Below are 136,620 nucleotides of genomic sequence, written 5' to 3' on the forward strand. Positions count from 1 at the left end.
GATGAGAGAGAATCATTGATTGGCTGCCTCCTGCACACCCCCTACTGGGGATCGAGCCCCAATCTAGCATGTGCCCTTGACTGGAATCAAACCTGGAACCCTTCAGTCCACAGGCCGATGCTCTATCTACTGAACCAAACCAGCTAGGGCCACTGTTGGGTTTGATAACAAGATTCACACCCAGTCGCTGATAATTCTTCCACCTTCCCCAGACACTGATTAACATGGACCTCACACACAGCAAACCAAGACAGCATCTCACAATAAAGAGTATGGCACTGGGGGGTTTGAATGTCAGCTCTGTCATTTTCGTGTTGTCCTGACTCATGCATGGTGTAAACACCCTAAGCTTCAGCTTCCTCATCTGAAAAATGGGGGTGATAATGTCCATCTCAAAGGCTTACAGTGGGAATCATGTGAAATAATGTGTGTGAAATGCACTCAATACATGTTTTACCTTCCTTTCCAATAAAAGTGCAGTACTAATGGGATGAATCGTTGCACGAATGAGTGGGTTAAACTACCAGAGAAAGCAGCAAGTGCTTCCCATTCACACATTCCCCACTCCTACCCCTAGAATTGAACAAGAAGCAGTGGCATTCCTGAGCTGCAAAGAAAGCAGCCATCAAAACCTAGTGTGCTTTTTGTGATGCCACAGGCCTTAAGAGATGAAAAAATAAACGCTATGCTCCTCAGTGAAATGGCAGGGCCACGGGCCAGCTACCAGAGACAAGCTTGGTTTTTTAATTCTTCCGCACAGGCTTAGACTGTGTTTTGGAAAGAAGAAAGGGGGGGGGGCGGGAGGGAGGGAAAAATATAGAATTAAGCAATGGGGTCACATAATAGGTCACCTGGTGAGGAAACCAGCAGGCACACAGCTCTCACTCATGGGAGAATGGAGTAGGAATTGGTGACTCGTGTTCTTTCTTTCCTTCATTGGCATGGAACTCACACCCTCACACACAGGCTAATCTGTAGGCTGAGCTAAGTCAAAAATTGAATTAATCAGAACTTTTTCAGCTGCAAGTGAAAGGAACCCAGCTCTAAATAAATTAATGTATTGTCCCAGGCAAGGCCAGAGTAGGCCTGGCTTCAGGCAAAACTGAATATAGGAGATCAAATCCTTTCTTCAGAGCAAATCTCTCTCTCTCCTTCCCTCCCTCTCTCCCTCTCTCTTGGCTCTGCTCCCCTCGGTTCTGAATTCACCCTCAGGAGATCTTCTCCTCATGGTGGGCCCTGCCTGGCTTACCTCTCAAGCACCAAAAAGAGAACATTATGCCAGGAACCAACAACTGAAAAATGAGTTTTTTTTAATACTTTTTACAGCAGCATCATGAAATATAAGCAACAACAAAGCATTGCTTAAAGAATGAAAGAATTAAAACAATGGAGAGAGATACTATCGGCCTGGATTAGGAGAGTCAGTATGGATAAGATGTCAACTTTCTCCAAACTGACCTAGAGATTCAATGAGGTCCCAGTCAAAATCCCAGCATGTTGTTTTTTTTTAATATATTTTATTGATTTTTTACAGAGAGGAAGGGAGAGAGATGAGAGTCAGAAACATCGATGAGAGAGAAACATCGATCAGCTGCCTCCTGCACATCCCCCACTGGGGAAGTGCCCGCAACCCAGGTACATGCCCTTGACCGGAATCGAACCTGGGACCCTTCAGTCCGCAGGCCGACGCTCTATCCACTGAGCCAAACCGGTTTCGGCAGCATGTTTTTTATATAAATTGAAATAATACATAAAATTTATATGAAAATTCAGAGGACCTAAATAGCAAAAACAACCAAAGGACTTGTATGCATGCATATAAGCATAAGTGATGGATGTGGACAACAGGGGGTGAGGGTGAGGGCAGGATTGGGGGGATGAGGAGACATTGGGGGGATAAGGACACATTTGTAATATCTTATTCAATAAAGGGGAAAAATGTACACAGAATAAAAATTTAGAAAAAAAATGAAAAAATAAAATAAAAAGGTTTTATTGTAAAAAGAAAAAAAATTAGAAAATGTATACTGCCTAACTTCAAGGCAGTATATCAGGCAGTGTACATTGGATGAAGAATAGACAAATAGATAAGTGGAACAGAATGAAAAGTCCAAAATTAAAAGTTCTATAAGGAAAAGTAATTTGTGGTGATAACAGTTAGAAAGTAACTATCTCTGGTGGGCACGTTGGGGAGAGAGTGGTATTGACTGGAAAGGACAGAGGGAACTTTCTGGGGTGACTGGGAAAGAGCCTGAGGGAACTTGGGGTGATGGAAATGATCACTACCTTATTTGGGTGTTAGTTACACAAATGTGTATGTATACATTTCAACCAGAACACTAAAGATCTGCACATTTCATCCTATATAAATTATGTCTCAGGGATGAAAAATAAAAAGAGAGCTTCTCTGTTGTAAGTTCTACTAAGTTTGCAAATGTGGTCACATGTCCGTCCCTGAACCAATCACTGGCCAGGGAGGGAATAATCTGGTTGTCCAGGCCTGAGTTATCTGTCTGTCCCTGGAGTTTAGGCATGTAGTCAACACCCGGAACCATATCACCTATTATTTCCCCAAAGTAAAAATCAGGCCTTTATACCTTCCCATTCAAGGAGTTGTGAGAACGAAAAGATGGAAAGAAGGAGGAAAGGAGGAAAGAGAAGCTAGAGTTTAGGCCACTGAGTTCTACCTTCTGCCTCTAACTATAACCTCACCTTGAAGAGATAAATTAGACAGGAGGAGGATAAAGCCACGGCCATGGAAAGGCCCACTTCCTATGTCTACTAGCAGGAGTCTGTATGCCTCTAGGACACGCCACTCGTAAAAGCTTCCCATCTGGCAGAGGGTGAAGGCACAGCAGCAACCACAGCAATGACCAGAGGAAGGAGCCTGAGGCAGCACCCCTGACTCTACCAAGGAGGGGACCGAAGGAGGGGGACCCAAAGAGGGGATACAAAGGTGCTGACAGGGCAGAGGCCTAGAATCCAGAGAAGGAAGCCACCATGTGACCTGAAGACACGTGGCCAAAACCACAGAAGACTGGAAGAGACCAGTCATTCCTTAGTGGCCACCAGTCCAGGGAGCAGACCAGACTAGCTCTTGGGTCTGAAGGACACCACACAGCTCGAAGGCCCCGCTCCCTACGGATCAAAGGCCCCTCTCCCTACTGCCTTGAGAATGCAATAAGCCCCTCAGACACTCAGGTGCCACCTTGGAGAGAAGGGAAGGAGGGAGTGGAGTTCTGAGAGACTGAACATTTACTTCGCGTTCTTCAGCTATCCCAAGGGACTATTTAAACCAGCCCTGGTAGGAAGATGGAAATGAAGAGGGGCAACATTTTCACCGAAAGGAGACTGCTAGCCTGGCAATGGCAGGTTAGGCTTCCCTGTCCCCCTGCAGGAAAGGGGTTCATCAAGGGCAGATAAGCCAACGGGGCTACATTTCAGAGCATGTTTAACTAAAGTGAGGAGAGTTGCAGGTTCTCATTAATTCCAGGTCTCACTTAATTTCAGGGTCATGAAAGCAGAAGTACTGCCCAGGGTCGCATAGATAGTAAATGATGCGGCTGGACCTGAAAGAGGTCCGTCATGTGCCGAAGACACATTCCTTCTGCTGTCTTCTGCCCCTCCCTGCCTCGGTGCCTTCAGTTAGCTGTCCTGCTGTGTCTGAAACCGTCCGCATCGACTCCGCCAACCCTGCTTCTGTCTTGAGGAACACTCCTGCCTAATCTCCCTCTTCTTGCTTCCCACTTGCTGGGGGATGATGACTCTATGACAGGGGTGGGCAAACTTTTTGACTCGAGGGCCACAATGGGTTCTTAAACTGGACCGGAGGGCCGGAACAAAAGCATGGATGGAGTGTTTGTGTGAACTAATATAAATTCAAAGTAAACATCATTACATAAAAGGGTACGGTCTTTTTTTTTTTTAGTATTATTCATTTCAAACGGGCCAGATCCGGCCTGCGGGCCGTAGTTTGCCCACGGCTGCTCTATGAGCAGAAAGCCCAGCACTGAGGCTGGGGGCAGCCCAGACACCCCACGCTCTGAGCTTCTGAGCTTCCTATTCCCCCTCCAAGCCATGCACTTGACCTCATTCCACATAGTCTCTTATATCCTAAGGCAGTGGTCGGCAAACTGCGGCTAGCAAGCCACATGCGGCTCTTTGGCCCCTTGAGTGTGGCTCTTCCTAAGCCTTAGGAGTGCCCTAATTAAGTTAATAACAATGTACCTACCGATATAGTTTAAGTTTAAAAAATTTGGCTCTCAAAAGAAATTTCAATCGTTGTACTGTTGGTATTTGGCTCTGTTGACTAATGAGTTTGCCGACCACTGGGAACCTAAAGGAACAAAGCCAAACTACTTCCGCCTGACATTCCAAACAATTCCCCACTTAACCCCAACCTGCCTTTCCTCCTGCCCCCGCTGCCTCAGTGACAATCAGACCTGTCTACCCTTGATCCCCAGCTGTCATCACTGCACCTTCACTTTCCACCCTCCTTGTGTCCATCACATCCTCTCATCTTGGAGACCCTCCTGAAGACTGTTCCACCCAACAGTGCCCCCTCCTCTAACTCCTCCAAACTCATTCTTTGGGAAATTGTTGCTGGGTGGAGAGAGTTTGGAAAAACAGACAGAACTTGTTGCTTAACCTCAGGCAAGTCACATACCTCTTGATGCCTCAGTTTAGCTCACCTGCACAATTGAAATGGAATTGCTTGGCTTACAGAGTTGCCCTAGGAATTAAGTAATGCATGCCAAGTATGTGGAAGGGCCTGGCACATGGGAGGGATCCCAGAAATGTCAGGTCCCTTTTGCTACATCCTGGGGAATTTTTCTAATTTGACCCTTTTACCCACAAAGGGCTAACTCACAATGTATGCATCCTTCCTTGTCTGCTTCAGGAGGGCACTTAGAGTAGCATGGCACAGTAGCAAGAGTGGCTTTCAAAAGTGTACTGGGAGTCAGGCTAATCTGAGGTTGAGCTTTGGCTAGCCTCTCGAGCTTATGCCACTAGTCACATTATTTCACCTTCCTGAGCCTCAGCTTTGTGACATGTAAAAGGAAAGTAATAATAGTGACTACTTTAAAGGATTGTTGAGGATTAAATGCATGAATAGTGGGTTAGGTAGTGTCTGAAATTAGTGGGCCACACAAAATACAGCTTTGTTCCTTTCTAAGTACTGCCTTCACCCATGCCCTGATAAAGCTCAATTTCCCATTTTGTAATGACATCGCAGGAAGAGCCCCCTGCCTCCTTTCATTTTTCAGTAGCTAAATGGAAAGTCCAGTTTGGTTAAAATCTCAACTGCATATCTAATTTAGCACTTATATCCCCCACCCCCTTCCTCCCATACTAGCAAAGCATCAACCTGAGTCTTGCCATGAGGGAGGGTGCACACTCTGCTCTTCCTCTCCTGGGGCCCTTTCTCCTTGGAGCTTTAGGGCCTAGAAAAAAGGATAGAAAGGAGCATAGCGCTGGTCAATAAAAATATCCAGTCTAACCCCAGGCACAAGGAAAAATTGCAATTTCCTGTTCCCTTGAAATTATGTGGAACCCTGTGGCTTGCTGTAGCAAATGACATGTGAACACAGGTCCCAGTAGAATTAGTAGAGATGAACAGGAATAATGAACTAGGAATATATCTTCATTGTCACAAAGCTCTACGATTTTGGTGCCAGTTGTTACTTAGCATAACCTAACCTCTAACTGATACAGGTGGCTAATAGCTCTTTCATGGCCCAATCTTCACTGTCTCTGGTAATCATCTCTATGAGGTAGGTCCCAAACTGATAGAATGCATGCATGAGCTAGACTTAAGGAGACCCTACAGAAGGGAAGGCTCGCCACCACACTTCCCCAGAGCTACTCCAACCTGATATCCTCTGAACCCCCTCAACTACCACCCTTGGTGGTCTACCCCAATTGCTGCTAAGCTTCCTTCCCCTGCATCCAGGCTCTTGGATGGGCCTTGGTAGATTGCCTCAAGCCTGGCTATATTCCAAGATGTCCATTCAAGTCATGAGCAACTCATGCAATTTTACTACGCCAAGATGCTGGACTCTCTCTTCAACCCACTGTCTCTGTCTGTATTTGTTTCCTGATGCTGCCTTAACAAATTACTGTGAACAGTGGCTTAGAACCACACAGATGTATTATCCAACACAGGTCTCACTGAACTGAAATCAAGGTGTTGGCAGGGCTGTGTTCCTTTCTAAAAGCTCTGGGGGAAATCTGTGTCCTTGCTGTTCCCAGCTTCTACAGGCCATCTGCACTGCTTGCATCATGGTCCCCTTCCTCCAACTTCAAAGCCAGCCATGACAAGTCAAGCCCCATCCATACTTCTAATTTTTCCTGCCTCTTCTTCCATCATCCCAGTCATCCCCTCTCCCTCTGACAGCAGACAGGAAAAGTTCTCCACTTTCAAGAAATTGTGTGAGTAGATTATGCCCTGCTAGATAACTCAGGGTGATCTCCCCATCTCAAGCTCCTTAACTTCAAATCTGCAAAGTCCCTCTTGCCAGGTAAGGTAATATTCACAGGTTGATGGGATTAAGACGTAGGCCTCTTTGATGGGCCATATTTCTGCCTGTCACATTCTCCAATCACCTTTTCCCCTGTTCAAATAAGCACAGGGAGCAGATCAGCAATTCCTCTGTAAAGAAAAGTCAAACCAAGAAATCAGATGCCAATCTTCCCTCATCTGCACTCCTCCATTTCCATGAGCAATTGTCTTAGAACTTTTTGTAGGGAGTGCGAACAAAGTCCCCTCTAGCCTCCCCCATGAGAAATGGAAAGGGTAAGCCACTAATATTTAATTAGAATAATTAAAATACCCTTCTAATTAGAATACCCTTCTAATATTTCCTGTACTCATGAGCTCCTGAATTCTTTGAAAACATTTAAATATTTGTATTTCCAAAAGAATAATATGACATATATTTTTAAATTTCCTACTAGTCACATTAAAAATAAGCAAAAATAAATGGGTAAAATTAATTGCAATAATATATTTCATTTAATTCAATATATCCAAAATATTATTTCAACATGTAATCCTACAAAAAATATTGAGATACTTTACATTCATTTATTGTACTAAATATTTGCAATTCAGTGTGAATTTTACACTTTCAGCACATCTCAATCAGGACTGGCCACATTTCAAATGCTCAGTAGTCACCTGGGGCCAGCAGTTGCCATATTGAATAGCCCCAAATCTAGACTTTCATTTGAACAGGCTGGGCCAGTGTGGGGCCAAGGACTGGGCTGCAGAGATGGGTGGAGGTAGAAGAACACATTCAGTAGCTTCTGGAGGGGTTTTTTTTTATAATACAGTTGTTTTCTGCCTCTCATCCCTACCTTTACTTCATGATGGCCCATTCCCAGGCAATGGGAGTCTCATTCACCATGGTCTTAAACATGTGAAGTGCTGAACTCAGTGTGTAGTACATAGTCCGTATTCACAGGTGATGGCCCAGTTGGGAGGGCTGGGAGAGTGGCTGGACGGGCGGTGAGGCAGAGGCATTCGTCTGGGCTGGGAGTGGGTGCCCAGCCCACACAGGCTCACTGCTCGAGAGATTCTGCTGCTTGAGCAGCACATAGAGCCGGAAATGAAAGCATCGCCAGACCCTGCATGGAGCCCCTGGCATTGCTAATTACCCCGAGGTCACGCCCTGCCAGGGAGCAACTACATAGCCCTCAGTTCCAGCTGAGCTACCTGAGCAGGGCAGGCTGGTCTGGCTGCCCACTGACCCCTTGCCCCCCTTGCTCCCAGTTCCCCGTGAGAAATGCCAAAAACAACCACCAGCCCTGACTCCCCGTCCTACCTTCCCACGGCACCACTGTTTAGGTATTACTAGTTAAGAGGGGGACTAATTTGTGTAATAAAAAGTCACGGAGAGAGAATGTGGTGTAAATGTTAATCGTTTTTTTTTAACTTCACATTATGTGATCCGTTAACATTAATATTTAATTTAATGCAGTCAAAAGATTAATGCTTGTGTTGATTTCTAAAAAAGGCAAGGATGCTCCAGGCTGCTTTTCAGCTTGGTTGAGCTTTGGGAGAAAAAATAAAAATCCACCCAGAACAGAAGAAATGTATTCATGCTGTAGTAATACAAATACCCTCTCCCCCACCCGCTCTCCCTCCTCAATTCCTAAAAATAAGCCACAGGGTTCTAATGGGGACACTGATTAAATATTCGGCTCTATAATTTATGCCCAAGTGAATCCCAACAGGAACCAGGGGCTCTGGAAATCTGTTGTGAAATAATTATCCTGAATGACATTGTCGAGATGGTCTGCAAGGGTGCTGTCAATAATGCATTAGCCCAAATCTGTTTGAAATACAGCAAGGAAATTACACGATATTCATGGGAACTTGAAAGAATTATCAGTAAACAAATTTAATCAACTTGATGTTATGCATACCACTCAACCTCTTATTATCTGATCATCTAGGTTTAGAACACGCAGGGGAATTGAATGAGGCGGGATGCAGGGCTGAGTGTGTGTGTGTGTGTGTGTGTGTGTGTGTGTGTGTGTGTGTGTGTGTGTTTGGTGGAACCAGCCTCAGGTCTCAGCATTTCTCCTCCTTGGCTGCATTTCATTTGCATTTTTTCTCTAGGCCTGATTGTTGGCTCCCGGCTCTCACCTCAGCCTGGCCTTTTTTTCTTTTTTTTTAAATCCTCACTCAAGGATATTTTTTCCATTGATTTTTAGAGAGAGTGGAAGGAAGAGGGAAAGACAGAGAGAAACACTGATGTGAGAGAGACACATCAATTGGCTGCCTCCTGCACATGCCCTGACCAGGGCTGGGAGCCTGCAAACGAGGTACGTGCCCTTGACCAGAATCAAACCCAGGACCCTTCAGTCCATAGGCTGACGCTCTATTCACTGGCTAGGGCTCAGCCTGTCCTTTGAATTCTCATTCTTCACCCCCAGTGTCAGAGCCCCGCTTAGAAAAGTCATCTGACTGCCACCCATCCCCCATGTGCCTTTTTCTCCCCTCCACCTTCCAAAGAAGTGGTGGTTCCCTGCGATTGAGCTCAGAAGTGAAGAGGTTGGGTGGAAAGGAGATGAGTGCGTAACCTGGGGAGATGTGTCCTGGTCTAGAATAAGGAGCCCTGCATGAAGCCCTGCCACCAATTTGCTGGGTGAGCTTACCTACGTCCCGCCCTGGAAGAGGAGTCTTGGTCTGGGCAGTCGGTGTGACTTCGTAAAACCTTGGCAGATGCTCAGGAGCATCTCGTTTGCTTGGCTTCTGCTCCGTGTCCTCTAGAGCCTGATGGGGACCCACAGGGAAGGGGCTTCATCAAGGCCGCAATGTACCTACCTATATAGTTTAAGTTTAAAAAATTTGGCTCTCAAAAGAAATTTCAATCGTTGTACTGTTGATATTTGGCTCTGTTGACTAATGAGTTTGCCGACCACTGAGCTAGGCTGTCAGAGCAGGAAAAGGCCTTCTCCTGTCTCCTCCCCACTGGACATCCACATCACAAAGCGAGGAGGGTGTCATAGGCCAAATGCGTTCCCAGAAAGGCAGCATGGCGGCTCCCCACCGTGGCTGCACTGCCGGCTCTCCCTCTGTCCTGCAAGCCCGGCTCTGACCCACTGGTACCCCAGACAGCTGGACTCTGCCCTTGGCCTGAACTTGTTGGCCAGCTGCCTTAAAGGCAGGGATAATCCACTATCTCCAAATCTCTCCCTTCCCCTCCCCCACTCCAGAGCTCCCCAGGAGCCTGTCCTGGCTCCTTTCAAGACCTGAGCCTCAACCTCCAGGAGCCCAAGTCCCTATTTCAACACAACAGAAGTACCAGTCAACGCAGAAATACACCAAAAATACACCAGATAAGGTTTCAACATCATCATGGCCGAAGATTTTGAAGACCTCTAGCATTTGTCATTGACATACATCATTTTCTGGCCGCCCCGCATCTTCTTACTGTGTAACAGCCTACTGTGTGCGTCTTCAGGAGGCAGAGCCCGCCTCCTAACTCAGAGCAACGCAGGTCTGCTGCTGGTTGATACTTGTCTACTCCTCTTTGCAGCTGAAGTCCAGTGTGTCACCAGGAAGAGCAGATCAGATACCCAGGCTGTGCATTGGCACAGAGGCGGGGTCAGGAGCGGATGCCTCCCAGAGGGCAAGGCAGCTCCGGGGGCCCCAGGCCTCACAGTGAGGACAGCGACAGCACCACTCCACACCCAGCCTTCCCCAGGACAGTTCAGACTGCCGTCCTGCTGCCCCGCCAACCTGGCCCTGATTCCCCAGCTTTCCCGTGGATGCTCTGATATTTTCTTTCAACAAATTCCTTTCCTGTTAAACCAGCCAGAAGCCATTTCTGTTGCTGGCAGCTGCTAACTTGGACCAACGCAGACCCCATCAGAGTCCTCTGAAGCCAAAGGAACTTTTGTTCGAACTTCTCCCTCTTGTCATCAGAGTAAGCCCGCCATCCTGGAGGAAGGTCTGCTTGTGGCCCGGATGAAAAGTATATAGCCTTGTGAGTTAAGTACTGCTTCGATTTATCATTTATGCTGGAACTTTTTCTCCCTACAAAATGTAAGTAAAACTTAATGTTTGCCACCAATAAATAGTAATACTAAAATTTTTTTAATTTAAAATCCCTAGATGGTTCTGCAGCCTCAACTCAGCTTATTAGTAATAATGCCTTATGCATAAGCACCAATGACCTTTTCAAAGCCGTCCCCTCCACTGCCCTGTCACTGTAAAGAGGCACAGGGGAGGTAGACAGGGCAGGTCTTGCTATTACCAGGTAAGGTTGAGAGAAGCCAAGAGAGAGGACAGGATAGAGACTGGGACTCGGGACATCTGAGGGTGTGTTTTTTATGTTTAACACTATTATTAAAATAATTATAAAAGCTATCATTTGTTAAGAGTTGGCTGTTTGCAAGCACTATACTAAGCACTTCATCTACATCATGAAACCCTACAAGGTAGATTTTTAAAAATATATTTTTATTGATTATTGATTAGAGAGGAAGGGAGAGGGAGAGAGAGAATCATCAATGATGAAAGAGAATCATTGATTGGCTGCCTCCTGCTCGTTCCCTACTGGGGATTGAGCCTGCAACCCGGGCATGTGCCCTGACAGGGAATTGAATGGTGACCTCCCGGTTCATAGGTCCATGTTCAACCACAGAGCTACACCAGTCAGACAACAAGGTAGGTATTTTGATACACATTCTAGTGATAAGGAAACAAGCTCAGAGAGGTTAGGTAATTTGCCTAAGGGCATCCAGCTGCAAAGTACAGAATATGGACTCAAATCCAGGTCCATCTGGCTCCAGACCTAGAACTCTTCGCCATTACATTAAATGGATTCCCACTGCTCTACTGCTGCCTAGCTCTCTGGACAGGCCATTGAAGCCCCTCTGGACCCCAAGGTCACCAATTAAAGTTTAGGTTCTCCAGCAGGGAACCGGGCAGCCTTGAGACAAAGCTCTCCTGACCCAAGCTCTGGTCTGGGGAGGAGTTTAATTAGAAGCCAGGCGTCCCAAACCTCAGCACCAAAGCCCACTGGGACAGGCTCACACCCGGCCAGTCCTCTCTCCTGCGCTTTGACTGTCTTGGAGGCAAGGTGGCTGGCTAGACAGGTGGGCACTGCCATACCATTAAGCTGGATGCTGATTCACTTCACCTCCTCATTGAGAAGGATTCTAATGACAAAGTCCTAGAAAGTGGCAAGTCCTAGGTTCTGTCGGGATCAGCCCACAGCGCACAGGGAGTGCTGGCAGGAGAGGGAGGGCATGTCTGCCAGTTGAGGGAAGGGGTAGGAGAGGAGGGGGCTGGGTTCTGAGCAGCTCTGTTGGGGGCCCGAGAAGCTGACTCTGCCCTTTCACAGTGCTCAGAGGAGGCGGAGCCACACGCCACCTCCAGCCCAGTGGGACCAATTAGAGCATTTACAGTACAACACGGGAGGGGATGTATCTCCCTCTCCATCTTGCCCTGTTTGCTGAAGGAGTGCCTATGACATTACACAGATTAATACTCCACTGAGCAAATTAATCCTCGGGACTTCACTCACTACCTGTGGCTTATAAATTTTAATTGGCTCTAAACCACCACCTGAATTGATGTGAGAGTGTGGTGATGCACGGAGAGACATCAGAACCAGTGCCAGCCACACATGTGGCCTCTGGAAGGAGGAAGGAGGAAGGAGGGGCACCATATTCCAGGTGCCCAAGGGGGGAACGTCTATCAGAATGAAGAGGCGATCCTTGACCTTCTCCTTCCCTCTGCTTGTCTCAGTCTTGTCCATTGGTCAAATCTCCCACATTCAACCACGCAGCCCGCTTTGATGAGCCTGGTATGTGCCTCGTCCTAGGCTGGGCGGTGGGGAAGCGATGTGTTTATAGATCCTTGGGTCGTAATAAAGGGGAACCCACTGAAACTCCTTTAGTTACAAGTGGGGGCAGCACTGTTGTGAAGACGCCCGGGTGTCACAGGGAGAGCAGAGGGCCTCGCGGGAACTGGAAAGTGATCAGAGCCACACTCTCTCTGCCTCTGTCGCTTTCAGGAGTGTGGGCCTCTTCCTCTCTCTCCATAGACAGGGTCCTCGTCTTGCTGCACGCAGCCTGCATAGCCTCCCAAGCACGGCAGCCTCAGGCTCTGTCCCCGGCGTGGATGGCCTTCCAACTCAGCACTCACGGTTAATGGGTTCATGTTTCCAGGAGGAAGGAAACAGCGGGCCCGGGGGGAGCCTCCTGACCCCCGCTCGTGCTAGGCTCACCAGTGGCTTCCACTCCTTACACTGTCCTTCTTGGCTTCCAGGACTCAGCTTGAGTTGAGCCATCCTTCCCCTGACCCCTGACTGTGGCTCCTCTGGCCACTCCCTCTGTTCAGTAGCCTGTTAGCAGCCTCTGATCCTGGCTTCGACTCCACCCACATACTGTCCTTGAACTTGGGCGGCTAGCATCTCCCCCTTTTAGAGGACTCCACTCTGGTCCTCCTCTGCTGCACCCCTCTCTCCGTGCAGTAAGGTGTCCATGGACCCAAGAGGGCAGGCCCACCCCAATACCATGGATCCTCCTAGACTAGCACATTCTGCAGTGGTGAAGTTCTATACGCACCATCCAGTGGTAGCCCCTAGCTACCTGCAGCAAAGGAGTCCTGGAAACATGGCTAGTACTGCTGGGGAACCGAAGCTTTTCTTTTATCTTAATTAATTTTAATTAATTTACCTCCCACTAGTCTCCCAGCCTGCCAGACTTCCTTTCTAATCCCACCCCCACCCATCAGCAGCCTTGAGTCACTCCCCCAAACTATAAAATACAGTCTTATCCCACCTGCATTATAGATCCTCTACCACCTGCATTTCAGAGGAAAGTTACTTTCCACCTACCAGTCAAGGCTTTTGTCCTCCTGCTTCATCTCCTACCTGCCTCCCTCCTCTTGCCCCATACACAGGCAAACAGCACGTCTGCACCCTTCTCTCTGCTCTTTGTCCAAGCCTTCCCTCCCTCGCTGTGTGCCTTGCAAACACTGCTCCCTCTGCCCAAAGTGTGCTCTACGCCACCCTCACCGTAATGCTAGCAAACTCCTAGTCATCCTTCAAACCCCGGGTGAACGGTCACCGTCCCACCTCCCTGTGACCTTCCCCGGTCCTCTTCTCTCTCCATGCTGGCCATTCTCATTCAGGGCCCACATTCCAGGCCCAGGCCGACATAAGCTTTAGGTAACCTGGACATGTGTAGATTTAACACTACGATGACATTCATCGATTTAACACTAAGATCACTGCTACTTAAATATTAATTCCACCCAAGGTCCCATACACATGGGAGTACTCCTGGAGGCCTCTGAAAAGGAGGAATTTGCACGAGTGTGGCTTTGAATCTCAGTCTAGAAGGCTGGTGTGCAGAGGGAACTGTGCGGCTGTTTCATAAGCCCAGCTAACCACTGGGCATCCATTGCTCAGTACATATTTGTTATTCTCGAGTCATTATTTATGAGATAAGGGATTTTCAATGGAAAAAACTTTAATCGTGAAAAAAAATGCCCTTCTTATCTGCCAGCCAAAAAAAGCTCTGATAGTGACACATGTACATTTAGGTGCAAATCAAGGTGGTCTCGGGATATAAACTCACATGAGGCTCCCACCGAGGTTCTCAGAGGGTGATCCCTGGACCAGAGCATCAGCATCACCTGGGAACCTGCAAAATATACAAATTACCATCTTTCCCTGGACCTTCTGAATCAGAAACTCCGGTGGGGCCCGCACACCTGGTCTATTTGTGTATTAGGAGGGCTCTGGAGGGTGGGGCTCTGCCATCCTCAGCTCCCCATGCCCAGCCCCTGGCCCAGGGGCTCTTGTGTGACGGGCCGTCTACAGCTCGGTATGTGTGCACTGAATAAGCGAACGAATGCATGCATGAGTGAATGAAAAGAAAGTTAAAACTAAATAGAAAAGAAATTGAGCAACAGATGCAAAAGAAACTAGAACTTCTTGTTAGGCATTCATCCAGACCCGATCCCATGAGCAGGAAGAGACGTGTGAATGCACCGCGCAGGCGGTGTGGACCCCACCTCAGGCCTTACCCTCTCCCCCTCCGCTCCCTGTCCTGGAACTGAGTGGCAATGCCCCGTCACTCAGCCTCTCCAACCCACGTCCCAGGTGAAAACTCCAGTCTAAACAGCTTCCTCAAAGAAAGAACCCCAGAAGCAAGGGAGTGCTTGGTCCTAAATGGCCTGTGCAGGACCCATAAATTAATTACTTAATATCATTTACAGAAGGCCAGTTGGTCTCAAGATGAATAGAGCTAATGCTGTTCTTGGCATCCAACTTAAAGATTCAAGGCGCCAGAAATACAAAGGAAGGCTTTTCAACCTCCAGACGAGGCTGCTGAATGAAGCTGGAAGGATGGGCTGGGGGCGTCCTCTTCAAGGAAGGGAAGAGGGAATAAAGGCTCCTTTGGTGAAGAAATATTAATCTCAATATTCACGCGGCGCTAAAATATATGTTTGAGGTCTTCAGAATGAGATGTTCATAAATAGATAAGCTCTAAGTGGGTGCTTTTTTAGCCTTGATTTTCCTTTACTGAAATATAATTAACACTTCCTGAAACCAGCTAGCTTGGAATAATTTAGTCAATTGTGAGTATGCAAAACACTTAACAATTAGCTCCATGAAATGAGAACAGCCAGCCCTGAGCCGACTCCATTAATGCCCTAAGTGCATGTGCCCTATTATAAGACTCTCAGGAATATTGTATGACTGAACTGTCCCGCAGAACGGAGTGGAAAGGGTTTCCTGTTATTTCCATTCATTTGAAAGCTACGTCTCGTAAACGCAGCGGTCTGGAAGATGACGGCAATTGGTTTTAATATTTTTACAGCCACTTCTGAGGCAGTAAAAAGAAAATAAAGCCACGTATTGTAGTGGGTCTTTAAAGCCAGCACGATTTAACCTGCCACACAGAGGGGCAGCTTGGGCAGTGGGAAAGCTCACGGCTCCTCAGAGCCCGGGTCCTGGGTTCAGCAGCATGGCTTGCACCCATCCTTCACCTACCTGAGTTTTCCCATCTGTAAAATGGGGATAAACAGGGGTCCTATTCCAACAAGTACCCAGCAGTGTAGCACATGCGCTGGCCAATCAGAATGGATGCTGGTGGGAAACAACCAGAACCATGGGCGCATAGTATGTCTGCACAGCCTGGACCCTCGCCTGTTGACCCCGGTTAACTGTCGGATCAGAAGACTAAGAACACCTCCCTCGGAGCTCTGTGGAGAGCATTGCCAGAGATAGTGAATGAATGGGATCGGGCCGCAAAGGGGGAGGCTTGTGTTCACATCTGGGAGAGCGGATATTTTTATATTTTTTATTTCTTTTTCAGATATGACTGCAGGCAAAGCCTTCATGAGGTTAAAATCTACTGGGGCCCTGGCATCATCCAATGCACCAAAAGGTCATAGTTCGATTCCCGGTCAGGGCACATGCCCAGGTTGTAGGTTTGATCCCCAGTCTAGATGCGTATGGGAGGCAACCAATCCATGTTTCTCTCTCTCTCTCTCTCTCTCTCTCTCTCTCTCTCTCTCTCTCTCTCTCTCTCTCTCTTTCCCCCCCCCCCCGCTCCCTCTCTCTCCTTCTCCTTTCCTGTCTCTCTCTCTAAAATCAGTAAAAACATGTCTTCAGGTGAGGATTAAAAAAAAAATCAACTCGGCTACTGCCATTTCTTTAAGCTAGAAGGGAGTGAAAAATGAAGTCACCAATGCTGGAACGCAAAAAAGGAAAGAGAAAAACGTGGGAAACTTGCAATGTGAGCCTTTACCAGAATGTTTTACCCACCAACCCCACCCAAGTGGGTTGCAATGCGGTCCTGGGAGACATGAAATGAAGGCTGCCCTCCTGAGAAGCGCGGAGCACCAGGGAGTGAGGCAGGACCGGCCACAGGGGCAAGACTGCAAGAGGCACATTTCTTCCGCAGTCAGTCCCACGTGGGTTCTGTGACTGCATGTGACCTCAGGGGGGACAGCATCACAAGTCCACATCTGAGGCCCTTCACAGTGTGAGGCCCGGGCCAAATGTCCCTGCCAGGCCCCTGTGGCACACACAGGACAGGCCCTGGGGAGGGCAGTCATAACACCTGGGTCCCCCCACCATTGAGCAGGGTAGCAAGGAGCTGCTCCGCCTCTGGAAAGCCAGGCTGAAGGTGAGTTCTCCCCCACTGCCTGGCTCTCACTCTGTCCTCAGGCTGCTGGTCAGGCTGCCGGGAGAGCCTGGGAGACAGCAGGCTGCGTTGGCCAGACAAGAGAGCTCTCCTGGAAAAGAGTTATGGTGCATCCGAGGCTAGAAGTAAATAGCAGCGTTAATTGGGTTAGAATCTACTGAGTGCCAAGCCCACGTCAAGTATTTTTCATGAGGAGGGCAGCCTCTACAGATATGCAAACTGAGGCTCAGAGAGGTCGGGTGACTGCCCAAATCATACCACCAATGAGCAGGAAAACTGGGATTCCTGCTCAAATCTACATCAAAGCCCACACTCTCCGCACCCACTCATCACGCTGTTCACAGAAACACGTTTAGTGAAAGTGCCAGCACAGTGCCTGGCCTGGAGGGGGCGCTTAGAAATGCCTGTGGAATCTGAATGGAAAATATTAAATAAGAATCTTGTATCGATTTCCTACTGCGGCAGTAACAAACTACCACAACTTGGTGGCTTCAAACCACACACATTTACCACCCCCAGTCCTATGGGCCAGAAGTCCCGGATGGGTTGGCAGGGCCACATACTCTCTGGCCCTCGAGGAGAATGGTTCCTGCCTTTTCCCATTTCTAAAGGCGCTCACATTCCCTGACTCGTGGCCCCTTTTTCCATTTCAGAGCTAGCAGCAAACCACCTTCAAATCTCTTTCTCTTCTAACTTTGCTTCCGCCATCATATCTGCTTCTCTACCTCTGTCCCTCCTGCCTCCTTCTTTTAAGGACCCTATGATGACATTGGGCCCACACAGATAATCCAGCACAATCTCCTATCTGAAGATCCTTGATTTAACCACTTCTGCAAGATCTCTTTCGCCGTGTAAGGTAACATAGTCAGAGTCCAGAATTAGTGCATGGACATTAGGGTCCCATTATTCATATTTTTCATTCAGATTCCACAGACCTTAATAGATGAAACCCTAATAGCCTTTCCTTCTTCAGAAATAGAAGTTTTAGCATATGGTTACAACGAACTCAATTCAGATTTTTAGAACAAGACTCCGTATCAAATATTGGCACTCCTTAAAAATCATTATTATTATTTATTAACTTGGTATCATGATAAAGTGTCTCCCAAGGATCAACTCATTTTGTCCTAAAAATGCCCTGTGATTTGGACATTATTATCCCCAATTTACGAAATAGAAACCGAGGCTTCAACAACTGCATGACTTGCTGAAGGCCACAGTTGGTAAATGATAGAGCTGGGATTGGAACCCGGACTTTCTGAAGCTGGATTGATCATCCTGATGGTGGGTTCAGGAATAATGGCCATCAGACAGCCTGCGCATGAAAGAAAAAGTGCACTGGAAAATACGTAGAAAGAGATCCTATATTTTAAAAAAGCAGAAGGAATAATAAGGAAGTTTTTGGGGCCAAATCCCAATTCTGCCACTTTGGCCTCAATTTTCCTTTGTGTAAAATGGGTTTCATAGCACCCATCTCCATGGGTTGGTGTGGAGATGAAGTGGAGAAAATGCATGCAGAGCACTGTACGTTTCCACATGTGTTAGCTAGCAGGGGAGGAAGACCCGTGTGGCCCTGAGTCCTAGCACTGGGACTAATGCTGGTCAACCCTGAGCCACTCCCTTCTCGCGTCTGGACCAGAATCTCCCAATGCAGCGAAAAGGATGGACTAGCCACTCTCTAACCCCCCTCCCCTCCCCTGATTTCCTGAGAGAAGACCTTCTGGCTTCCCTGACTCCAAAGACCTTGGGAGCACGGCTTCCCACTGCTGTGAGCGTTCTCACTTCTTGGTCCCAGGGCAGCCTCGGAACGGATGGGAATGTATGAAAGGTCTGAAGGAATCTTGCTCACAACCACTTTCCGCAGATGCTCTTCAAGCCCCTTCCAGCAGAATCGTTCATCAGGCCCATGAAAACATGGCCGCGACCACGGGTCAGGAGCCTGGTCCCACACTGTTTTACATGGGGATTAATGAGGAGTGTGACCGACCAGGAAAGGCTGGCTCTGCAGCTTTGTGATGACATCATTGGGGCAGTTCCTTTGCCCCTGGGAAGGGAAACTCCACCCCTCGCCATCTCACATGGGCCAGACTGTGGTGTCGAACACAGCAGGTGACACCAGACCAGCCACTCCAGGAAAGAGGCCCCGGGCCTGCCCCAGTCATGCAGCCGGCTGGCACCACGCGTGACTGTCGGCTCAGCCACCAATAGGACCTTGGGAAAGCTGCTAACCCTCTCTGTGCCTCCATTTCATCAACTGTAAAATAGAGCCGATGATGCACCTACCCATGGTGCTGTTGTGAACGTGAATTGAAGCTTGACAGGTGCTTAGAAGAGTAGCCAGCCCACAATAAGTACCATGCTATTATTAGCTACTATCTCCTTAGAACTTGGCTCCAGCCCACAGACTCCTATATTTCTGCTCTTTCCATGACGTCAGAGCCAGACAGCTTCCTGCCAGGTCAGTGCTCTGACATTGCCCTGTCTTCTCTCCTCGGCTAAAACGGGAGTCTTAGCCCTGGGCCAAGGTCCTCATTCATTCCCCCAGCTCATCCAGAATAGGACTGCTCCTTCCCAATGCTCTCACTGCCGATTTCTGGTTCATTATAACATAAGGAGTGCGTTATGACAGCCTAGGAGTTACAAACCCCCAGCCAGAAGCTCCTCTGTGCAGTGATGAATGCAAGCAGCAGAGGGAGAAGGCCCATCCACTCTGGAAAGCTGGCCCCCACCAGTTGGTCCCTGCTGGTTGTCTCCTGGATTCTGAGCCAGAGGAAGGCTGTCCCTTGCTCCCCAGCCCCAGCCGATTCCAGCTGAGCTCTGACAGTTGGCTGTCACATGACCCCTAACCTAACATAGCTGATCTGCAAGGAGGCAGGAGGCCTGACCCAGTGGCTGTTGTGATAGCCAATTAAGGACAGTCATCTTGTCACTTTGCCCATTAAAAGCCCTGGTGATAAGGCTCCTTCCATGTCTAACCCTCTCCCTCTCTCTCACACAGCTGTTTCTTCTGTAAAGACATAGGGGAGGTCCACAGCACGGAGAAACTGTTGACAGGGGCAGCCAAGATGAGCACGGCCCTGCTCAGCCCTCGGGGCCAGCAGATTCCCTGACCAAACACAGTGTCCTGGCCATTCAAGCTAGTGTATCAAAACACCACAGACCGTGTGGCTTATAAAAGAAATTTATTTCTCAAAGTTCTGGAGGCTGGAAGTCTGCTGGGGTCCAACCCCAGCAGGTCCAGGGGTCCCCAAAGGTGTAGACGGAGTCGGCGAAGAAGGAATGACACGGAGACAGCGTTCAGTTGATCAGCAACCTAGCCAGGATCTCTAGCCCGGATCTCCAGAGAGGTTCTGCTTCGGATTTCCAGCGAGGTTCTGTAGCCATGTTCCCTCGCTAGGTTCTCCAGCCAGGTTCTGTCCAGGCTCTCCAGTCAGGTTCAGTGTCCAGGTTCCAGTCAGGTTCTCCTGCCAATCTCTGTAGTCAGGTTCAGTCCAGGATCCCTTGCCATTTTCTCTCCAGCGAAGTTCTTCTGTCTCTAGGCTCCGTGTAGGTTCTGTCTTCTTGATTCTGTTCTAAGTTCTGAGTTCTGAGTTCTGTGTCTCTGTCTGGTTACATCTGTATTTATACCAGTTGATTCAATCCTATCAATCTCTATTACAAAGGTTAGGGCGTTTCTTATCTCCATTCCAGGGAGAAAAGATTATGTAGTTTAAGCATGATTGTTCGTAGTTAAAGGGATTAATTACCCGCCTGGCACTTAGTTGAGGGGTTTTATTCCCTCCCTAACTTCAGGGGAAAATCCCTACCTGGGGATTCAACCTTTCTCGGAGAGGTGACTTTGGTTAAAACACAGCGCCAAGAAGGTGAGCAAACATATTAAGAACCGTATGCCATATATGCCAGGTCCCTTGAAACAGCAAGGATGGACCGGCTCCCGGCAAATTCCCCCTTTTTTATTTTTTAAAAGCAGGCATTAAAAAGAAAAACCTGAAACGCTCTCTTGTATCCATTTTAAGAGTAGGATTGGCGCTTTCTGCTATTACCTGAGTCCTGATCTATCACCCCAGGGAGAGCTTGCCAATCCTGCACTTTCCCAGGGTAGAAAGGCTGCAGTGGGGTTAAGGATAAGGCTCCTTGGGCCTACCTTCTCCCATGCCATTACATTTACCTTTCCTTCCTCAGAAAAGCATGGACATACTTCTTGCATAAAACGTTCTGTCTGACTGGGAGTAACCTTAATTCCTCTGCTAGCAAGCACATATGTTAAAAGATCAATACAGAGTCTTTTTTCTTTAGACTCAGTATGGCACATCTTCTTAATCTAAAGATCAATACAGAGTCTTCTTTCTTTGGACTCAGTATGGCACATCTTCTCAATCTAAGGATCAATACAGAGTCTTCTTTCTTTGGACTCAGTATGGCACATCTTCTCAATCTAAGTTCTGTACTATCCACCTTCTTACCCTACTTATCCTCTATAGGGGGGGTCTGTAGCACCCTGGTGGAGTCCTATCCGTCCCGAGTGTGGGGGTTCTCAATGGGGGGGCTTACCTAGGGGAATCCTTTTCCAGGTGTTCCCAAAGGTGAGGACGGAGTCGGCGAAGACTATCCACCCTTTTCCTATGGTGGAGTCCTATCCGTCCCGAGTGCGGGGCGCTTACCTAGGGGTCCCTGTTCGGGCGCCAGATGCCGGGGTCCAACCCCAGCAGGTCCAGGGGTTCCCAAAAGGCGTGGACGGAGTCGGTGAAGAAGGAATGACACGGAGACAGCGTTCAGTTGATCAGCAGCCTAGCCAGGATCTCTAGCCAAGTTCTGGTCTGGATCTCCAGAGAGGTTCTGCTTAGGATCTCCAGCCAGGTTCTGTGTCCATATTCTCTTGCTAGGCTCTCCAGCCAGGTTCTGTCCAGGCTCTCCAGCCAGGTCCAGGATTCTCCGGCATGCTCTCGCCAGCGAAGTTCTTCTGTCTCTAGAGAACGTTCTGTGTAGGTTCTGTGCCTAGGCTCTGTCTCTCTTGGTCCTGTCTTCCAAGCCCTGTCTCTGAAGTTCTATCTTATGAATTCTGTTCTAAGCTCTGTCTCTTTCTGTCTTGTTACATCTGTATTTATACCAGTTGATTTTAATCCTGTCAATCTCTATTCCAAAGGTTAGGGCGTTTCTTATCTCCATTCCAGGGAGTAAAGATTATGTAGCTTAAGCATGATTGTTTGTAGTTAAGTTGATTAACTACCCGCCTGGCACTTAGTTAAGGAGTTTCATCCCCTCCCTAACTTCAGGGGAAAATCCCTACCTGGGGATTCAACCTTTCTCGGAGAGGTGACCTTGGTTAAAACACAGCGCCAAGAAGGTGAGCAAACATATTAAGAACCATATCCTATATATGCCAGGTCCCTTGAAACAGCAAGGATGGACCAGCTCCCGGCAGAAGTCCAACATCATGGCATTGGCATGGTCAGGTGAGGCCCTTCCTCCAGGTCACAGAGTTTGATGTGTCCTCACAAGGTGAAGGGTGAGGGGGCCCTCTTGGGCCTCTTTCACAGGGGCACTGCTTCCATTCATGAGGGTTCCACACCCCTGACTAAACTCCTCCCAAAGGCCCCTCCTCCAAATACCATCCCCTTGGGGACTATGCTTTCAACATATGAACTGTGATCTGACACAGCCAGTACATGCCAAGACAATGTGGCCTGTGAAAAGCCCACAAGTCTCTGTGACCCTGGAATAGGAAACACCACGCAGGGAGGAGCAGGAATGGGGCCAGAGCAGAAGTAAAGCCCCGGAAATAAAGCAGGAAGGTGGGAGGCGCACACTCAGGAACCGCCCCCGCCCCCCCCCCCCCCCACCACCACCACCACCACCACTCCTTCGGAAACTGAAGTAACCAGCTGAGGCAAAGACCATGAGAACATTATTTTCCAGGCCAGGTGCCCCTTGCTGAACAAAATCTGTCTTTTCCCGGAATTCCTGAATCACATAAGAGGCCATTAGGCCTGGGTTCAAATTCAGATTGTGTCACTTACTAGCTGTGTGACCTTCTACAAGGGTCGAAACTCTTTTATAGGGTTGGTCTGAGGATTGAAAGTGATAAATATAATACCAACTCCTTCACATGGTCTCTGATTACAGTTAGCTTGTTGTAATGGTAGCCAATGTGCACCATAATATCCCCAGCACCCGGTACAGCCTTGGCAACCAGTAAGCACTCAATAAATACTTGATGAACAAATGAATATGTCATCATTGTGTGGTTATAACTGGGCCCACTTTTCCTGGCAGGGTTATGAGGATTAAATGAGAGTCCGTGGGTAAAATGTTGAGCACAGTACTTGGAACATGGGAGATGCTCGGGACAGAGTGTTATTAGATGCTTGACTAATGTGGATCCGTGTCCCCCACAGCATGCTCTCTTCCTCATGGGCTCAAATGACTTGAAGTCAGATGGAAACCCAGCAGTGAACTGTGGTCTTGCAGGCCTCCCCAAGGGCACAGTCTCTGCTCAGAGCCTTCAGAAGGCAGCTGCCTACTCAAAGAAAATAAGACCACAAGAGACTAAGCCTGGTTCTGCCCTCCTGCCATGGTCTAGAGCAGCAGTCGCCAACCTTTCGGACCTCAAAGACCACCAGTGGTCCGTGGACCACCGGTTGGCGACTGCTAGTCTAGAGTGAAACAAATGGCTTCGGCTTGTCTCTGGTCTATGGCAGGGGTGTTTAGGCTCACTGGCCTGCACACAGCCCCAGATGAAGGGGCAGCCAGCCCTAAGTGGCCATTTTTGTATCACATACTCTCCTCTGTTTGGACCAGAGATGGATACCTGACTTAAGGACATCAAGTTCAGCCCTGGCTGGTTTGGCTCAATGGATAGAGCGTCGGCCTGCAGACTGAAGGACATCAAGTTCATTGGCTAACCAGTGACCAATCAGGTTTTCTCTCTCAAGAATTTGGACCAAGTGATGGGCATTTGGGGTTTTTTTAAGTCATGGCCAAGGTTGGCCCTGTAGCAAACAAGCTTGAAGAGGAGGTATGCAGAGCAGAGAAGCCATGTATAAGCAGAGGAATCCTGGCTACAGAAAGGAAAACAGAACAGAGGTGGAGAGAGAGGCAAAGAGCAAAGGCCATACAGCCCAAGGGAGATGGGAGACTGGGGACAGAGACAGAGAGAAGCCCCTCTCCCTGTGGCCTCCCAGATACACTTCCCATGAGTTGGCTGGCCTTACTTTCCGTCTAAAAGCCCTGTATTGCTCCAATAGCCATGCCCTGTGCCCAACCCCTGGTTCCTGAGCTGGCACACATGTATTGTGTTCCATGCAACCCAACGATCCTCACCTACAATTATGATGTCAAGGGACATCCACCAAGGAGCAGGGGTTCATCTTTCTTAGGGATCTGACTCTATATTTGTCTGAATATCCTCCTCTCCATCTCTCCGTCTTTTCCAGGGGCCCAAACCCCATGTGCCTACCAGGACTTCCCCGAGCTCCCAGGCAGTGTGCAGACTGGCCTGCGACAGGACTCCAGGTGTTGTGCTTGAGCTGTCTCTACAGATAAGATGAGAGATCTATAAAACAGTCCTAGAGTTACTGCCCTTTACCAAGGAGGCTTCAGTGTAACCACAACATGATAGATGGTTTGTTTTGGTCTCCTGGAACCAAAAGAGTCTCCTCCACCAACTAAAAATATGCACCTTCAAAGCCACTGCATCCTTAGCCAAGCAAGCCATTTGGCATAAAAAATGTGGGTTCAAATGTTGGCTCTGCCACTCACCAGCTCTGCCCTGGAGCAAGTTTTTCATCTCTTATGGAGTTAGTATCTGACTATGTGATCTGGAAAGGACTCAGCAAAATAATGCATCTAATTCAAAATAGAGTAAAATAGTATAAGAGGTTGTCTGTCCATTATAAGTTGTCTTTTATTACAAGTGACTGCCAACAACTAGGTACAAAATAAATGTATTGTGATGGGTGAGGGAGCTGCTTGCTTGGTTGGTTTTAAGAAACCCATTAATGACAGGGGAAACCTACTGAAATGGGAAAATTTCAGGTAGAAGTGTGAGTGTTTATGCTTTTGTAGAAGTTGATGTTTCTCAACAATATTTCTTCACAAATATTGTCTCACATGCTCATCACAACCACTCCAGGATGCAAGGAGAGACAGAACTACTATCCTCAACTGACTCCCCATTGCCTTTCCATTCCCCACCAGGATGACTCAATTTTTGCAGGAGGCACTAGGAAGGAACCCTGAGCAGACTCAGGTAGACCAATTTCCCTGCCATCCACCTAGCACTGTCTCCTCCACATGCAGGACTACAGGAGGTCTCAAGACTTGGAGCTGCTTCCTTTTGCCTCTGGGTATAGAAGAGGCCATGGAACAGGTCCAGGGTTAGGGAGACCTATCTTTGTGGGTCTCAGAAAGCCAGGCCAGGAGCCTCTGCCCTGTGGAATGGCAGATCACTTCTGTCAACTCCAGAACCACTCTTGAGTGAAGTTCAGGGTCTTCCTTTCCTGGGGGATCCCTCCAACTTATCTGTGTCACACAACAAGGGCCAGAACTATGCCCTTAGTCTGATGCACTCTAGTTGTTCTGTAGGCCAGCCTTCCTCCACAAGTATATTGGAAGCTGCCGGAATTAAGAATGGAATCTCTAGAGCGTGGCTGTCCACCTCCAAAGCCTATCCTTGTTGTTTTATGCTGTGTGACCTTGGAAGCTTTGCACACCCTTCCTGAGCATGTTTCCTCCTTTGGAATAGCATTGGTCTTATCAGGAAGTTGGGAGGATGAAGTTAAATAATTCAGGAGCAGCCCCAAGCAGGTACATGGCAAATACCCGACAAACATTGGCCCCCTCATCCTATGGAGGAGGCTGGCTATCATAAAACCTGCTTCCAGTCTGCACTAGACCATGAACCCCTCAAAAACAGGAGCTGTGTCTTATTCATCCTGCTACCCCCAATTCCCAGCGCAAGCTTTGGCACAGATTTTAAGGCTGAAGAAGCAATGAGTTCCTTACAGCACATTCAGCACTGGAATTGTTTGGCCATGGTTGTCATGAAAATGCATTCTGTGAGTCCACACCTGTCGCCTAGGAGAGTCCAAGGCCACATCATGGATTTGGGACTAGGACTTCTTTCCACGCAAGATGAATAGGAGGTTGGGCCATTAGTTTCTCCAGACAAAATGTTCATTACCAATGAAGAATGCTTTCCTCTGAAGACACCCCTGCATGGTACTGGGCCCACTGCCCGCTGCCCGCTGCCCCCACCAGCTCGGAGAGCCCAAGCCGAGGGCTCCCTGGAGACCCAGTTATGGTGGCACCAGGACATTACCCAAACCCCCATCACCCATCTGGGGAATTAGGACTTCACTGAGGAGAGAGGGGAGACTCTCAAGGCCTCCTGGCTCCTTGGTTTACAAGTCCCTGGGTGTGGACTGGACAGAATCCTCATCCTTATGGACTGAGCCTCCATGATGCCTGGGGGACTGGCCGGCAATGTCCAATGGCATGAGCTTGACCTCTTCTGTCCATGCACACTGCCATGCCGTGGCCATGCCAGACCCGGGACTCTGCTCACCGACCCTGGCTCTTAGGATTGTGCATGTGTTTATACAGAGGCTCTGGGTACAGAGCAAGATGCGTGTCCACATGCTTTTGGTGTGTGAGCAATGTGTAAGTGTGAGCATGAGTATACACTTCTGTGGGGGGCTGTGCACTCATGGATATGTGTATGTGTGTACGCACATCTATCAGTGTCTGGATGTGCCTGCAGCTGTATATGTGTGTGCATGCATAGCAGGTTCACTGGGGAGGTAGGAGGGATCTTCTATAGCTCTGTATGCAGTATGAGGATCCTGGGAAGTGTATAGATGCATAACATCCACATTGCACATGTGTGTGTGCATGTGTACATGTGTGTGTGTGCATGTGTGCGTGTGTGTAAGGGATTTTGCTTTTTTTTACAACTATCTGTCACTCAGAGGTTCCTAACTTGGGGCCCATGGGGTTCATGGATAGAATGCAGGGAGGCCATGAACTTAGATGGGGTGGGGATCACATCTCTATTTCGCTAACCTCTAACCTTTTTCAATTATGAATGTAGACAACAAACCCCAGCAGTTTGATCAGTTCCAGTAACTTTGTCACCAACAGAAATCACGGGCATTTTCATACAACATCATGGCTATTACAGATGCCTCCAAACGCCCATCCCCCTCTCTGTCACTACCTTGAATTACAGTTATGAGACCGGCCACAAGGTACTGTTACTATCACATAAGTAAAGAAATGTTTTAAAAACATATGGGACTTTGTCAGAAAAATTTAAATATTTTGCTAAATGTACCTGAGTGGCACATTCTCTTTAAGTTCGTGTTTTTTATGCATTTTACAAAATTCTCTTTAAGTTCATGGTTTTTTTTTGCATTTTTTAAAACTCTAGGACCCCCCCGCCCCAGCCATGGTTAATGCACATATAGGTTATTAAGAGCCAGGGCCAGTGCCAACTGAGATGGGTCCTATTCAAGGGACCAGGTGGAATCTAGAAGCCATATTCTGGAACAAACTCAAGGACCAAAAGCAAAGAGAAGTCACACATCAAGGAGATTCAAAATTCAGACCAAGCGCTGAGCCCAGATAAAGGTCAGGGTCAGGGCACAGGGTGTAGCCTTAGGTTAGCTGCCTTACCCCAAATAGCCTCCCTTCTTCAAATGGTTCCTTCAGGCCACCTCCCCCAGGAGAGACATCACCATAAACACCTACTGGTGACTTGATATCAAAGTATGAAGGTACCATGCAACCAGCCACCCACTCCATCATTCACCATACGGTGGGATGGGGGGCAGGGGTGAAGGTTTGCTGAAGAGGGTTCAGCCACAACTCTGCACTTGGAGGACGAGGGGGAGGTGCCAGGAACAAAGACAGGAAACCAGCACATCTCTGACCACTCCCTGTCCAGCACATTAGACCCAGAACTGCTCCAAGTTCTCAGCACACCCTGTGCTATTCAATGCCCCCCCTCCACGTCCTCATTCTTGCTATTCCCTTTCCCTAGGATTCCCTTCCTGCATTTCCTACCCTGATGGTCACTACAATTCAAGACTGAGCTCAAAGGTCATCCCCTTCAGAAGCCTTTCCTGAATGCTCATGTACTCGAAGACTAGTAAATAGCTTCTAGTAAATAGCTTCTAAGAGGTCTCCAACCACATGTTTGACTTAGCTCTTACCATTGCATACCAAGAGTCTCTCCTTAGGTCTTTGGCCCCCAATGGACCAAGAACTCCCTGAGTATAGGCACCATTTTTGGTCATCCTTGGACCTCCAATACAGGGGTGGGCATATAGTAGCTGCTCAATTAAGTACTTGTTGAGTAAATTCTCACTGCAGAGAAAACATTGGTTTGGACTGCGCAGGAGAGAAGGGAAAGAGATGAGGACGTTGGGTATAAACGCAATGAAATTTGGTGGGATGTCCAAGTGGAGACAGAGCCACAGAGGGGGCTCAGGGCTGGTGACAGAGGAATGGGGTATCCCACAGGGAGGTGATCATTAGAGGCATGGGAGCATTTGAGCTTTGGGGGGTTGGAAGGTGGCTCAGGGGTAGGAGAAGAGGACGGAAAACAACAGGATGTTCCTAAAATTGTCCTAGCCATACACAAGCCCTCACTCTACATATGGCACAGGATGTCAGTAGGATCTTTGCCGGAGCCCCTGAACTAGCCACTGGAGCTAAGAGCAATGAGAGGCTCACCTTCACACATCTAAGGAGCCACCAGCAGCAGACACCCCCAAAGGGTTCATAAAGAAGGAAATAACCCAGGCCCTGTAATACCAGATCCCACCCCAATGCCACCCCCCTCTCTCTCACCCACCCCCTAAATGTAAAGACTGGGGAGGGGAGAGAAAGAAGAGGGCCACTGGGAGAGCTGATTGTGTAGAGAACACGTTGTTTTGATACGAGGGGCTCAAGAGAATCACTCATAGAACTGGTGGGTGGCCTTGAGATGGGGAAGCTGGGCACTTGCTGAGCTCCGGATCTGCAGCCCCACCCCGACACTGCCAGGGGAGAGGAACAGAACCTTGGGAGGGAGTGTGGCTGAGGCTGCCTCGGGCACCTAGAGCTTGAGGACAGACCTGAGCACAGAACTTCCCTAGAGCTCTCTGCAAGCAGAGGCGTATTGGAGCCCACAGTACCAGCAGCATGAGGAAGGCTAGGCCATACAGTGCCAAGGAAGACTGGGGGTATCTGCACCCCTGACCCCATGGCCCCGAAGCACTGAAGGATCACAGATCCTCCTGTGCTGCCACCTGGAGGTGCAGAGGGGAGCGGGGTGGAGGGGCTGGAGCTGGGGACAGCCCAGGAAGCAGCACCCAACTCTAAAAGGAGACATGGCTGCCCACTCGTGGGGCTGAAGGGAGAATGCTGCCTCTGTCTAGGGACGTCCTCGGTGACACTGGTGCTGGGCTCTGCCCAAGGACACAGCTGCCATCTGCACAGAGACCTCCGGCTCAGCCATGGTGGAAGCCAAGGTAGAGACAGGAAGCCCGCCTCCACAGCCCACCATCCCTGCCCCCACACCTAAAGGAGGTTCAAGGCTCTGCAGTGGGAGGAGGAGTGGAGAGCAAGCACCACCCCGCCCCACTTCCATCACCTGAGCACAGGTCTGGCCTACCATCGCCAAGGCGTGAGCAGGCAGTTTTGAAACAGCCTGGTCTTCCAGTGGCCATAAAGCTATGACCTCCTCTGTAGCTGATGGTAACGGGAATTTGATGGAGTTCAGAGCAACTGGAGGGAAAATAAAACCATCCCACGTCCCTGTGCCACCAAGTTGACACTGGTCAATAAACCAGTTCCACGGCGGCCAATGCGGGCCCTGCCTGGGCTCCCAGGCAAAGGGAACGGGGGGCAGGTGCAGAGCTCTCGGCCCCACCTCTGTCTCAGGAAGACAGAACTTAAGTCAAAACCTCCTCAGTCTTAATTACCAAACAAAAAACTAACCAGACGAGCCTCTCACTGTATGTCTTTATTTATACTGTCATCTGCTGCAGCATTTTAATATCCAACTTTCCGTTGAAAGACAGATGCCTGAATGTTCACACCCCGTTCTAATGGCTTAATACCCTGGGTACCCGAGCAGGGTGGGGGCTGCGAGGAAGGAGGGGGAGAAAGCTGCCACCACATTGAGCACAACTTTGAAGCAAATGGGTTTGAATATTCATTAAACAACATTTAATTTAAACACCCAAACTCTGAAAGCACCAACATATGGCCTGTCTTATTTTACATAAACTGAATAGGAGGTGGGGCCATTAGTTTCTCCAGACAAAATGTTCATTACCAATGAAGAATGCTTTTCTCTGAAGACACCCCTGCATGGTACTGGGCCCACTGCCCGCTGCCCGCTGCCCCCACCAGCTCGGAGAGCCCAAGCCGAGGGCTCCCTGGAGACCCAGTTATGGTGGCACCAGGACATTACCCAAACCCCCATCACCCATCTGGGGAATTAAGACTTCACTGAGGAGAGAGGGGAGACTCTAGAGGCCTCCTGGCTCCTTGGTTTACAAGTCCCTGGGTGTGGACTGGGACAGAATCCTCATCCTCATGAACGGAGCCTCCATGATGCCTGGGGGACTGGCCGGCAATGTCCAATGGCGTGAGCTTGACCTCTTCTGTCCATCACAACTGCCATGCCATGGCCATGCCAGACCCGGGACTCTGCTCACCGACCCTGGCTCTTAGGATTGTGCATGTGTTTATACAGAGGCTCTGGGTACAGAGCAAGATGCGTGTCCACATGCTTTTGTGTGTGAGCAATGTGTAAGTGTGAGCATGAGTATACACTTCTGTGGGGGGCTGTGCACTCATGGATATGTGTATGTGTGTACGCACACCTATCAGTGTCTGGATGTGCCTGCAGCTGTACATGTGTGTGCATGCATAGCAGGTTCACTGGGGAGGTAGGAGGGATCTTCTGTAGCTTTGTATGCAGTATGAGGATCCTGGGAAGTGTATAGATGTATAACATCCACATTGCGAATATGTGTGTGCATGTGTACATGTGTGTGCATGCATGTGTGCGTGTGTGTAAGGGATTTTGCTTTTTTTTACAACTATCTGTCACTCAGAGGTTCTTAACTTGGGGCCCATGAGGTTCATGGATATAATGCAGGGAGGCCATGAACTTAGATGGGGTGGGGATCACATCTCTATTTCGCTAACCTCTAACCTTTTTCAATTATGAATGTAGACAACAAACCCCAGCAGTTTGATCAGTTCCAGTAACTTTGTCACCAACAGAAATCACGGGCATTTTCATACAACATCATGGCTATTACAGATGCCTCCAAACGCCCATCCCCCTCTCTGTCACTACCTTGAATTACAGTTATGAGACCTGCCACAAGGTACTGTTACTATCACATAAGTAAAGAAATGTTTTAAAAGCATATGGGACTTTGTCAGAAAAATTTAAATATTTTGCTAAATGTACCTGAGTGGTACATTCTCTTTAAGTTCGTGTTTTTTATGCATTTTACAAAATTCTCTTTAAATTCACGTTTTTATGCATTTTATAAAACTCTAGGAAGGAGCCCATTGGTCAGCAGCCCACTCAAGGGCAAAGGAAAGGTAAAGGTCCTCATGGCGATGGCATGCAGCTTCCTGGGGTCTAGCATGGCTCCCACATGGACCTGTGCACAGACCTCCAGCAGAGGCGTGAGTCCATAGTGAGCATGAGTCCATAGGGGACCTGTGTCCATAGGGGGCCTGTGTCCATAGGGGGCATGAGTCCATAGGGGGCCTGTGTCCATAGGGGGCATGTGTCCATAGGGGACCTGTGTCCATAGGGGACCTGTGTCCATAGGGGGCATGAGTCCATAGGGGGCCTGTGTCCATAGGGGGCATGTGTCCATAGGGGACCTGTGTCCATAGGGGACCTGTGTCCATAGGGGGCATGTGTCCATAGGGGGCATGTGTCCATAGGGGACCTGTGTCCATAGGGGGCATGTGTCCATAGGGGGCATGTGTCCATAGGGGGCATGAGTCCATAGGGGGCCTGTGTCCATAGGGGGCATGTGTCCATAGGGGACCTGTGTCCATAGGGGGCATGTGTCCATAGGGGGCATGTGTCCATAGGGGGCCTGTGTCCATAGGGGTCATGAGTCCATAGGGGACCTGTGTCCATAGGGGGCATGTGTCCATAGGGGGCATGTGTCCATAGGGGGCATGAGTCCATAGGGGGCCTGTGTCCATAGGGGGCATGTGTCCATAGGGGGCATGTGTCCATAGGGGGCCTGTGTCCATAGGGGTCATGAGTCCATAGGGGACCTGTGTCCATAGGGGGCATGTGTCCATAGGGGGCATGAGTCCATAGGGGGCCTGTGTCCATAGGGGGCATGTGTCCATAGGGGGCATGTGTCCATAGGGGGCATGTGTCCATAGGGGGCATGTGTCCATAGGGGGCATGAGTCCATAGGGGGCCTGTGTCCATAGGGGGCATGTGTCCATAGGGGACCTGTGTCCATAGGGGGCATGTGTCCATAGGGGGCATGTGTCCATAGGGGGCATGTGTCCATAGGGGACCTGTGTCCATAGGGGGCATGTGTCCATAGGGGGCATGTGTCCATAGGGGGCCTGTGTCCATAGGGGGCATGTGTCCATAGGGGGCATGTGTCCATAGGGGGCATGTGTCCATAGGGGGCATGTGTCCATAGGGGGCATGAGTCCATAGGGGGCCTGTGTCCATAGGGGGCATGTGTCCATAGGGGACCTGTGTCCATAGGGGGCATGTGTCCATAGGGGGCATGTGTCCATAGGGGGCCTGTGTCCATAGGGGGCATGAGTCCATAGGGGGCATGAGTCCATAGGGGGCATGTGTCCATAGGGGGCCTGTGTCCATAGGGGGCATGAGTCCATAGGGGGCCTGTGTCCATAGAGGGCATGAGTCCATAGGGGGCAAGAGTCCATAGGGGGCATGAGTCCATAGAGGGCATGAGTCCATAGGGGGCCTGTGTCCATAGAGGGCATGTGTCCATAGGGGGCATGTGTCCATAGGGGACCTGTGTCCATAGGGGGCATGTGTCCATAGGGGGCCTGTGTCCATAGGGGGCATGAGTCCATAGGGGACCTGTGTCCATAGGGGGCATGTGTCCATAGGGGGCATGAGTCCATAGGGGACCTGTGTCCATAGGGGGCATGTGTCCATAGGGGGCCTGTGTCCATAGGGGGCATGTGTCCATAGGGGACCTGTGTCCATAGGGGGCATGTGTCCATAGGGGGCATGTGTCCATAGGGGACCTGTGTCCATAGGGGGCATGTGTCCATAGGGGGCATGTGTCCATAGGGGGCCTGTGTCCATAGGGGGCATGTGTCCATAGGGGGCATGTGTCCATAGGGGGCATGTGTCCATAGGGGGCATGTGTCCATAGGGGGCATGAGTCCATAGGGGGCCTGTGTCCATAGGGGGCATGTGTCCATAGGGGACCTGTGTCCATAGGGGGCATGTGTCCATAGGGGGCATGTGTCCATAGGGGGCCTGTGTCCATAGGGGGCATGAGTCCATAGGGGGCATGAGTCCATAGGGGGCATGTGTCCATAGGGGGCCTGTGTCCATAGGGGGCATGAGTCCATAGGGGGCATGAGTCCATAGGGGACCTGTGTCCATAGGGGGCATGAGTCCATAGGGGGCCTGTGTCCATAGGGGGCATGTGTCCATAGGGGGCCTGTGTCCATAGGGGGCATGAGTCCATAGGGGGCCTGTGTCCATAGGGGGCATGAGCCCATAGGGGGCCTGTGTCCATAGGGGGCCTGTGTCCATAGGGGGCATGTGTCCATAGGGGGCATGTGTCCATAGGGGGCCTGTGTCCATAGGGGGCCTGAGTCCATAGGGGGCCTGTGTCCATAGGGGGCATGTGTCCATAGGGGGCATGTGTCCATAGGGGGCATGTGTCCATAGGGGACCTGTGTCCATAGGGGGCATGAGTCCATAGGGGGCCTGTGTCCATAGGGGGCCTGTGTCCATAGGGGGCCTGTGTCCATAGGGGGCATGAGTCCATAGGGGGCCTGTGTCCATAGGGGGCATGAGCCCATAGGGGGCCTGTGTCCATAGGGGGCCTGTGTCCATAGGGGGCATGTGTCCATAGGGGGCATGTGTCCATAGGGGGCCTGTGTCCATAGGGGGCCTGAGTCCATAGGGGGCCTGTGTCCATAGGGGGCATGTGTCCATAGGGGGCATGTGTCCATAGGGGGCATGTGTCCATAGGGGACCTGTGTCCATAGAGGGCATGAGTCCATAGGGGGCAAGAGTCCATAGGGGGCATGAGTCCATAGTGGGCATGAGTCCATAGGGGGCATGAGTCCATAGGGGGCATGTGTCCATAGGGGGCATGAGTCCATAGGGGGCATGAGTCCATAGAGGGCATGTGTCCATAGGGGGCATGAGTCCATAGGGGGCATGAGTCCATAGGGGGCATGAGTCCATAGGGGGCATGTGTCCATAGGGGGCCTGTGTCCATAGAGGGCATGAGTCCATAGGGGGCATGTGTCCATAGGGGGCATGAGTCCACAGGGGGCATGTGTCCATAGGGGGCATGTGTCCATAGGGGGCATGTGTCCATAGGGGACCTGTGTCCATAGGGGGCATGAGTCCATAGGGGGCCTGTGTCCATAGGGGGCATGAGTCCATAGGGGGCCTGTGTCCATAGGGGGCATGAGTCCACAGGGGGCATGTGTCCATAGGGGGCATGTGTCCATAGAGGGCATGAGTCCATAGGGGGCATGTGTCCATAGGGGGCATGTGTCCATAGGGGGCATGTGTCCATAGGGGGCATGTGTCCATAGGGGACCTGTGTCCATAGAGGGCATGAGTCCACAGGGGGCATGAGTCCATAGGGGGCATGAGTCCATAGGGGGCATGAGTCCATAGGGGGCATGAGTCCATAGGGGGCATGTGTCCATAGGGGGCATGAGTCCATAGAGGGCATGTGTCCATAGGGGGCATGAGTCCATAGGGGGCATGAGTCCATAGGGGGCATGAGTCCATAGGGGGCCTGTGTCCATAGGGGGCCTGTGTCCATAGGGGGCCTGTGTCCATAGGGGGCATGAGTCCATAGGGGGCCTGTGTCCATAGGGGGCCTGTGTCCATAGGGGTCATGTGTCCATAGGGGGCCTGTGTCCATAGGGGGCCTGTGTCCATAGGGGGCATGAGTCCATAGGGGGCCTGTGTCCATAGGGGGCCTGTGTCCATAGGGGGCATGAGCCCATAGGGGGCCTGTGTCCATAGGGGGCATGTGTCCATAGGGGGCATGAGTCCATAGGGGGCATGAGTCCATAGGGGGCATGTGTCCATAGGGGGCCTGTGTCCATAGAGGGCATGAGTCCATAGGGGGCATGTGTCCATAGGGGGCATGTGTCCATAGGGGGCCTGTGTCCATAGGGGGCCTGTGTCCATAGGGGTCATGTGTCCATAGGGGGCATGAGTCCATAGGGGGCATGTGTCCATAGGGGGCCTGTGTCCATAGGGGGCCTGTGTCCATAGGGGTCATGTGTCCATAGGGGGCCTGTGTCCATAGGGGGCCTGTGTCCATAGGGGGCATGAGCCCATAGGGGGCCTGTGTCCATAGGGGGCATGTGTCCATAGGGGGCATGAGTCCATAGGGGGCATGAGTCCATAGGGGGCATGTGTCCATAGGGGGCCTGTGTCCATAGAGGGCATGAGTCCATAGGGGGCATGTGTCCATAGGGGGCATGAGTCCACAGGGGGCATGTGTCCATAGGGGGCATGTGTCCATAGGGGGCCTGTGTCCATAGGGGGCATGTGTCCATAGGGGGCATGTGTCCATAGGGGGCATGTGTCCATAGGGGGCCTGTGTCCATAGGGGGCCTGAGTCCATAGGGGGCCTGTGTCCATAGGGGGCATGTGTCCATAGGGGGCATGTGTCCATAGGGGGCATGTGTCCATAGGGGACCTGTGTCCATAGAGGGCATGAGTCCATAGGGGGCAAGAGTCCATAGGGGGCATGAGTCCATAGAGGGCATGAGTCCATAGGGGGCCTGTGTCCATAGGGGGCATGTGTCCATAGGGGGCATGTGTCCATAGGGGGCATGAATCCATAGTGGGCATGAGTCCATAGGGGGCATGAGTCCATAGAGGGCATGTGTCCATAGGGGGCATGAGTCCATAGGGGGCATGAGTCCATAGAGGGCATGTGTCCATAGGGGGCATGAGTCCATAGGGGGCATGAGTCCATAGGGGGCATGAGTCCATAGGGGGCATGTGTCCATAGGGGGCCTGTGTCCATAGAGGGCATGAGTCCATAGGGGGCATGTGTCCATAGGGGGCATGAGTCCATAGGGGGCATGTGTCCATAGGGGACCTGTGTCCATAGGGGGCATGAGTCCATAGGGGGCCTGTGTGCATAGGGGGCATGAGTCCATAGGGGGCATGTGTCCATAGGGGGCATGTGTCCATAGGGGGCATGAGTCCACAGGGGGCCTGTGTCCATAGGGGACCTGTGTCCATAGGGGGCATGAGTCCATAGGGGGCCTGTGTGCATAGGGGGCATGAGTCCATAGGGGGCATGTGTCCATAGGGGGCATGTGTCCATAGGGGGCATGTGTCCATAGGGGACCTGTGTCCATAGGGGGCATGAGTCCATAGGGGGCCTGTGTGCATAGGGGGCATGAGTCCATAGGGGGCATGTGTCCATAGAGGGCATGAGTCCATAGGGGGCCTGTGTCCATAGGGGGCATGAGTCCATAGGGGGCATGAGTCCACAGGGGGCATGTGTCCATAGGGGGCATGTGTCCATAGAGGGCATGAGTCCATAGGGGGCCTGTGTCCATAGGGGGCATGAGTCCATAGGGGGCCTGTGTCCATAGAGGGCATGAGTCCATAGGGGGCCTGTGTCCATAGGGGGCATGAGTCCATAGAGGGCCTGTGTCCATAGAGGGCATGAGTCCATAGGGGGCAAGAGTCCATAGGGGGCATGAGTCCATAGAGGGCATGAGTCCATAGGGGGCCTGTGTCCATAGGGGGCATGTGTCCATAGGGGGCATGAGTCCACAGGGGGCATGTGTCCATAGGGGGCATGAGTCCACAGGGGGCATGTGTCCATAGGGGGCATGTGTCCATAGGGGGCATGTGTCCATAGGGGACCTGTGTCCATAGAGGGCATGAGTCCATAGGGGGCATGTGTCCATAGGGGGCCTGAGTCCATAGGGGGCCTGTGTCCATAGGGGGCATGTGTCCATAGGGGGCATGTGTCCATAGGGGGCATGTGTCCATAGGGGACCTGTGTCCATAGAGGGCATGAGTCCATAGGGGGCAAGAGTCCATAGGGGGCATGAGTCCATAGAGGGCATGAGTCCATAGGGGGCCTGTGTCCATAGGGGGCATGTGTCCATAGGGGGCATGTGTCCATAGGGGGCATGAGTCCATAGTGGGCATGAGTCCATAGGGGGCATGAGTCCATAGAGGGCATGTGTCCATAGGGGGCATGAGTCCATAGGGGGCATGAGTCCATAGGGGGCCTGTGTGCATAGGGGGCATGAGTCCATAGGGGGCATGTGTCCATAGGGGGCATGAGTCCATAGGGGGCATGTGTCCATAGGGGACCTGTGTCCATAGGGGGCATGAGTCCATAGGGGGCCTGTGTGCATAGGGGGCATGAGTCCATAGGGGGCATGTGTCCATAGGGGGCATGTGTCCATAGGGGGCATGTGTCCATAGGGGACCTGTGTCCATAGGGGGCATGAGTCCATAGGGGGCCTGTGTGCATAGGGGGCATGAGTCCATAGGGGGCATGTGTCCATAGAGGGCATGAGTCCATAGGGGGCCTGTGTCCATAGGGGGCATGAGTCCATAGGGGGCATGAGTCCACAGGGGGCATGTGTCCATAGGGGGCATGTGTCCATAGAGGGCATGAGTCCATAGGGGGCCTGTGTCCATAGGGGGCATGAGTCCATAGGGGGCCTGTGTCCATAGAGGGCATGAGTCCATAGGGGGCCTGTGTCCATAGGGGGCATGAGTCCATAGAGGGCCTGTGTCCATAGAGGGCATGAGTCCATAGGGGGCAAGAGTCCATAGGGGGCATGAGTCCATAGAGGGCATGAGTCCATAGGGGGCCTGTGTCCATAGGGGGCATGTGTCCATAGGGGGCATGAGTCCACAGGGGGCATGTGTCCATAGGGGGCATGAGTCCACAGGGGGCATGTGTCCATAGGGGGCATGTGTCCATAGGGGGCATGTGTCCATAGGGGACCTGTGTCCATAGAGGGCATGAGTCCATAGGGGGCATGTGTCCATAGGGGGCATGTGTCCATAGAGGGCATGAGTCCATAGGGGGCCTGTGTCCATAGAGGGCATGAGTCCATAGGGGGCAAGAGTCCATAGGGGGCATGAGTCCATAGAGGGCATGAGTCCATAGGGGGCATGTGTCCATAGGGGGCATGTGTCCATAGAGGGCATGAGTCCATAGGGGGCCTGTGTCCATAGAGGGCATGAGTCCATAGGGGGCAAGAGTCCATAGGGGGCATGAGTCCATAGAGGGCATGAGTCCATAGGGGGCCTGTGTCCATAGAGGGCATGTGTCCATAGGGGGCATGAGTCCACAGGGGGCATGTGTCCATAGGGGGCATGTGTCCATAGGGGGCATGAGTCCACAGGGGGCATGTGTCCATAGGGGGCATGAGTCCACAGGGGGCATGTGTCCATAGGGGGCATGTGTCCATAGGGGGCATGTGTCCATAGGGGACCTGTGTCCATAGAGGGCATGAGTCCATAGGGGGCATGTGTCCATAGGGGGCATGAGTCCACAGGGGGCATGAGTCCATAGGGGGCATGAGTCCATAGGGGGCATGTGTCCATAGGGGGCATGAGTCCATAGAGGGCATGTGTCCATAGGGGACCTGTGTCCATAGAGGGCATGAGTCCATAGGGGGCATGTGTCCATAGGGGGCATGAGTCCACAGGGGGCATGAGTCCATAGGGGGCATGAGTCCATAGGGGGCATGTGTCCATAGGGGGCATGAGTCCATAGAGGGCATGTGTCCATAGGGGGCATGAGTCCATAGGGGGCATGAGTCCATAGGGGGCATGAGTCCATAGGGGGCATGAGTCCATAGGGGGCATGTGTCCATAGGGGGCATGAGTCCATAGGGGGCATGAGTCCATAGGGGGCATGTGTCCATAGGGGGCATGAGTCCACAGGGGGCATGTGTCCATAGGGGGCATGAGTCCATAGGGGGCATGAGTCCATAGGGGGCATGAGTCCATAGTGGGCATGAGTCCATAGGGGGCATGTGTCCATAGGGGGCAAAGGTTAACAAGCCAGTGACTCTCTAAGGCAGATTGCTCCCGCGGTCCCAGGGCTGCTGGAAACCATGAGGACCACCCAAGCTGGCTCCCTTTCAGGGAGAAATGGCTGAAGCATCTCCCGGCACTAGCCCTCCGGCCTGCAGGACCGAGGCTTCTCAGAGGAGCAGGGACTGGGCAGGGCTGTGGCAGTCACTTCATCAAAGCCACCGAGGTCCTCACCATCTAGTCATGCCCCTCGTCACCAGTGACCCACCCAAATACAATCAGGCCTCTTTGATGAGCAGGACAGAAAAGTCGACTCAAACTTAACCAGCAGACAGGATGTAATGGGCCCGTAACTGGGGGCCGGGACAACGAGTCCTTCGGGCAGGTTTGTGGGGCTCTGGCTGTTTCCCTGCTGTCCTCTCAGCTCTGCCCGGCTCCAAATCTAAATTTTTCCCTCAAACTGGCTTCCCTCCTGGTAGCAAAGTGTCTGTGGCAGCTCCATCCTCATTTCTGCACTTCCCACGGCCTAGAACAGGTCCAGCCACTGAAAGGAAGCCTTTCTGGCAACTCTGATTGGCCCAACCTCCCTCAGTCACCTTAGCCAGGGGCAAGTCCTTGCACAGACAAGTCGGGGGAGTGGTAGGGGATAGAATGGATGTTTGGTGAGGCTACTGGGAGAGCCTCCAAGATCTCTTTACACCAACTGTTAAGCAGACACCTCAGCTTCCAACCTAACTGGCAGCACCTGGGGCAGGGGCCATCTTACACCCCAAGGTTGGACACCCCAAGTGAGAAAAGCACTTCATGCATGTCCTCAGTCACCTGACAGGCCTCAGCCTGCCCTGAACGCACCAGCAGTCCCACTCAGTCAAAAAGCTGGGTTCTATTCCTAACTAAGGGGGGAATTCCTTCTGTGGCCTCAGTTTCCCCATGTGGTCAAAGAGAGAACTGGACAAACTAACTCTAAAAACTCTTCTCAATGGACAGCTCACGCATCGCAGCCAGGGCAGCGCTTCCAAGCCCTGGCGTCTTGTAGACAAGAACCTGTCGCCTCCCCTCTCACCCTGCCACAGCCTCCCAGCTGTCTCTCTGCTCCACTCTGGCCCTGCCCCCAGCCCGTGCGCTGCCCCCAGCCACCATTTGGTCGGCCAATCATTCAGCAACAGCATGTCTCTATCCTGGTGAGAACCAGGCCCTGCTCTAGGAGCTCGGATACAGCAAAGAACAAATTAGAAAGACGTACAAAAATTTTTTTAAAGCCTGCCTTCATGAAGCTTTCTAGTGGGGAAACAACCAAGACACAAGACAGTTTTTAAAAGTGACGGGGAGAAAAAAATGAAGCTGGGAAGGAAATCTGAGGATAGCCACAACCTTTGATAAGATGGTCAGAGAAGGAGGCCGGCCCTCAGAAGGTAAAACTTGGGCAAAGACCACAGGAAGGGAGCCCATGACCCACAGGGTGAGCTGGGGGGAGAGGGGACCAGGCAGAGAGAATGACAGATGCACGGGCCCTGGGGCAGGAACAGGACTGAGACGCGGGGGGCAGAGCCAGTGGCTGGAAGGGGGCTGGGAAACCGGGTCTTGGGCCACATGGATCACAGAGGGCCTTTCGGTGTCTCACTGAGGGGCCTGTGCAGCCCGCAGAGGGTTCTGAACACAGGACTGACCGCACCATACCAGCTGCTGCGTGGAGAGACCGAGGAGCAGAGGTGCAATGGAGCACATGAGGGGATCTCGGCATAAAAAGGTGAAATGCGGGGACGTGGACCAAAGAAGCCGTGGGGGTGGTGAGAAGTGGTCAGATCTTTGACACATTTTGAAGAGCCAAAAGAGCAGAGGGTGGATTCGACCTGGGGTGAGAGAAAGAGTTGAGGCCATTTGCAGGGTTTTCAGCCCCAGAAAGCAGCGTACGAAGTTGCCATACACAGTGGGAACAGCCGTCGGGGAAGGGGAGGGCAGGGAACCCATGGTTTTGGCCAGTGCCCTGTGTAAAAAGGAGAGCCTGAGAGCGCCAGCCCTCTGCTTGAAATCCTCCAGTGGCTGCCCCCGCCCTCCAGCTACAGTCTGACCTGGAGAAGCCTGCCACGGTCCCTCTGGCCCACCTGGCCCTGCAGCCACATGTCCATGCACTCCCCGGTCCTGGCTCCCTACCTTCCACAAACCGACCCGCTTTCTCTTGCTTCTAGGTCTTGTCACCTGCCCTTCTCTCTTCCTGGGAAATGTCTCCCTGGGCTTGCTACTCTGAGCCCCAGTTCCGTCAAATGCAAAGAGGGAAGAAGAGGATAGCCCCAGGTGATTTCCAGGGACCTCCCAGCTGTAGTCCGTGGCCCTGGGTTTCTGAGCCCCACCCACTTGCCTGGTGCCTGGAAGACTAACAGCAGTCAGAATCCAGGCGAGAGTGGCCCCACTATAGGCTGGGATTCGCCAAGTACCAGCCTGAAAAACGTGTGCCAAGGCCTGGAGGGAAAGGGCTTGGGAGGGATAAAAAGCCAGGTGCCCATGAGTCTGAGTAGAGGTAGACATGATGAACAGGATGGCTGAAGTAGACAAGAACCCAAGCCAATGTGCCTTGCCCAAGCAGAGTCCTCGCTCCAGGGTACCTTCCTTCCACCTGGGCTCATCCTTCAGCAATTCCAGCAGCTCTTCCCCGAGCTAGTCCACAGCCCCACCGCTGCATGACCTGGCTCTCAGGCCATCCGTGCAACAACACTCAGCTCACAGGCTTAGAGCCTGAAAGAGGCCCTACGAGAGTCCTCCCCTGGGGAAAGTGAGCCAGAAGGACGAGGACCTTGCCCACATTACCTTCCTAGGAGATAGGAAAACCAGCCTCAAACCCTGAGCTCCAGACTGCAAGCCCAAGTCCGGGGCTCTCTCCAGGGCTCTTTCCAAACTCAGCTCAGATGCCCTCCCTGAGAAACCCCTCCTGCTGCCTCAGGACCTTGACTTCTGCAAGTCCTCCCCCTGCAGCCAGCCAGTGTGAACACATGGGTCTTCCCTTCACCGTGGGGCTCAGACTTCATTTCCTTACCTCCGTGCCCACCCACCCCCACTCCTGACAGAGTCGACCTGGAGCCTTTTGCACAAAGGATGTGCCTTAAACGTTTTATGGGACCAGGTCACCAATATACAGTGTTGTGCCCCAGACATGAGCCTCCAGCTGGGAGACGCGCGCCTTACCAAATGAGCAAACTGTACTTTGGGGGGCAAGCCTGAGGAGCTGTGATCCAGGCCACTCCCGGGCTTGCTCCTAACGCAGCCACCTGCTCTCACCTTCAGGATGTGAGGAACCCAGAGAGAGATCCCTTCTCCTCTCACCTCCTTCACCTTCCGCCCAGGGATGTGTGATGAGAGTTAGTGGGATAACAGATGCAGTACCTCCAAGGAAACAGGCTACATAAATCCAAAGTGTTGTTATTAAATTCCAAATTTAGCTCTCAGGATCAGTGAGGCCTGACAGATCCGAGCTGGGAGTAATCCCAGCTGCATGAACAGGATGTTCTGGCAAAACCAGAAGCACCACATTCAGCCTCTGGGGGTCAAAGGAGACCATAAAAAATCCCCAGACCTCACCTCACAGAAGGCCAACGATCTTCCCCAGCAATCCCACAAAGCAAGCGGCTGGACTCTGCTTTGTTTGTACGTCATCAGTGACAGGAAGCGCGACACTCCCCAAAGCAGCCCCTGCCTTCTTCCATTAGCTCTAATTTTTTTTTAATATATTTTATTGATTTTTTACAGAGAGGAAGGGAGAGGGATAGAGAGTTAGAAACATCAATGAGAGAGAAACATCGATCAGCTGCCTCCTGCATACCCCCTACTGGGGATGTGCCCGCAACCAAGGTACATGCCCTTGACCGGAATTGAACCTGGGACCCTTCAGTCCGCAGGCCAACGCTCTATCCACTGAGCCAAACTGGTCAGGGCAGCTCTAGTTTTTAAAAAACGTATTCCTTTCCAACCAAGACGCTTTGCCATCCTTTCCACCGTCAGAAACAAGCATTACCTTTTCCTACATGGTAGCCCTTAACCAAGTGCACCTCTCTCTGCTCATTTCCAGGCCTTTCAAACAGGCCTCACAAGCCATCACCTGAAGGCAGGCCACCACCTGGAGGCAGGCCATCACCCAAAGGTGGGCCGTCGCCTGAAGGCAGGCTGTCACCTGAAGGCAGGCCACCACCCTGGTGCTCCTTTCTGAATGGGCTCCAGCTCATGGCTTCCAAATCTAACACAACCTCCAGCAGTGGCCGACAGGACAGGACAGAGCAGGACCCACCCTTGTTTCCCTCTGGGTGCCCGCTTCCTAAGAAGGCTTTCTGTAACATCCAGATCAACTGTGAAGTCATAATCGACATTTAGGTTTCAGACCATAACCCCTGCCACACATGTGTCTGGCTAGGCATCACCCCAAGAGCCCTAGAAAGGGTGTCCAAGCTGGTGGAACCTCCTGGGAGCAGAGAACCACAGTAAACAGCTGAGCCGAGGCCTTGGAGCCACTGACTGAGTTCAGGGCCCGGCTGTGCCACTGACTGAACAGCCCTTAGCAAGTGGTGAAATCCTGAGTTTCAATTTGCTTATCTCTGGGCTTAGGACAATACCACTTGTTGACATTAAACCTTGCAAAACTGTTGTGAGGACAAAAGAGAATATATATAATGTGCCTAGCATAAGAATAGGAGGTGATTAATAAAAGAAATGCATTATTGTTACATTCAAAGTCTCATGGGAGCCCTGACAGCAGTTTCCAAGGACAGAAAACCCCCCGATTTTCCACAAGGTGCCAGCACAAGTCAGTGGGGAAAGAACAGTCTTTTCAGCAAGAGGGCTGGGACAGGTGAGTAGCTACATGCAAAGAATGAAGTCAGACGCCTCTGTCACACAGTACAAAAATTAACTCAAAGTGAGTCACAGACCTAAATGAAAGAGCCAAAACTGTATAACTTATAAAGCAAAACATAACTATCTTTGTGACTTTGAGTTCAATGATTTCTTAGATAAAACTTCAAAAACATGAGTGATGAAAGATAATTTGGAATTCATCAAAATTTTAAACTTTTGCCTTTTAAGAAAGTGAGAAGGCCCTAGCCAGTTTGGCTCACTGGATAAAGCATCGGCCTGCGGACTGAAGGGTCCCAGGTTCGATTCCGGTCAAGGGCATGTACCTTGGTTGCAGGCACATCCCCAGTGGGGGGTGTGCAGGAGGCAGCTGATCGATGTTTCTCTCTCATCGATGTTTCTAACTCTCTATCCTTCTCCCTTCCTCTCTGTAAAAAATCAATAAAATATATTTTTTTTAAAAAAGTGAGAAAACAACACACAAAATGGGAGAAAATATTTGTGAAGCATATATGTGACAAGAGTCTAATCTGTAAAATATATGAAGAACACTTACAATTCAACAATAAAAAGACAAATGACCTAATTTTATTTTTTTTACTTTTTTTTAAAATATATATTTTATTGATTTTTTACAGAGTGGAAGGAAGAGGGATAGAGAGCCAGAAACATCGATGAGAGAGAAACATCGATCAGCTGCTTCCTGCACACTCCCCACTGGGGATGTGCCTGCAACCAAGGTACATGCCCTTGACCGGAATCGAAACTGGAACCTTTCAGTCCACAGGCCGATGCTCTATCCACTGAGCAAAACCGGTTTCGGCATGACCTAATTTTAAAAGAGCAAAGGCTTAAATAGACATTAATAAAGAAGATATATAGTCAATAAGCACATGAAAAGATGCTCAAAAACATTAGTTATTATAAAATGCCAATCAAAACCATAATGAGATACCACCTCACACGATTTAGATGGCTAAAATCCAAGTGCAGATAATAATAAGTGTTGACAAGGATGTGGACAGATTAGAACCCTCAGACGTTGCTGGTGGAAACATAAAATGGTGCTACCTCTATGGAAAATAGTTTGGCAGCACCTCAAAATGTTAAACATAGAGTAACCACTCTGACCCACCAATTCCACTCTAGGTATATACCCAAGAGAAAAGAAAAGCATATGTCCACACAAAATCTTGCCCATAATTTTTTTTTAATCCTCACCCGAGGACATGTTTTTATTGATTTTGAGAGAGAGAGAGAGAGACAGAGAGAGAGGAAGGGGGAGAGAGAGAGAGAGAGAGAGAAACATTGATGTGAGAGAGAAACACCAATCAGTTGCCTCCTGTGTGAGCCCCAACCAGGGAATAAACCCACAACCTTTCAGTATACTGAACATTCCAACTGACTGAGCCACACTGGCCACACTTTGGTTTTGTTTGGTGTGTTTGGGTATGCACGCGCACGTGCGTGTTCGCGCACCACAGCTTTTTTATCCACTCATCTATTGTTGGCATTTGGGTTGCTCCCACACCTTGGCTCTTGTAAATAACACATAACAGCAGAACGTTTTTAAATAGAATTTTTAAAAATATATGTTTATTTCTTTCAAAGAGAAAGAGACAGAGACAGAGAAGAGACAGATAGAAAGTTCAATGATGAGAGAGAATCATTGATCGGCTGCCTCCTGCATGTCCCCTACTGGGGACCAAGCCCAAAACTCTGGGCATGTGCTCTGACAAGGAATAGAACCATCACCTCCTGGTTCATAGGTCAACACTCAACCACTGAGCCACACCAGCTGGGCTCAATAGAATTTTTATAAGAGTTTATTTGAACCAAACTGACAACATATGCTGAGGAGCAAAATCTCAAATACTCCCCAGAATTATCTTTTTTTTTTTAAACAAAGAGAGTTTGTTTTTCTTTTTTAAAAAATATATTTTATTGATTTCAGAAAGGAGAGAGAGAGAGAGAGAGAGAGAGAGAGAGAGAAACATCAATGATGAGAATCATTGACTGGCTGCCTCCTGCATGCCCCCTACTGGGGATCAAGCCTGCAACCTGGGCATGTGCCTTTTTTTAAAATATTTTATTGATTTTTTACAGAGAGGAAGGAAGAGGGCTAGAGAGCTAGAAACATCCATCAGCTGCCTCCTGCATGCCCTTCACTGGGGATGTGCCCACAACCAAGGTACATGCCCTTGACCGGAATCAAACCTGGGACCCTTCAGTCCGCAGGCCGATGCTCTACCCACTGAGCCAAACCAGCTAGGGCCCCAGAATTATCTTTAATAGCCAAAAAGTTCATCAATTGATAAATGGATAAATATGGTATGTCCATATAATGGAATATTGAAATGTCCATCACCTGATGAATGGATAAATATGGTATATTCATATAATGAAATATTTACATGTCCATCACCTGATGAATGGGTAAATATGGTATATTCATATAATGAAATATTCACATGTCCATCACCTGATGAATGGGTAAATATAATGGAATACTATTTGCCAATGAAAAGAAATGAAGTACTGTAGTATATCATAACATGGATGAACCTAGAAAATATTATGCTAAGTGTAAAAAAACAGGCATAAAATCATACACATGGTATGATTCCATTTACATAAAATGTCCAGAATAGACTAATCCCTATAGACGTTATGGCTGTCAGGGGCAGGAAGGATGGAGAACGGGGAGAAACTCCTCGCCAGTAAGAGGTTTCCTCTTATGTAGTGATGAAAATGTCCATAACTAGCTATTGGTGAGAGTTGCACAACCGGTAAACATCCTGAAAACAATTGAGCTGTACAGTTTATAGGGTAAATACTATGGCATGTGAATTATATCTCAAAAGGCTGTTTTTAAAAAATAAAGTACTAATACATGCTACAATATGAAGTTTAGAAACATTGTGTTAAGTGAAAGAATCCAGTCACAAAAGTCTACATATTCTATAATTCCATTTATACACAATAGATGTGTCCAGAATAGGAAAATGCATAGGGACAGAAAGGAGATGGATGGCTGCCCAGGATCAGGGGGTGGAGGTCAGAGGAAATGTGGAGTGGCTGCTAAATGACACAGGGTTTCTTCTGGCATGACAAACATGTTCAAAAATTAGGTGGTGGTGATGGTTACAAAACTGTAAGAATATCTAAATCCCACTAAATTGTTTACTTTAAAAGGATGATTATTTTGGTATATGAATTATATATCAACTAGAAGCCCATTGCAGGAGGATTCCTGCAAGAATAGGGCTTCCTCGCCGATCGAGCCGCCAAGCCCCTCCACCCAGGGCCACAGACGGGGGGGTCCCACCCTCCCAGGGCTGTACACGGGGGTCCTGGCTGGGGGCAGGGCTTAGGTGGCACACGGGGGCCCAGATGGCGGCTCATGCTGGCCCACCCTGCCTGCAGTATGCAAATTAGCCGCCATCTTTGTTGGCAGTTAATTTGCATATCACACTGATTAGCCAATGGGAGGCATAGCGAAGGTACACTCAATTACCATGTTTGTCTATTATTAGATTAGATAAAGCTACTTTTTTTTTTTAAGTGACAAGATAGGGCAGAAGCCTTAGCAACATGAGGGCAGCTGCTGTGGCCACATTAGCAGCCACCCCCTTCCCCCTTCTCAGCAAGTGCTCCCTCAGCCACAGGTCAGTGGAAATAGTACCCATGAGCTGGCAGAACCAGGAGGAGACCCCTCTCCTGGGCAGGCCAGGCAGCATCCCATTCCCAGGAAGCAACAAGTAGGATGCAGAGTCTAATTAATGTTGTTGGATGCATTCAATGGGAACTAATGGGAAGCCTGGCGTGGTGGCCATGGAAAGAAAGGCAAACATAGCCAGGGCGCAAATAGAGTGGAGGAGCATCAAAGCGGGGAAGGAGGGAGGAGAAGCTGGTTTGTACTGGAATACTCTCCAGGCCCAATCCCAGGAAGGCCACCAGCACTGCCTATATTTTTGGTTGGTTGACATAACCCAGATTTCCAATAAACTCCCCCTTTTGCTTGAGAGACTTCTGTCTGAGAGTCCCTGTTAAGTACCCATTTACTTCTTTCTGCCACAGCAAAGACCGGCCCATGTCCCCAAAACCCTTCTCCTACCTGTGCCTGGGCTGGAGCTAGCCTACGTTCCCCGGCCTCCCTTGCAGTCAGGTGTGCAGAGGCTAAGGCGCAGCCACTGGAACAGCAACAGAAACTTCTGGCCAGGCCTCCGTGGAGACCTGGAAGGAAAGATTCCTGCCGACCCTGACCACCCTGCCTTGGACTGTTAGGAGCGTTAACGCGAAATGTGTGCTGTGTTTATGCCCTGCGCCTTTGGGGACCCACTCATTACAGTGCAGCCTGCTGTAAGTGAAGCCAGGCAGGCAGGCAGGCAGGCAGGCAGTCTCTCTCCCACCAACAGGAAGGCCAGGAGCCCCAGGGCCAGGCCTGTGCAGTGGGAGGTACCCTTGGGGTCATGAAAGTGCTAGCCCTTCACTTGTACCACCCTGAGTGGCAATGAGCTGGACGGCATGGAGACGTTCCCTGGACAGCACTGAGTGCTTTGTAACCTTACAAACAGAAGGAAATGGTGCTGGGAAAACCGAACAGCCACATGCAAAAGAATGAAGCTGGACCTCTATCTCACAACAGCCTCAAAAATCAACTGCATGAATTATCCGCGAACGTAAGACCTGAAGCCAGAACGCTCCTAGAAGAAGACAGGCAGTAAGCTCCCTGACATCATGCCTCCTTAGCTTCCACGTCCCAGGCATTTCATTCCCTCGCCCTAGTCCCAGCCCTGCTGGCTCCCTCTGTAATTGGCAACCGTCTTACAAAACGCAGCCAACACTGTGAGTGAAAAGCAGAGAGAGAAACCGTCTAGGTCCTGGGGACGTTGTGGAACTGCTGCACCAATCCAATTGAAGTCCCTATGCATCCAGAAGCTTCTATCTAAGCAAATAAATGTCCTCATTGGTCAAGGTCAGTGAGTTCTCAGTTACTGGCAGCTGAAGGCTTCCTACCTAACACACCATCTAAGCCAGCGGTCGCCAACCGGTGGTCCGTGGACCACTGGTGGTCTGCGAGGTCCGAAAGGTTGGCGACCGCTGATCTAAACCAAAGACAACGCATCCCAGAGAGCACCAACTGTAGGCGTTTTCAGCACTCAGCCTCCAGGGGCACTGAGGCGGCACAGAGCAATGAGCTGAACAGCATGGAGACATTCCCTGGACAGCACTGAGTGCTTTGTAACATTACAAACAGAAGGAAAATGGTGCTGGGAAAACTGAACAGCCACATGCAAAACAATGAAGCTGGACCTCTATCTCACGCCATCCTCAAAAATCAACTGCATGAATTAAAGCCACGAACGTAAGACCTGAAGCCAGAACGCTCCTAGAAGAAGACGTAGGCGGTAAGCTCCCGGACATCTGTCTTGGTGGCGATGTTTTTGGATTTTACACCAAAAGCAAAAATAAACAAGTGGGTCTACATCAAACTAAAAAGCTTCTGTGCAGCAATGGAAGTCATCAACAAAATGAAAAGGCAATCTACTGAATGGGAGAAAATATTTGCAAACAATATCATGGATAAGGGCTTAATGCCTAAAATGTACAAAGAACTCACACAACTCAATTGCAAAGAAACAATCTGATTTTTTAAAAGGGGAAAAAAGTTAGGGGACTAAATGACAAAAATGACGGGCTTAAAAAGGACAAGTTGGTAGTCATAAAATAGTCACAAAGATGTAAAGAACAGCATAGAAAATACAGTCAATAATATTGTAATAACTAAGTATGGGGCCAAGTGATTACCAGAAATATTGGGAGAACACTTTGTAAAGTATATGACTAACTGCTATGCTATACACCTGAAACTAATACAAAATAATACTGAATGTAAACTGTAACAGAGAAATTAAAATTTTTAAAATTAAAAAAATAATAAAAAACAGGCAGAGGAACTGAATAAACATTTTTCCAAAAGAAGACATGCAGATGGCCAACAGGTACATGAAAAGGTGCTCAATATCACTAATCACCATGGAAACGCAAATTAAAACCACAATGAAATATATATATCACCTTACACCTGATAGAATGATTATCATCAAAAACACAAGAGAGCTCGAGCTGGGTTTGCTCAGTGGATAGAGCACTGGCCTGCAGACTGAAGGGTCCCAAGTTCGATTCCGGTCAAGGGCATATGTCCAGGTTGCGGGCTCAATCCCCAGTGTGCAGGAGGCAGCTGACTGATGAGTCTCTCTCATCATTGATGTTTCTCACTCTCCCTCTCCCTTCCCCTCTGAAATCAATAAAAATATATTTTTTTGAAAACACACAAGAGATAGCAAGTGTTGGTGAGGATGTGGAGAAAAGGGAACCCTTGTGCACTGTGGGTAAATTGGTGCACTATGGAATACAGTATGGAGGTTCTTCCAAAAATTAAACATGGAACTACCATGCATTCCAGCAATTCCACTCCTGAGTAGATATGTAGGGGAAATGAAATCAGGATCTCAAAAACGTATCTGCACTCTATGTTCACTATATTATTTACAACAGTCAACCTAAATGTCCACGAAAGGAGAAATGGGTAAAGAAAATATATGTGTACACACACACACACACACACACAAATATTATTCAACCATTAAAAAAAAGGAAATGCTGCCACTTGTGACATGGATGAACCTTGAAGGCATTATGCTAAGTAAAATAAGTTAGAGAGAGAAAAACAAATATTTCCTGATCTCGCTAACAAATATTGCATAATCTAAACACACACACACACACACACACACACACACACACACACTAAAAAAACCAACTCATAGAAACAGAGAACCGATTGGTGGTTGCCAGAGGCAGGGGTGGGGGACATGGGAAGGGTGGAGGTGAGTGAAATGGGTGAAAGTGGTCAGAAGGGACAATTTCACATTATAAGTTCTGGGGATATAATGTACAGAATGATGAGTACAGTTACCAATGTTGCATTGTGCACTTAGAAATGACTAAGAGAATAAATCAGCTATATTGTATTGTACAGCCCTAACCGGTTTGGCTCAGTGGATAGAGCGTCAGCCTGCAGACTCAAGGGTCCCAGGCTCAATTCCGGCCAGGGCATGTACCTTGCTTGCGGGCACAACATACCCAGTGGGGAGTGTGCAGGAGGCAGCTGATCGATGTTTCTCTCTCATCGATGTTTCTAACTCTCTATCCCTCTCCCTTTCTCTCTATAAAAAATCAATAAAATATATTAAAATATATTGTATTGTACATTTGAAAGTTACTAAGAGAATAGATCTTAAAAGTTCTTATCACAAGAACAAATGTGTAACTATGAGATAATAAATGTTAACTAGACTTATTGTGGTAATCATGTCACAATATATACATATATCAAATCATTATACTATTAACCAATGAAATTTAAAAAAAAAAACCTAAGGGTAGAACATTCAAATAAAATAAAAAAGTAAATGGCACCTGAGTAGCCAATGGCTCACCTGCCATCAGGAGTCAGGAGAGGCGCCAGCTTAAGGTGAAAAGCCATCAACAAAATGAAAAGGCAACCTACTGAACTGGAGAAAATATTTGCAAACAATATCATGGGTAAGGGGTTAAGCCCTAAAATGTACAAAGAACTCACACAACTCAATAGCAAAAGGCTGAGGGACAGGGGGGTGGGAGGGGTGGAGGGAGTCACCTGGCCCTTCTGTGCCTCAGTGGTCTCATCCGTAAGCAGATAAAATGCAGTGCTACCTGCATGCACAGTGGAGGGGCCACATCAACTGAAGAGCTCCCTCCCCTCTGTGAGGAGGCCCGGAGGCAAGAGGCGTCCTGTTTCACTTTCCTCCCCAAGCAGAGCTGCCACACGAGGGTGTTTGCCTACCGGTTGGGCCATTTCTAACCAAACTCCCTATGTTACAGAATTTACCAGGCGACCGAAAAATACACAGGAGTACTTGGAGATACAGGGAAAACCCACTCATTTTCAGATGTTTCTCATGTACTAGTACAGTGACTCAGGGGAGACTTTCTCTCCAAATCCTGAGCAAACCAATATGGAGGAAGCTCTTCCTTTATACCCTTTGGTTTCTTAGTCCCCCAGATATGGATGGGACTTCCGGACCTTTCGCGGGCTTTGTGTTGGGATGGGGGCCGTGCGACCACACCTGAAGGCCTGGCCTGGCGCCAGCGCTGGTAACCTCTGGGGGTTGTGTATTGGCCATGGTTCTATAAAATGGCAGGACTTAGGTAAACAGGTTTTGCAAGACCAGATTGTGGAGAAAGGGGCAGTGACTTAATTATAGGCTATCAAGAATGTCCATTAGGTTACTGCACAGATTCAGATTGCTAGCCCCCAAAATGTCTTATATTCCCCATCACCTGAATCATCACAGACAGAACGAGCCAGCAGAGGGCTGGAGCAGACCCTCGCTCTAATCCCCTGGCTCTGTGATCCACATGTCTACAGCTTTCTGAATTCATCGTTCCAGAGACTAACGGCCCAGGCAGAGCGGCCACCGTGAGGGGCAGGACGCCAATCCCTGGATTAATGAGGAATGCTGAAGCCCCTCGCTGTCGCCGCCCCTCCCTCTGCAGCACTGTATTTTCAGGAGAAATATACACTGCAGCCGAGAGAACAGGGTGTAAATCTTTCCTCCCGCCAAGCAACGCAGAACAGAAATCTATAGAGGCAAATCCTTGATGTCCAAAGATGTGGACTTTTTAAAAATCCAATTTGCCAGGTTCCACCTTACTGCCTGCACCAGCCCCCGCCGAGGCTTACTTAAAGGGATAGGGGAGACAGATGCTTGCAGCTGGCCTTGCCATCCGAGTTCCTCAAGTAGGACCAGTCTACCTCCTTCTCCACTCCCCAGGGAAGCATTTTCTCTGCATAGAGCAGGGGTGGGGCACATCCAGCCCACAGGACACGAAATCATTTGGTCTGGCCCTGCCAAGGCATTAGGGATGAGTTCATTGAATGCTTGACTAAATATAGCAGGCTAATTTTTAAGATGATAATTTTGCCGGGCTCGTGTTATAATACCCAAATGGCCCTTGGCAGAAGAGTTCTCCACCTCTGGCGTAGAGGAAGTGCTGAGAGCCACCTTCTCAGAGCCCGTCCCTTATCTTAGAGTAGGAAACTGAGGCCCAGAGACCGGGTGTGCATGAGACCTTTAAGTATGGCTGGGCACTGGTGAGGCTTAAAGACAGGCTTGTCCCAGCACTCTGGTCCCCACCCAGACTGTCCAAGAACAGGACAGAGGCATCGCCCTCAGGGAGAATGCTGCAGCAGAGCTGGCCGCTGGGGTTCCAGCCTTCTCCCTCCCCAAGAAACTGCAAGCCCGGGGCTGGGCAGCTGCAAGAGAATGCCGTGCGCGCAGGCTCTGCGGACACTGCAGCACGGATGGGTGGGCATCGCCACGCACATGTGAACAGCAGCAAGCCCTGCAGATTCAGCTTCCCGGCGAAGGCTGAATCCTGTAAACAAGATTACCACCCCCATTAGACCTTCTCTAAGAAGAAAGTGACCTCTCCAGTTGATGTGGCAGCAGGCTTTTTTCATGCTTCCGCAAGGGTACAGCCCTGACAACAAAGCAGGCAGCATCCAAGCCTGTGCCCACAGCGCCCCCTCGTGGGAGTCCGTGTGACTTATCAGCCTTCTTTACTCCGCCAAAGGGAAGGTCCGCGATGGGGTATAGCACAACCCTTTCTAGTCCCCACAACTGCCCCTCCTGGAATGTCTTCCCCTCGACCCCCCTAGCTCAGTTTTCTCAAACTTCAGCCCACGTCAGAATCGCCTGGAGAACTCGTTAAAATGCAGGCTGCTGGGCCCCACCCTCAGTTTGTGATTAGTTCTGTTGTGGACCTGAGAATCTGCATTTCTAAACGTTCCCAGTTGCTGATGCTGCCTGTTCAGGACCCCTTTGGGGGAAGCACTGCCCTGCTAATCTTTCTGCAACCATCAGAACTCAGTACAAGCTCCTTAGAAGTTCCAAGAGTGTCCAGAGATGTCACAGAATTTCAAAGCTGTGTCATTTTGACCAAGTGCCTTAACCTCTTTGAGCCTCAATCTCTGTCTATAAAATGGGGATAAGAGCCCTCGCTGGTTTCATTCAGTGGTAGAGCTTCTGCCTGCAGACTGAAGGGGCCCGGTTTTCATTCTGGTCACGGATTCATGCCCAGGTTGCAGGCTCGATCCCCAGTAGGGGGTGTGCAGGAGACAGCCAATGAATGATTCTCTCTCATCATGGATGTTTCTATCTCTCTCTCCCTCTCTCTTCCTCTCTGAAATCAATAGAAAATATATTTTAAAAATAAATACAAATTTAAAAAATAAATAAGAATAATAGTACCTCCCTCATAGAGTAGTTATAGAAGGTAAATAAGATAGTTTGCACAACAGGCTTACTATGTGCCTGGCACCTAGAAAACTATTCTGCTGTCATCACTATTTTATTAGCAGAAGTAATAGTACTATCACTGTTTATATGCCAGCTTCTTGTGGCCAGAGACCAGGTCTCCTGCTTAGAGACACACAATTCTCATAGGCAGAAGGGACCTCAGACTCTTCAGTTCCGTTCCCCTAGCCTAGCTGATCAGCATACCAATCTGGAAGTTGTTCAACTTCAGATGCTTGGGTTCCTGGGACCAGGGGCCTTGGGCATTTGTATTTTGAACAAGCCTCCACATGCCAGGCTTGGGAACCACTCACCTAGCCCTTGTACCACACCTAGACAGGGAAATGGAGGCCCAGAAAAGGGAAGTCCCTTGCCAATTCCATGGCCCCAGCTGGCTGGAGGAGGGGTAGGGGTCAGAAAGTAGGTCTCCAGATGCCAGTCTAGCTTTTTCCCACGCTAAACTGCATGGACTCCATCTCATCTACCCCTAACCTCCTGTTCACATCCCCTCTCCTACATACATGGTGAGCAGCCCAACAGCTCAAATATCTCCCATGCGGAGGAATTCAGCATGTGCCAAGGACACTCAATCCATTGCTGAACATCTAATTCTCCAGCGGATTCATTCAACCACGTTATTGGAGAGAAATCCTTGGCATAGCAGGTCCTCCCTGACCACCTCCCTGATGAGCTCTCCTGTCTCATTTCCCACCAGAACCTCGCTTGTACCCTATCTCCCAACCAGACCGTGGAGTTTGTTGTTCTGGGGGTCTCACTGCTGCAATGTCTGGCCTACAGACATTTAAAGGTGAGTGGGCGTGCAAGGTCAAATGAAAGTGTGGGAGTCTGCTCGCTCCCTAGACCCACACTAGAGCTCCAGAACTCAGGGAAGCCTCTGCTTTGTCAGCACTAACGAGTCAAAGTGGGATGCCTCTGTACTCTGGCAGCCAACCTGAAGTCTATTTTTGAAATGGAATTTCTCCTACCAGAGATGCATTGTGCAAGCTGCTGGAAGCCACCAGTCACCACAGGGCCTTCGGCTCACTGATAAGAAAATGCCTACCTGCGCTCTGCTCCCACCCTCCCCAATCTGGTCTCCTCTTCCCTCAGCAGAACGACTGGAATTGCCTCACACCACAGCTGCCTGCTCTTCCCAGCCCCGTGTTCCTTCCCATCTTCCATGGCGCCAAGTGAGACCCCTGCTCCTGTGTCCAGATCAATCACATGTCTTGCCCCACTTGATGTTCTCTCAGAAGCCAGACAATACCAGCCCCCCTGCACTGATCCTCTCGCTTCTGGATCCCTATGACATAACTTAACACAATTACGCACTGTCTGGTGCTTCCTGGTAAGAAGCAGAAGCCAGGCCTTAAGACTGTTTCAAGTTGCTAAACCCACTGTGAGCTTTGAGGGGAGGGACTGCTCCTTCATCCATCTCCCAGGACAGGGACTAGCACACAGCTCAGTAATAAATGGGGAATTCAGTCGGCCATCTAACTTGTTCAATGATCCCCTGGCAACAGACACCTTGCTGAGCACATAGTAGGCATATAAATCATGAGTCATATATACCACTATATGTCCTACAGAAAACAGCTACTCAATATTTGAGTGAATGAGTAAGTGCCCAACAAAGACTCTGGGGTCATACAATTGCAGTCCAATCTCAGCTCCATCACTTAGTTGGTGGGGCTCGAAACCCTCTCCAACAGGGGTCTGGTTAAGACCTCTTAGGGCTATTGTGCAGATTAAAGGAGATAGTTTATAGAGTTAACAGCAGCTGCCTCGGCTCCAAGAGTATGATGTATTTAAGATGTTGCTTTTCCCTCGCCCTCAAGTCTGGCTCTTAGGAGGATGGGCCCTGCCAGGGGACAACGCTGCAAACTCACAGGACTGGTTGCTGCTGCTGTCATCCCTTTCTCCCCAGCTGCCCTTGTGGTGACACCACACACATATCCTCCCCAGGCTGCCCCCGAAGCCCAACTCCCCTCCCCACCCCCTTCCCTCCCTCACCTTTCCATTACTACTTTGCTTGGAGGCAGGGGTTGGTTGCAGGAAGCAACAGATTTTGGGGAAACAGAATCTTCCTGAACCATAGTAAAATTTTGGTCATTATGCTAAGAGTACTGGGACATCACAGGAAAGTTTTAACACGAAAAAGCATGAGTTGTGGGAGGATCCTTCTCTTCAGGAGAAAAGGACTGAAGAGAACAGGAGTGCAGAAGGTGGCCAGGGAACTCCGGAGAGGTGGTGTGTGCTGGTGCAGAGGTGGAGAATGGTGTAGATTTTACACTTTAGAAGCCCAAATTGTAAGGAATTCATGGCGAGTTGGATTCCGGACAGGGGGAGACGCAAGGAGAGCTATCAAGGGGCGGGGGGGGGGGGGGGGATGTTGCCTTTTAAGTAGCCCAAAATAATCAGCTTTCGAGGAAGAAAGCTGAGCGTTAAAAGGTGCCCGACAATCTGGCATGTGCAGCTACAAAAGGAATTCAGGGGTGTAGTTCTAAGGCAAGCTATAAAGCACCCCACTCTTCACTGGACTCTTCAGCCTTCAGAACCACCTCTAGCTGCTCACCATCCTCTGACTCCTGCTACCTCTCCCAAAGCTTCAACCCCCACCCCCCCACCCAGTAGCAAGTTGAAGGGGGAGATGTGCTCTCCCTGTTGCAACCTTGCATTTTTATGGAGGCTTTCAAAGCCTGTTGACAGCAGCAGTGTGGTCTGATTACTGTCAGGGCCAAGGAAGTGCTGAATCTCCAAGAACCCTGAAGTTCAATAACACAATTGCCTACAATTTAATGAGAATTTCTGCAAGTTCCTGCTTCCAGTCACACTTGCTTAGCACTTGTTTCAAAGATGCATCATCATTTGCCCATCAAAACAACCTCGTGTGTCAGGTCAGCAGACCAAATACCCTTGGGAGCCCCAATTTAAACCCAATCAGGGGACCAAGTGACTTGCCCACTCAGCTGGACAAGGTGGAAAGAGCATGCAGAGGGGACACAAGGCCCCCAGGAGACGAGGGTGCAAGCTAGCTGCAATAGTGGCCATGGGAACCGGAGAGCAACACCTGTCCTGAGGCTCGTAGCCCACCTGTTAACCCTACCAAGTGCCCCAGGCAGGAAGGGCCAGCTGATACTTCCAGATAGAGGCTAGGAATCTGGATCTTTATGTAAAATCTGTTCTTTCAAAATGCTCAGCATGTTTAAAAGCTTACAGACTAAGACAGCCAATTTGTGACTTTCACAACATCCCAGCCCAGCCAGAGCTAATCACAATTCCCTTCTCCAGAGGCTATGGCTACTAACTGCTCTCCCTGAGCACATCCCGTTAACAAAGCTCTACAGCCCTGGCTGGTGTGGGTCAGTGGTTAGAGTGCACATGCACCAAAGGGCTTCTGTTCTGATCCGCAGGGTCCTGATCGGGGTGCATGCTGGAGGTAACCAATCGATGGGTCTCTTACACTTATGTTTCTGTCTCCCCTTTCCCCCACTAAAAACCAAAGAAAAAATAGCCTCAGGTGGATTAACAAAACAAAAATTCCCCACTCATAATAAACCACTCACTTAACCCATAAGCATAAACCTACAACACACAGGTAACAATTTTGATCCTAGTCAGAATAAAAATGTGACCTAATAATTTTGATTTTCATTGAGGCCAGCAAATAATCTTTTCAGTAACAAGAACTAAGTGGATTCTAGAAAGAACAAAAAGGAATCAGATTTTAGGTCTCTTTCAGAAACACCATTATACTGATGGCGGATAGTAAATGAGCACTCCGTACTGGCCCTGCATGCTCCCACGTTGCCCATTCTCTAACCTGATGTCTTTGTGCTGTTAAATGAAAGGATAAACGCCACCCCATCATACCACGTTTTCAGTGAATTAGATTAATGGAACATGTGAACTTGGGGGCAGCAATCTTAAGTCCGATAAACAGAAGACTAGTTACACTCCCAGTAAAAATCAAACAACCAGACACATAAAAGTTCATAGTTTTTTAATCCTCTCATGAAAAATCTGCACAACCATCACAGATAAAGTCACCGAAGAATCTTTACTCCTTCTGTGAATCAAAGAAAAAAAAATTTAGTTAGCAACTGCTGAACGGAACTTTAAAAATTCAAGTTCAAAGTAGTCAACAAACTCCAAAATTAATGACATTCATGCAGGACAATTATTAGTAACCTAGAATGACGTTAGGTTTGTATGATCACGACACAACATAAACATCAAGAAATAGAACATTTGCATGAGTGATGGATGTGGACAACAGGGGGTGAGGGCAGGATTGGGGGGATGAGGGGACATTGGGGGGATGAGGACACATTTGTAATATCTTAATCAATAAAGGGGAAAAAATGTAATAAATAAATAAATAAATAAGAAATAGAACATTCAAGTTAGGAAACAAACAAACAATGAGTTAAATATTACTAAATTTTAAAAACAAAGCCATGTCACTATTAGTATTTAAAACACAACTCTTGAGCACATTTGTAAATCTACTTCTACATCTACTTTGCATGCTCTACTTTTAAATTACTGTGTCAGTAAATGAAGTCTAGTGCTCTAAATGAAAAGCTTGAATTATATATACCTGTAGTTCAATCTCCAGCTCACTGAATCAGTGGCAGGGAAGGGAAAAGGGAAGAGGGGGAAGAGACATTCATTAATAGTCCCTTTTAAACTCCAAAATAATCTGCATTTACGTGCATGCAATCAGATACCTCGAAGATGATCCTTCTCTCCTTTGCAGAATGTATATAGAACACTCCTTAGACACACTCACTGATTTTATTACTCCCAATTTTTGAGAATACCTTGCCTGATTACTCAGGCTCTTATGCAAACAATGTGGCGTGATGACTTCACAATGAAGAGATCAGTACAACGCTAATCCCAACCCAGGCTGCCACTGCCTACTTATAGATGAAGTAGGCATACCTCTGCTCTGCCCAGCAACATTGACTGCGCTGGGCACCCTTATACACTAGCACCATCGACAGACTTGGTAATCATCCCAGACTAAAGTCTAATGGAACCATAATGGGAGAGGTCTAAATGATCAAGCAAGTCTTTTAAAATGTGCTTCAGCTCAAAACTTTAAAAGCCACCATCCACAGCTAACAAAAGTAGTGCAAATTAATATTAAAACAGGCAGAATTTAGCTAAGGTAAAAATGCTTCAACTGTTCTTCAAACATGAGATTACGTATTCCTTAATTTAAAATAATTCATTGCACTGAAAAGGTAAAAAGCAAATACCAATTCCAATACCTAAACAAAAACTAAAATAATAGGAACACTAATATGCCTGACTTTTTTTTTTTTTTAGTCAAAAAATGTTATGTGCTCGCTCTCCCTCGCGGGGTAGCTCAGTTGATTGAGCATCATCCAGATACACCAAGGTTGGGGGTTAGATCCCCAGTCAGGACAGCAGCAACTATTGAATGCAAAGATAAATGGGTCACAAATAATGTTTTCTTCTCTCTCCCTTTCTCTCTCTCTAAAACCAGTAAGTAAAAAATAAAATGCACGTGCTCATTTATGCATTCATTTTCCAGGCGGCTTTTCAGAGCAGTGCTAGTGAAATGCACCAGTACAGCTTGAAGTAGGGCAGTGATGGCTCAGGTCCCCACAGGTAGCCCCTATGTACCTGTCACCACTGAGCACTAACATGAGACTCAGGCTAAATGAAGAAAAAAGAATTGTTAAACATCCTTCAGATCTAGACCAGAAGACAAATAAATATAGACTGATTCTTTTCTGCAATCTCCAGAAATTCTGTCAACGGGTAGGTATAAGAGCTCTGGCAGTTTGTCAACGTTAACCATGGCGCTGGGAAGTCAGTGTGATCTGAGTTCTGTGCAGGCAGAACACGTTTACTGCCTGGCCTAGGGGGAGTGAAGGGGAGGTCATAGCACACAGGGGCAGTGACCACCCGTTTCAGAATCCTACTACTCCCAGCCCAAGCTCAGTCACGTTACAACTGGTTTACACTGCTCAAATATGCAAAATGTATTTAAAATTGGGAACTGCACCATTCTGACCAAGTATGTGTAGGAAAAGCATATTCATCAAAGGCTTTCATGTGAATATACAATTATATTGAGAAATTTTTAATTAAAAAAATATATCCACCCAGCTGGCGTGGCTCAGTGGTTGAGCATTGACCTATGAACCAGGAGGTCATGGTTTGATCTCTGGTCAGGGCACATGCCCGGGTTGCAGGCTCAATCCCCACTGAGGGGCATGCAAGAGGCAGCTGATCAATGACTCTCACTGATTGATGCTTCTCTCTCTAACTCTCCCTTCCTCTCTGAAATCAATAAAAATATTATATATATATATATATATATATATATATATATATATATATATATATATATACTAATAAAAGAGAAAAATGGTAATTGGCGTACGACGATACCCTTTTCATTGGCTAATCAGGGCTATATGCAAATTAACTCCCAACTATGATTGGCAGTTAACTGCCAACAAGATGGCGGCTAATTTGCATATGTAGGCACAATGCAGGGAGGTGAAAGGGAAAGCAGGAAGAAGCCCCCTGCCACTGACAGTGATTGGAAACCCAGGGGGAGCTAAGAGCTGGGGAGCAGGGCAAAGGCAGCCCCGGGGCCGCCTTTGCCCTGCCCCCCAGCCATGATCGGAGAATCAGGTGCCTTTTCCGCCCTGGCCAGTGATAGCAGGAAGTAGGGGTGGAGCCAGCGATGGGATCTGGGCATGGTCGAAGCTGGCAGTCCCGGGAGCTAGGGGCCCCTTGCCTGGGCCTAAAGCGGAGCCCGCGATCGCGGGGCTGCTGCAGCTGCGGGTCCCCGCTGCCCGAGCCGGACGCCTCAGCCAGAGGCGTTAGGCCTGGGCAGGGGCGGAGCCTGCAACCGCGGGGAGCTGGGGGTCCCCTGCCCAGGCCTGACACCTCTGCCAGAGGCCTCAGGCCTGGTCAAGGGGCCGATCCGGTGATTGGTGATCGGAGGGTGATGAGGGTCAACTCATCTGGCCGAGGCATCAGGCCTGGGTGGGGGGCGGAGCCGGGGGTTGGGGGGATATGATGGTCCCCTTGCCCAGGCCTGAAGCCTGGGTCAGAGGCATCAGGCTTGGGCGGGGGGTGGAGCAAGCGATCAGAGGGAGATGGGGGTCCCCTGCCCAGGCATGATTCCTGGGCCAGAGGCCTCAGGCCTGGGTGGGGGCCAGAGTCAGTGATCGGGGGGAGATGGGGGTCCCCTGTCCAAGCCTGACACCTCTGGTGGAGGCGTCAGGCCTGGGCAAGGGGCCGATCCTGCAATTGGAGGGTGATGGGGGTCAACGCCTGAGGGCTCCCAGTATGTGACAGGGGGCAGGCTGGGCTGAGGGACACTCCCCCCCCCCCCCCCCGCCACCCAGTGCACGAATTTCGTGCACCGGGCCCCTAGTGTGTGTGTGTGTGTGTGTGTGTATATATATATATATATATATATATATATAAAATCAGCCCTGGCCAGGTAGCTCAGTTGGCTAGAGCAGTGGTCAGCAAACTTCGGCTTGCGAGCCACATGCAGCTCTTTGGCCCCTTGAGTGTGGCTCTTCCACAAAATACCACGTGCGGGCGCACATGTACAGTGCGATTGAAACTTCATAGCCCATGCACAGAAGTTGGTATTTTGTGGAAGAGCCACACTCAAGGGGCCAAAGAGCCGCAGGTTGAAGTGTCATCCTGATACACCAAGGTTTTGGGTTTGATTCCTGGTCAGGGCACATATAAGAACCAACCAATGAATGCATAAATAAGTGGAACAAATCAGTGTTTCTTTCTCTCTCTCTCTTCCCATTCCTCTTTCTAAAATTCAATAAATAAATTTAGAATTTATATCAGATGAAAAGTTGAGTAAAAAACAATGGCATGATAAAAGGCAGCTTTGAGTGGATGATCCCAGGACAGAAGCTTTGCCAAGTTCCCTGGGCCAGTTTATTATCAGAGCTGCAGAGAATGGATGTCTCTCAAGTCCCCAAGGAAAAGACTGCTCATAAGTGGAGAGGACCCGTCCCAAGCCTTGTGTCAAGTAAAGCCATTGCCTGAGTATGTAACTTTCTGAGACACACTTTCCAAGTGAAGTTAACGGGTGCCTACGAAGTAGGATATCCACCTTCCTCCACTTCACACCGGAACATGCATTTTTGAGTTTCCCAAATAAGCGTGATTAAAACCTTTCCTCCTTTGTTCACAGTACACTATCTTAAAGCATAGCAATCTATAACAATAAAAGCATAATATGCTAATTAGACCAGAGGACCTTCCAGAGGACCTTCCAGACGACCTTCCGGACAAAGCCGGGGCTGTGAGGGAAGCCCGGGTCCCAGGTGCCAGAGGGAAGCCAGTGCCGGCAGCTGGGGGACTGAAGGCCTACTCTTGCACGAACTGTGTGCATCGGGCCTCTAATGGTGTTACAATAAACCACACTGTGAAACTCTATTGTTCAAAAGCCAACATGCAAAGCATCAAAGCAAACTCAGTGAAGGTGATGCATCCCACACCGTGCTCAGAATCTCTGTACCTGCCAGACACTTCATTTCTGATGAACAAGAAATCCAAGACGGAAAAGGCAAAAAAAAAAAAAAAGTTCACAGAACACTTGATTATTTGTTAACTTAACAACCCAACACCTTAATTCAACTGTTTAGAATTAGCTAGGCAAAGCTGGTAAAAAGCTGCTCATCATTAAAATCACTTAAGTCTTGGCTAACTGGAGAGGTCAACAATTCAGATTTCAGCTGCCTCTCCAGCATGCCAGAACACAGGCCACATTGATTCAACTGCTTCTTACCCAGTTGTCCATTTTAAAGTAAGTTCAGTCTCAGAAAACTAGATCTGCATCCTGGTGAGCCTGTGTCAATTAGTAAAATGAAAACTCCGGATTGGCCCTGGCCGGTTTGGCTCAGTGGATAGTGTTGGCCTGCGGACTGAAAGGTCCCAGGTTCGATTCCGGTCAAGGGCATGTACCTTGGTTGCGGGCACATCTCCAGTGGGAGGTGTGCAGGAGGCAGCTGATGGATGTTTCTCTCTCATTGATGTTTCATGATTCTAACTCTCTACCCCTCTCCCTTCCTCTCTGTAAAAAATCAATAAAATATATTTTAAAAAAAACAACTCCGGATTGGGCTTGCAAGGCGCCCACCAGGGTGATCACTGAACCGATGTGGCCGCCGTGTTGTGCTAATCTGTGAGCTGTGGCAAAGCAACTGTGGGAGAAGCTACTCTACTGACGTGGTGTTAGGATACTACATTCTATAGCTTCTCAAATACGTTACCTTCTGTAATCCAGAAGTAGTGGGAGGGAAGAAACATTAAGAAAAGTTATTAAAGAAAACAAAACCCCTTTTTTCTAGAAACTAAAGACCTGCAGTTGACACCTCTGTATTTTCCTTGATTCGCCATACCTTTTTGCCAGCACCAACGTTGGCCTTTGCAGTCCCCCTGACTTTCTTCATTCTGTTCTTGCGTTCCTTTCTCTGTTTTCTTGAGGTCTTCTTCTTCTCATATAGGCCATGCTGAAGGAGAAAGGAATGTATATAGGTTATTTGCAAAGCATCATTACCCACTAATCTGGTAGGAAAATGGACCAGGTTAGAGCTCAAGAAATGCAGCTCCCCAAATTAAACTTTTCAAGTGCATTTAATACTTGAACAGAAAGGGATTTAAATTAAGAAACAGTGAGTATAAATAGCACAGGAAACAAATGTCCACTCAACACTCCCTGCGTGGTAAGTTCAGGGGACTCGGCTATTAGTGTCCAGCCTTGAACCTACAGCTAACAAGGCCCCCCAACATTTGCCTTCTCTTCAGAGTCTCTTCCATTTCATCTCCAGATTACTCCCAGCTGACAAAGGAGCCTTTTCCATGAGTTCCACCCACCCTCCATGGAGACTGCTATAACCGACTCCTCGTCACTCTCCACTTTTGCACTTACTGTTCCTGCTGCCTAAAAGACTACTTCCATATCTTTACAAGGCTCTCGGCTTCAATGTCATCTCAACACCTCCCAGCACCCAGTAAAGAGTGCAACATCTATCTACCAGACCACAATAATTTCCCTCACAGCTCTTCTGTAAGATTTATCTAATAGCAAGGAGAAAAAGGACTTCAGAGGATAGGCATAACTAACAATCCAGCCCTAGCCGGTTTGGCTCAGTAGATAGAGCGTTGGCCTTCGGACCAAAAGTTCCCAGGTTTGATTCCAGCCGAGGGCATGTACCTCGGTTGCAGACTCCTCCCCTGCCCAGACCCTGGTCCTGGTCAGGGTGCATGCAGGAGGCAACCAATCCATGTTTCTCTCACGTTGATATTTCGCTCTTTCCCTCTCTTCCACTCTAAAAATCAATGGGAAAATATCCTCAGGTGAGAATTAAAAAAAAAAAAAAAAAGTCATCTACTTGCTAGTTTAATTTGCTACCCAAATACTACTCTGGCTCCTGGCTACCTATGGGAGTTAAGTCTAAATTCAGACATTTGGTACAAAGGATCTCACTTTATTTGGCAACAACCTATCTTTCCCAACTCACCCCCACTTCTAGTTCCTATCCCCAGGAATAATACTTTACCTGCCCTTCCAGACCCAGCTCAAAAGCTATCCCCTCATATGCTGCAGACTCTACCTGTTCCTCTATCAAGGAGTTCTCTTAACCCCTTAAGAGCTCATTAGGTCTGTATGTTGTCCCTCCCCCGACTGCTTGCTCTTGCTTATTTCACTGTACCCACAATATAATGCTATTGAAAAATGTCTACAGCAGCTGTAACAAAATGAAGATACCTACTCTTGCAAGTCTGTGTTTGGGTTCATTTTTCTTTGCGTAATCCAAGGAATCATAAATCATGCCAAAGCCAGTGGTCTTGCCACCACCAAAGTGGGTTCTGAATCCAAACACAAAGATGACATCCGGTGTGGTCTTATACATTTTGGCTAGTTTTTCCCGGATTTCTGTCTTGGGTACTGTTGCCTTCCCAGGGTGAAGGACATCAATGACCTAAAAGGAAATGTGGAGTTTAGTATTTATTATAATGTGACACATCTTTAAAAAAGGAGAGCAGTTAACCAAACTCTGATGTGCCCCTTCCTTACCATTTGCTTCCGCTGAAGTAGTCTGTTGGTCATGAACTTCCTGGTCCGGATGGTTACTGTGTCATTCTGAAAACAGTAACACGAGTTAATAAAACTACTCAACCTTCTCCTTGGCCTTGTTGTGATTTTCCAAGATCTAGAACTGCGCTGTCCAAACTAGTAGGCACTCACCATATGTGGACAGTTAATTAAATAACATTTAAAATGCAATTCCTCAGCTGCAAGAGCCACATTTCAAATGCTCAAGAGCCACAGGGGCTCGTAACAGGAAAGCTTCGATACAAAGAAAAAAGTCCCAAATTCCCATTCCCTCCCAACCCACTTACCACGGTGGGCCTAGCTCACAGGACCCAAACACACAAACTAAGTACCAAGAAAAGGCAGCCGGCAGCTGCGTGGGAATCCGTATTCCTTCCCTTTGGTGTGGGCACCACCTGGATGGGGCATGGTATCTCAACCTCTGCATTAGGACACCGTGGTCCCAGGAAGTCCCGTTGTGGGGGCTGCCCTAAGCATTCTAAGATGGTTTAGTGGCGACCTTGGCCTCTAATCACCAGGTGCCCAGAGCATCCCCACTTCCCAGTTGTAACCAAAAGTGTTTCCAGACTTTGTCCCCTCTGAGGCCAAAGTCACCCCCAGCTGAGAACGTTCTCTGGACTAAACCAAGCGCTTCAGTCACCGCTCCGCGTTTCAACTTCCTGCACAAACCCGACAGCTTCCTGCACAAACCTGACAGCGCTGCAGGCCTGCATGCACCTCCCCTTCTTCAGGGACCGGCTCCACAGCCCAGAAAACCCGATTCCCTTCTGAATGGCCCAACAGCTCTAACTACCACGGGGTGTGGACATTTAGCATGTTTGCAAACCAAAATAAACTTTACCAAAGCGATGGAGAAGGGGGGATGCTTTCACACAACGTCTGGTTGCTCGATTTCAATTTGTTTGAAAAACCACACCGAAGCTCCCTTCAACAGTATCTACTTATGGAAGTCAAGGGCCCGGGGGAAAGGCTCGCAAAGCGGAGCGGACTTAAAAAAAACCGGTGCCGGGCCTTCCGAATTCCGGACCTCACTAGTCACAACCTGGGGCGCTGCTTCTCGTCCCGGGAAGCGGCATCCCCGAGGCGTAACAACAGGGCCCCAGCAGCTGGCATCACTCTGGCTCGCACGGGACAGCGGTTTCATTCGCCCCAACGCGCCGGGGGCTGCCGTCCCCCGCAAACCGCCTGTCCCGCATTGCGACTGTGGGTTCTAAGAGTTTCACGCCACCCGATCCTCTGAACTCTACGAAGCCAACAAACGCAGCAACCGCTCCCTCCCTTCCTCCCCAGGCCCTCGACTCGGACGCCCGGCGTGTCCCGGTCAGCAGCGCAGCCTGGAAACCCCGCCGGCGGCTGCGGGGCCCCCGGCATCAGGCCTCAGTCCGACACGCCAGGGGAGCGCAACCGGGCTTCGGGCGGCCGTAGCGCGGACGGGGGGAGCGGGGGGCGACGGATGGCTCGGATACGCAGCGGATGACGGCACGGGCACGGGAGACTCACCATGATGAAGGTTGGTCTTCAAGCAGCCAGGGAGGAAAAGAGAGCCACTCTTCCTCGGCCAATCATATCAACGCGTACGGAAGGACCCCGGCGGCGCCGGCGTGGGGGCGTGGCCAGACCGCGAGGCTGACCACGCCAATGCCGGATTGGAAGTGCCTAAGGCCCCGCCTCATCCATCTTTGGCCACACCCAGAATTCTGATCTAACCAATGAGGAGGTGGAACATTTCAGCGCTGACTACGTCAGCACGCGTTCAATTTCAGTTCCATTCACTACTATGTGAATTATCCCTACTTAAAATTTCTGTAAACTAAGTTATAGTTTAAATGAACTCCAGCCAAGGATAAATACCATGTTATTTCACTTATATGTGGAATCTAATGAACAAACAAATTTGAAACATACTCATGAACACAGAGAGCGGGCTGGTGGTTGCCAAAGGGGAGGGGTTGGCGGACTGGGTAAAAGAGGTGAAGGGGTTAGGAAGTACAAATAGGTAGTTAACAAAATAGGGGTGTAAAGCATAGGTAATATAGTCAGTATTATTACAATAACTATGAATGGTGCCTGTTGAGTACTGGAAATACTGGGGGGTGGGAACTAACCACTAAACTGCACACCTGAAACTAATCTATAATAATAATCTATAATAATAAAAGGGTAATATGCTAATTAGACCTGAGGGTCCTTCTGGATGTCCTTCTGTAACAAGTCAAAGTCGGGGCCAGAGAGAAGACAGCCAGGTCCCAGGTGCCAGAGAGAAGCTGATGCCGGCAGCCCCAGGAAGGAAGGCGTATTCTTGCATGAATTTCGTGCATTGGGCCTCTAGTATAAAATAATAGCTAATGTCAACTGTAATTGAAAAATAAAGTTTGAAAAATAAGCAAAAAGAAAAAATTACATCCAGCCGAGTTACAAGTTGGTAAAGCTGGAAGACATCGTATGCCAGTCTCCTTATTTTATAAAGAAACTGAAGAAACCCTGACTCAAAACCTTTGTTATTTCAAGTGCTCAAACTGACTGTTTTGATTTGATTTATTGCTAATTAGCATTTTTGTGAGATTCTCTGTTGATGTTCTTCCTCCCCCCCGCCTCTCTCTCTCTCTCTCTCTCTCTCTCTCTGCCATCTGTTGATGTTCTTATTAAAAATAAATAACTCTTTTTCTGCAAATTTTAGTTTTTACAAAAAAAAAAAGAGCTTTTAATGAGTACTTGCTTGATCCAGAAATTTAGTTATTCAAAGTGAAAGAGACATGTAAATATAAAGAATATATGTGTGGATGTTCAAAGAGAGGCATTAGGAAAGAACTTCCCAAAGGTTAGTGCAGACCAGGAGACCAGGATGCAGGCTTTGAGGGTAGCTTTCCTGTATGCTTCAGAATAATAAAAATAATTAATATTTATTGAATGATTGCCTGTTACATTCTAATTACTTTTACCGTCATTATACCACTTAACCATCCCACCAACCCTAAAATTAGGGCACTGTGGGGTCAATCAAAGACATAGCCCAATTCCCCCTCCAGTCAGTGGAACAGTGTCCGCCTGGCCAGTGGCCACAAGAAGCAGATCAGCACAGACCCCAGGGCCTTGCCTGGACCCTGACAGCTGAAAACCTCACCAGACTCTGTCTTTGTCCTGCCTGTACGCAGGGTGTTCCCCTACCTTCTAGTTAAGCCCCTATCCAACCCTGACCTAGAGCAGAAACTCACTCCCCTGGAGGCCATGGGGTCTTCCTCATTGTGTAAGTAATAAAGTCCATGTCTTGCCCTGGCCCGTTTGGCTCTGTGGATAGAGCATCAGCCTGCGGACTTAAGGATCCCAGGTTTGATTCCGGTCAAGGGCACATGCCTGGGTTGCAGGCTAGGTCAGACCTGCAGGAGGCAGCCAATCAATGATTCCCTCTCATCATTGATGTTTCTCTCTCTCATTCTCTCCCTTCCTCTCTGAAATCAATGGGGGCATATTTAAAAATAATAAATTAAAAAAAAATAAAGGCCATGTCTTTTCCCTCTGGTCCCCTCATGGTTTTGTCAACTAGCAAAGAACAGTGTGGCACTCCCGGGATTGGAGCGTCTATGTTACAAGTACCTATTCTACCCTTTTTATAAATGGGTAAGTGACTGAGACACAATAAGGTTAAATAACTTTCCCGAAGTCACACAACTTGGAGGCCCTGTGGTTCCAGAACCTTTGCCCTTACCCTCCAGTCACTCATCAGATCTTGTTGGTATAGGATTGTCAACATTACTTCAAAGATACAATGAGCGATTAACTGCTGAAATCGGTTAGGAACATCTGGTTTGCTTTTTGTCTGCCACATTATTGTTTTACTGGTGAGGATTCATGGAGTCTGAAATTTAGATAGCATTCCTTCATAAAATGTAAAGATTGTTGATCCACTTTATAACAGTTTCTCAACGTAGTAAAGAAATTTCAGGTTCTGTAGCGCTGAGTCCTGTGATGGTGCGGTTTCCTTGCTAGTTTTGTGCACTAAGATGTCATATTAATCACCTCCCACGGGTTGCCACAGACTGTAGGCAAGCAATTTATTTCAAAACGTAAATGATCTTTCCTTCCTATTCTCTCTTCATCTTGTTTCCCTAGCTCATCGTGGCTCTCTTTTCACTCTAAACAGACACTTTCAGCTTCTGTTTTTGCAACCAAGAACATGAGTTTAATCATTTTCTTTTGCAAAGTATCTTTGTGAACTGGAGGAGCCTGCGTGGCTGTGTTTTCTGCCTTGTTTATTTTTTTGTTGGATGTCCAGATGGTGCCCTTTGTTCCTTGGGAGGGTTCATTTCAGCCTCCAACGCTCTTAAACTATTTGAGACTTTACTTAAGATGCTAATAAGGTTGATAATCACTATTTTTTCTTTTATGCCTCTCTGTTTGTCTGAAAATCCTGAGGCAATGAGTTGTAGCTTCTCCGCCTGTGTCAGATGACCTGGAGAAAAGAAGCAGAAATGGGACTTTGAAAATACAGGAGCAGGTCCGACCAGTCAGTGTTGCTCAGTGGTTGAGCATCGAGCTATGAACCAGGAGGTCACAGTTCGAGTCCTTGTCAGGGTAGGAGCTCAAATCCCAGAGGGGGCGGTGTACAGGACGCAGGCAATCATTCTCTCATCATCATTGATGTTTCCCTCTCTTCCTCCCTGAAATCAATAAAAATATTTTTTTAAAAAAGAAATACAGGCCCGGCTTCCCTGCCATTTCAAGGAGGTGTCACAAGATGGCAGTGGATGTAGAACTAAAAGCATCGGTGTCCCTGAAGCCTCCCTTGACAGACGGCCTGCGAGTAGCGGAAGCGGAAGCGGCCGCGGGAGACGCTTTACGGAGGCCGGGAGGCTGCAGCGGCTGTGTCTGGAGCAGCATCCCGGAGGAGTGGGGAACCTCGTTTACCTAATCCAGCCCCCCGAGTCCGGGGAGCTGCCCCGGCGGCCGTCACCATGGTGAAGGAGCAGTTCCGGGAGACGGATGTGGCCAAGAAAATGTAAGATGGAGCAAGACTGGCCTCAGGGGGCGAGAGGGGGGCGGAGGGGCGGAGGGGCCCGAGGTCAGGGGTCCCGGGCCGTCAGGGTGTGAGGTGAGGGCCAGTTGGAAGGGGCGGCTGGGAGTCAGCCGAAGGGCTGGGCAGAGGTCAGAACCCGGCGGGTCAAAGAATCCCGACCCGGAGCGAGCCCTCCGCACCGAGGGGCTGCAGGCCGGGCTGGGCCGGGGCGGGCGGGAGGGGCGTGGGCCTGGGCGCTGCGATCGCACGCCGTGGGCCGAGGCTCGCGTTCCCCGAGGCCAGGCCGTGGTCCCTTGACCCCCGCGACCTTCTCGCCGCGGCAGCGTGGGGAGCCTCCGGGCGGGGACCATGCTGGTCTTGCTGCAGCGCACCGGGCGGGAGGCCCCGTGCCCGGGAGGACAGGCTGTCCGCTAGAGCGCTGCGCCCCGGGATGGGCAGCCGCGGAGGGGGGCTGCGGTCCCGGGCCTGCTCCCCCAGAGCTGCTTTACGAGCCGCGGCCCCTCGCAGAGCGCCCCGTGGAAAACGACAATCCCCCGTCCTGGCAGCAGGCATCTGCGAGGAAGGCGCTGTGTGCTGGCCCAGCGACGGGCCTTGCGGATCGGCCGGGAATCAAGACCTCACTGCCCGGTGCAGCTGCGGAAGGCAGACAGGGCAGCGGCAAGGGTGGGCACGGGGGCTTCCGGGAGCCCCGAGTGAGAAGGGTTCGGGCTGCGGAAAGCCACCAGGCAGCTTTCTTCCGGGACCGTGGGGAGGGCCGGGGGCGATGAGAAGGAAGCGTGTGTCCGGAGTCACCTGGCAGGCAGGGAGGGACCTTTGAAGGTTTTCACTGAGCAGCGGAGAGGCTTGATCAGAGTCCTGAAAGGTCTCGTGGTTCAGAGGGACAGGATGAGGGGGTGGCCCTGGAGGCCTGGGCAGGGATCGGCAGGGGGGCGGCAGGGCCATTGGAGGGAAGTGGGTTCCAAAGGGCCTTCGGGTCAGGATGAGTAAGGGAGGAATGAGATGCACAGAGTTTCCTGCTTGGGCGGCGGTGTGGATGGTTCCTTTCCCTGGAATGGGAAAGTGCCTCATCTGGATGAACCCTTCAGGCTGTCTCTTCCAGTGGGCGCTGGCCTCTCACACCCAAGCCAACCCCGCCTCTACTCACATGTAACTCTTCTCACAAAGTAACCCAAGTGACTGTTAAGATGCAAATCACATCCCTGACAGTTCAGCTTAAAATCTTCTAGCAGCTTCCGTTGCACCAACATTTAAATTCCCTGTCATAGTTCCCGAGCCCTATGTGACCTCTCTGACTTCATCTTGTGCCGTTAGTTTTCTGTGCTCTAGTACACAGCTTGCATTTGGTTCCTTGAAAATGCCAGGCTTGCCGGGTAACTGAGTGATTAGAGCAGTGATGGCGAACCTATGACACGCGTGTCAGAGGTGACATGTGAACTCATTTTTTTGGTTGACTTTTCTTTGTTAAATGGCATTTAAATATATAAAATAAATATCAAAAATACAAGTCTTTGTTTTACTACGGTTACAAATATCAAAAAATTTCTATATGTGACACGGCACCAGAGTTAAGTTAGGGTTTTTCAAAATGCTGACACGCCGAGCTCAAAAGGCTCGCCATCACTGGATTAGAGCATCGTCCCCACACAAGGTTGCAGGTTTGATCCACAGTCAGGGCACATACAAGAATCAACCAGTGAAGCATCAGTAAGTGGAACAACTAATCTCTCTCCCTCAAAGCTATAAATAAAATGAAACATCTGTATAAAAACGAAAGAAAGAAAATGCCAACCTTGTGCTGGTCCTGCGGCCCTTGCCCTATTTATGCTCTATTTCAAGTGCTCAGCCAGCGGATCATCTTATTGCTGGTTCCTTCTTATTCAAAACTCAGCTTAAAAGTCCATTTTACACAGGAACTTCCTGACCACACAGCATAAAGTCGGCTCCTTAAACTCTACCCCTTCACATCATTTCATTCTCTGCTTTTCCTCCGTCTTGTGGATCAGTTTATTATCTGTCTTGTCTACCCTGGACTGTGAGCTCCATGTTGGCAGGAGACCTTGTCTCTCTTATCTAATCTGTGCTCTCAGCCCCTCAGGAGGTGCCTGGCACATTGTAAATCCCCAATTTGGGGGGAAAGTGAATGAAGAAACAGATCAGGGAGAGAAAGTCTTGGGTTCTGTTTTAGAAGCGTCGAGTCTGAGGTGCCTGTAGGGCATTGAGCATGGGTGTTCAGAACAGGTGTCTGTGTGGCCTCCAGCTGAATAGAAATAGCTGGCCGACAGCTAGAGATTAGACAGACGTCAACATATACTCAAGTGCCAGGATCACTCAGGAGGAATGTGTACAATGAACAGAAAAGAGGATGCGGGGTATCACCCCTGGTAGGGGGCGATGCCAATATGTAAGAGACGGCAGTAGAAGAAGAGACCACAAAAGCATCAGCCAGAGAAGGGAAGAAAGCCCCGAGTATATGGGGTCACCAGAGCCATGAGAAGACAGTATTTCACGGTACGGGGGAAGCACAGCAGCTGGGAGATGCTCTCACTAGATTTAGCAACCAGCAGGTGACCACCTCGGTGAGCCCCACTTCATTCGATAGAGAGGAAACAGTTCCAGCAGGATGAAGGGTGCTTACCGAGGAAAAATGGGAGAGGTTTTAATATATAATAATGGGGCGCAGAGCCTATAGAGAGATGAGAGGATGTGGTTGGTTATGGTGGGTCACAGATGTAATCACCGTTTTTGGTAGGTGGTTTTGATGTAATTGCTCCCGTTTCTTTTCATTCCAGAAGCCACATCTGTTTTGGAATGAAGTCACCCGAGGAGATGCGCCAGCAGGCACACATCCAGGTTGTGAGTAAGAACCTGTACAGCCAGGACAACAACCACGCCCCCTTGCTGTACGGGGTGCTTGACCACAGGATGGTAAGACCCCTGCGCCTTCCAGGTTCTTTGTGCTTTGACTTGAAACTGGTGACTTATCACATGGATGGAAACAGGGCCTCCTTCCACCCGCCCTGTTCCCCTGCGCACCCATCCCAGTCCCCAGCCTGCGGTCAGTTGGATGGGAATACACTTCAGCTTCCGCGTTCTGATTCTGCGTCACTTGGCCACCGGTGAGGACTGGTCCCCACTTTGCTATCCGGTGGTCCTCATTGATTACTGGGGGTGCTTTTATCCAAAGGGCACCAGTGAGAAGGACCGTCCTTGTGAAACCTGTGGGAAAAACTTGGCTGACTGCCTGGGCCACTACGGATACATTGACCTGGAGCTGCCTTGTTTTCACGTGGGGTACTTCCGAGCCGTCATAGGCATCTTGCAGGTGAGTGCGTGTGTGTTCCTGTCCCAGGCATGAACTTGGGAGTTATCAGTTAGGGACATTGGAGTGATCTTAGGAATTGTGAGAGGTGGGAGACACATCTAGGGAAAATTTTTATACTAAGCGCATAATATTTTATCTTCAATAAATAAGTTGCTTACGGATTCTTTATTCCTTGAATTTCCTTGAGTAAGTGGTAGCCAGTGCATGGTCACTCTGTGTCCTGGGCAAGGCGTGGGGGTGCCATTTTAAAAAGAAGGCTTTTCATCCTCTTATCCTTTATCTGTTTTGTTTAATTTTTAAAAGATGATCTGCAAAACCTGCTGCCACATCATGCTGTCCCAGGAGGAAAAGAAGCAGTTTCTGGATTATCTCAAGAGGCCCGGCCTGACCTACCTCCAGAAGCGAGGGCTGAAGAAGAAAATCTCTGATAAATGCCGAAAGAAAAACATCTGCCATCACTGTGGCGCTTTCAATGGTGAGCAGAAGGTGCAGCAGTAACCCTTTCCACTCATTCTCTTCTGTTTAGCCTGTTAGCTTTATGCAGTGTTTCTCAGTAAACTTTTTTTCTTGCAAATTAGGCTATAGAGCCTAGCAATTGGTGCACTGTTAGGAAATGCACCTCTCATCTTTTTTTATCCTTGTTAGAGGATATGTTTTGGGGTGTTTTTTTTTAATTGATTTTTCCAGAGAGAGAGAAAGAGAGAAACATAGATCGGCTGCCTCCTGTGCACACCCCAACCAGGAATCTAACCTGCAACCTTTTGGTGTACAGGTCAACACTCAACCAACTGAGCTACCCGGCCAGGGTGCACATCTCATCTCTCATTGCTGTAGCAATTTCAGTAACTTCATTAACCAGGCTGCAACCTCAGGCCAGCCCAGCTAATAACCTTTTATTTAACCTTAGTAATAAATTCCTACAGGTACTGTAAAGAAGTGTGGTTTACTGAAGATAATTCATGAGAAATACAAGACCAACAAAAAAGTGGTAGATCCTATCGTATCGAATTTCCTTCATTCTTTTGAAACGGCCATCGAGCACAACAAAGAAGTGGAGCCCCTGCTGGGGAGGGCACAGGTGAGTCTGATGTGCATGCCTGCCCTCTTCCTGCCTCCCCTGCCCCACCTGCTCTCTCTGCTTCCCCTGCTCCCCCAGGTCTTACACACGTTCTGTCTCTCCACCCTCTGATGTACGCACATTTTGCAAAATGCGAAGTTCAGTTAAGTTAGATCTCCAAGAATACTTCATGTGACAAGTGTTTAGCACTAAGCCTAATGCGGACTGGTCTTGTAACTAACAAATTTTCCTTTGTCCAGGTAACATGTCATATCTTTATTGTAAAAGATTGTAAAATTATAGCTGTACAGAGCACAGACTGAGAAATCCTGTTTCTCACAGGGATAATGAGACATAAGAACTTGTAGGTAATTTTCATTACTTTTATTGGCATACATTTGACCAACAGAATCTTATGAAGTGTCTTATTTTTACCCTGCTCTGAGCTTGATTAGTTCTTAATTCACATAGGACTGTCGAGAATTGATGCTATATGAAACTAACCAATTAGTTGAGTGGCTGCTGAGTACCAGACTCTGTGAGACCTGTGGGGGAGCATCAGGAGCTGCCACTGGGTCTGCTCTCAAGGATCCCACAGTTTAGATGTGTCGGTAGCCATTCACCTGTGAAAAGAGAACTAATATCATAGCCGCAGTGCTGACTCACAAGAACGGCAAGGACAGTAAGTTCAGTGGGAAATCGGGAGGAAAATGTCACTTTGGACTTGGTTAGGGAAGACTGAGGAAAGGTGTGGTTCCATCCGGTGTAAATGCCAGTGGGCTTAGAGAGTCGGGCAGTGAGCTCAGGACGTGCAGGTCACAGCGTCTAGGTTCCCGCTGTGGCGGAGGCTCTCTTTGAAAGACGGGGGAGCGATGGAAAAGCACCTCAAGTTTAGTGACTGCTGGCACGCACTGACCCTGTTCCGAGTTCTTCAGATGGATTAGCTCATGCAGAAGGAGGATTACAGCTTTGAGTACACAAAACAGTTTGTTCTTGTATTATTATCGACTAATGATTGTGTTATTGTCCATACAAACAACTAAGCCTGCTTTGCCCCACCTTGTACTTAATCCCACAATACACTTCCAGGACAGCGTTGCCCAAGATGGCAGTGAGGAGGGAGTGGGAGCTCTTGCCAGGGAGTTGGCTTGCAGGCCCACGACGGCCAACTGACAGTACTGGGCGGAGGGCCTTATGCTCGGGGCGTGTGGAGCCACTGAAGGTTTTGAGCAGGGAGGGAAATGATGAATAAATGGTGAAGTTTCAAAACACCTGGCTGCTCTTAAGAAAACACCATGATGAAAGGGAAAAGGCAGGTCTCGACTGGGAGAAAGAAGTCACAATTCCTAAATCCTGACAAAGGACTCTCGTTGCCAGAACACAGGAAACAGCTTTTACAAATCGCTAAGGAAAAAAATGACCTGATTGGTTTCAGAGAGAGGAAGGAAGAGGGGGAGAGAGAAACATCAATGATGTTTATTATTTTCATTGATCGGTTGCCTCCTGCACACCCCATACTGGGGATCGAGCCCACAACCAGGGCATGTGCCCTGACCTCCTGGTTCATGGGTCAATGCTCAACCACTGTGCCACACTGGCTGGGCAAAACCCACCTAATTTTAAAAGGTGGGAGCAAGACTTGAATTGGCCAAAAAGTTGTATAGGCCATTTGGATACATCATAAAAGAATGTATCCAAATGGCCTATAAATAAATGAAAAGTTGCTCAATGTTATTGGTCATCAGGGAAATGCTAATTAAAATATACACACACCTTCCCAGAAAAATTAAAATGTAAAAAAACTGAAAACCAAGTGTAGGGAAGGTTCTGACACATATATTGATGTGGAAGTGTAAAATGTTATTGCCACTCTGAACAAGTTTGGCAATTTCTTATCAAGTTAAACCTACATGTGGTCTAGCAATTTTACTTTCAGGTATGTACTCAAAAGAAATGAGTGTATATGTATGTACACAATATTTGTACAAAAATGTTTCTTGCAGCTTTATTAGTAAAAGGCAAAATTGGAAACATCCCAAATGCCTGTGAACAGGAGGATAAATAAATTGTCGTATGTCCATACAAGTGAATCTAGTGCAATGAAAGAAATAACTCCTGACTCACAACCTGGCTGACTCTCAGAGTCCTGCTGCGAGGAAGAAGCTGTGTACAAGAGTACCTAGCGTCTGACCCATTTAGATCAAGTCCAAAAACAGGCGGGGCTCATCTGTGGGAATGGATGTTGGGAGAGCCGTTACCCCATGGTGAGGGCGAGACACTGGCTGGGAAAGGAGCACCAGGTGCTTTCTGGAGAGATGGAAATACTCTGTATCTTGATCTGAATGGTGGTATGTATGTACACAGGTATACGCATGTAGAGGTTTCAAATCTCTAAGATTTGGGCAATTTCCTATGTATAAATTATGTTTTGAATTGAAAAAAGGGGAAACCAACCCTGAACTTGGGTAGTGATGGTGGAGCCTGAGGCCAGAGTCAGTGTGTACAGTAAGAGTGGACAGGAATTGATGACCCGCCACTGTGGAGATGGGTGTGCGAGGCAGAAAGCTGTCAGAAGCCTGGCAAGCAGCCGTGGTCAGTTTGCATGAGGATGCCCGGGCTTTCTTGGGTGCGGTCTTACTTGTGTTCCCCTGTAGTCACTCTGCTGCTCACTCTGTGAGATCAGCCTCCCTGGCATCTCACTGGCACTTTCCGCTGCTGCCTCTGCCCAGAACCTGCGGCACGGTCCTCACTTGCCTAGGACTGCTCTTCTGACGCTTCCACAGGAGTGGTCCTCCTCTAGGGCCGGAGGCGTCTGGTTTGGAAAAGTCTCCTACGTGACTTGGCCTAGGAAGGATCCCCTCCATTTAAGAGCCACTTATCTGGTGCATTAAGCTGGGCCCTTGGGACACTCCCCCACAGCCACCACCTCCCCGTGCCCCCACTCCACTTTACCCAGGTTGACACCCTAGAGGTGGTTTAGGGTAGTGGTTACGAGCTTTGTCTGTGGGGTCAGACAGACCTGAGATTAGAGCCCAGCTTTGCTCCTTATTATTTCCATGACCTCAGACACATGACCCAACCTGTACCTCGGTATCCTCAGCTACAGAGCAGGGATTGCAAGAGTATCTGCTTTAGGGCTTTTGAGAGGATTAAGAGATGATTCCAGATCCAATGTTTAGCACAGTATCTGACGCTTACAAGTGCGTAGAGCATGTTGCCCAGTTGCGGCAGTAGTTTCCACTGCCACTAGCAGTCCTGTAATAACAATCGTGATAAAGATGAGGAGGTTTCCTCCCACCTCTGCTGTGCTCAGACTCGGTGTCCCTTCAGCTTAATGACGACTCCCCTCCCTCCTCGGCGTCACCAGAATCCCTAGCCTCCACTGCTTCTGTGCAGCCTGCTCTGCTGTCTGGACCCCCTTTGAGCTCTCAGCCTTGCCTCCCCATGTGTACAACTTCTGTGTCTTGTCTAACACTTGTGCTCTATCATGTGCTTTTGGTGGTTTCTTCTGCTTAAGCTCGGTCCGTAACAAGATCCATGTTTCTGAGTTCCTGTTTGATGCCAGTTCTGGTGCTTGGAGCCTGGCAGGGTCCCTGAGATCATCAGCTGGCCTAGTTCATTTCCTTTTCAGGAAAGGAACCCCATGTCTTTATGGGCAGCACAGCGTGATTGAGTCTGGGTTACACACCATGTAGGAATTGAACTGAACCTCTGGACTCTATCCCCTGAAGACTACTGTCTGCCCACTCCCTATCGTAATGTAAATCCAGGGGTTGGTGGACCTGCAGACAAAAGTACCTCCTTAGATGCCATCAGTCTTGTCTCCCCACCAGGTGAAATGCTTCCATGATGTCCCTGGCAGACTGGGTGACAGGCTGCCCTGGCTGCGATCCTGCCGGACATGTTCCTCACCACCACCCAAAAGCAGCCCACACTAGAGCTCTAGCCGCTAGGATGCTCTGCCCTGTGCAGAACAGTCCTTTTCTGCTGTCGTCATGGGTCCCTGATTTCTGCTTCCCGGTGAGGGCGGAATAAGTCAGCAGCCTCCTCCAGATGCCTCCAGGGAGGCAGTTGGGATCTCACTCTTGGAGTAGCTGCTCTTGCAGAGAAATGGCTTCCAGACTCTTGCCAGTTCTCCTGTCCTCCTGGACGGCCTTCAGCCCATGATGCTCTCCTCTAGTACTGACTGGTACTCCAGGGGAAGGTTGGCCTTCATCCCCTTCCTAGAATGCTATGAACAGTTCTAGATTCCCCGCCCATTGCTGGGAGAAAGGGAAACTGAGGAAGGGAGTTCTTTTTCGGGTGAGGATGTGGATTGGAAAGCTTCCTTCTCCCGACTTCACTGCCATTTCCTCCAGGATGGGACGGCAGTAAGTTTGTTTTGCGGCACTGTTCTGAGGGCAGTAGCTGTTGAGACATTTCTTCCTTAACTGTCTTCCCCTTCTCGTTAAGTTATGCAGAGCAAATTCTGCATGTAGCATATATTTGCAGTCACGTGATCTTTGATTCCAAGAAAAATCAATAAGCAGCAAGACACAAGCTGATCATTCTTCCCTTTGATCTTTGACTGTCTCATAATTTGCCTAGTTCTTAAATTATGAGTAAGTTGTTACAGCATGGCACTTCTGTTAAATGAAGTTAATAGAGACCAATGTAAGTTCACTACAGAAAATTTAAATGTAAAAACAGAAGCAAACCGATTATAATTCCACTCACTGAAAGATAGCACTGTTAAACCTTGGTAAACTCTTCCATTTCCTCTTTTCTGTATAGATGTACATCCTACATGAGATCATATTGTACACATGCTTATTTCGTTTACCAGTATTTTGTGAACATCTTTCATGGCAATAGCTGCATTCTACAGTGTCTTTTATTTATTTATTTTTTTTAATGGCTTCATAATGTTCGATGTATGATTTTATCTAGCCAGTAACCTGTCAGTCAGGCTGTTTCCAACTTCACTATTAAGAACAGCTTTAGTGAACATAATCTTTATGTTAATTTTTAATCACCCCCTTTGGAATAATTATGGGAAGTGGAATTATTGGTTTAAATAATTGGAATAAAAGGCATGCATATTTTAAGGGCTCTCACAATATAGCATATTAGCAGAAATCTGTCATCACTTACACTTACTCTAAGTGGTGAATAGGCTAGAGAGTATGGAGAGTAAGCCCTTGCTCAAGCTATGGGAATTAATGTATCTCTTTCCTGTCCATAGGAAAACTTGAATCCCTTAGTAGTTCTGAATTTATTTAAGCAAATCCCAGCTGAAGATGTCCCTCTTCTTCTGATGAACCCAGAAGCTGGAAAGCCCTCCGATTTGATTCTCACGCGACTTTTAGTCCCCCCCCTGTGCATCAGACCCTCCGTCGTGAGTGATTTGAAGTCTGGCACCAATGAAGATGATCTGACAATGAAATTGACAGAAATCATTTTCCTAAATGATGTCATTAAAAAGGTCAGTGCTTCCCATTAGCATATCTGTATGCAAACACTTATGAGCAAGAAAGTCAAGATGATGAGGCTCGTTTCTGTTCTTTCTCTGCTCCTTTTTAGCATCGGATATCAGGAGCCAAGACCCAGATGATCATGGAAGACTGGGACTTCTTGCAGCTGCAGTGTGCCCTCTACATCAACAGCGAGCTCTCAGGCATCCCCCTCAACATGGCGCCCAAGAAATGGACCCGGGGTTTTGTCCAGCGCCTGAAGGGAAAACAGGGTATGTTGCCAACAAAATGTGCAGGAGGCAGTTGACTTCCTTTGCTTGCTTGCATGCTTGCTTGTTTTCAAATGCATGTCCAGCTTATCTAATTGGGGATCACAGACTTTCCTTGTGCCATGGAGACCTGTGACACATTTTTATTTATTTAGGTCGATTTAGAGGCAACCTCTCAGGAAAGAGGGTGGATTTTTCTGGCAGAACTGTCATCTCACCTGACCCCAACCTCCGGATTGATGAGGTAGCTGTGCCAGTTCATGTGGCCAAAATTCTAACTTTTCCTGAGAAAGTAAGTACCATTCAGCTGCTTGATTCTGTCTTTCGAATCCAGTCCTTTACATTATAGTTTAAGATGCCAAACAACAGACAGTGGAAAATCCCCTGTAGTTCCCCTCAATGCACAATTTGGCATGTGTTAGTATAGGTATCTTTCCTGTTTGTTTCATGTTTTACATATGCATCGCTATATGTAGTACAAGCAGAACTGTGTATGTACTCACAGATATATTAAATGTACTGTTCTGCAACTTCTTTCCCAAGTACTATCATCTTTAACATCTTTCTATGTTGCTTCATACCTCATGTTTTAGAGGAGCTAAATGATAAACACCACACACAGTTAATTTTCTTGGGATGGATTTTTATTTATTTTTTAAGTGAAAGAATTTTTTATATACACTAGAGGCCCAGTGCATGAAAATTCATATACTGGAGTGGGGGTCCTTCAGCCCGGCCTGTCCCCTCTCACAGTCCGGGAGCCCTCAGGGGGCGGGAAGCGACCTGGAGATTGGGGAAGGCGACACCCCCATCACACCTCTGCTGCTGCCACTGCCAGCAGCTCAAGCCTCGCCGGCCCCGGTTACCTGAGCCTCGGGCCAGCCCTGGGCGGCTGGGCAGCCACCATCTGAGGCTTGCCTGTGCCTCGGGCTGGCCCTAAGGGGCTGGGGGGCTGAGGGGACTGGGTGTTGCCATCTTTGAGGGAGGGGCAGTCAATTAGCATATTCCCTCCTTATTGGATATGGGTGCCGCCATCTTTTGTGATGGTGTGAGGGTCAATTTGCATATTCCTGCTTTATTAGATATGATATATTTTTATTGATTTCAGAGAGGTCAAGAGAGAGATACATCGTTGTTGAGAGGGAATCATTAATTGGCTGCCTCCTGCACACCCCTCCACTAGGGACCGAGCCCACAACCTGGGTTTGTGCCCTTGACCAAAATCGAACCCAGAGCCCTTTAGTCCGCAGGCCAATGCTCTATCTGCCGAGCAAAACTGTCCAGGGCGGGATGAATTTTTATTTTTAAAACCTTAGAATCACTGAGTCAAGGCTTTGAGTATTTTAAGGCTATTGATGCATAACCAGAAAGGCTGCACCACTCTGCCTCAGTGCACACTCACCATGAGTGTAAAATACACGGTACCCTTTTTTCAACTGACGTGTACAAGGCCTAATATCAGGAGGCTATTAATTGGCTTTGCCTTTGAGATTCATAATTGGCCAGATCATAGACGGTTTAGGTAAAACTTACAGGAAGTGTCCTCAGTTGAGTTTCTGATGATTCAAAGTTTCCTGCTCTGAGATGGGTGTTCCAGGAGACTGTAGTCCTACAGGTTGTAGGACAGCGTTGCAGACCAGGGCCTCTGTGCTAGTGTCACCACATGGTAAATCATGGCAGATGAAGTGGCCACCTTTTTGAAGATCATAGTATGTGCTGGAATGTTCCTACAGATCAGTTCAGCCACGCTCTTTTCCGATGGGGATACCAAAGGCGAGTGAAGGCCTTGGCTATGTCATCCATGAGTGAGTGACCAAGTTTGGACTAGAACCTGGGCTCCTGTATGCTAGTCCATTGTCATTACACACATGACCCTAGGCAGCAGGATGCACAGGGCGCTGCCGTTCTCCCTCCTAGAACCACACAAAGAAAGTGAATTGAGGCACAGTTCAGTGTATTGAATAACTAGTAGAAGTATAGGAACTATAAACTAATATCATCTCTTTGTGGTCCTGCAGGTAAACAAAGCAAACATTAACTTTTTGAGGAAACTGGTTCAAAATGGACCTGAAGTTCACCCAGGAGCCAATTTCATTCAGCAGAGACACACGCAGATGAAAAGGTAACGCTTTCCCAGTCTGGCTGGGTGTATCTCGTGACCAAGGTCGCTGTTGCCATGGTTAGCCACAGAATGCAGTCCTGAGTACAGTTTTGGGGTATTTAGCATGTGGAAGGTATGTGTTTAAATTGCAGTGAGTCTGGGTATACCATTTGCCCCATTTAGTGATTGAATATACGTGAAGTGTTCATTTGTTTCTTAGCATTTAGAGATCCTGGACCTAGGTGGACAAAGCACATCGGGAGAAATGAACTTGTGTCTTACGATCAGCTTTTCATAGTTAAATTGATACCTCGGGGGGCACCTTAGAGTGAAGAAATATGATCATTTTAGAATTTGAATTCTGATATGAACGGGGAGAAACTTGCTGAGGAGACCTTGCTCTCACATATCATGTGTATTATTGTGTGCGCAGGTTTTTGAAATACGGAAATAGGGAAAAGATGGCTCAGGAGCTCAAGTATGGGGACATTGTGGAGAGGCACCTCATAGACGGGGATGTGGTGCTGTTCAACCGGCAGCCCTCGCTGCACAAGCTGAGCATCATGGCGCACCTGGTGAGTGTGTGGTTCTGGTCTTATTTTCTGTGGAGTGGAAATATGCTGTAAACAATGCTAAATTCCAAACTTCTAAAATTAAAATTGCCAGTAATCTCTGATTTTCATAACCTGCTTTTCCTTTTCTCTCACTTTTTAATTTGAGGGAAACTTGAATTTCAAGCTTTTCTTCATTGTTTTTAATATTTATAATGTAACATTCATACACTTAAACAGAGAGGAACTAATTGAAAATTAGTGTGAAAGTGACTAGCATGATTTCACTTGCAAACTAAAATATATACATATATATGTGCACAAACTTATGTAAAATAGATATGATAAAAAAAATTGACTTTTGATTTAACTTAGCATATTAACTAAGAAACTAAAATGCTTAAAATATTTTTCTTTGCAGTAGTCCTCCAACTAAGACCCTAAACCATATTTTTTTTGGTGATTCCGTTTTGCAACAGCAGCAGTTTCTTTTTCTGGAAATTTAAAATGGAAATGAGGTGCAACTTTAATTTGTTAAATATTCATTAATTCTCCCATCTTCAAAGCCATTGAACCATGAGCATTTGTAAACAGTGTTTACACAAGCTCTGAAAGTCGGGTTTTTCTGGATTCCATTTTTCAGTAGTTTGTGAATATATTGCCTAACAGTGAAATACCAAAGCAGCAGTTTATGATTTATGAGGATATGATTATGGGATCTAGGGGAAACAGAAGCCTTCCTTTTCTAGAAGCTTCTGCTTATCTTTGGAACATTTTTTTAAAAGAAATTTTTAAATATTCAAAGAATACTATTGTGAACTCTCATATTCCCATCCTCTTTATTCAGTTTTCTTGATTTGGCCTCACTTGTATATCTTCCTGTTTTCTTTGATGGACCCAGATGCCATGTCTTTTTCCATGTGTTTTCAGTTTACTGTGTAAGGCACACATAGTAACCACAGTACCATTGTCACACCTCACAAAAAGAACAGTCACTCTTTATTTGTCAGTGTCTAGTGCCCAGTTCACAGTCGGATTCCCTAAACAAACTAAAAACTTGCAGCTAGTTTGTTCGGATCAGGATGCAGAGTCTGCATATTACATTTGGATGATACATACCTAAGGTCTCTGTTGATCTGGAACAATCCTCCCTCCTTTTTTAAATTGTAATGTCATTGTTGAAAAAACCATGTTATTTGTCTTAGAGAATGTCCCATGCTCTCAGTTTGTATAGGTATGGAGTTAAGTGTTTCTTCATTCTTCCTTGTATTTCTGTAAACTGGAAATTAGCTCCCAAGACGTGATCAGATGCAGGTTCAACTTTTTGACAAGAATGACTGTGGGTGGTGCCGGCTACTTTCAAGAGGGCTTATTTGAAGAGGCACATGTTATCTGAATGTCCCATTCTTACTTAAGCTGAAAAGTATAAGGATTCATCTGATGTCTTCTTTGAAAGGCTCCTCATCAACCTTTCTGCTAATAGTTTTGTTCATTTATGATCATTGCCTACATTATTTCATTAGGGCTGCAAAATGGTGAAATTAATCACTTATTTCACATTTACTACAAAGGATTCTTGTACTAAAAAAGTAGAGCTATCTGCTTGTCTAGAAATACAATTTATAAAGGAAAAGCAGCCTAAATACCTAATTCTTTTTCCTTTATTGTCAGTTTGGGAAGTAAAAAGTTGGTGCTCAGTTACTTCCCATTCGGTTGTTTTAATTAACTGCCATAAATTTTACTGATATCAAACTGTGATGTCATGGGCCGGGGGCCTTCATGTGGCTCCAGTGCTGGTGTTTGCCTCCAGTGGTAAAACAAGTTCCCACATTGGCCATGGTGAGTGAGTCACTCGAGAGAACACACTAGAGATTTATTTTCTTAATCTACATTTTCCGGTTTTCCATGAAGCCACCGTCCTATATAATAAAGAGCTAATATGCTAATTAGACCAAACAGCAGAATGACCGTCCAGAAGACCTTCCAGACGAAGCCAGGGCTGCGAGGGCCGAGTCCTTTGCACGAATTTCGTGCATTGGGCCTCTAGTTTTTTAATAACTAAGAAGCTTTTGGATCAGTGACTAAGCCCTCCTCTTGTTTTGTGTTCCACAGGCCAGGGTCAAGCCCCATCGGACCTTCAGATTTAACGAGTGTGTGTGTACACCCTACAATGCGGATTTTGATGGCGATGAGATGAATCTTCATCTTCCACAAACAGAAGAAGCTAAAGCAGAGGCCCTTGTTCTAATGGGGGTACGTAGAGTGGGGCGGCCCCGCTTACAGCTCCATGAGGGTAGGAAAAGGGATCGGGCCCTGTTGGGAAACACCTTCTAGTGTGTGAGTTGGTGTCTGTGATAGGGGCTTATTGGGGGGAGTTGATGTTTCCTGACCTATAATGTTGGTTCCTGAGAGAAAATGGATATGTGAGCACCATTTATGAAAAGATGAGAGAGCGTAGCAATCAGCTGTTGGGTATCGTGGGAAAAGATGGTTCTGCATACATGGATTTTCTAGTAGCTAAAGATTCTTTAAGCACCAATATATTGTATTGAACATTCTGAATGGAAACCTTCCCAAAATGTAGCAATACTTCCTTGTCTTCTGGAGGGCACACTAAACAGTCGTTTTTGTAATGACTCGTATCACCATTTTATTATTAACGGGTAAGGAGTGCCCATTGGGTGCCAGGGAAGGCCGGTGATGAGTGAGGCCGGTGCCTGGTCCTGAGGAGTCACAGTTGGGCTCTAACTCTTGCGCTGTGTGTGCTGTTCACTCCTGAACCCGCCAGAGCACAGTGGTCCGGGTGCCTGCTGGGTAGGCTCTTCCCTCCTAAACTGAATGGTCTTACCTGTTGGGTTTTCAGAACTTAGGTCTTTCTTTTTTCTAGTATCCTAGTTTTCTGTATTATGAACTGATATATCTTGTAGTCTTAAGTGATCCTTCCTCCAAAAATACTATTTCTGGTACGATTCTTCTAATCTATTTTGGTTTATGGTGTTAGTATTAATTCTCAAGTAAAGGCGATTAGGTTCTGCAAGCAGATCTATTAAATATTAAAGTCCGTGTGGATTTGGTGGGACAGCAAGCAGGGGCTACATTCGTAGCCTTTGCTAGAGTTCTTCATGGTAGGAGTTGACATATCTTTTTGTGTTTTTTAAAATATGTTTTTATTGATTTTTAGAGAGAGGGGAAGGGAGAGGGATAGATAGAGAGGTAGAAACATCTATGAGAGAGAAATATCATTGATTGGCTGCCTCCTGCATGCCCCCTACTGGGGATCAAACCTGCAAACCCAGGCATGTGCCCTGACTGGGAATCGATCCAGCTCAACCATTCAGCCACTCTAGCTGGGTGATATATCTTTTCTAATAAATGAAATATTTAATTTATCAGATATTGTTTATACATGTTTAAATTATCCTTTGGAGAATTAAATAATTCTGAGAAATTTATGTGCTAAAATAGACTGAAGTCTTCAACTTTTTTGAAACATTGATTCTTATTTATTCAAACATTCTAGCAAAGTAATGGAAGTTATTTAAATAAGGTAGAGTTTCTACACATCACAGCTTTCTTTTATTTCCACCTCTTTAATCAGTTTGTTCCTTATTCATGAATATAGATGGTTGTTGTCATGGTTAAATAGCCTTTCTTTTCCTTTTTTCTGCTTAACGTATTATAAATACCAACTTGCTGTAGAGTCCTCGTGATTGATCATAATAGCTTTACAGCATTTCACCACGTTAGCACACCATGAGTCATCTTCCCTCTGGTGTTAAAAATTTAAGGTGCTTTTCTTGTTTTGTTTTGAGAGTTAGTCCCTCAAGGGTCATCTTTGTGCATTTAGAGTCTTCTTTTGAATTATTTCTCTGGACTCCTGGGCCTATTAAAAAGATTTAGTTGATGCTGATTGAGCACTACTGTGTGCCAAGCACTCTTCTAGGAACATAGCAGTGAGTGGGGAAGTCAAGTTCTTGCTTTCCTTCCTATTTGAATGGGGAGAGATACAGAATAACAAATATAAAATGTCAGATGGTTATAAGTTCTAGGAAGAAAAGGATCAGGCAGGGTAAGGATGAAAGAGCATGAAGGGGGTCTGTTTTAGGATAGTCTGGGAGGACCACTAGAACGGTAACATGAACCAGGTTCTGAAAGAAGTGAGAGAATGATCAGTGGGTCTGTCAGGGAAAGAATAATTCAAGCAGATGAGCAGCAGCTGCAAAGGTGCAATCACACTTGGGGAAACAAGAACGTGGCCTGTTTTATCCTGTGCCTCAGTGTCTGTAGCAATGGTGATGAGGGCTGTGTTGGGAATTGGTGGTTGATAACGAGAGGACAAGATGGTTGATGGGTGCGTGGTTGGTGGAGGATGGATAGCCGTGAATGAGTTCTTGTTCTGTGCTCCTATAGTCAAAGGGTGAATAGGTCAGTACAGTCATTCTTCCTGACTGGCACTCTCATTTCCAGGAACCTCTCCAGAGGAAGTAATTAGACTTGCAAATTATTTGCAATCACAGAACACAAGCAGTGCCCAGAAAAGAAATTGGTTTTGTTAAATTGTGTCACATCCATACAATGAAACCCTTTGTGTTCTCTTAAAAATGATGACATAGTTGTATACATAGTTGTTTGATAAGTAGTTGCCTATATGTTTGTAAAAATGTTTATAGGAAAAAGTTGGAGCCGAAACCAGTTTGGCTCAGTGGATGGAGTGTTGGCCTGCGGACTCAAGGGTCCCAGGTTCGATTCCGGTCAAGGGCATGTACCTGGGTTGCGGGCACATCCCCAGTGGGAGATATGCAGGAGGCAGCTGATCGATGTTTCTCTCTCATCGATGTTTCTAGCTCTCTATCTCTCTCCTTTCCGCTCTGTAAAAAATCAATAAAATATATTAAAAAAAAAAAAGTTGGAAGGGTTATATGCTAAGTCTTAAAACAGTTGATGCTTTTGCTTGGCAGTTCGACACATTGAGTTTTGATGTTTTTAGATTTTTTAATAATGGATATATCTTATTTTTATAATTAAAAAGTAATGTTACTAGTGATAATAGTTATCAGCCTGCAGCCAGTTAGACTTTGCCATTGACTTTGCTATTATAGATATTTTTGTTAGACATTTTGTTATAACATATTTCATTGGTTAAAAATGAAATCACTAAAACTCAGGCTTCAAGATTATTGGGTGGAAGAATCCATAATTACTATTTGGACAAATCCCTCAGTTTCTATGAGAAAGTTGCCTACTGCAGCGGTCGCCAGCCTTTTGGACCTCACAGACCACCAGTGGTCCGTGGACTACCAGTTGGCGACTGCTGATCTACTGCACTGACTCAGCATTCCTGTCTCCTGGAGCAGGTGGGGCTCTAGCTTAAATGTGGCCCAAATTGCCCAGGAAACTTCTCCAAAATGTGCACATATGGGCTTGCGCAACCTACTCCCACCCAGACCACTTGCTGTCCACCCCAGAGAAATTCTCTTAACCAGAAGTGCGCAGCTGTCTCCTGCCCCATCATTGCTCTGGGTAGTGGCTCAGAAGAAGGCAGGCAAGGTCTCTGCCTTGGAGGGCCTTTCACTGTGGGTGAGGAGGCCCAGAATGCCTGCAAGTCCGCATCAAGAGTTGAGCAGTGCACTCTGACCCAGAGCCTTCTGTATACCTATCCATGTGTTGGACAACAGCTTCCTTTTTTGCTCAATGTGGCACTCATTGAATTTTAGTTAAATCTTGTTGCTGAATTGTTTGTTGATAGAACTTTCTGTCTCAAGAGAAATTGAACAGTTTGCCATCGTTGTGAAGAAGTGTGGAATTGATTCACTTCAAAGATGACACAGTACTACTCATTCGTAGAAGTGAATTTCTTTGGAGAAGTGCATTTATTAAAAACAATAAAGTCTTAGATGGCAGAGTTCTTTACAGGAATCTGAAACAGCTTAACTCGGTGTTTTACTAATTTAGTGCTGATAGGAACCTCTGAGGTCTGCCTTGCTGGTATTTCTTCTCTCTGCTCGACAGATGAGGAACTGGAAATTAGTGACAAAGCTGGGATTAAGGCTCCTGGGTTCGATTTCTCAGCCTTGGCATGCAGATCTTTGGACTGCATCATGCCTCCAAGGATGGCTAACCTACTGTATCCATTTTTCCTTCAGACTAAAGCAAATCTTGTAACTCCAAGGAATGGAGAACCACTAATTGCTGCTATTCAGGATTTTCTAACAGGTGGGTTTGTGAAATTCACTTAAAAGGAGACTGTGGAACAATGGTTCTCATTCACAATGGTTTTATATGAGAACTTGCAAAGTTATTTAATTGCCTGTGTTTCATTCTGTTGTTTGTTTACGAAGTTTAACTGTGAACTTATTTTTGAGATGTTTTGTATTGGTTGATTGTTCATTGAATCAACAAGCATTTGTTGCCTGTTTCCGTAGTGTAGTGGTTATCACGTTCGCCTAACAAGCATTTGTTGAGCTCCTGCATAGACCAAACATGTTTCTAAGCCCTGGGGATACAGCCGTGAGTAAATCAAACTCCTTTTACTCATGGAGCCTAAATTCTAGCTGGAGGGGGAGAGCCAGTAAGCAGCTGTATGTTTTGTCACTTTTTAAGTAATAGTCCATATTTATTTTTAATATATTTTTATTGATTTCAGAGAGGAAGGGAGAGGGAGAGAGAGATAAAAAACATCAGTAGGAGATGCTGGTAGGAATCTCAACTTTAAAATTGAAATGTGATTTCTCACAGTTTCATTCCTTTATGTGTGTGTGTGTGTGTTTAACACTTTTAGGTGCCTATCTCCTTACTCTTAAGGACACTTTCTTTGACCGAGCCAAGGCATGCCAAATCATTGCTTCAATATTGGTGGGCAAGGATGAGAAAATTAAAGTTCGTCTCCCACCTCCTACAATATTAAAGGTTTGTGCAGGAGCTGTGTGTGTATGTACACAGGTGTGTGTGTACACAGGTGTGTGTGCATGTCCATCCCCATATGTCCATATGGATGTACCTGTGCCGGTGCTGGGTTTGCATGTGATCGCTGTAGTCTTGTCTTATTTACATGAAAGGTGGTCCAGACCAGGCTTGGCCAGTTGATGCTCTGCCTTCCTTTCCTCCTCCAGCCTGTCACCCTGTGGACAGGAAAGCAGATCTTCAGTGTCATCCTCAGACCTAGTGATGACAATCCAGTGAGGGCCAACCTTCGAACCAAGGGCAAGCAGTACTGTGGCAAAGGAGAAGACCTCTGTGTCAATGATTCCTGTGAGTTAAAGCAAACGGCGGGGGGGGGGGGGGGGGGGGGGGCGGCGTCAGAAAAGCAAATTCAGTGTTTCTCTAAGGCCTTAGCCAGAGGCAGGGAATTTGTTCTTCAGGGAAATGTAGCTGATGATTCTCCTCTCAGATGTGATTTTCTTGGGTTTTTTTAAAATATGTTTTTACTGATTTCAGAGAGGAAGGGAGAGGGGGAGAGAGAAAGAAACTTCAGTGATGAGAGAGAATCATTGATTGGCTGCCTCCTGCATACTCCCCACTGGGGATCGAGCCCGCAACCTGGGCATGTGCCCTACTGGGAATTGAACCGTGACCTCCTGGTTTACAGGTCAATGCTCAACCACTGAGCCATGCTGGCCGGGCTCAGATGTGATTTTCTACTTCTCTAAGGTAGAGATCCTGTAGACACATGGGCCAGTGATTAGAATGTTTTTCACCACGTGCATTTGGTCTTGACTGGTTTCTGCCTTTTTTTTTTAAATTGTTTTATTGCTTAAAGTATTACAAAGGGTATTACATATGTCTTCCTTTTTTCCCCTGCCCTTGACAATCCCCTGGCCTCCCCTACCCCCACAGTGTCTTATGTCCATTGGTTATGCTTGTATGCATGCATACAAGTCCTTTGGTTGATCTCTTACCCCCCCCTCCTGCCCCCCCCACCCTCCCCTTTTTGTCTTAATTAAATTTATTGAGCTGACATTGATTTAGTTTCTGTCATTTAATGCAGTTTCTTTTATTCTGCCTCTTGTTTTTTTTGAGTTGTTTTTTTTCATCAACCAGAGTCTCATTACTTAAGGCATCTAATTTCTTATTTTATGTCCAAAAAATGTGTTCATTGACTAAAAGTATGACTAAAACGTATAACAAAAAATACGAAGTTTTTTCCCTGCCTCACCTGGTTAGTGAATTTTCTAATAACATGAAGAACAGATGTTAACAGTGAGATTTATTTAAGTGCAAGCCAACTGAGTCATGTAGACGAATGCAGCTCAGAGTTTGGTCTACAGACCAGTGTCATCGAGCCAGTGTTTCCTTTCTGGCATGAGCTCCTTAGTTTATCTTAGGCTGCTAACAGGAATGGGCTTTGTAGCAAGGCCTTGTGACAGGAAATGGATCTATAGGACTCTGAAGATATTTTTTCATTGATTTTTTTTTTTTAGAGAGTAGAATGGATGGGGAGAGACACAGAGAGAAACATTGATGTTAGAGAGATACATTGATTGGTTGCCCCTCCCCCCCCCCCCCCCCCACTAGGGCTGGGGATCGAGCCTGCCATTTAATGCAATTTCTTTTATTCTGCCTCTTTTGTTTTTTGGGTATGTACCCTTGACCCAAATCAAACCCGGGACCCTTCAGTCTGTGGGCCGGCACTCTATCCACTGAGCAAAACCAGCTAGGGCTAGCTTGATGTTTTAGATTGTGTTTTGTTTATTTCTAGATGAGAATTTCACTTCTTTTGGTTACATAAGCTCTTCACAATGGTGCCCCTGTTAGTTTCCAATATCTTAGACCAGTGGTCGGCAAACTGCGGCCCCTTGAGTGTGGCTCTTCCACAAAATACCACATGCGGGCGCGAGCGTACAGTGCGATTGAAACTTCGTGGCCACACTCAAGGGGCCAAAGAGCCGCAGTTTGCCGACCACTGTCTTAGACGAACAACACAGTGCTCTACACTTTGGTTAAAAGCACTTTGCTATACACAATGTCATTGATGCCCAAAATATCCCCATGTCATAGAGATGGCAAGTGCTTGATGTTGTCTTTCACAGTTCACAGATGAAGAGAATGAGGGCTAACTAGTACATTTCAGAGTTAAGACTATAAGGTAACTAATTGGGCCTGTAATGCTTCTTAAAAGACACTAGATTCCTCTTTTTGAGGAGAATTTCCATTTGCTCTGCTTTAACTTTAAATATGGAAACAAGTTTTCTCAACTACCTCCAATGCTTTTTGGAATGAAGAAAGGTGTATTAATTGTCTGTTTAAATGCATAGTCACTGTTATCCTTGCAGATGTCACTATCCAGAACAGTGAGCTGATGAGTGGCAGCATGGACAAAGGAACACTGGGATCAGGATCCAAGAACAATATTTTTTACATTTTGCTGCGAGACTGGGGACAGAATGAAGCCGCCGATGCCATGTCGAGGCTTGCCAGGCTGGCTCCTGTCTACCTCTGTGAGTGTCTCAGCATCCTCGTTTTAATGCCGTATTTGCTGGGTCTAGGGGTTTCTTCTGCTATTGTTTCATCCCCCTTCTCACCCCACACACATACACTTATCTATTCCAAGCTAAACATTATGCTTTCCTCAGTGAAATGAGTGTGATACTGACTAATTGGGCTGCACAGTTGCGTTGCTTTTCAGTCTCTTCTCAAATCTATAAGGGCTCCCTGTTGCCTACCAGGTAGGGTTGTGTTACATAAAGAGCCTTTTGTGGGCTGCTTCCAAGGTTCCTGTGCACTCACTGTGCCCTCTGGCCTTCCATCATTCAGCCCTACCAGATTTCTCAGTATTTCCCCCTACCCTGGCACTGTTCTATTTCCTGTGTTTGCTCATGTTTTGAGCTTGCCATGAGTCAGGAGATCTTTACTGCCCCCAAACATCTTTAATCTACTCTTAACTTGATTGATTCATTGGCTGGGTATAGAATTGTCAATTGAAAATTATTTAACCTTAGAATTCTGAGGATATTGCTCTATTCTGTTCTAGCTGCCAGCATTGCTATTAAAGTGTATTTCCATTCTTATACCCAAATTTTTGTATTGCATTGTCTTTTTATTCTGGAAACTTTAAGAATCCTCTCTTTGGTTTTGGCATTCTGAAAGTTCACAATGGTACATCTTTGGTATGGGTATTTTACCATTCATTGTGCTGAGCACTCTGTAAATTCTCTTAATCTACAATTATTTGTCCTTCAGTTCTGGAAATTTGTATTACTGGAGGCCCGATGCATGAAATTCGTGCAAGGGGCTCAGCCCTCACAGCCCTGGCTTCATCCAGAAGGTCATCTGGAAGGATGTCCAGAAGGTCGTTCAGCTGTCCGGTCTAATTAGCATATTACACTTTATTATTATAGATTTTTCTGATAATATTCTCTCCTTTACTTCCTCGTTCTTTCTTTTTGGCATTTCTATTAATTGCCTACTAGAGCTCCTGGATTGACTCTCTCTCTGATTTAATCTTCTTTTCTTTGTTTATGTTTTGTTTCTGATTTCATATTATCTTTTAACAATCCTATTGATTTAAACATATTTTTCACTATCATATTATTTAATTTCCAACCACTGTTTTTTTATCCTCAGGTAGTTCTTTCCTTTTTCTTTTTTTTAAATATGTTTTTATTGATTTTTTTTGTTTGTTTTTGTTTGTTTTTTTGTTTTTTTAGAGAGAGAGAAAGGGAGAGAGATAGAGAGATAGGAACATTGATGAGAGAGAAACATCACTGATTAGCTGCCTCCTGCATGCCTCCTACTGGGGATCGAGACCACAACCCTGGCATGTACCCTGGCATATGCCCTGACCAGGAATCGAACCAGTGGCCTCTTAATTCCTGGACTGATGCTCAATCACTGAGCTATACTGGCCAGGCTCCTTTTTTCTTAAGGCTTCCTTTTTTTTTAATCCTCACTTGAGGATATTTTTTCCATTGCTTTTTAGAGAGAGTGGAACCGAGAGGGAGAGACAGAGAGAAACACCTATGTGAGAGAGAAACATCAATTGATTCCCTCTGGCATGTCCCCAACCAGGGCCGGGAGCCTGCAACCAAGGAATGGGCCCTTTTTTTTTTTTTTTTTAAATTTTATTTTATTGCTTACAGTCTTACAAAGGGTATTATATATGTGTCCCTTTTTTCCCCCCGCCCTTGACAATCCCCTGGCCTCCCCTACCCCCCAGTGTCTTATGTCCATTGGTTATGCTTATATGCATGCATACAAGTCCTTTGGTTGATCTCTTACACCCCTCCATCCTGCCCCCCACCCCTCCCCGGCCTTCCCGCTACAGTTTGACAATCTGTTTGAGGCAGCTCTGCCTCTGTATCTATTACTGTTCAAAAGTTTATAATGGTCTCTATTATCCATGAATGAGTGAGATCATGTGGTATTTTTCCTTCATTGACTGGCTTATTTCACTTAGCATAATGCTCTCCAGTTCCATCTATGACGTTGCAAATGGTACGAGTTCCTTCTTTTTTACAGCAGCATAGTATTCCATTGTGTAGATGTACCACAGTTTTCTAATCCATTCATCTACTGATGGGCACTTAGGCTGTTTCCAGATCTTAGCTATGGTGAATTGTGCTGCTATGAACATAGGGATGCATATATCCTTTCTGATTGTTGTTTCTGGTTTCTTGGGATATATTCCTAGAAGTGGGATCACAGGGTCAAATGGGAGTTCCATTTGTAGTTTTTTGAGGAAACTCCATACTGTCTTCCATAGTGGCTGCACCAGTCTGCATTCCCACCAGCAGTGCACGAGTGAGTCATGGGCCCTTGACCAGACTCGAACCCAGGACCCTTCAGTCTGCAGGCTGATGCTCTATCCATTGAGCCAAACAGGCTAGGGCAAGGCTTCCTATTCTTGCTCCCCAGATATATCCTCTCTATCACTGTGAGAGAAAATTACTCAGTTTTATTTTATTTGCTCCCTAAATATTCTTTTAGTTTCTTTTTTCTGTGTGTTTGTTGTCCTCTGTCTTTCATGGTAATGAGGTTCCTCAAATATCTGGTTCCCTGGCTGTCATTCATATTTTATGAGTGAGGCACAAAAACACTGATTGGAAATGGAGCTGATTGGCTGGTAGATCTCTCAGTTTATTAATTGAGCTGGAAACCAGCTTTTTGGTTGAGGAACTGTCCAGTATCCCTATTAGTCATGTTTTCCTCCAGAGAGACTTGGTTTCTCCAGAGACGTCTTTCAATCTCAACCTCCTTTCCTAGGATGGAGACCTGGCTGCTGGGATTCTGGGAGCTGGACAGGGAAAGGGGCTAAGGAACCTTTGCCGTGGAATATGAAGACCTTCCCTCAGTGCCTGATTGTCAGTCATCCCCACCTGTCTACACCTTGTATTTCCCAACCCAGACTCTCTCTACTTGCATTTTTTGGGTAGTAAACTCCCGTCTTCCACAGGGACAAGGCCCTGGGCCTGTTTTATGTGCAGACTTGACACTAGGTTTCTCTGTTTCCAACACATATACCAGCTCTAGCATCTGCAGCGCCTGGTGATCTAGTTTCTGAGCCTTTCCATTGGTCCTCATTTCCATAGCCACTTGTAGGCATCTTACTCCCGACCTCTCATCTGCTCACTTTCTACATCTATTGGGGCTAGGGTTATTGATGGTGCATAGTTCTGTCAAGGTGGGGTTTACATTTGTTTCTTGCTCTCTGTGTTTTGGGATGATTTCTGAAAAAAGAAACCAGTATTTGGGGGCATGGGGCAAAATCTAAGTCCCTACGATGCTATCCGAGAACCAGAAGTCAGAGGGCACTTTCCCTAGGCAGGAGGGACATGCCGTGCTCCCCACTCGAGAGAAGTGAGTCTTAGTCCGGATTGTGTCACTCCCTAGGGACTGACACAGTAAGCTTTTTGTTTGCTTCTTTGATACAGTAGGTTTTAATGTAATTTAATTATGACAGATTCTCTGAAGGTATAAACTTGTTTCCACATAGTAGTTTGACTAACATCCATCTCTTAACCCTCTCTTCTTGCTTTACCTATCAACTATTCCACAGCAAACCGTGGATTCTCAATTGGGATTGGTGACGTCACACCTGGTCAAGGGCTGCTAAAGGCCAAGAATGAGTTGCTGAACGCTGGCTACAAAAAATGTGATGAGTACATCGAAGCCCTAAACACAGGCAAGCTGCAGCAGCAGCCTGGCTGCACTGCGGAGGAGACGCTGGAGGTGAGTCTGGCTCTTCTGGTGGTCAGTTCCGCCACTTTGTGCTCCTGGAATGTGCTGTCAGCTACAGAGAGAAGGTAGCAGAGGGGAGAAGGTAGCAGAGGGGAGAGGGAAGCAGAAGCAGTGACTCAGCCTCGTCTTGGCCCTGTGCTGCTTGTGTGTGTTTAATGAGGGGAGGGCCTTCAATCAGGCCCCTTACATCCCTCTCAGCTGTCACATTCTAGGTGGTGAAGACACAGCCCTGTCTGTTCATTTGGCCACCCAGGCTGCTTGTGTTCAGACGTCACATTTGGCCTTTCTGGAGCTGGTAAAGTGCTTCTGCCCTGTCTGTTTCCCACATCCTTCGCCTAGAGCAACGGTTCTCAACCTGTGGGTTGCGACCCCTTTGGCGGTCGAACGACCCTTTCACAGGGGTCGCCTAAGACCATCCTGCATATCAGATATTTACATTATGATTCATAACAGTAGCAACATTACAGTTATGAAGTAACAACAAAAATAATTGTATGGTTGGGTCACAACATGAGGAACTGTATTTAAAGGGCCAGAAAGTTGAGAACCACTGGCCTAGAGACTGGCACTGCCACTGTTTAAATGGATGGTCTTTGAAAGAGACTTGGGTACAGAAGATGGAAAATTATATCAAGAGTCATGTACCAGAGTGCTGCCCCTCGCCCCCCTTGGAAACTAGGTGAGCTGAGAACAGGACCAGCACATGTCAGAGTCAGAATTGCAGCCATCCTTTCAGAGCCCTGCGTGTTCTCTGAAGCAGTCTGTCTCAGCGGGGTTTGCCTGGCTCTCCAAGGAAAGGCTCTTTAGGCAGTAAGAAGTTTTCTGTTGAAGTGAATTTTCAAAGCAGGGCTGTGTGAGGTAGTCACTCTTACTATTACTAGCTCAGTCTTAAGCTCACTTAAGTCTTAAAGAGGGGGCAGGGGGGAGAAATGGAAGGTTCTCATCTAGAGAATTGAGGCCGCAGCAGCACTCACTTTTACTGGAACCGTGACCCTAAGTGACTCAGCCTCCTGAGTTGGGAGTTGAGGAAGGACAGTGTGGATGAGCTGGAGGACTAGAGCATTCCTGGGGAGTCACCTCATCGCACAGTTCACTGTGGGAGTTCAAATGTGTTCTTGGCAAGAAAAACTAGACACATTTTATAAATAGTACAGGCATTGTCTTCCACTGTGCACATTTCCTCAGGCATGTGTGTGCACAGCGATAGACTTGCTGATATGTGCCGTGTGGTTCTGTACACACAGCCACGCGCATTCTCCTTACTGCCAATGAAAGGGTTGCTCGGGGTTTTGTTACTAATCATCCTTACCTAACACACTGATTTGGAACCTTGTGGAAGCTGTTGGTCTGTACATATAGGGCATCCTGGTCTTCCAAGGCTCTGAAACCTCTATCTTTTGGAAATCTGACATCTTAAATTTTTTCAAATTTCCTTAAATTGTACATTTGTGATCAGCAGAGCCAGTGAGGGTGACTCCCACACCTCCCTTTCTCCCACCAGGCTCTGATCCTGAAGGAGCTGTCGGTGATCCGAGACCATGCGGGCAGCGCCTGCCTCCGGGAGCTGGACAAGAGCAACAGTCCCCTCACCATGGCTTTGTGCGGCTCCAAAGGTGAGTGCTCTGGCCGCCGCCATCATTGTGTTGTCCATGTGGACTGGCTGGTTCTGTTCTGGAAAATGTAGGAATCATCACTTCAAACAGACCTTTTGTTTATAAAGGCATATCTTTTTAAATCAGGTTCACTCATATGTTGTTTTTAAAAACAAAAAAAATCAACTGTATTTTCGATCCACAGGGCTGACTTCAGGTACATATGGATTTTTGACTGCAAGCAGCTGATGCCCCTCACCCTCACGTTATTCAGGGATCAGCTGTATATAGAAAAAGAACTATTTGCATTTTGGGGAGTTTAATATTCTAGAGGAACTTCTTGGTAATGTGTGTGGGTTTCTGAGTTTGAGGATGTTTTGAGCAACTTTAAAACAACTTTTAAAAAATAATATATATAGTATTTAGTGATGAAGCAAAATGCTTTTATTTCACACCTACCCAGGACCTTATTAGATTTCATGATACTGTGCGCAAATTCAAAACCTCCATGCTTCCTCTATTTCTGAAAATGTTTTACAGATAAAGTTCAAAGTCTTTAACTTTGCTGCCTTTCACCCCAATATTCTACTTTTTGCTCCTTGCACTTGCCCCACCCTTTCCCATTCCTGTGTCTTTGCTTCCCACCCCCCCTACCCCCGCTTTGGAATTCCTCCCCCACCCGTTTTAAGTCTGAGTCGTCATGTCCTCCAGAGTCTAACCTGGTTGCTCTTGAAGAGGCACCTGAAGTCTTGCCTCCAACCCAGACATGCCCGCTGCTCCCGAGCACCTCTAGCCCTCGCCCGGCCTCCCCTGTTCCTGAGCTCCCCCCTAGGCTGTGACCTTACTGTGGGGAAGGGGCTGGGCTGCACTGCTTCCTGTTTTATTCCAAGGATCTGCTCGCACTTCAGTTAGTGTTATGTCAGTAATGATGTTACATTCCTGACCTGCTTCCCCAGGTTCCTTCATTAACATATCACAGATGATTGCCTGTGTGGGACAGCAAGCCATCAGTGGCTCCCGGGTGCCAGATGGCTTTGAAAACAGGTCCTTGCCTCACTTTGAAAAACACTCAAAGGTAAGCAGTGGAGGGTCAGGCAGAACTTTAAGGACAACCATCTGTAGTGCAGAAGCGAGTAACTGAAGCTCTGCAGCTGCCAACCAACATACAAGTGGCGTACAAGGGCGGGCCCTGCTCAGGGTCGTTATTGCCTCTTTAACCCAACCAACTCGCGTAGAAGGAGCCTTGTTAACTCAGAGCTGTCACACGTGGACAATGTCCCCTTTGAAGTTTCTCTCCGAGGAGGAGGCTTTCAGGTTCCCATCCAGCTTAAGTAATCAAAATGAATATATATATGTTCAATCTGTTTGCTTACTTGGGGGAGAGTTACATAAAAGTATAAGGATTGTTAAATAGTATAAACCACACTTAAACCGACCAAGAAATTTCAGGTTCTCCCTCTGGAATTCTCAAACTCAGCTCTTAAATGTCTTTTGAATTCTATTAGCCTGTGGTTTGGGCGCTAATGTAAGCAGAGAGAGGCAAACCTGTGCTGAGGTTCTGGGATTCAGGGGCAGCAACTGTTAAACCTGTAGTTCCAAAACTTAAAGTAGACTTGGTCCCTCAGTAAATTCTGGGTGTGGAGCCCAACAGCTCCTGCCGCTTGGAACTGCAGTATTTCTGTTCAGCCCTCCTAGGCAGACAGCACTGCTGTCCTGAGATGTATGGAGCCTCTGCACCAGGTAGCCCCAGGAACAATGCAGGTCCTCTGCCTCAGGTCAGAATTCACCAGAGGTCAGGCAGATAAGTGATCGCTGGAATGGCACCTGCCTGTGTGTGTCGGGCTCAGAGTTGTAGGGCAGCTGACTAATTGGGAGGAGAGGCCAGGGCATCCAGACTTCTCGGCCCCTGGGCCAGTGCTAGATTAGACTTCGGGAAGTCTGCTTGCCTAGAAATGTCTCTGAGTTCACCAGCTGCCCCTTAAAACACCATAAGGAAGCAGGAGGTTGGTCTGTTCATCTCAGTTGTCCTCTAAGGAGCATAGAGCTATCCACACCAAAGGCTATTTGGCCATTTCACATGGTGTTTTACACGTGTGCATTTTAACAGTGTCACTGAAATACATTGTGTTTGTCATAGTCACCCATTCAAAGTGTACAGCTCAGTGACTTAGTAAGTATATTCACAGAATTGTGTGATCATCCCCGTTATCTAATTTTAGGACATTTTCAGCACCCCAAGTGAACCCCATAAACATCAGCAGCCCATGGTTGTGTTCTGGAGGTGGACAGCCTGGCCCAGGAAGGTGTCTTTAAGGGCGTCATCATTTCCCAGGCAACAGGCCGGCTGCTGCAGTCAGAGAGTGCCCTCCGAGGTCCTTGGCTGCCCGCCTGCTCCATGGATGGCAGCCCAGGCTTTGGTTTCCTCTCCTGAGCCACTTGCCTGCCACTGGCACCAGCACCGGCCCTGGCTGGACCTCACCCTCCTTGTCTCTGGGAAGGATGGGTTGTGCCAAATTATTTCTCGTTTAGGGAAGGGTATGCAAAGCCCGCCACTTCAGGAGAGTGCAGTGGCCAGGGATTTCTAGCTGGAAGGTGTAGCGTTTTCTGATGTGAATGGGGTTTGGAATGGACCCTGAACTTTTTTTTGTTTGTTTTTCTTTTTTTTCTACCTCTCTTTAGCTCCCAGCTGCCAAAGGCTTTGTGGCTAATAGCTTTTATTCTGGTTTGACACCAACTGAGTTTTTCTTCCACACAATGGCTGGCCGGGAAGGTCTAGTCGACACGGCCGTAAAGACAGCTGAAACGGGATACATGCAGGTAATTGAAGAAATGTGGGCCGTTAACAACAGAGTAGGACAGAGCTCTGTGGACTTTGACTGCTGAGTGTTTACATATTTTGTACACGAGCTAAAATATACCCAGTCTTGGTAATAAAAAGGGAAAATTAAGAAACGTAGAAGAAATTAAACAACAAAAAAGGGTAATGTTAATGTTCCAAATCCTGTGCACCTCAAGTGATCAAGACCAGGCCAGAGCCACACTTCCCAAGGCTCTCTGGGAGGAGAATGTGCATCCTGGGACATAACGATGGAACCTCGCTGAGCCTGTTTCCTAATGCACACAAATGGGCGTGGCAGGGCATCCCTCCTGTCTGCTGAGAGGACTCTGCTTCACTTTGCAGCTATTTAAGTAATATTATTAGTATCATTCTAATGGGCTCCAGGAATCTATTTTGGCATTTTGGTGCCCGCAGGGAGCTGGGAGGGAAGGCTCTCCACTGTGTGTACAGTAGGATAACAGGTCCAGGGGGTTAATTTAAACTAGGTTTCCTGTGCCTGTGCTTCTCAGACTTCCCTCTGCCCCTGCTGCAGGGGAGTGGAAACACATTCCTGCCTTGTTCTTCCATAGACGGAAGAAAGAAGAAAAATCCTTAGCAAGGGATTTTGTTTGTTTTTTTCCAGTCTAATTTTCATTTCTTCTCTGTACTCCATAATATATGTTTATTTGTTTGTTTGTTTAATTTTAATGTTTTTACCTACTTCCAACACCAAGTTGCTGACCATGAACTCCTGTAGCTTTGTGTCCTCTGTCTCCCCACTGGATGCCAGTCTGAGAAGCAGGGCCCTTTGCAGACTGGGAACCAGGGCTGCTAATCCAGAGATGTGAACGAGTGGGCCAGACAAACAGGGCCGCTGAGGGTGAAATCGACTCCAGCCAGTAGACACCTACTTCTGTACCCTCTTCTGTGCCTCGTGTGGTGTGTCATTACTGATACTTCCCTTTTAATCATCTTTTGATGGGAAATTGCCCTTCAGTTTTGGAGTGTGCTGCTTTTGTCAAAAGCCCAAGGACTGAAATGCTTTTACCACTCTTGCCAGATGTCTTTTGATTTTATTTTCTCTCTTTACCTTTTGGAGTAGAATATGGATTCCCAGAGCAGTGTGTTAACCTAGAACAAATTGGTTCTGGCATGAGGGATTTTTGTTTTGAAGTTGCCTGGAGGAAGAGTTCTGTCTCCCTAATCCACGGAGCCGCCGTCACATTGCTGCTGCAGCGGGTTCTGCTGGGGGAAGGTGTTCCTCAGGCAGATTTGAGAAATGGCTGCTGCCTGCTGGGTCAGACACAATGCTGGCCCTGTTCTCCTCCCCTGTCCCAGACGAGGGTCTCTACCCGATCCTCTGTAATTCATATTGAAGTCCACGGGGGTCCGAGATTAAGTTGTGTTTAGAAATGCAGAGCTGTTGCATTGATTTATACCTTAGGGAGAAAGAGAGAGGAGGCACAGCAGGTTAGGAAAACAGTGTTTGCATAGTCCTTCAGGGTAGATGGGGTTTAAATTGCAGGTATTCTAAAACACACTAAAGTGCTGGAGGTTGGGCAGATTCTAAATCCCTCTGGACAGGTTAGAGAGGCACTCTTGGCCTCATTCTGGGGTTAGGGGAATCTTTTTAAGGGATTTCTTATAAGATGTTTTTGTGTGATTAAAGGGCTAGTAACCTTGAAACTTATAGTTGGAAATCTTATCCTCTGCACATGTGACTAGTCTTTGTTTTCTGTTTTGTTCCCTTTAGAGAAGGCTTGTGAAGTCCCTTGAAGATCTTTGTTCACAGTATGATTTGACAGTCCGAAGCTCTACGGGAGATATTATACAGTTCATTTACGGGGGAGATGGCTTAGATCCCGCAGCTATGGAGGGAAAAGATGAGCCCTTGGAGTTTAAAAGGGTTCTGGACAACATCAAAGTAAGATTTAGTATTATATCTGGGGTTGGAGTGTTCTTTAGAATGGAGGTGCCCTTTGGAAAATCACACACAGTTTAAGGCTCAATCATATCTACCCAACTACTGGCTTAGTATTTTCCTTTTGTGTTACTCTGAATAAGTTTTCCAATATTAAAGGAAAATATTTTCTCAATTTCAAAGTCTAGTGTTAGTCATCAAATGCCAACAGAAGAGGGCTTTGGTTTCTATGTAACAGGCCAGTGTTATAAGTCATGGGTGTGAAAAGCAGTTACATTTCACATAATTTAGAACAGCCTTTTTGGAAGGTAGTTTGACAGTACTGATCTGAATTAAAATGTGGGTGCCTTTTGCTCCCATAGTTCCTCATAGAGGAACCAGCCCTGCAGAAATGATCTACGAGTGCCGAGAGTGTTTTCCAGCACTGTTTGTGGTAGAGGCAGACCATCAGTGGAGGAGAATTCAGATACATAGTGGTCTGCCTGTGCGTTAGGATCATATGTAGCCCTTAAATCTTTGGGGAAATGCTTTGAGCTTGAGGGTGGAGAAATATTTTCACTCTTAAAATATTTGGGATTTTTTTAAAACAACAATTTGTATTTCTAATGTAAACCGGGGTTGGGTCGAAGTTTGGGAGCAATGTGACAATACCCAGAAGTCTTTGTGTAAGTGGAGTATCAGTTTACTGTTTCCACCTTCATATTAAAGGTAGGATCTAAAACTTGTTTTGAAGGAGAAAAACATCACAGGTTGCTAGAAGATCCCTCTAAGTATCCTGTCTCTTGTAGCTTCTTTCATTTAATATTGCCCCCTTCTCCGTTGCGCCCGCCACCTCATACTGTGTCCTTTAACATTTGAGGCAGTCTTCCCGTGTCAGAGCGAGCCTGCGCTCAGTAAAAATGAACTGGTCCTGAGCACCGAGTCGATCATGAAGAAGCACGAGTTCCTCTGCTGCCAGGACAGCTTCCTGCAGGTAAGCTCCGGTGCTGGTCGCCCCACCTGCTGCACCAGACAGTGGTGGCCACTGGGGAATGTCATGAGCTGGGGGGGTTGTGTAAGAGTGTTTCTTTGTTTAAAAAGTTAAAGAATGGCTGAGGCAAAACCTCTGCAGCCAATGTGAAGAATTTGTCTCATGTCTTTCTTAGTTTGTGGCTTTTACACAAGTGTTTTCCTATTTGAAGGAAAATGCTTTAGCTAGAGAACTGATTGTGTATAACTGTACCCGTCAACACCCTGCAATCCCCTCCTGTGGACCAGCTCTTCCTTGTTCATTCTGAATCCCAATCATTTGTGTTGGTAGTGGGGCTGTCTCAGTATCCTCTGAAATCGCTCTTTCTCCTACTACGGTATGGATCAGGGATCCATGGAGTCTGCCCTCCTTTTTCTTCAGGAGAGCTGGTACCTGGGCACACTCTTAAAGGTTTTTTTGTTTGTTTTTGTTTTTTTAATGTCACTGACCCATTTAAGCAGCTCCTTTCTCTTTATGTGGTGATGACCCAAAGCAAAGGGATGCAGGAACCGACCGTTTCCTGTTTGTACTGATTGGTTATTCAAATGCAGCAAAAAATCAGCAGGAATGTATCCCTTAAGTATATCAAAAATAAAAGCCATGCCCAGCTGGTGTGGCTCAGTAGTTGAGCATCACACTATGAACCAGGAGGTCATGGTTCATTTCCAGGTCAGGGCACATGCCTAGGTTGCGCACTCAATCCCCAGTAGGGGGCGTGCAGGAGGCAGCCAATCAATGATTCTCGTCATTGATGTTTCTATCTCTCTCCTTCTCCCTTCCTCTCTCTGAAATCAGTAAAAATATATTTAAAACATTTTGAAAAGCCACAGAGTGAAAGTGCAAGGATGCTTTTAGTTAAGGAAGCTTCACTTCTTCCTTTCATGTGTTGGGGAGTGAACGGTGAAAAAGAACCTTACAGAATTTAATATGTTTAAATCAAGAGTATGGCTAGGCCTGGTGCCTTTGTTTTAATTTTTTTTTCTGTAGATTTTTTTTAATTAACAAGTTAGAGTTGTGATTTTGTTTTTCTATATCATTATACTTACTTATATATTTCTCTGTTTATCCCTGAAGACCTTAACTGAGACAGGCTATGAGAAGTATAACGAGGTAACGCACTTGGCATGCTGCGACTGCTGAGCATAAAGGGGTGAAGCCGAGCAGCACTCGGCCGCTTGCCAGCACTGGAGATGACAGCCCTTCTTCCGGGGCTGGCAAGCGGGCCTCCCTGTGCGTCACTTTGGACGGCCCCTTGCTTGTCTTTGACAAGGGTTAATGAGTGACCTCTAACCTCGGTGTTTATTCAGTCAGTGAGCAGCACTGTGTCACACACTGCAGGTCTTGGGAACACAAAGATCACTAAACATGTCTTTGCCCTTCAGTGGCTCACAATCTGGTTAACTCAGTTTTGCCAAGAGGGTTCAAAATCCACTGGCCAGACAGATTTGTCTGCGCCTCTGAGATGTGTCCTGGCCCTCGCCTTGCCAGAGCTGAGGCAGCGGAGGCGGCTCCTGAGTGGCATTGAGCCCTGGCCCTGCCAGAGGCTGGTGCCCCTGCTCACAGACTACTGTGGCGTGAGTGTGAGAACTTAACTGCTGGTTAATCGTGTGATTAATCGCCTGTCATTTGCCATGTTGTGAGTTCCCTGTAGTAAGCATGGGTTGATTCAGCTGAATTCTTAGTAGCTTATTTCAGTTTTCATTTCTGCAAAATGATTTTTTTTTAACCTCCAGAATGTCTAACTTTTGTGTAAGGAAAGTCATTTCAGCAAAGCCGCTGGAAGCGGGTCCCTGTGGGTGGCCGCTAAAGGTCCGTTTCCAGTGCCTGAGCTGGGAGTGGTTTTAGGTGTGTCCTCTACTGTGTGTGCTGAGTTCCTCCAGATGACAGTGCCCGGGCTTCCCAGGGACGGGCTCTCTTTCCAGTTTCCCTGCACCGGCAGGTGGGGCACTTTTAACACCTGGCGACAAATGGCAGCATCTGAGCCAAGAGGGCTCAGGAGCTTGCCCTAAAGCAGTGGTTGGCAAAGACATTAGTCAACAGAGCCAAATATCAACAGTACAACGATTGAAATTTCTTTTGAGAGCCAAATTTTTTAAACTTAAACTATATAGGTAGGTACATTGTTATTGACTTAATTAGGGTATTCCTAAGGCTTAGGAAGAGCCACACTCAAGGGGCCAAAGAGCCGCATGTGGCTCGAGAGCCGCAGTTTGCCGACCACAGTGCCTAAAGGATATGGCAGCGGCTAGACAAGAAGGTGGAGAGGAATCAGCAATGTGGAAGAGGCTCTTTCCACGGATAACACAGAGGAAAAGTGCAGCGGCACAGGGCGTGCTGCCTTTGAATATTCCGTTAGGCAGAGTCACACCAGGGGAGAGGGCTCTACTGCGTGGTGGGTGCTGTCAGCTCATTTGAGAAGTGCTCTGCGTCAGTCCGATCAACTGTGACCCCCTGGGAGCAGCACTCTGAAGGGGGCAGTTCACTACAGTGCAGCACACCCCTCTGCAAGCACATGCAAGAGGAGGTGCCGGCTGGTCCTGGTTCTGGGAGTGACCGTGAAGCTGGGTTTATTTCACAGACACACCGTCAGCTGTAAAACAGATGGCTTTTTCCCCTTTGAGGGTTGCTAGAAAACTGCTGCAGGTCTGTAGTCTCCAGTGCTGCCCTCCTCATGATGTCCTTCTCACCTTCCTTGCTCCATTTTGTCAACATCCTTTTTTGTTTTTTATCCTTTGAGAGTACTGTTCTCAAATACAGCAGGAATAGCAAATATACTGAAGTTTCAATTCTAGCTGAGAGCGGTTTCCAGGAACCCTTCCAAATGTCTGACTGTGTGGGAAGGGAGCGGGAGACTCGGGGTGAGGCCGAGGTGAGAGTAAGAGGAGGTGAAGCGGAGTGTGGGGGTGCTTCCTTTGAAATGTACATAATGTCTGCAAAGCTGCTTTAGCTTGTTAGTTCTTAAATGGATCCTAAGGACTTCAGGAGAAAATCTAAAGTCAATCAGGCTAGAGACCAAGTCTAACAGTGCACTTCTGCCTGCTCTGAGCTGTGTAAATGGAGGCAGTGTGTGTGCCAGGAGAGCCAAGGGAGAGCGGAAGGTGAGAAGGCTTTCCTAGTGTAAGGGCGACATGTCAGGGCCAGGAAAGTGGCCGGTGTGGCCTTTGCTGAAGCATCATTGGAGAAAAAAGGCCCTAGAAACATCTGGACCAGTGAGCCCTGTGTCCAGGGTGTGGATGATCGGGTGTATCCCTTGGGGAAACATTTTGTAGTAGGAACTTCATCCGTGTTGTACCCCTTAAAGTATACATTTAGCTGTTACTATTTTAGTGATATGATGGGCTTGCTTGCATATTACTGAAGTTTATAAAGCACATCATATCATCTGAATTATTGATATTTGCTGTGTAATCATTCAGGAAATAAAGAACTTCATTAAGGGGGTTTCTGAGAAGATCAAGAAAACCAGAGATAAATACGGCATCAACGATAACGGCACAACAGAGGTAAGTGGCCTTTCCCGGGTGGAAGGGCGGACACTCAGGTGTTTTCAGGTACCAGCCCTAACTCTGCACTTGGTTTTGTTCTTCCAGCCCCGGGTGCTGTACCAGTTGGACCGGATCACCCCCACCCAAATAGAAAAGTTTCTGGAGACCTGTAGGGACAAGTACATGAGGTAGGGATGCTCACCGTCTCAGACTACTGGGTAGTCACAGGGTCTCAGATCCTTCCTATTGGCCCACAGAAACAGATTCTGCACCAGCACCACTTAATGATAGTCTGTGTAGACGGATGCTCCAAGATGTGGAATTGCAAAGAAATTTCCAAGTGTTTTCTCCCCACAGAGAAACTACCAATATCTATTTGGCAGGTGCCACCTCCTGTCTCTACCTTCAGTTCCATTTGTTAGCAGGCTGTCATATCTTCTTCAGGCAATAGACATTGGGGCCCAGTCATTGCCCGTTGACATTGACCACAAGTAGCCACACAGTTTCAATATCTGGCCCTTCTGGGCATCGTGTCTCCTGTACGCACCTATTACTGATCTATGCCAGGTTCTTCCTCTGCCACCAGCACAGCTAAGCTCGTTGCCAATTCCTTCCTGACACTGAAGGCATTTTTTCTGCTGAAAAGAAGTAAACAGAAGCTTCTCCCTGGCAGTTTTACTGGACTTTCCATCCACATCTTCCTTCTAGGGCACAGATGGAGCCCGGTTCTGCGGTAGGCGCACTCTGTGCCCAGAGCATCGGCGAGCCGGGCACCCAGATGACCCTGAAGACGTTCCACTTCGCAGGCGTGGCCTCCATGAACATCACCCTGGGTGTGCCCCGCATCAAAGAGATCATCAACGCTTCCAAAGCCATCAGGTGCCTGCCTCTGTTTCTCTTCTGTTCCCATACTGCCTGCCTCGTTTTTTCAGAAGAGTGATCTCTTGTCATATGTGCTATCTAAATGGGCAGTATCTCAAATTCAGTGGCATGCCTGTGTTAATCATACTTTAGTTTTTAAAAAAACCCGTTGGAAAAAAATTAGTTGAAACTAGATACAGTCAAAATTAAAAAGTGGTTCTTTATGGCCATTGGTCACATGAAAGAGAGAAACCTAAAAAACTACTGGAAAAATGACAGCAATGTGTCCCTGTAGATTTCACACTTTCTTGTTTTTGTTAATCCTCAGCCAAGGATCTTTTTTCCCCCTTTTTTTAGAAAGTGGGAAGGGGGAAAGGGATGGGGAGAGAGAGAAACATTGATATGAGACACATTGATTGGTTGCCTCCTGTACATGCTCTGGCTAAGGCCAGGGATTAAACTTGCAACCCAGGTACATGCTCTTGATCAGGAATCAAATCAGAGATCCTTCGGTGCACAAGTCAGTGCGCTAACCATTGCGCAGCCCAACCAGAGCTAGGTTTCACTTTTCTTTTTAAATATGTTTTTACTGATTTTAGAGAGAGAGGAAGAGAAAGATAGAAACATCAATGATGAGAGAAAATCGTTGATTGGCTGCCTCCTGGTGCACACTGCTGGGGATTGAGCCCACAACCTGGGCATGTGTCCTGATCGGGAATCGAACTGGCGGTCTCCTGGTGCATTGGTTGCCGCTCAACCACCGAGCCACACAGCCGGGCAGGTTTCAGATTTTTGATGTTATATCCCCAGCCTAACCAGACCTGACTGATGTGTCTACCATTTGGGCTGTGGTCATGTTCTGTGACTCCCACGTGATTTCATGATAGGATTTGTAGATGATCTGAGACTAGAAATATAGAAATATGTTACATTTGATGACAGAATGATGATTCCTCTGTGATCTGAATAAAAACAGCACTAAATGAAGGAAAGCTGCACTTGGCTGTAGAATGGCAACTATAGACGTCCACGGTGGCAGGGGCTCTGAGCGCGTGCCTTCTCCGGGTGGGTCAGTCTCGTCCAGGAGTGTGTGTTCAGGGGACACTACCAGGACAGTGGGTGTTGGAGGAGCTGGAGGTGTCCTGGAGAGCAGGTTATGGGGCAGGGGAAAGGAATGGCGGGAGCTATAATACACAAAGAGCCAATTTACTCGGGGAACAGAACTAAATTACTAGTAACTACTTAATAGGACCAAAGAGGAAGAGGTAGGTGCACTTGGTCAGAAAGAATTTCCTGAAAGGCATTTCATTCACTGGTAGAGTGGTTTGCCTCATGGGCGCCAAAAATAGTAAATGTAAATGAGAATGTCTGGCCCTAGCTGGTTTGGCTCAGTGGGTAGAGTGTCGGCCTGTGGACTGAAGGGTCCCGGGTTGGATTCTGGTCAAGGTCACATGCCCAGGTTGTCGGCTCAGTCCCCAGTAGGGGGTGTGCAAGAGGCAGCCAGTCAGTGATTTTCTTTCATCATTGATGTTTCTCTCCTTCTCCCTTCCTCTCTGAAATCAATAAAAATATATTTTAAAAAAATAAATGAGAATGTCTGAGGAAGCAGCGTGACACAGCACATGCTCAATAAATTGCAGTTGCTCTGTGTGCGGATTTAACAAAGCAGCCATCTTCAAGCAGGCATACTTCTCGTGCTGACGTTTTTGCTTTACGTTTCACAGCACTCCAATCATCACGGCTCAGCTAGACAAGGATGAGGATGCAGATTACGCTCGCCTCGTGAAAGGAAGAATTGAGAAAACTCTCTTGGGAGAGGTAAGGAGAAATCCCTCTTAATAATGAGAAAACTAGACCAGTAGTATTGCAAGGAAATATAAAAACCAGGTGCAGTGGGTATGCCAGTTGGTGTGTCCACACTATTCTATGTCCTTAAAAGAAAAGAGAGAGCAGGCCCTGGCCAGGTACTCAGTTGGTTAGAGCATCATCCAGATACACCAAGGTTGCCAGTTCCATCCCTGGTCAGGACACGTGCAAGAAGCAACCAGTAAATGCATAAATAAGTGGAACAACAAAATCGAAGTTTCTCTCTCCCCTCCCTTTCCTATCCCTCTAAAATCAACTTTAAAAAAAAAAAAAAAAAAAAAAAAAAGAGTAAGCAGGCCCTGGCCAGGTAACTCAATTGATTAGAGTAGCATCCGATAATGCCAAGGTGGCGAATTCAATCCCTGATCAGGACACATACAAGAAACAGCCAGTGCCCCAGCTGGTGTGGATCAGTGGTAGAGTGTCAACCCAGGAACCAAGAGATGGAGGTTCTATTCCCATGCCTGGGTTGTGGGCTCAATCCCCAGAAGGGGGCGTGCAGGAGGCAGCCAATGGATGATGTTTCTCTCTCATCCATGTTTCTATCTCCCTCTCCTTTCCTCTCTCTCTCTCAAAAAATCAATAAAAACATATATTTTTTAATGAAACAAGCAGTGAATGCTCTTAGAAAAAGGGAAGGTGACTGATTAACGTACCGGTCTTTCTGACACTACAGATTTCAGAGTATATCGAAGAAGTGTTCCTTCCCGACGACTGCTTTATCCTCGTCAAGCTCTCCCTGGAACGGATTAGACTTCTGAGGCTGGAAGTGAGTCGTTAACTAAATGTGTAGAGGCAGTCACCCTCTGTCAGTCCCAGGCTGGTGCTGGTGAGCGGGGCCCAGCACAGGACGCGCTGCAGAGACTTGCCTTTGGTGCTTCTGTGTGAGTCTGTTACACCGTCACAGTCTCTTTCTGAACCTGACCTGACACAGGAAATCAGTTGAAATTTTGTGCAGGCCACCGCACCCATTCATGGTGACAAAGTATTGCAATAATTCGTCTCCTTGTCAGTCTTCCCAGTGTCTAGAAGGGCCATTGTCTGTGTCTTGCACAGCTGTGGCCCCAGCACCAGCATTGCACCTGGCTAGCTCAGTGAATGTTTTTGGGTGGGCGGGTTAACCTTGCTTACCATATTGGCATTTATGGTTGAAAGATTATCAGCCTTTCTCAGGGACAGACTGAGGCAGGGTGCAAACTGAGTAACTTCTTGGCACCTTCCTCCCTCTCGAGGTAGTTAAAAGCTATGCTAGTCTTCACACATTTTGTGTCCCTTCTCTCGAGTACCAGGTCCATGTGTGTGTTCATGGGATCGATGACCCAAATTGAGCAGCCAGTTCTCCAGGTCGGGGTTTCTCTAGGCTGGCTGTGACCACCTGCCTCTGTCCTTTTAGCACAAGAGCAGGGCCGCACCCGGGAGTGTAGATACGAGTAGTTGTGAGGTCGGTACAGGAGAAGTGGCACTGCTGCTTTTAAATTGTCCTGGCCACCAACCTCGCACTCCCAGACGCCCCTGGAGCCCGGGCACACTGCCATGAATTGAGCATGCATTTCCAGTGGGGGTGTGAAGGGACTATAAAAAGAAACTATTTTATAAATAAAGCACAAGTATACATACAGTACGTAAACAAATACAGTATATCTCTAGTATTAGAATCTCATGGTGGGGAGAGATTAGGGGAAAAAATGCCTGAAAAGACTTCTTAGAGGGGCAACGATGACAAAAGGCTGAGAAATACTGGAATCAAAGGCTCCGAACCGTCAGTAATGCCCTGGGCGTGCGGCCGCCCCTGGCCCCTGCAGGTGAACGCGGAGACGGTGCGGTACTCCATCTGCATGTCCAAGCTCCGAGTGAAGCCGGGCGACGTGGCTGTTCACGGCGAGGCCGTGGTGTGTGTCACCCCCCGCGAGAACAGCAAGAGCTCCATGTACTATGTGCTGCAGTTCCTGAAGGAGGACCTCCCCAAGGTGAGGCGACAGTCGCCCTCAGGGCCCCCCAGCCAGGTGCCGGGAGGTTTGTAAAGGGACGCATTTACCTCCAGCATCCGTATCTAGGCCCCAGAGCACCCTGAGTCCTGTCACTCCTGAGACTGAGGGGGCGCCCATTCCTCCTGTGCCACACTCCTAAGGAATCAGTCGGTGTTTTCTCCTCAGTACTGTCATGCCAGCTCTGCCTGTTAGACTCCTCTGTTCTCTCCTAAAACGGACCATGGGAAAGGACACGGTTCCCTGAACTGCTGCCTTCTCCCTGGACCTCAGAACAGTGGGCAGGACTTTTAGGCATGGACGTCACTGATACTCCCCACTGAGAACAGGGTGCTCCTGGGAACACACCAGGGCCCGATGTTCACATCCTCTCTGCGGCTGTGGTTTCTGAGGCTGCCCGGGTGGTGGGGGCCATGGGCACTGCAGGGCCTCAAACGTCTGTGTCTCTGAATCCAGGTGGTGGTGCAGGGCATCCCAGAGGTGTCCAGAGCCGTCATCCACATCGACGAGCAGAGTGGGAAGGAGAAGTACAAGCTCCTGGTGGAGGGCGACAACCTGCGGGCGGTCATGGCCACTCACGGTGTGAAGGGCACCCGCACCACCTCCAATAACACCTACGAGGTACTGCTCACACCCAGGTCCCCGCACACGCGCCCTGTCTCCCTCAGCTGGTTCCTGGCGCTCCTGGAACAGCTGTTTGCTCTGGGTCTACCACTCAAGAGCTGATTCTGGAAAAGGCGCCGGGCTTGTTGTGAACCTTCAGGGCAGAGGGGGGCATAGAGAGGGGGGATGTGGCACCCGGAAGTGGCTGCTCCCGCTCACCCTGGCGCTCCGTAGGTGGAGAAAACTCTGGGCATTGAAGCTGCCCGGACAACGATCATCAATGAGATCCAGTACACGATGGTCAACCACGGCATGAGCATCGACCGGAGGCACGTGATGCTGCTCTCCGACCTCATGACCTACAAGGTGCGTGGCGGCCCAATCTCAGGAGAATGAAGCCGGCCTGCTTATAAGACGCGGAGTACTTGCTGTGGTGGCCACTGCGAGAAAATAAGACGTCACCATCCCCCAAAACCAAGGCCTGGCAGGCAGGCTGGGTGTTCTGGTAAAACTCCAGCACAAACATTGCAACCTCCTGGTATGAGGGGAGAATGGTTTTGTTCTTAGTAGAAATCATATCCTAAAGCAAAGCCAGCTATTGCCAAAGGCCGGGATGTCCTGGCAAACCGAGGTGTTTATTCCCTATTAAACCCATTTATCACACTTCTGTAGCCATTTCCAGGAAAAGACTAAGTTAACATGATCGTGGGGGACTGAGGTTGGATGGTTGTTATGTATTTTTTCTCTTCCCAAGAAATGTCTCCCCTAGCAGTGCTGGAGGACAGCAGGTTTTTATGACGCTTCCCATTCAGACCTGTGCGGCACTCGGACGGTCCAGGCACTCGGTGGGAGGAATGGCCTCTCCCACCTGGAGTATAGGCTGTGCTCTAAAGTCCCCCCTCAGTCTACTCTGGAGGCACATATTATGTTTCTGCAGTTGCAGTAAACAGCGGGCCTGCCGTTTTTATGCTGCCTTTTAAATTTAACGTTATATTTCCCTTGTTGTTACATAGTTTTTAAATATACTTTTTAATGGTGGCAAGAATATTTCTTGGAGTGAAAACACCTAAATGTACTTAACTCTATCCCTGCTTTGTGGTTTTTAAGTTGAGTTTTAAGTCTTCGAGACGTAATGAACATCTTCAGGAAGTGCTCTTTTCTCTAGATTCTTCTTTGTTCCACGGGCCCTGCTGGTGAGGGTAAGGATCGTGTTGCCAGTGGCTGGCAGCCTCACTGAGGCGGGTGGGACAGTAGCTGTTAGGATCCTGTGCACACCTGAGGATGTGACTTGAACAACTCCTGTATCGGGCTGATTTTCGCTTGTTTTGTTGAGGTGCCGTGGGTGCGGTTTGGTTTGCGCTTTCAGTAGTGGCAGGGGTGCTAGTCTGACAGGTGTCTCCCTTGACAGGGTGAAGTCCTGGGCATCACTAGGTTTGGCCTGGCCAAGATGAAGGAGAGTGTGCTGATGCTGGCCTCCTTCGAGAAGACGGCTGACCACCTCTTTGACGCCGCCTACTTCGGGCAGAAGGACTCCGTGTGTGGTAGGTTTTCCAAGAGCATCGCCAGAGGCCTCGGGTGTTTGCAGCTTAGACCCTGGCTGGGGCTTTCTGGGAGTGAACGCACTGAACAGGCAGAGCTTCTGGGGTTTTTTTGTTTGTTTGTTTAATTTTTATTGATTTCAGAGAGGAAAGGAGAGGGAGAGAGACATAGAAACATCAATGATGAGAGAGAATCATTGATCAGCTGCCTCCTGCAAGGACCGAGCCTGCAACCCCAGCATGTGCCCCTGACCAGAATCGAACCCGGGACTCTTCAGTCCGCAGGCCAACACTCTATCCACTGAGCCAAACCAGCTTGGGCAAAGCTTCTGTTTTTTAAGAGTAAAGTCACAGGTCATGGGGCTGGAACCAGTCGATCTTTTATCTCCCAAGCTTGATTGGAGCACCCCACCACCCCCCACATCTGTTAGGAGGCTGCTCTGTCAGGACAGTCAGTTTTTGGTCCAAGAAGAAAAGACTGAGCCTGCGCGTGCAGGAACCTTTCCAGCCCCTGAAGTCGCCACGCCGCTCTTGCACCCTCTGTGATGCAAGGCTGGCAGGAGGGGCAGTGCCCGGGCTCCCTGTTGTCCTGACTCCCCGGCAGAGGCATTCAGCCTGCCTTTTACGTTTGTGGAGTCCCTGTGCTGGGCACCTTAAATGCCCGCATCTCGGCACCTCTGTGAGGTGTAGGTATCAAGCCTGTTTGCAAGTAAGAAAAAACTAACTTACCTGCCATCCCAGCCGACTGCGGAGTCTTGTCCTGCACTGGCCTTATCCCCCATTCACAGAGGGCATCTCCGCCGGAAGCCTGGGAGAGGAAGGAAGGGGAACTGTCACAAAGTCCCGGCTGCCCACATGGCTCTTCCTGGTCCTTTACAAAGTACCTGCTTTACTCTAGCCTTTCTCATGCTGAGATCCTGCAGGCCCGAGGTGGGAACTCATGAGGGGCTGGGGCGCAGGAGACTCAGGAGCCTCCCCAAGCCACAGGGATTCCAGGCCTGGCCGCCTCCACAGCTCTGCTTCCTGGTGGCCATTCCCAACGCCTCCTGCTCTCGAGTGGATTTGCCACACAGGTCAGGCGATGGGCAGGTGGAGCCCCAGCCGGTGTACGACTACGATGAACTCTTCTTCTCGAAGGGCATCAGTTGCAGATAAAGGGAAAGAGGAATCACATAATTCTTTAAGATGGTAAAGGGTGAAAGGAAAGAAAAGGGAGCAGAGATTGGGGCAGAGAAGGCAAAGCCAAGGTAAAGGTAAGAGCAATTGTGCTTGACAAGGCCGCTAAGACCCAGCACCCTAACCTTGCCCCCAGGATGTAGGCCCTGGGCCTGTGCTGCAGCCCTGAACCTCCTCTGGCTCTGCCCACTGCCCCTCTCCACTGCTGACCCCTTTGGGGCCTGACACAGCCACCCACCCCCACTGTGAAATCTCCCCTCCCCTCCTGGTCCTTTACACATCGTAACGGAATGTTGTCCTCACCGCATGTTGGTTTTAGTTTGGTTGGTTGCCTCTCTGGTTTCCCGATAGCACCGAGCCCAGAATGTAGTAGGCACACACTTGCTTGTTTTAGAGCCAGAAGCCGGCTGCAAAGCCCAACACTGGATCTTGTGAAGCCAAAATGGAGCTCAGAGAAAGACTCTGCACCTCCTCCCTACTCTGTGGCTCTCCAGGGAGCCCCGCCTTCTGAGTGTCCCCGGCTAGAGCTGTGCTCTCCAAGGCTGGGGCTGCCTTCGAGCCTGGCCCAGGCCTGGGCGCTAAGCACAGTGAACAGCTTGCTGTTGGTGTTTCCAGGGACCATCACCTGACCATGTCGTCCTGTTTGCTTTTCTTCCGGGCCTAAGTTAAGCAAACACTGGATGGCGAACTCGGGATTCCCTGTGCATCCTTCACCAGCCTCGCTAGGGGAGAGAGCCACTGAGCCATCCAGCTGGGAGCCGGGCTGTGGGCAGGCACTGCCCTTCCCCCGAGTGTAAATCTCTCCACCAGCGAGGAGCACGGTGCCAGCCTGCACTTCGCAGCACCCCCTGTCATAGATGAGGAGTAGAGTGACCAGCCCAGGTTCAACCAATTGATATGTCGTGGAGCCGGGACTTGAATCCCAGTTTCTGGCTCCTGCGTCAGCAGTGTTTCTGTCCTCACAACCCACTGTGTGTCAGAAGCTCTCTAATCTCCTTCTGGTTGGTTTCAGGGGTGTCCGAATGCATCATCATGGGGATCCCCATGAACATTGGCACCGGGCTCTTCAAGCTGCTCCACAAGGCCAACAGGGACCCGAGCCCTCCCAGGAGGCCCCTGATCTTCGACACAAAGGAATTCCACATCCCCCTTGTCACATAGTCCCGGGAAGAGGGGACCACTCCTGCCCTCGGCTCCTGTCTTGTCTAGAAAGGGGCTCGAGACCAGCAGCTGCCTCGGCTTTGTGCTCCTTGGAACAGAGGCCCTGATGTCCCCATCATGCCAGCAGCCAGGGCAGGCCCCCTGCCCCCCGGGAGCAGCTCACCAGTGACCCTGACCACCCACAGTGCTTGGCCAGGACAGCTGAGGTTTCTCCACACCTGCCGCCCACTCTACCTCTCTGACACGAGGCGGCCTCACTCATCCCCCCCTCACCTGTCTGTCCAGCGGCTCCCAGGAACGAGGGGCCTGAGATCCAGGGCCAGGACACCGTCCCAGGTTTTCCGCCCCTCGGTCCTGCCCGACTCGCAGTGTGATGTACTTGTGTAAATATTGTTACTATTATTTATTTGTTCCGTTTGAAAAAGTTGGATTTTTTGTTATTTGGTTTTACTTTTGAAACCCAGCAGCTTAGAAACCAAGGAAGCCAGCATTGAAGCCTCACTGGAAAAACTGGTTGAGCCAATGAGACTGTCTGGGGCTGGAAAGTGAGCTGAGCCTGTCGTGAGGCCGAGCTGCTCTGAAACGCTTTCTCGTGCCCTGGTTACCCCGTTGATTCGTCTGCCTCCAGCTCCTTCAGGTTGTGGCACTGCCTTGTCACTCTACCTGTGACAGAGGTGGGGGCCCATTCTTCGTGGCCCACGGGAGCCTTGCCGGTGATCGGGGCCTGCTGGGGTGGGATTGTCAGTGTTCTTGGAGCTGCCAGCACTCCCTGGGTGGCCTCCCCACCCTCCTGAAGTAATCGCCTGTGTGCGCAGGCGACAGGTGCAGAACTGGTGGCCTGAGACGTGCCCCAGGGCAGTGGCAGCAGGTGCCAGCTGTAAGGGGTGAAAGGGTCACCCAGACAGGAAGGGAAAGGCCCACATGGGGTGGGGTCAGCTGGTGCCAGACCACCCTCTGCTGGTGACTGCACCTCACAGGTGGGTTTCATGGCCTCTGGAGTATAGGATGGCGGGAGGGAACACCAGCAGCACCCGCTCTCCTCTGTGGCACACGCTTGAAATGGGGGAGGAGAGATGGCGGCAGTAGTGTGTTTCTGTAACAAAGACGCATTGCCAGGAGCCCTGGCCACCTGGGAGCGCTCTGGGGGCTGACGTGTCCATGGGACGGGATTGCAATGGCTGCAGATGGGTTGGGTGTAGATCAGCATGTGTCTCAGAACAGAAGGGTTCTGCGAGGGAGCTCACCACCCAGTGAGAAGTGAGGGGTCCTGCAGGCACTGGTTCTCGGGTACTGCAGCCTGCTGGGACCACGGGCACAGGCGGTGTTGGCTGGGAGCTGTGTGCTCCCCGCTGTGTTTGCCATGGGGATGTGGGGGTGAAATTGTCCCTAATGGAATCCTCTCCCTGCCCTGGGCACTGGACTTTATAGTGAGCACAGAGCTTGAAGACCAGACAGCAATATGTTCTCCAGAGTGAGCTCTATAGGTTAGGTTTTAGTCTGGGCCTCTTTGGAAGAAATAAGAAAAACATGTATATTCTGTCTCAGCCATTCACAGATACATATTCCTTCCTAGTCATCTGTCTAGCAGTTTGCCCTCTTTTATCTTTTACAAAGGATTAAAATAGCTATTGACTCCATTACAACCCCTGCTGTGTTCAGCACTTTGAGCGGAGGAACATCCCAGAGTTTCAGTGCGTGTCAGTTAAATTATGGTGTGTTTCCATTTCAGGGTTTATCCGTGTGCATTCACACTGATTCATGTCTGATTGAACCTGACACTGTATAATGATTTTTGTAAAATTTTGCTCTCTCTTGGCAGAATTCTATTTTTCTACCAAAGCTCAAAAGAGGAAAAATTGATAAACGTAAAACTGTAGCGATTCATCCTGTAGGTCAGCAAATTTCAGCTGGTGTGCTGCAAGAATTTGTAAAGCTGGCAATGCCTGGCCATTTAGTCGAGAGCACTGAACTCTTTGCAGTGGTTCTCAACCTTCTGGCCCTTTAAATACAGTTCCTCATGTTGTGACCCAGCCATAAAATTATTTTCGTTGCTACTTCATAACTGCAATGTTGCTACTGTTATGAGTCATAATGTAAATATCTGATATGCAGGATGGTCTTAGGCAACCCCTGTGAAAGGGTCATTCAACCCCCAAAGGGGTCGCGACCCACAGGTTGAGAACCGCTGCCTTAGAGCAACAAATTAAAGAATGACAACAGTCAACACAACAGTAGCCATTCGGTGTGAATGAATCAAAACTATACAGTTTTTTTGTCTGATCGGCAAAAAAAAATACATATTTTGGTGTGCCACAGCATTTTAGTAGTTAATGTGTGCCACAATGAGAAGGTTGGACGTCGCTGCTGTGGGTTGTGAAGCAGATGATTGGGATATGTGCAGGCTCCGACTCAACCAGTGTCCCTGCCGCAAGCACACTGTCAGGTGCTGGGGTCAGCAGTAAGCGCCAGCCCCACCCTGTGACGGAGCTGATTCAAAGCCAGGGAGGCAGTAGTGCCCCTAAGTACTGGAAGTGCCACCTGGCCAGGACCAGGTGCCAACTCAACTGCTCATTCAACAAATGAGGGCCCCCTATGTCTAAGGCACTGTTCTAAGAACTAGAAATACAGCAGTAAAACAGGTCCGTTAGATACAGACGCATCTTAAAATAGTTCAGCAAAGGGAGTAGAGAAAAGAGGTTCTGCATCAAACTTGGCAAGAAGTGCCTCTAGCATAATCTAGGGCCTGGTTCCTGTGGGCAGGCTCAGCACTCCAGGCCTCACTAGGGTCCCTCTGAGCCAGAGCACCCCCCGCCCCAGGTTCCAACCTTCCCCTCAGAACCCTTTAAGCCCCCAGTTTGGTCTCTTTGCCTTGGGCGTGGATGCCAGAGCATGTGTCTTGAGCAGAGGACAGCCTGCAGACCCTGGGAAATCGTGCTACCATCCTCTCCCCAGCCCCAGCATACTTGCAGTGTTAGTGAGTGGAGTTTAAGACCATGCGTTTTGGTTAAGCTTCTGCTCCGTACCCAGCAGTGTGCCGGGCCCTTAGGGACAGTCCCTGCATGCATGGGACTTGCCCATCTGTCTGCAGTCATCATGTTAAAAGCCTGGGTTCTGTGATCAGACTATTGGAACTCAAATCCCAACTTCCCTTTTCTATCTGGTGACCTTGAACCTCTCTTGGCTTCACTCATAAGATAGGAATGCTTTTGAAGGGTACCTAACTCAGGGTCAGTTTCAATGTGATTGTGCATAGAAGGTCTTAGTGCAGCACCTGGCACAGAGCATACACTCATTAAGTGTGCTTGCATTTTTATTATGTGATAATCACTATTTTTACTAAAAAACACAGTCTAAAAATCACAAGTAAAACCCAATTCTAATCCTTTTCAATTCCTCCAGATGGAGCAGTGCTTTGAGGCATTGGAGATCAGGCCTCCCGACTTCCCCCTGCCCACTTCTGCTCAGGAGTAGGTTTCAGTGTTTCGTACCACACAGGAGAGCCAGGGAAGGGCTGACACCGCAGTCATGTAGCCAAGGGCCTGAGCACTTAAGTTTGAGCCCTAGAGCAAAAGTGATCTCAAATGAAGGTTTATGGGTAGTAAGACCAAAATAACAGGTTGTTTATTTTTTATTGAGAGAGATGGATATGGATATTTATATAAGGTTATTATATAACAGGGTGTCCCATGACGGGGAACTTAACTTCTTTGTCTCTTAAAGGAAAAGCTGCTATTTAAAAGTTGTCAGCGAGGACTATGTAAAGACATTGGTAATAATGGTTGCCTCCGGATAGAAACAGATGACTAGGGTACTGGTGGAGGTGACTTTATTTTCACTCCGTGCTCTGTTGTACCTTCTGAGGGTATTTCCAGTTCTTTTTAAATCAATATCTGATGCTAAAAAAAAATCCTGTCACCTTGGAACTGACTTGGTTCTGAGTGTTCTGTTCTGAGAGGAGCTGAGTGGTAGCAGGTAGACACCAGATATTCAGGGAGAAAGGTATTGTTGTCAGGATCAGATCACACAAAAAACCTAACAGTCTTAAATGCCTAAGACTTTCTTTCTGACGCAAAGCCAATAGGGGGCATTCCGGGGCTGACAGCAGTTTTCCAAGGCTGTGGGGGACCCAGGTCCCTCTCAGCCTCACCTCCCACATCCCAGGGTATGATCCCGGCCTCATTCCTCATGGCCCAAGGTAGCTGGTGGAGACCCGGCATTCCAGCCAAGAGGAGGAGGGGAAGAAAGCCATAACTTTTGAGACCTTTCCCCAAAGTTACTTGACATCCGTGTTAATGTCCCCTCAGCCAGCACTAGCGAAGCCCAGCTCCAAGGGAGGCTGAAAAATGTTTGGGTTCTGGGCGGCTGTGTGCTTATCTAAAAGTAGGGGCTTCTGTTAGCAAAGAAAAAGGAACAGGAAGTGGGAAACAATTGTCTCCGCCTTTGGTGTATCGGGATTTTAATTTGTTTTTTGACAAAGGTCGGCATGTCCCCCTAAGCCCCCCGGAACTAGAATGTGCTGGGGCGGGTAGGACCCAGGCGCCTTCAGAAGAGGGACTGAGACCCTGACCCTTCCTGCTCCCTTTGTTTCTGTTTCTTGCAACTCTTATGCCTGAGTTGTTTTTAATAAACTGACTATTAAATTAGGTCACATTCACTGAGCAGACTGTTGAAAATATATCTGGGCTGATGGAAAATATAACTGTCAAGCTATTCAATAAATTACACTATTTATTGCTCACCTACTGTAGCCTGGCCCAATACCAGGTGCTGGGTATAGAGTGACAAACAGTTCCTTTGCCTCTTTTCTTTAGAATTAATCCAGTCACCACACTGTCCAACAGAAATACAATACAAGCCACTGATGGAATTTTAAATTTTCTCGTGTCTTCATTTAAAAAGAACCGGTGAACTTAATTTTAACATGTTTTCTTTAACTCATCATATCCAAAATATCAGTAGAATGATTATGAGTGAGCTATTTTACACTCTACATACTACGTTTTCAAAATCCAGTGTATGTTGCACACTTAACTGCTCATCTCAGGTTTCAAGCGCTCAGCTGCCGCATGTGGCCAGTGGCATTGTGTTCAGGTTGGAAGGCAGGTTAGTGCAAGAGAGAGCAAACAAATACCTAGTTACAGGCTGCCTGAGCCCAGGAGGAGCTCAGCGAGAGGAAGCGAGGAGGCCTGCTTGGGTTGGGTAGACCGAGAAGGACGCTGTGAGGCGGTGACATTGGAGCTGATACCTGAAGGCTGAGAAGGACAAGGGGAAGGGTGTGCCCCAGGCAGAGGGGCTAGTGTGCAGGGAGCCCCTGTGGAGGGAGCCTGGACTCTCCAAGGGCCAAGAGCCACCAGCAGGAGGCCAGTCCTGTCCTCCTGAGAAGCTGAACTGAAGTCTGAGCTGAGCCCAAGCTCCAGAGTGTCCAGGTCCTCCTGCGCCTCCTGAAGCTGGACACTCGGAGCCACCTGAGGTTGAACAAACCGCTCACTGTCCAAGGAACTTTCCAGTGAGGCCTCTGGGGGCTTAAACTGTCCAGCAGTCATTTTCTATTGCCTGTTAACCTGGCCCAAAATCCAAGGCCTATTTGACAGTAGATAATTCACACAAAAAAGGTAGAGCCCTGGCCAGTGTCTCTCAGTGGTTAGAATGTTGGCCCATGCACCACAAGGTCAAGGGTTCAATTCCTGGTCAAGGGCATGTACCTGGGTTGCCGGTTGGCTCCCCACCCCTGGTCAGGGCACATGTGGGAGGCAACCAGTCACTGTGTCTCTCTCACATTGATGTTTCTCTCCCCCCCCCCCCTCCTACTCTCTGAAAAGCAATGGAAAAATATCCTCAGACAAGGATTTTAAAAAACATTATTTTTTAAGGCAGAGAGAGCCTGGTGTAGAAAGAGAGTCTCACCACCTTCTTAGGAAGCTTTGTGGCGGAATCCACACTGTACACCCTGTGCCTTGGACCTGTGCTTCCAACCTTCCCCATTTCCTGGAGTTGGTTTTGCCTCCTGGGAAGCCAGGGGTTAGAAAAATGCCCTCCTGTCTGCTCACCACCAGAGAATGAGCGTGACCACTCATCCCATACAGGTCAGGGGAGCATATCATAACCACCTGAGGTTGACATTGGAAAGAAAATCAGCCAGATCCCCCAGGCACACTACCCCCGTCTCCCAGGTGTACAACGTAAGTCGTAAGCGATATGTTCACCTCTAACAGTGTCAGAGTCTAACACAGTGCCGGCGTAGGTGTGAATTTGCAGACTTGGTGATAAGTCCACTGTCTGGCAGAAATGGTCCTGGTCTAAGATAGCCCAGACGCAAGTTCTGGTCATCACCCTCAAGTTCCGCCTGAGCCGCATTGCCACCGGCATGCTGCCCCCCTCTGCTGTCAGCTCCCCAGTCTAAAAGAGTCAACAGCCAGGCCTGTCTGCTTCATTGTGTGGTGTGAGGCCTCCAGGAAGCTGGGAGCCTGAAAATCACTAAGCGGTGTTATCAGAACCCAGGGAGGAGCCGGCACCGCTGATGGAGTCTACCTCGCCCTCCTCCCTGTCAGGAACTGTCCCAAAGGCTGGCCCCGTGACTGCCCAGGGACCGAGCCCCTGTGACTGTGCGCTGCCGCCTATCCCGCAGTCCTCGCTCCTCCCCGAACACTTAAACCACCATCCTGCCTCTGTACTTTATTACTTATGGGGCTGATTGTGTCTCCCCCAGTAGGATGTAAGCTCCATGAGGACGGGTATTTTTGGTTTTTTAATGTTTGTTTGTTTTTTCTTTTAGGGAGAGAGGAAGTGAGAGGGAGAGATAGAAACAGTGATGAGAGAGAAGCATCAATCAGCTGCTTCCTACACACCCCATACTGGGGATCGAGCCTGCAACCCATAATCGAACTGGCAACCTGTTGGTGCCTGAAGCAATGCTCAACCAGCTGAACCACACCGGCCAGGCTATTTTTGTTTTATTCACTGCAGCATCCTCAATGCTTAGCACAGTGCCCAACACTCAGTAGGTACTTTAAAAATATTGGCTGAGTAAATGGAGTGGATTCCATCTTAAACTCCCTCTCAGCAGTTAGGCCCAGGCAGTGAGGGCTTGCAGCCCAGGGATCCTGGTTTGAATCCCTGCTCAGCCACTTTCCGGCTTCCTCGCAGCTGCCCCTGTCCTGAGCCCACAGTCCTATGAAGGGTGCCCTCCTGGCTGCACGATCTCTCTCCAAGGACTGCACAACCCCGGCTGGTTGTCCCGGCACCACTTCCCAAAAGGCTCAATTCCACCTTTGCCCAGAGAGGGCCCCTCTCCCCACCAGAACCAAGGGCAATGGGCCCTGACTGCCTCCTCCCGCCTCCTCCCCTTTCTGCCTGTGGGCCTGGGCCCCAACCCTGGCCCCGAACAGAAGAGTTGGAGCCAAATGCTTCTAGCATATACCACCATGGGTGATTTATTTAAGGGCCTCCAAATAATCACTTAAGTGTCACCATGGCAACCTGAAGAGTTACCATGGAGATCGGAGCAGGAAACGTCCCCATGGAGACCCCTGGGAGACTCTCTAGGAAATCATTACCAGGTGGAGGAGGCTGGGGAAGGGGGAGCTAGACAAATAAGGGAACCCCACGGTTCTGTGTAGGTGGGGGTGGGGGGTGAAGGGGCAGAGTGGGAAAGACCAGCTTAGAAAGGCAGCAAGTTAATGATCTCCACCCACTCTAGGGCCCCGGGTGATAATAGCTTCAGTTGTGTGCTCGGAATCAATCTGAGGGGAGAGGCAGGAAACTAGTCACAGTGGGGCCGGAGAAGGGGGCGGGGGGGAGAGACGTACTTTTCATTGTACGCTTCTCTGTATACTGTTTGAATTTCTTTACCACAGGTATGACATACTAATTATTCCAAAAGTAAAATTTATTTACAGAGTAGTTATATCCTGAAACAGCCCCAGAAGGTAGATATTATTCCCATCACACAAATGGCAAAACTGTGGTCCAGAAAGTGGCCGCAGTCGCAGGCTGAGCACCTTTAGTAACTGTCTCTCCTCTGGACCTCCATTTCCTCACCGGTAAAGGAGGTTGGCAGTTTCAACCGGATGAAGGCAAAAGTCCTACTGACTGCAGACATTCTGTGACTATGGCTCTTAGAAGGATTTCTGAGAACCGGTATTGAAATCCTTCTCTTCCTTTTCCTCTCCTCACCCTCTCCCTAGTCCCCCATCCCCAGCAGTGGATCCTCAGGGTTCTAAAGGAAACACTTAAAGAACTCAGAATGGCCCTAGCCAGTTTGGCTCAGTGGATAGAGTGTTGGCCTGAGGACCAAGGGGTCCTGGGTTTGATTCCAGTCAAGAGCACATACCTTGGTTGCAGGCTCCTCCTCAGCCTGGGCCCTGGTTGGGGCTCATGCAGGAGGCAACCAATGTGTTTCTCTCATATCGATGTTTCTCTCTGTCTTTCCCTCTCTCTCCCACTCTCTCTAAAAGTCAATGGAAAAATATCCTCCGGTGAGGATTAACAAACAAACAAAAAAGAACTCAGAATGTCAGGCTAGAATGTGAAGAACCTCTAGATTCTGTCTACAGAGGAGGAGGCTGTGACCCAGGGCGGGAAGGGGAGCCACCAGGGAAAGGCAAACCCAAGCCATGAAGCCCTCTGCACCCCTTTAGGATGAAAGGGTGGCTGTAACAAAGAGTCGAGCATTAGCAAGTGTTTGAGAAGATGCTGAGGAACTGGAACCTTCATACACCGCTGATGGGGATCAAAATGGTGCAGTCAAGTCACAGCTCAGACAAAATTCCATAGACCGGGTGGTTAAATAATAGACATTTTTTCTCACAGTTCTGGACACCGGGAAGTCCGAGATGAAGGTGCTGGCCGATTTAGTTCCTGGCTTGCCGATGGCTGGCTGCCTTCTTGCTGGATCTTCACATGGTGAAGAGAGGAAGCTCCGACGTCTCTCTTCTTATAAGGGAACTAATCCCTTCATGGGGCTCCAGCCTCCAGTTCACAGATAAATCTAATTACCTACCTCAGGCCCCACCTCCTAATATCACATTGGGATTAAGGCTTCAAAGTATGAGTTGAGTTGGGGTAGGGGGGACACAAATATTCAATTCATAACAAGCCACTTTGGAAAAATCTCTGGCAGTTGCTCAAAAGATTAAAGATAGATTTACTGCATGACCCCAGTCCATGCCTAGGCATATCCCCAAGAGAATTCAAAACATCTGTTAACACAAAAACTTGTCCATGAATATTCATAGCAGTATTATCCATAATAGCAAGCCATAGACTACCAAAATGTCCAACAATAGGTGGATAAAGGTGGTATATTCATACAATGGAATATTATTTATTCAGCCACACATAGGAATGAAGTACTAGGCACATGCTACAATGGGGATGATCCTCAAAAACATTACGCTAAGTGAGAGAAGCCATTCTCCAAGGCCCACATATACTAGTAAAGTGATTCCATCTATATGAAATCCAGAATAGATAAATCTACAAAGACAGGAAGTAGATTTGTGGCTGCCTAGGGCTGAGATATGGGAAATTGGGCATGAGGTTTCTTTTCTGGCATGATGAAAATGTTTTAAAATTGATTTTGGTGATAGATGCATTACTCTGAATATTTTAAATATTCTAATTACACTGAATTGTATGCTTTAAATGGGTGATCTGTATGGTATGTGAATGATCCTATATAATAAAAGGCTAATATGCAAATTGACCAAACGGTAGAACGACTGGTCGCTATGATGTGCACTGACCACCAGGGGGCAGATGCTCAACATAGGAGCTGCCCCCTGGTGGTCAGTGCACTCCCACAGGGGGAGCACTGCTCAGCCAGAAGCCGGGCTCACAGCTGGCGAGCACAGCTGCAGTGGCTGGAGCCTCTCTCGCTTCCAGCAGCACTAAGGAGCAGCGAGCCAAGTGATAAGGAGCAGCGAGCAGGCAGGCAGTAAGGAGCGAAGAGTCCCAGACTACGAGAGGGTGCAGGCTGGCTGAGGGACCCCCCCCCAAGTGCATGAATTTCATGCACCGGGCCTCTAGTATCTCAATAAAGCTGTTTTAAAAGAGATCAAGAGGGAAAGTACTACCCAAGGTCACACCACCACTGAGTGGCTGCTCTAGGTCCAGCCTCCTGGCTGGCCTCCTTTCACATCCTCTGCCTCTGCTCTATTGGAGGGAGACCAGCAGGGCCTCTAAGGCTGCATCTGTAATGAGTGGGTACCCAGTGGTTGGGCTCTACATCACGCCCCCCTCCCATGCCCCTGACCAGAGCAGCATGCCTCAACGACCTGGGCTGCCTCAAGATTCCATTCGGAGAAAGGGGTCCACTTCCCAAAGAAGAGAAAAGGAAAAAGTGGAAAGCCATTGAGAAAGTATGAAGGAGGGTGGCAAAGAGATTCAGAACCTGGGTGAAACATTGGCCCTGGAGGAAGCATGCCTTTGCGGGGATGCTCTGGCCTCAGGCTTGCTGACTCTGGAGACACTGCCTCTCCCAGGGCCAGTCAATTCCTAGGAATAGTGAAGGCCTCTCCTTGAGTGCATCTTCCACATGTAAACCAACCAAATGGGAGCCCGTACCCCAACCACTGTTTTTATCTGGCTCTTGTACTTTGGGTCACTAGTCCCCTGCCCTAATTGCCCCAGGGCCAGGTACCGACAACCAGGGACAGCTCCTGCACCCCAGAGCCCACTGAAATTATTCAGACCAGCCCATCTGAAACCTCCTCACCTTGCCTTATCCATCCTTCATGAGAAAATCAAAATAAAGACTCTTGCCCACGCCCCCCACCCTCCCACCCCCACCTCCTGACTGACGCTGGTGCTTCCCAGTGTGGCCCTGCAGTGTGAGTAACATACAGTCTCACCACAACTAAAGAAATATCAGGTCTACATTTTAATATATTTTTACTGATTTCAGAGAGGAAGGGAGAGGGAGAGACAAATAGAAACATCACTGATGAGAGAGAAGCATTGATTGGCTGCCTCCTGCACACCCCACACTAGGGATAAAGCCTGAAACCCGGTCATGTGCCCTGAGTGGGAATTGAACCATGACCTCCATGTTCATAGGTTGATACTCAACCACTGAGACATACCAGTTGGGCTCAGGTCTATATTTTATTTTAAAGATTTTTTAAAAATGTATTTTTTATTGATTTCAGAGAGGAAGGGAGAGGGAGATAGAAACATCAATGATAAGAGAGAATCATTGATTGGCTGCTCCTGCACGCCCCATTGGGGATTGAGCCCGCAACCTAGGCATGTGCCCTTGACCAGAATTGAACCTGGGACCCTTCAGTTCACAGGCCGACAATCTATCCACTGAGCCAAAACGGCTAGGCAGGCCTCCTTCTGCTGGGCTCTAAGCTTGCCTTGGCCCTCTATGACCTCAGGCAAACTCCTTCACCAACATGCCTCACTGTCCTGATCCATGAACCCAGGCTCCCAGCTGTGCTGCCTCAGGGCCTCAAACAATCGTGCTGTATATACTGTTACTTGTGTTTGCACAGGGGGCTGTGCCAAGGGCCTGAGCAGGGACTCTGGTCCAAGCTGTGGACCAGTTAGGAAGAACAAGCATCTTTTCCTAATTTACAAAAAACAACATCCTAATGGGCCAGCTCCACCTGGCTCTAAGTCACCAGCCTCCCCAAGAGGTTGATTTGACAATCACAATGTCTCCTTCTCCAGGAGTGACCAGCGGCTACCCAGTGAATAAATGGCAGCTTATAGCCTTGATCTTCTGACTGTAGGTCTCTTCTATCCTGACCTTTGAATGTTCTTCAAGTCCCAGGAGGGCTCCAAACAGGAGGGTTCCCCACCTGGTTGATGTATGAGACTTTGGCAAGAAAATCGTTTAAAAATTTAGGAAGAAATTAGACATCCCAAATGGCCTCTCCTATTCTATCACCTAGATAATTAGTGGAAAACTAAACATTTATTCTCAGGAGAAATTAAACTAGACAGTCTCTAGAGGAGGGACTACTAGCTGAGCTAGTCATAGGGCTCTGTACTGAGAGCACGGGATTAAGCAAACATTTACAGCGGTAATGCGGAGCTCCAGCCTGCTCATGCACTCAGCACCCAGGACACTGCCGCTCCAGGGGCTGAATAAAAGTGTGCTTGGGGAATCTCACTCACTCCCCACCCAGCAAAGACCTAACGATGCTGGTAACAGCTTCACCAGTGAAATGGCTCGGCCAATCAAAAAGCTCCAGCCATATGCTCAGAGTTTCCAATCAGCTCTTTAGTGCTTCCGTCCAGAAAACCAACATCATTAGACATCTGACAAAAATATCTAACATGAAAGGCAGACATTAAAAAAAAGGCAGCAGCCACAAAAATACTTGAAGGATATGGCTTAGTCAGGAAGAAGAAAAAATCTTAAAACAAAAAACTTATCATTAATATCCTTAGAGTGATGCCCTAACCAGTTTGGCTCAGTGGATAGAGTGTCGGCCTGCGGACTGAAGGGTCCCAGGTTCGATTCTGGTCAAGGGCATGTACCTTGGTTGCAGGCACATCCCCAGTAGGGAGTGTGCAGGAGGCAGCTGATCGATGTTTCTAACTCATTGATGCTTCTAACGCTCTATCCCTCTCCCTTCCTCTCTGTAAAAAATCAATAAAATATATTTTATATATCCTTAGAAAGTGATATTATACATGTCATATAAGCTGAAACAAGAGCATAATATCGTTGTTTATTAAAGGCAGAACATTCAAAAGGCAAAAGGGGCCCTAGCTAGTTTGGCTCAGTGGATAGAGCATCGGCCTCGGACTGAAGGGTCCCAGGTTCAATTCTGGTCAAGGGCACATGCCTGAGGTGCAGGTTCAATCCCCAGTAAGGGGCAATGCAGGAGGCAGCCAATCAGTGATGTTCTCTCATCATTGATGTTTCTATATCTCTCTCTCCCTCTCCCTTCCTCTCTGAAATCAATAAATATATTTTTTTTAAAAAAAGAAAAGAAAAGGCAAAGGGGCCCTGGCCAGTGTGGTTCAGTTGGTTAAGTGTTGTCCCATGCACCAAAAGGTTACCAGTTTGATTCTTAGTCAAGGCACATGCTCAGGTTGTGGGTTTGATCCTTGGTCAGGGTGCATGTGAGAGGCAACCCATCGATGTTTCTCTCCCACATCAATGTTTCTCTCTCTCTCTCTCTCTCTCTCTCTCTCTCTCTCTCTCTTCCTCTCCCTTCCTCTCTTAAAACAAATCAATAACATATATTGAAAAAAAGGCAAAAGGAGCTCTTAAAAATAAAAAATATCCCCTCCCCCCAAAAAAACTCAATAGAAGTATTAGAAGAGAAAATTGAGGAAATCTCCTAGAAAGTAATAAAAAGACATGGAAAGTTGGAGAGAATCGATAAGAAAATCAGAGGGCTTCTCCAGGAGGCTCACCTTCCAAATAATAGGATTTCCAGAAAAAAAAAAAACTAAAAACAAACAAACAAAAACAGAGAAAATGGGGTGGAGGAAATGATCAAAGAAGTACAATAGAAATTTTTTCAAAACTGAAGGACAGATTAAAATGGTCCATTGAGTGGCTGACAGAATGGATGAAAATAGACATACATCAACACAAGTTACTATAATTCAGAACACGGAAAACAAACAGGAGGTTCTACAAGTTTCCCAATGGATTGGGGAACAGGTCAGGAATTAGAATGTCTTGACTGTCTAATAGAAGCACTGGAAGTTAGAAGACACTTAAGCAATGCTTTCAAAATTCTGAAGGAAAATTATCCCCAACTTCAAATTTTATACCTAACCAAACTATCAATCAAGTTTGAAAGTAGAAAAAGACATTTTTAGTCATTTGAGATTTAAAATATCTTTTTCATGGACTCATGAAGATGCTGGAGGATGTGTTTCTCCAAAATAAAGTATTAAACCAAGAAAACACAGACATCAGGAATCTGACACAGGAGAGAATCCCCCAGGATATTAGTGGGTATGTTGCAGGTTGAACACAATGCAACAAGCCTAGAGGGCAGCCAGCCTAAATCAAACTAAGTCAGAAAGCTCCAGGAGAGATGTCGTCAAGAAAATAAAACTGGTGGACTGTCATCTGAATGTACTGAGGGGAGAGTTCAATACCTGGAAGAATCTGGCATTGAGTACAAAGAAAACTAAGTGAATGGGGCAGGGGCGATAATTATTAACTCCAGGGGAAATAAAAACATGTGCATGAAAAGAGAAGTAATCATAGTCCATCCCAGGGCTTATTGTGTAAACACATGGAAATAGTGTTTACCTGGTGGTAATAATGTAAACACTGTCTGTTGCTCTAACACTGTTGTTCTAACCAAATTACTACATGGCTATGTTGGGAGGATGGGGGCCAGGAAGTGTGAGTGGGTTGTTGGAATGAGAAAGACAATCAGTAGTGCCTAAAACTGAAAAATCATGAAGTCGTAATACAACTACATTATTTAGGGAATTGTGATAAACGCCAAAAGAATGAGTCATAAAAACTGAAGGAGTATAGATGAGGGAGAGGGCTCTTTTTTCCTGTATTCCACCACTATTTGACTCTGAGCTATATGAATGAATAACTTTAAAAAAAATTAAAACTTTGCTCTAATTTCTCTCTTACATTGTACACGCTGAGGCAGGTAGATTCAGGAAGCAATGCTAAGGAGATAGAGATGAAGAATCCAGGATCCTAAAAGAATGGTTTAGTAGTAGACAGGGAAGGAAAGAGCATAGGTGAGAGGAATAGCGGTACTTCCTCAAATAGGCAGACCCAGGCTAGTAGCGAGACCTCTTCTGACTCGTCCAGGAAACCTACACACATAACATAACCTTTAAATTTGACCTTCAGGATGCAGCCCTGTTCCCCCGGGGATGGCACGTGAGAGCTTCCCCAGGGAAGGCAGCATGGGATGGAAGTGTCTGGAACCCTATGGCTCCCCACCCTTTCCTCTGCTCCTCTCCATCCTCTGCTCCATCCTCCACCTGCTCCCCGCCCTCAGGACTCCTGCCTAGAGGTGATGACGTGTGCTCAGGCTTGCAGAATCAAACTGGCTGAGGGGTTAGGTTGCACTCCAGAGCTAGCAGACAGACAATCTGGCTTTGCTTCGCCTCCCCACTCTCGCCCCCCCACATCCGCTCTCCCAGTCATGGTCAGGCCTGTAATATCTGGGCAGACAGCGCAGCCGACCCACCTGCTCAGCTTCCCCAGACATTCCACACTCAGACGGCGGTGCCGGGAGTAAAGCTGTGGAGAAAGGGGAGGAATTAGGGGAGAATTAAGGTGAGGAAGTGAGTCGGCCCAGCATAAGCCTGCAGGCATCCGGAGGGGTTCTCACCCTGCCCTGCAGTGGCAGTCACTTGCTTCAGCTTTCAAGTGGGCCTGGGAGTGTTGCTGAACTGCCACTGGACTCGCTCTGTCCCACTGAGCACTGGGTGGGAGGGGAGAGCTGGCTGGGCTTCTGCCCCCTCCTCAGCCACAGAGCATCCCTCACGGGCCCCCCACCCAGGGGAGCGCAGCTTGGGGTAATTGGATTTTGCAAGCAGCAGGTTTCTTTTTCTTGGATTTGTTCTCCTTGTGCAAGATGGAACCAGACGGGAGAGGAGACTCTAGGAAGAGCTGCCTCGCCCTCACCCGCAGGAGCTGCTCACCAGGAGGGTTGAAGGTGGGCCTTTGGGGCCTGGCAGGCAGGAACACACCCTAGAGCTCAGAGGAAAACTGTTCTGTACAGGGTGTGTGGGCTTGCAGTTCAAATTTTTGACCTTGGACAAGACACCGACCTATTAGAAACTATTTCTTCATAGAACATATCCTGGAAACCAAAACTACCTCATCCAGTTGTGGTCAAATTCATCATTCATTCATCCATTCATTTACTCCATAAACACTGATATGTCAGGGTCTGAGCTCATTTAGCAAGAGTTTTTATTTTTAATTTAAAAAATACATATTTTTATTGATTTCAGAGAGGAAGGGAGAAAGAAAAATATCAATGATGAGAGTGAATCATTGATTGGTTGCCTCCTGCACGCCCCCCACTGGGGATCGAGCCCACAGTCCAGGCATGTGCCCTGACTTGGGACACATGTGCCCCAACTATGAGCCATGCTGGCCGAGCTTTTTTTTTTTATTTTTTAGCAAGAATTTTCAAAAAGTAAAACACCACACACTCAAGATGATGACTATAAAAACAAAATAAAAAAACAGAAAATATAAGTGTTGGTAAGGCTATGGAGACATGGGAACCGCCATGCGCTGTAGGTGGATACGTAAAATGGTGCAGCCACTGTGGAAAGCAATATGAGCTTCCTCAAAATATTACACATAGGATTACCATTGACCAAGCAAATACCTCTATACTTCTGGTCATACACACAAAAGAATTGAGAGTATGGTCTTGAAGAGTTATTTGTGCACTCATGTTCATAGCACAAAGCCAAGAGGCGGAAGCAACTCAGTGTGCCCACTTATGGGTGAATGGACAAATGAAATGTGGTCTCTACATATAATGGAATATTATTCAGCCTTAGAAAGGAAGGGAACCCTATCACATGCTACAATAGGGATGAACCATGAGGAGTTTATGAAATAACTCAGTCAGAAAAAGACAAATAGTATATGATTCCACTTATATGCGGTACCTAGAGCAGTCAAATTCATAGACACAGAAATTAGAAGGGTAGATGCCAGGGGCTGGGGAAGCAGGGAAAGGAGGAGTTGTCCTTAATGGGTTTAGTTTCAGGTTTGCAAGATGAAAGACTGGGGAAAACTCACTTTAACATGGCCATGTGGGCACCACAGTTTCCGAGGTGAGCAGTGTTGCAGAATTTTCTGAAAGTGAATTCAAAAAGAGTGATGAAACCTTCTTTTTCTTTTCTCCTTTTTGCTAGCTGAAATGTAGATGCGACGGCTGCATTTGGAGTTCTGGAGACTAGTCGAACGACGATGTGAAAATACTTATCAATGTTTAAGGCCGTGGCCTGTTAAATATGCCTGTGACTCACCAGCATTTGTGTTGTGGGATATGTAATGCGTGTACGTTTGTGTAGTGAGAGTATTAGGCAGAACTGCTTGGAAATTCTCTTGTGAGCAAAGACAGCTATGGCAGAGAGTGGTCATTGTCCTACATATCCATTATCTCGTCTTTAAATGACAGAACTCCCAGGTCTTAGGGGGAATTAAGGGCACCAAGAATAAAGGCTACATTTTCTAGGATCAGGTGCAGGTAGTTGTGTCCATGAGATTAAGTCTGGCCACTGGGATATAAGAGGAAGTGTCCTGTACAATTTTCTGAAAGTGTATTCGAAAAGAGTGATGAGCGTTCTTTTTCTCTCCTCCTACTTAGCTGGGATGTCGACATGAATGCTGGCGCTTGAGTAGCCAAAGGGAGTTTAAGCAGCCGAGCCCCTTGCAGAACAGCGGGGAGCGAGATGAAAGGAACCGCACCAGGATGCAGCGTAAGAACCCGGGAACGGACCTGCGCCAGGGACTAGGAGTCACACACAGCAGCATTGTTAGTGATCACCGGGGCCTGGACACAATTCCAATAACCACCAGGTTATTGGATGAGGGGTGTTCACATAACAGAGCCGAATGAGCAGCAATGAGCAGGTATGACCTACCACCAAAGCATCTACACGGGCAGCCCTCCAAAAAATCATGTTGCAGGCCACAGAAGAAACTGCAGTCATAGAAAATCCCAACCGGGCAACTCTAGACAATGCGTTATCTAGCGATGCATACGTTCATGGCCAATCTACAAAAAGAGGCAAGAAAATGGGCCACAGCAGACTCAGCACAGAGCTTGGAGGAGGGGAGAGGGGATGACGGGCTGTCATGGAGGGGGACGCAGGAGGCTTCTGGGGTTCTGGCCAGGTTCTACTTCTTACTCTGGGGGTGGGAGAGGGGGTGGCCATGTGGATGTTTGTTTTGGAGTTAATCTAACCTCCGGGCATTCGTATTCTGCTTTCTCCCCAATGTGGGGGAGACAGGAAGGGAGGCAGTTGAGTCTGTTTTGACAGCTCAGGGGAGAGAGGATGAATGCCTCTTCCCTCTTCCTTCCCTGTCAGCAGTAATGACTCATCCCACCACCATTTAGCACTTACTCAGTTCTGCTCGAATTACTGTTAGCTGTTAGCACGTCTGTCTCCCTCTGTCATTAATTTATTCATTCAGCTGACAATTACTGAAAGTCCCAGTGTCAGAGGGAGGGAGAGGGTGACAGGAGGGAGTTAACCAATAAAAATGCACAAACCTGGCCTCTTTGCTCCTGCAGCTCAGAGTGCAGTGGGGGGCAGACAGGTCTCCACCAACTGGCCTCATCTGGCCCCGCGCCTTCAGGGCCTGGGTCCTAATCAGGTGAGGCTAAAGGAGCATCCAGCTGGGGGCCCGGAGGAGCCTTCCCACGGCTCTGTCCCCTCTCCACCGAGCGCTGGGGATTGTTGCTTAGGGCCCGATGCGGGTCACAGGTCACAGGTCGGTGTGCAGCTCTTCCAGCTTCAAATACAGGCTGCATTGACTGTCCCTAGAAAGGGACTTCAGAGAGTCCCAGGTCTGGGGTCACCGTCTCCCAGACTATGGGTTAGAGTCATCTGGGGTGCAGGTTCTCAGGCCACTGCGCTGGAGGGCCTGGCTTCACAGGTCTGGTCTGGGACCCAAGAATCCGGATGTCAAATTCACCCCTCTGGTGTCCCATGTATTGTCCAGTGACACATACACCCTGCCCTTTTCTCTTCTGAACGTGAGACACAGCCCACCACCTGGGAGGCCTTGGCGTGATTGGGGGGAGGACTAGCAGGGCGGCCTCTTCATGCCCAGGGAAGTGCTGGACCCGCCGAGGTAGAGAAGGCCTTATTCATTTCTGTCCTCTCCAACTTCTTGCTGGTTAGCGAATGTTTGTGGATCCAAAGTGAACCAGAAACGAATGAGATAGAACCCAGCATTTTTCTGAATCGTCAATAAATCTTGCTCCCAACTTTAAAACACCCCGAAGATTCTTCTCTGAGCATCTGTGTTAACCTGAAAACATTCAGAGGCGGTGCAGTGAGGCGGGAAGAGTTCAGCTCTGGGTCTGGTTTTTCATCGCTGTTCTTGCTAGTCATGTGACCTTGGGCAATCACCTGACTCTCTGTGACATCCCTGTTTGTGAAGTGGACCTGCTCATAATGGTACACACTTTGAGGGTTGTTCTGAGGATTAATAGTTGACATGCAAAGCTATTAAAATAGTGCACTGCGTGGTGCTAAAAAGAATGGTAACTGTGACCATTGTGTTCTCGCTTTTGTCTGACAGTGAGAAGGTGGGGCAGCCTTGGGTGAAGCTGACCTCAGAAAAGGTGAAGGGACCTCTCTGGAGCTGGCCAGCCTCCTTGAATGAAAGATGGTTGGAGGCTGTGAGGGGCGCCCTGAAACCAAGGAGGGAGCGTGCATGCCGAGGGCAGAGTTCCGTACAGGCCACGGCTAACCTGCGCTGGTTGGGATGCTTCCGTGGCTCCTGGTAACTCACTCCTGGGTGCGTTTCGCTCTCTGGAGCCTGCTTCGTTTCACCATGTGTATACGCCGACCCCTGGGGAGTTCCTGATAGGCTCATGTACTTGCTTTTGGAGTCTGGGAGCCAGTGGGGAGAAACTAGAGACAGACTGGTTTCTCAGAGGCCTCCATAGGCACTTTCCCTGCCTGCACTTTAGGGTCCTCTCTTGAGAACAACGAAAGGGCTGGACATGTGGATATACTCAGGTGTGCTAAGAACAGCTGGATTGAGATCAGAGGTGACCCAGGGAGGGGATAACATTAGGAAGCTCCCCCACAATCCAAGGCAGTTTCCTTCCCAAAGATTTATGCCCAGAGTTATTATCCTATTTTACAGGTAAGAAAACTGAGTCACAAAGCAATTAGACAATGGGGAGGTGTGGAAATAAATGAAGATCACCCACAGGAAAATAAGCGAAGGCTCTCTATTCTGAGTTCAGAGCAAGGGAGCCAGCCACTATGGCTGGCTTTTTGGTGGCTAGTGGGGTGGTCAAGTTTTATGGTAGAAAAGGGGAGGACTTGGGGTGTGCTCTGATTGGAGGCTGTTGGCATGGGGAACAGCCTTGGTGGGGCTTTCCCACCAAGGAGCGTCCCAGGAAAGCTGGTGGCTCCCAGCTGGACACTGGAGGCCAGTGTTTCACCCACAGCTGTTTCTCCAGCTGCTATATCTGCACAAATGAGGTTTGGCTGTGCCCACACCTGAGTTGCTGCTAAGGCTGTTGATGCTACCCCTGATTCCATCACTTCCCATCTTCGTGGGCCTGAGCGGGCTGCTTCCCTGAGCTCCATGTGGACTTGCGGCATCGGTACCGCCACTCGCCACT

General features: G+C 48.2%; 2 protein-coding genes across 10 annotated transcripts; one reads left to right on the plus strand and one right to left on the minus strand.

The window, feature by feature from the left end:
* Positions 1 to 43,169: 43,169 nt before the first annotated feature.
* RPS24 (ribosomal protein S24) lies at positions 43,170 to 66,946 on the minus strand. 8 transcript variants are annotated; one of them, XM_059662249.1, is made up of 6 exons: positions 66,393 to 66,524; positions 65,327 to 65,392; positions 65,022 to 65,231; positions 63,648 to 63,758; positions 58,814 to 58,835; positions 58,193 to 58,279 (listed from the first exon to the last, which is right to left on the minus strand). In XM_059662249.1, the coding sequence occupies exons 1-5, from the start codon at positions 66,507 to 66,509 to the stop codon at positions 58,833 to 58,835; spliced, it is 507 nt and encodes a 168-aa protein (XP_059518232.1). In that variant the 5' UTR covers positions 66,510 to 66,524; the 3' UTR covers positions 58,193 to 58,279; positions 58,814 to 58,832. The 8 variants fall into 8 exon arrangements, 7 of the variants coding, with proteins under 7 accessions (XP_059518230.1, XP_059518232.1, XP_059518228.1 ...); XR_009448351.1 differs by lacking the exons at positions 58,193 to 58,279; positions 58,814 to 58,835 and adding exons at positions 62,859 to 63,118; positions 63,359 to 63,521; XM_059662247.1 differs by lacking the exons at positions 58,193 to 58,279; positions 58,814 to 58,835 and adding an exon at positions 43,170 to 43,184.
* A 3,265-nt stretch (positions 66,947 to 70,211) lies between these two features.
* Positions 70,212 to 121,191, plus strand: POLR3A (RNA polymerase III subunit A). 2 transcript variants are annotated; one of them, XM_059662257.1, is made up of 31 exons: positions 70,212 to 70,358; positions 73,166 to 73,301; positions 73,561 to 73,698; positions 74,002 to 74,173; positions 74,622 to 74,776; positions 79,980 to 80,219; positions 80,318 to 80,480; positions 80,633 to 80,769; positions 82,496 to 82,599; positions 83,012 to 83,153; positions 85,242 to 85,382; positions 89,273 to 89,342; positions 89,908 to 90,035; positions 90,239 to 90,377; positions 92,399 to 92,563; positions 96,121 to 96,293; positions 97,804 to 97,915; positions 98,851 to 98,969; positions 100,574 to 100,711; positions 102,466 to 102,636; positions 103,493 to 103,606; positions 107,059 to 107,145; positions 107,233 to 107,315; positions 107,836 to 108,006; positions 109,713 to 109,806; positions 110,531 to 110,623; positions 111,657 to 111,821; positions 112,296 to 112,460; positions 112,677 to 112,808; positions 113,851 to 113,983; positions 116,169 to 121,191. In XM_059662257.1, exons 1-31 carry the CDS (start codon positions 70,315 to 70,317, stop codon positions 116,315 to 116,317), a joined length of 4,173 nt encoding a protein of 1,390 aa, XP_059518240.1. In that variant the 5' UTR covers positions 70,212 to 70,314; the 3' UTR covers positions 116,318 to 121,191. The 2 variants fall into 2 exon arrangements, with proteins under 2 accessions (XP_059518240.1, XP_059518241.1); XM_059662258.1 differs by lacking the exons at positions 89,273 to 89,342; positions 89,908 to 90,035.
* The last annotated feature ends 15,429 nt before the right edge of the window (positions 121,192 to 136,620 follow it).

Source organism: Myotis daubentonii, chromosome 13, assembly GCF_963259705.1.
Source record: "Myotis daubentonii chromosome 13, mMyoDau2.1, whole genome shotgun sequence".
Classification (NCBI taxonomy): Eukaryota; Metazoa; Chordata; class Mammalia; order Chiroptera; family Vespertilionidae; genus Myotis; species Myotis daubentonii.

Excerpts from the sequence above, each read along its gene's own strand:
- RPS24 (XM_059662243.1), bottom strand. The coding sequence starts at position 66,509 with ATGAAACCGCTGTCCCGTGCGAGCCAGAGTGATGCCAGCTGCTGGGGC. Across the intron at positions 63,759-65,021 it reads CCAAACACAGACTTGCAAGA|CATGGCCTATATGAGAAGAA; the intron begins GTAGGTATCTTC and ends TTTCTCCTTCAG. Across the intron at positions 63,522-63,647 it reads ACGTTGGTGCTGGCAAAAAG|AAGGTAACGTATTTGAGAAG; the intron begins GTATGGCGAATC and ends TCTGGATTACAG.
- POLR3A (XM_059662257.1), top strand. The coding sequence starts at position 70,315 with ATGGTGAAGGAGCAGTTCCGGGAGACGGATGTGGCCAAGAAAAT. Across the intron at positions 80,220-80,317 it reads TAAATGATGTCATTAAAAAG|CATCGGATATCAGGAGCCAA; the intron begins GTCAGTGCTTCC and ends GCTCCTTTTTAG. Across the intron at positions 80,481-80,632 it reads GCGCCTGAAGGGAAAACAGG|GTCGATTTAGAGGCAACCTC; the intron begins GTATGTTGCCAA and ends TTATTTATTTAG.